The sequence below is a fragment of the Apodemus sylvaticus genome, chromosome 5 (assembly GCF_947179515.1).
Source record: "Apodemus sylvaticus chromosome 5, mApoSyl1.1, whole genome shotgun sequence".
NCBI classification, from domain to species: domain Eukaryota; kingdom Metazoa; phylum Chordata; class Mammalia; order Rodentia; family Muridae; genus Apodemus; species Apodemus sylvaticus.
The window spans coordinates 107,891,422-108,035,600 of NC_067476.1; the positions used below are offsets into that span (position 1 = coordinate 107,891,422).

Here is a 144,179-nt window from a genome sequence, read left to right on the forward strand (position 1 = left end):
ACACCCACCTCACCACAGTCCAGGACTGCCCCATAGCTGTCTCCAGGTCTACCCTGCTCAGTTTGGCAAAGAAAGTACTGATCTGTTGACCCCTCAACACCCTGCTGAGGAGGACAGGCACTTATAGCATACATGGTAGGACTCCAGGATTTTTTCCCCTTGCTTTGCCTAGAAGCACCCTAGTTTCACTACAATTATTCATATATACTTTCTTTCCAAACTTAACCTCAATTAATTATCATGTGCTAGTACACTTCTATTCCTATCAACAATCCAAATATATTTTTTATCTTCAATTCGATGCTCCTTTGTTTATGCTTAACCCTATCCCAGCAGCTCTTCTGACTTCCTGATTTCTTTATGAAGAAGCTATCTGTGAGGACATAGCTTGGGCTTTAGTTTTCCTATTTCTGTTTTTCTTGTCTTGGGACTGCCATCAGAGATTAGGAAATGCTTGCAGGCAGTGGGCCAGGCTGCAGAGCCCTGCATGTTGCATGCAGCCTGATGTCTGCTCTTACAGTCTCTCATTCGCCTTTCTTCCCCTTCCATATTGCATTGTTTGGAATTCTTAAAAATTCAAGTGCTTTTTTTTTTCTCCTCAAACTCTGTGACCCACTCTCCCTCACCGAAAGGAGCTGATAACTTTCTGTCGCTGTGTCCCTTATAAAGCTTGCTGGAAGGGGACATGAGAAAAGGGAATGTGTAGGATGTGGAAATGGGATTCTCCCCTGGGCTTGTGACATTGCTGAACAAGTATGTTCCATCCTATTTATGGTATAGCAAGCTTACCTATAAATGCCATTTTGACTCACTTAATGGCAAAAATGAGCTAAGTTCTGGCCTGGAAGCTTGGAAATGAGCATCCAAGAAATGATAGAGAGTCCCAAAGTGTCCCCATGTCTTTAGAAGAGGCAGTGATATACAAGGTTATATCTCCAAACACATTTCTTAAGCCCAACATATATTGGCAGACAAGCTTCATCAAAATTCCTCACTTTTCTGGAAAGAGATGATAAACTATTTACTCAAGTTACATTCTTGGATCCTCGGTGCAGTGACATTAAGTGACAATAAACACAGTGAGGCAGATCCCTCCCACTCTCTTCAGATTCCCCTCCTCCCGCTATCTTGTGATTGAAGATGCCACTCTGAACTGTCCAAGCACACTACATTCAGGCAAAGGGCCAACACCCCTCCCCCATTTCATACAAAGGCTGCATTTCCTCCATGGAAATGGTCACTCACATTCCTCACCCACAGGCAAGTGGGGTCCTCATCCCTCATCAAGAAAATTTCTCTCTGCAACAAGAGACCCTCACTGAAAACCACGACCAGTAAAATTGCAGAGTTATAGACCACAGAGCCAATGGCAATATCTACAAAACAACCCTCATACCTAAGGCTCAAGGAACAGCATGACGAAGCTTTAAAAGATTGTAAGAGCCAGAGGATCAGGGAGTTTGCTGTGAGATTGTGTCTTCTACTACTATCAGAAGCTGTGCCCATAAAGTCTCACCACTGTGACCACCTAAACATGAGCAGAAGGAGAATAGCAAATAGACATGCTGACGTGGACTGGAAGAAGAAAGACCACAAGGCCTCAGCCCAACACAAAGAACAACTGGTTATACAATACTAAATGGCCAGCCCTGAAAATACGTACAGGTAACACTATACAGATGGAATGGGCTATAGTTAGGAATCCATTTATGTATATACATGAAATAACAATTAGTGAAAAAAGAATTTTAGATTCCAGGCCAGCAAAAGGCCCTCATGCTGAAAATGTTGTTTAGTCTCCAAGCAAGGCATAAAGATGTGGCTAGAAGGGTATATGGGAAGATTTAGAGGGAAGAAAGGAACATGGGAGACACTGTAATGCTGTTATTATATTATAAACTCAAAAATAAAAGAAAATTATTTTACAAAATAATAATAAAATGATTCCAGAATCAAAGCAATCAGTTGGCACAGTAAACAACGTGGATTTCTTCCCCATCCATGACCCCTTCCCATCTCTTCCTGAGCACGAGCCTATGGTATCTCCTCTTTAAGTGACAGAAGAATCAATTCTTAGTAAGGAAATATCTCAGGGGTGCAGTGGGCACTGCTGGAAAAGTTAGAGTTTGATAGTTTGATATCTGGTCAGGTCAAGTAGTGCAATATTAAATCATCTGAGACAAGATACCAAGTAACATAAGGAAAGAAAGACTAATCCCCACCACTTAAAGGGAAAGAAGGAAGGAGGTGCAAGTGTTATTTCTCAGTATATTAATACCTCCAGAGCGTCGGACTGTTGTGCATGTATATAATTATAAATACATTTTCTTTAAAGCCAAGAATGTCCTCAGCAGGTCCATTTCACTGGAGTCCCAGAGAGTCATGGGAAGCAATTAATTTCAGTGCATTTGACTGCATTGTCTCTGTTGAAAGTATTTCTCCTTCTTGTAGCTGTCAACTTGTAAGTGACAACTGAACACAGGATGTAGATTGATTCAATATTACTTTTCCCATGATAAGTCAAAGAATCATCAAACTATGTGCCTGGAAAGCAAAGGCATATTAGGAATGCGAGCTCATGTTTCTTGGCTATTGAATAATAGTCCTGACACAAAAGCAGCAACCTTGCACCAGGAGTTTATTGGCGTATTTATTTTCAGATACTGGGCCAGCAAAAGACCCTCGTGCTCTCTTGGGTCAACTCCAGGCAAGGCATAAGGATGTGGTTCTTTTAGAGGCTATCAATTTTTCCATCAGAAAGCTATTTTAACTCATTATGGATGCTTTCTTAAAATGCCACTATCTGGTCAACACACTACTGATGACAAAGGACAAAAGAAGGTGTCTTGAGGAATTTAAGGCACGAATCCTTCCAATATGCGCATTGCTCCATCCTAATAGCAGTCATTAAATTATCTTCCTTCGAAAGTAAACGAAGCAACACTGGCAGAAATCCCCTGTAAATACTCCTACCCTTGTCCCCTAACAGCATTAGGTTTGGTGCAAGAGTGGCGCTTGTGGTTCAGGAATGATAGTTTTAATATTATACTGATAAAAGCTAACAACCTTGGCCAATTTCCTTACCTCTTCTAAGTTTCTATTTGGAAAATGCAAAATATCAAGTGTACTTCTTTCATGGGACACGCATATGGACAAACAGTAGGACATTAATCCTGGCAGCAGACAAGTGCTGTAGCATCCGCTGTTGAGTATATGGTATTGTAAAAGCCTGGCTGGTTGGCAGGCACCTGCTCTATTTAGCCCGGTTCTGCTGCTGAACCAAGCGTGTACAGTAAGCGCCTATGATTTCCATTGCCCTTCACACTGCATGGCCTATTCTGCCCTGTAGGCTAATATGAATCTATTCACTCTGTCTTAAAGAAAAATGAAGCTATCTGACACTGGGCAACTTTTAAGAACAAAAAAATTTACTCCTTATAGTTTGGAAGGGTAGAGAGGCCAAGACTAAATTGCTGGCAAATTCAGCCTCTGGTAGGACCCGCTCTCCACTTTGAAGATGGAGTACTGGGTGGAAGGGAAGAACACTGTCCTCGGGTTGCAGGAAATGGACGAGCAAAGCCCTTTTATGAGGCTACTAACCTGTTGGTGATGCCAATAGTAACTTAATGTCCTCAGTGAGGATTCCATCTCTAGAAGCCATCACTCGCAGCATCCAGGACCTTAAAGCAGACAACCTGGACTGTGACTCTGCCATGTGTTCCTTTCCCCCTGGCCTTGCTCTACTGCACAGGCAGACTAGGAGGGCCAGTGCTGTCTCAGGGGTGAGCTCACCCCTCATCTCTGGATGGACGGCGATGGAAGGCTCAGACCTATAACACTGCCTCAGTTACATCTTGCATTAAAGGGAACAAATAAAGAACGTAAATGAAACTAAATCTCTTTTTAAAAAAGAAATGACAAGATTTTACCTTGTCCATACTATCTTGAACTCAGGCTTTAAGTGTGCTGGAAAAATATCGTGGATCAGGTTGCATGAGATACCTTAATGAATCAAGTTAGCTGGCTTAGCTTCAAAACTAAGGAGTTGTGGCTTCCCCTCTTCTCTCAAACCCCACTCGTTGTAGATGATGCTATAAATATCCCATCCAAGAATGAACGCACATGATGAGGCCCTGTGCCTCTCATTATCCCAGCTTAATTCACACCTGCAGATGAGTTACTCTGGAAGTTTCGGACCATGCTCTAGCTTATCCAATATGAAGGCCCTGGTTTCATTTCTTATCCATGGTGTATAACCCATGTTCTTTTCGCATTGCATCATCCTTGTGACTCCAGCCAGTATTGATCACCCCATTTGCTATATGAGAAACAACTACTGAGAGAGACCCAGACCCATAGCGATTCATTCAAGATGACAATATATTAGCACAGCTTAGATGCCAGGGTGTCAACCAAGGAAACAGTTCATGCTGGAGCAGTTATGGTGACATGCACAGGATGGAGTTGTTTTTAATATGTGATACAGGAAATCTCATGATGCCCCAAAATGGATTATCTATTCTTAGATCCAACCTGAAAGTGACTTTTCTCACACAAAAGAATTGCAGAGCTCGTCAATACCCACAATCCTTTACATTTTTTTTGCTTCTGGCTCCCAAATTACTAATCCTCACGGAGGGAATACAGCTGTCCAATCAATTCCTCTTTGGAGCCACAAAAGCCAGAAATCTATATGGCCATAGGCAGAGTGTTGGGGCAATATTGATGAGAAACAATGTCTAAAGAGTGTAGGTGAGGGACTCGGAGCTGTTGACACTGGAGCCACAAAGATCTTTTGTTTTCAGCAATTTAAATCAATTCAACACTAAGTCCTTTAGGAGTGGGCACATACGCCCTCTCAGTTTTATTCTACCAACCATCTCCTCCAGGAGTTAGGAGATTTTCAAAAAAAAAATCTTGATAGATTGATAGATAGATAGATAGATAGATAGATAGATAGATAATAGAGATAGAGATCTGACATATATATCTCTCTGGATACATTAGATAGATAGATAGATAGATAGATAGATAGATAGATAGATAGATAGAATCTCTGTCTCTCTCGTTTTCAGTTCTCTCTCTACCAACAAAACACTCAGCCCATCTTTACCAGCGTCCCAGCTGCCTTTTCCTCTGAAATACCCTCCCAGCACTGGGTCGCAGGGCTGTCTAAACTGCAAACTCCTCAAAAACTCCTTGGGATCTAGGATTTCGCCACTCTCTTCCAATATCTGTCTCCACTCAACACTGTCTTTGATCAGTTCATAACTCTCTAAAACTCCAGGGGACTTTGGCCTTTCTGCAACTTCTGTTTGCCTTGCAAAACTTTTCAGGAAAGTTTCTAAGACATACAAATAACCCATGAAATTGAGAGACAGGAGAAAAGTAAGGAAATGTGCATGTCAATTAATATCTCAATAGCTTATTCCAAAATGAAGATATAAATAGGATGTGAGTATCCAAGGTCAGTTGAGATCTTTTCAGATAAGACCAACCAGAGCCATGAAGAGAAGAAATCAATTTGGGCAAGAATTATCTAGCAAAAGATGATCTCTAAGTTGTTGTTTTTTTTCCTTCAGGATGATGGGATATGGAAAGACAGCAGAGGGCTGTCTGTATAGCATCTTGTAACCGCCAGCGGCTACATGTGAACCAGGTTACCTGTTGAAAGAATCTTGGGGAACAGGGACACAGACAAGGGATTTGAGTCAAGCCTAGGATTCTGGTCAAGACTGCTTTTAATAAATTGAAGACAGGTTTTATAGACATTTGGGGGATCGGCCAACCCCCCAGAAGTCGGTAGCTTCAAAGGCGGTGCTGTGAATTCTCTGGCTCCAAGTCTCAGCGGGTCGTCTGCCTACTGCCTGAGAGCTCAGGTGAACGCCGGCCTGGGGGCGGTGTCGATAGCCGAGGTGTGGAGTCCCTTTGTTTGTAGAACAAAGGCCGGAGGTAGCCATCGGAAGAGTTGGGTGCCCGCTAGCCAACTAGTTGCAGGGGGGGAAGGGTACAATTCCCCCTTAATTATTAAATTTAAAACCACTCAGTGGAAATGATTAAGTTCATCCAATGGATGACGGGCATTCATCAGTGAGTGAAAGCATTGGCCACAGCCCCCTTAAGTGTTACCGACATCTTTTTTCAGGGGGGGGGCTAGACCGCCTTTTTCAGGACGGTCTTACGATGTCAAACCCCCATGCAGCTGGGCGTGCTTTTCAGGGAAACTCGGAGCCAGGAATTTTTTCCCTTTCCCTTGCAGTGCCTCGCCTCGCACCTCAACTGATGCCCATGTTTGTTGTGACAACAAACACGCATGATTCCGAGTATCAAGCAGCCTCATCTCCGAGGACTTCCACTGGCAGAGTAAATTCTCTGCGGCTAAGCGTTGGCTAGCTGAAAAGGCAACCCATCTTCCACCTAGGGCCATTGCTGAAGGAATTTCGTCTTCTGAGTGTTATCTGCTTCAAATATAAAAGGAGATTAAGAGAACCTGTCTGGTTAGTCTTGGGAGGTCAAACCGGTTTTTGGTTTAATTGAAATTCAGTGGCCTCAGGGAAGAGCCCTGGCCGGCAACTTAGTTTGCATGAACACAAAGGAACTATGCCTCCCCAAGCAACTGGGAGGTGGCTTGAAAAACAGCCTTTGAATTAATTATACTTACCTACAGTTTGGGGGTGGAATCCACTCAGGCAAAAGGCCTGGCTTGCAACTTAATTTGCAAGGAGACAAAGGAACTATATCTCCCCAAATGAGTGGGGCGGCTTGGAAAACAGCCTTCTGACCTAAATATACTTACCAACCGTTTTTGGGGTCGAATCCACTTGTCTTACCAATCTTTCTGGCAACCAACGCGCCTCGTCCTGTTCTTGTGAAAAAACGCATACCGCGCCTCTTCCCCATATCAAAACGGGGTCTGGGCCTTTCCAAGAATTATTTAAAGGATCCCGCCACTTAACCATGGCGTAGGAATTGGAAGTAGCCGGATGCCAATGCCTGTCAGCGGCAGACTGGCCTTCCGCATCCGTTTGGAGAAAATTTAAAACGAATAAAACAAAGGCAAGATGTGACTTTGGGGACCGAGGGGGATATAAATTTCCCTTCTTAGTTTTAATAAGCCAATTTTTAAGCGTGCGATGGGCGCGCTCCACTATTCCTTGCCCCATTGGATTATAAGGAATTCCAGTTTTAAGTTTTATATTAAATTCTTTACAAAATGAGATAAAGTTCTTACCAGTGTAGGCTGGTCCATTGTCTGTCTTAATGACCTTGGGTACTCCCATGGTATTAAAGGCTTGTAAACAATGATCAATTACATTTCTAGAGGCTTCTCCGGTATGCAGGGAAGCAAAAATAAGTCCTGAGCACGTATCAATGCAAACATGTATAAATTTTAATTTCCCAAACTCCGCATAGTGAGTTACATCCATTTGCCAAATTTGATTGGGCACCAGGCCACGTGGATTAACCCCTAAATGGGGCACTGGTGCTAAAGTGAGACAATTAGGGCATTGCTTTACGATCATTCTAGCTTGTTCTTTTGTGATCTTATGGCGGAGTCTCAACGTATGACTCGAAAGATGAAATTTATCATGATCACGTTTTGCCAATTCTATGGGTGTGAGTGCCAAGACTTGACCAATTAGTGCTTTGTCAATGCATTCATTGCCCTGAGCCAGAGGTCCAGGGAGACCCGAGTGAGATCTAATATGTCCTATATAAAAAGGATTTTTTCTAGCAAGAATGATACCTTGCAATTGTGAAAACAAGGATCCAGCTGGCGTATTAAAATTAAACATGCCACAGGTTTCTAGTTGCGGTATCGAAAATGCAACATAAGCACTGTCAGTAAAGAGATTAAACGTACTATTTACAGTTTGAAAAACACACAGCACTGCTGTAAGCTCTGATAACTGAGCAGATAACCCAGGCGTTTCTACGACCACCTGTTGATTGTTAACACGATATCCGGCTTTTCCTTTTGATGAACCATCTGTGAACACTAGGAGTGCATTCTGCAGCGGCTGTAGAGATGTCATTTTTGGAAATACGACCTCATGCATATTTAAAAACTTTATTAACTTGTCTTGAGGATAATGATTGTCTATACACCCTTTAAAACCAATCTGAGCCAGCAGCCAATCTGTGCTATGCTGTTTTAGCCATTCATCCTGATTTACACTGTAAGGTTGTATAATAAAGTCCGGTTCCTTACCGAAATAAGTCAATGCCTGCTTTCTACCAAGCATAATTACTTGGGCCACTGCTTCAAAATATGGCAAGATATTACGCCTAGAAGACACCCTCAAATGAATCCACATCAGAGGAGCCTTTTGCCATAATAATCCTGTAGGCGAATGAGTAGTATTAAAAATTAGCAGATGCAGAGGTAAGGAATAATCTATATAGGTAATAAATTGGTTCTCAATAGCCTTCTCCACTGTCTGTAAGGCAAAAAGTCCTTCTGAAGTTAATACCCTAGGGGATGTCGGATCGGCATTTCCTTTAAGAATATCAAATAAAGGTTGTAATTCCCCTGTGGTAAGTTTTAAATACGGCCGAAGCCAATTAATGTCACCCAATAATTTCTGAAAATCATTTAAAGTTTTCAAATTGTCCCTGCGGATAATTATCTTCTGGGAAAAAATTGACTGGTCCGTAAGTTTAAAACCTAGATAGTTATATGGCTCCTGAATCTGAATCTTCTCTGGAGCTATCTGCAGCCCTTTAGCGACCAGGGCTTGCTGCAAATCTCTAAAACATAAAAGCAAGGTCTGAGGATTTTTTCCTGCAATTAGAAAATCATCTGTGAAATGGATAAAGTAAATATCTGGCCATTTCTGTCTCACAGGTTGAATGGCCTGTGCTACGAATTTCTGGCACAAGGCGGGGCTGTTTGCCATGCCCTGGGGAAGCACGGTCCATTCAAACCTTTTCATAGGCTCTGCAAAGTTAATAGAAGGAACACTGAACGCAAACCTTTTGCAGTCTTCAGGGTGCAAAGGAATGGTAAAGAAACAATCTTTTAAATCTATGACTATTTTATGAAACCCTTTTGGAATAGCCACGGGAGATGGAAGACCTGTTTGTAAGGTTCCCATGGGCAACATTGTTTCATTTACCTTTCTTAAATCCTGTAACAATCTCCATTTGCCGGACTTCTTTTTAATTACGAATATCGGCGTGTTCCATGGAGATAATGACTCTATCAGATGTCCTGCCTCTAACTGTTCCTGCACCAAAAGCGAGGCAGCCTCCAATTTCTCTTTAGTTAAAGGCCACTGATCAACCCACACTGGAATGTCGCTAAGCCATTGAATTTTATCGGCGTGGGGTGCAGGAGAGATAGTGGCCATTACTGAAAATGCCCCAGACTTCTAGAGTTAGGGTTTGCCTGGGGGTTTTTAAACCTACTAGTGCCTTGTCCTTCATATCCAAGCCCCCGAGTAGGCTCGGATTCCTCCGACACTGTCTTTTGCTTAGAGGCAATTTCATTAGGATTACACAGAATTAAATTCATCTGAGATAACAGGTCTCTGCCCCAGAGCGTGGTAGGCAACTTCTGCATCACGAAAGGCCGAATTTGTCCTGAATTTCCATCTGCATCTTTCCAAGTTAGAAGTCTAGCGCTCTGTTTCGGATTATTTGCATAACCAATTCCTTGCAGATGCGTTAGGGTCTCTGTCAAAGGCCAATTAGACGGCCAGTCCTGTCCCTTAATAATTGTAACATCAGCTCCCGTATCTATTAATCCTTCAAAACTCTTTCCTTCAATAGTCAATTTAAGGTTAGGTCTTTTATTAGTAATAGACTGAACCCAGAACACTCCGGAGGAGCCAAAGCCCTCCTCCCCTCTCTTATCTTTAATGAATTTGGAAGGCAGTGCATGTAAGGGCACCAAGACTAACTGGGCAATTCTTTGATTAGCTGGAATACTTATGACACCACGAGAGGAAGCAGCCATAATTTTAATTTCTCCCTCATAATCACTGTCTATGACTCCTGGATAAATCTGTAGTCCCTTCACAGTAGAACTGCTTCGTCCTAACAACAATCCCCAAGTACCTTCAGGTAATGGCCCAAAAACTCCCGTGGGCAAAACCTGAACTCCCATCTCTGGAGTTAGTACGGCATTGCAGATGCAACAGAGGTCCAGCCCTGCACTTCCTGGTGTAGCTCTGGTGAGGTCAAGGATGGATTTCCTTGGCTCGGCAGTAGCTGTGCCCCACAGACAGTCTGATGCATCGGGGCCTGGGGCTGGCCCCTCCCCCCGTTTCCCGACACGGGTCTACCTTGGAAGTTATTTTTTGACTTGTCTCTCTTAACCCATTGATTTCCTTTTCTACACTTATGGCACGTTCCTGGTGGACCACCTGATTGCCCGTTTATACTGGGCTTATTATCAGGACAATCACTCTTAAAATGACCCAGACTACCACATTTAAAACATCTCCTATTTCCTCGTCTTTGTGACAGAATTCCTTGAATAGTTGTTCCCTGCAGCGCTGCAGCTATAGCTAAACCCTGATTATAGGAAGGACCGATCTCAGAACAAAGGCGAATGTAACCGGCTAGGTCTGTCTTTCCTCTCTGGGGTCTAATGGCCTCTCGGCAGGCCGCATTAGCATTCTCATAGGCTAGTTGCGTAACCAGCGGATTCTCTGCCTGAGAGTTTCCAAAAATTCTATTAGCCGTTTTCAGCAATCTGTCTACGAAATCCTGAAAGAGTTCGTCGGGAGCCTGTTTCACAGCTGTTAGATTTCCACTAATATCTCCCTTAGCTGGTAACAGAGTCCAAGCACGGCGGGCGGCCACCGCAATCTGCGCATACACTGCGATGGGAAACCCAATCTGGTTATTATTTCCTTCAAATAGGCCTTCCCCCAACAACATCTCCGCATTCCATTCTGGATGGCCTGCTTGAGTGTTAGTGGCAGCGGTTCTTTTGCAAGCCTCACGCCATTCAGAACTCCAGAGCAAGAAATCTCCCCCCGACAACGTAGCTTTACACAGCGTTTTCCAATCCTGTGGAGTTAGATTCGACTCAATCACAGTATCCAACAACGCCTGTGTAAAGGGAGCTGTCGGGCCGTACTGGGCTACGGCTAGCTTTAACTCTTTTATCACCTTAAATTCCAAGGTCTGATATTGTCTGACCACATTGTCCTGGTCTTCTATCTCAAGGACTGGAAAAGCTAAGATTTCTGACGTATCCTGCCCCTCTCCGCGGGCCTGGTTTATAACTCTTTCTAATGGCGACTGGCGGGTCTCCGAGTTATTGTTCTCTCTAGTATTAGAGACCCTTTTTAGCTCCTGTAACTCATTAGTCAATTTCTGCAATTTAATTTCAAACTCTAACTTTTGTAATTGCATATCCTTCTGGATTTCGGCCTCTGCCATCAAGGTCACAGGCGGCGCGGATGGCGCTACAGAGGGCCAAGTTTCTCCATGAACTTCAATTGCTCCTTTCTCGGGATGAGCTATTTTTTTCCTAACCACAGACTCATCAGAACTGTCTCTTTGTTTACGAGACTCAGGTTGTGGAGAATTTTCTATAACAGGGATCCTCTCCACATGGCCTTTTACTTGAAAATCCTCACTTTCATGAATAACACCTAATTCTTCCAAACTCCCTTCATCTATGATGTCCTTAATCAGAGTCCAAAGGCAGAGGGTGATATTGTCTGCCTTGGCTGCCTTTAGCGAATTACCAATTCTCAGCCAAGTTCTCTCATTTAACGTTCGTTTTTCTCGGAACCAAGGACAACAGGAATATATCTGGTCCAAGAAATCTTCTAATCTTTCCTCTTCAAACCCAATCCCTTTTGCCTGAAGCAACTCTTGAATGTTGCGTGCGCAGATCTCGCGCGAACTTTCCTGTCCCATTTTTTCCTATCCTTTTAACCCAAGCAACTCCTGTGTCGGGTGCACACAATATGCTTGAAAAACTGTATCTCTTCCTTGCACTCACAACGATAGACACGAATTCACTAGCGCTAGTTTTAACTTCTATGTTGCTTACCGTGCAGATACCATTAATTTTCACCTTTTTTCTGCGAAGCTTCGCTGGATAGGGCCACCTCAGGAATTCTCTCGTGCCAGGTGCCCCACGTTGGGCGCCAGTATGTAACCGCCAGCGGCTACATGTGAACCAGGTTACCTGTTGAAAGAATCTTGGGGAACAGGGACACAGACAAGGGATTTGAGTCAAGCCTAGGATTCTGGTCAAGACTGCTTTTAATAAATTGAAGACAGGTTTTATAGACATTTGGGGGATCGGCCAACCCCCCAGAAGTCGGTAGCTTCAAAGGCGGTGCTGTGAATTCTCTGGCTCCAAGTCTCAGCGGGTCGTCTGCCTACTGCCTGAGAGCTCAGGTGAACGCCGGCCTGGGGGCGGTGTCGATAGCCGAGGTGTGGAGTCCCTTTGTTTGTAGAACAAAGGCCGGAGGTAGCCATCGGAAGAGTTGGGTGCCCGCTAGCCAACTAGTTGCAGGGGGGGAAGGGTACAGCATCTCTTCTCAGTCTGAGGTCTGGACACAAGAACAGGGAATGATGAGCAGACACCCTCCCCACAGCCCACTTAGCACCATCCTGAAAGTCAACCTGACTATCTGCTAGACAAGACACTGAGTCTGTGTGATGTCCACTTTATCATAAAGTCATATAGGAGGCAAGGCAGACACACTGCTCCCCTGAGAGGACTGCTTCACCTGAGACTATCGCTATCTCCAGGAACAAAATGCAAACGCCACCTCATTTTCAAAGGACATCCAGATGTTAGGTACAACTTCTACATGGCATGGATGGTTTGAAAAGTAACCCTCCCTTTGTCTGGCTTATTACAGTGCTCAGTTACTGGAGAGATGAGAATTTTGGAAATCAGTCATCTATGTGTAATGTAAAGATTAGCACTTGCCAGAAGGGAGCGGAGATAACCTGGTTTGTGTGCCCATCACATACCCAGCCAGCACGAGGCACAAATCCTCTAACCATCATATATAGTCTCAAGACTTTACTATTTTCTCCATTTTATTGTTTGTGAAATAGTTCTGCATGGAGCAACAGAAGCATCTTAAGTGGGTCTGGTGACCAGGCAACCAGTCAGACTCTAGCCATGTGCAGTGGAGCTCCCCATAGCAAAGGTAATCCATTATGCATGTTTATTGTTAAGCAAGAAATCCTAGAAATTATGTAAATTAGCTAATAGTAGAAGTGAAGGATTGCCTATTATCCTATCGCCTGGTAACAACCCTGATTAATAGCATGGCATATATTTTTACATAGAACACATTTCTAATTTTTACAGGAACACTACCATTGTGTATATTTTTTTAGCTTACTTTTAAATGTAGAAACATATTTTCATATAAACAAACTCGTGTCTTATCACTTTCCTATCTACAGGGCACCAGATTGTACCATAATTTTAAAAAACACAGATTCTCTCTAGTTTCTGACATTGTTAGCAACACAACAATGAAAGAATGAATGAATACGCCATAAATTTATTTATGGTCACTCTTTTGAAATAAATTATTTCAAAAGCAAGTTATGGTGAGAGCTATTCAGAGATCAAATGCTGTTTTGATCCAAGCTGCAAAACTACCCTTCAGAAGAGTCATTCCAAGTCACACTCCCATTTATCATGTCTGGGTGAGGGTCCAAAACATAAATTTCAATAGTGGCCAACTTGCTGACCGACCGAACTTCTTATGATTTAGGGATCTCAAGTCCTTGTAGCACACTGTTCATGGTGCACATGAACTGGCCCATGAATAAAATGACTACATTAATGAACCATACACATATCTCTGCATACATGTATCACCTGAAAAAAAATACTTACCAAAGAATTTGGCATTAACTCCAAAATTATAGACTGCGCTTTCTAAAATTTTGTTTAAGTCACCATGTAAGTCTCAAATTCTTTATCAACTGGAGCTGCTCCGACACCCCTCTGTCACAAGATCTATGGATCTATCCTCCAAGGGGAGGCAAGAAGCCCAGCCCTCCTTCTGGCCCAGCTCCTTCTTTAGCTGCACCCTCCACTTCTCTTCAGGAAATCTTAAAGCAACTGTGTTGCTTCCTGAGTGAACTTGGTCAGTTTTGAATTCCGAGTCCTGGACATTTCCCTCTTTGTCTGAATGTCGTTGTCCTTGCTGGCTCTCACTGCTACCTCCCAGATGGTTCTACTGACTCATGAAAAGCCACTGTGGTGACATCCTGAAAGGCCACTTCATCGTGACATCACATCCATGAAGCTTTTGTTCATTCCTCAGATGTCACTCTGATTCTGCCCCACACACCCTCTGTTTATGCCTATTTTACAGCATTTCTCACACCGAAAAGAAAAATATTATTCATGCCTGTCTCTTCTACATTACAGTGAACTCACAATATTTTCTGGATTTAGAATTTTACTATGCCACAAGGGATGCTTAATATGTAGTTGATAAATATGCAACAAGCAATTTTCTGGCTTCATGTACAACACCTCTAGAAACCTCAGAGCCTTACTCAAAATCACTAGAAGTCCATCATTTGTTTTTCCATCTAAGGGTCAGAGTTGGGGCTGGAGAGATGGCTCAGCAGTTAAGAGCACTGACTGCTCTTCCAGAGGTCCTGAGTTCAAATACCAGCAACCACATGGTGGCTCACAACCATCTGTAACTGGATTTGATGCCCTCTTCTGGTGTGTCTGAAGAGAGAGATAGTGTACTTATAATAAATAAATAAATCTTTAAAAAAGGGGGGGGGTCAGAGTCTTTCCTTAAGTTCTCTAGTCACCCACATTCTCATCTTGGGAGCAAGTGCCTGCTGACAGTTCCAACAAGGGCACCAGTTGACAAAAGTCCATTCAAACAGCTGGTCCAGTGGAATCAGCCAGGCACTTACTACCCCCATCCTTGAAGGAGAGGTAAAAGAGTCACAGGAACCCTGGATGAATAAGGGTAGGCTGATAAATGGAAAGGGAACAGGGTCTTTGCATTCCCTCCCAGAAGTGACTACAGTATGGCAAGGGAAATAAGCAAGTATCCTGTAGAACTAAGAAATAACACCACAAAATATTTCCATGTGATGTGGGTGGGTTTCAGCTTCAGATCGAAGGTGCTTCAGATGTGTTGACACTGCATAACACTGTTTCCCAAGGCTACCTCTCCCACCGTTTTCACAGCAGAACATCTCCCCCGTTGCTTTTCAAACTGCTCAAATCATAGACACATGCACAGATTTTCCATGGAATCACAGCAGAACAGCCTGACAGCAGTCCTACCCCTGAACACCTGCAGGCAGCAAGGAGATGGAATTCTGGGATGGAGTTCTGCATTCGAAACTGCACTCTAGGCCAGTGGTAGAATTAGCCTGACTATGGAGGCAAGGATGATTCCAGGGCCGAACATCCACGAGCTGAAGTTTTCCACGAGCTCTGCCGTTTTCTATTGTTTAACCCCGGGGCAAGTTATTTATCTCTCTTACAAAATGCCAACTGCACAAATTTGTTCTTTCAATAAACAGCAAACGGTTTTCAAATGAGCATTAGTGATGCCCAGGTTTTCTTATCTGAAGAAAATACTTGCTATGTTTTTCTGTATATTGGTTAAAGCTTTATCCGGATCATGTCGTTGGCTCTAACGAAAAAAAAATAGTTCATTTAAAAGGTTCACAAAAGTTTATCAGCTTATAGGATGGAGAGAGCGCCTAGCAGTTGTATTTGTTGCTTTCCCAAAGGGCTTGGCAACTTCAGCTCCGAGGATCCAAACCTTCCTTCTGTCCCACGTTTCTGAAACCCAGATACATAATGTATGTACACACACACACACACACATACACACACACACACACACACACGAAGTAAACACATACATATATACATATATACATAATCTTTTGAAGGATGTATCAGCTATGTAAAAGCACAGTCTTCCTACCATCAGAATCCTAGAATAATATCTCACCCCCAACTGGGGAGCTCTTGACAGGTGATGGCTGCCAGGAGAAAGAGGGGCAGTTTTCTTTAGTGTTGTGGTCCCTTGTAGATGCTGTAGCAGATGACCACAACCAAACCCAGATCATAGGACTCAGCATATATTGCTTCTCGGCCTTTTGGCTAAGATCAAGTGTAGGACTCAGCATATACAAACAAACATAAAAAAAAAAAAGAACATTAAATTGGGAAGGAGAAATGACAGGGAATCTGGAAGGAGTTAGGAAGAATGGGACTGAAATGCACTGCTTGCATTATGAAACTCCCAAATTATACATATGTGTGTAAAATTCTAAAGTAATTATATTTTTCTAAAATATATAATATTTGCCTTAGAAAATGTTTGCCTTGCCCTGCAAATGAGTTTTCTGACAGTTTTGGGGAAAAAGATACATGAGTCTTCAGGGAGGTAGACTTTGTTGTCCGAGGACTTGTCTAGAAACCTTAGGTTTTACTCTGCTTTCCATTCCCCAATCAACAGTAGAAAGCCCCGCCCTCCTGGGAGGTCTTCTTGTGACCTCCCACCCTGGAAGAGGAGCTTGCTCAGATCACTGGCTATGCTAATGCTGGATGGGGGTGGGGCAGGTAAGCCACTCTCCTTCAATAGGAAATCCAAGTGGTGGAGGTAGCCACCTGTGCTGGGACCTGAGTGTGAGTCTGTCCAGGAAGGCTGGCGGCTGAACTCTAGCTCACGCTCATAGGCAAGTGCGGCAAGAGCTTAAGGAGAGGAACCTCTTGTTCCTTCTGCATCCCGCTGGACCATCTCCCCATCTCAGAATCAGAAGGATCTCCAGCAGGAGCCACAGAAACATTGAGTGAGTTGGGGGGAAGCTTCTAAACACTGAGAGAAAGGCTGAAAACAAGACTGGAGCGGTACCACAGCCGCCACCACGCCTGCTGATTCTTCCTGTCTGTGCATATCAGCCTCCCGTGATACCTAGGACAATACACACAAAGAAACACGGCCAGCTAGGAGCCTCAGGATGCAACCTTGGGATGCTCTTGGGATACAGCTCGCAATGGACTCCAACAATCAGAGCTGGCCTGGCCTGGTACCCAGGAGTTCCTAAGTTTATTTAATAGCGACACGTTGGGAACAATGTTTTTAAACACTTGCTGCCCTGGTCTTCATTTCCCTTTGCCCTATGGCTACCACCCATTGAATCCATGGCTTCTATGGCTTCTAAAAGTCACTGCTTGTGTGGCAGAAGAGAAGGCTGGTGTTCTGACCTCTACAGAACTCAGAAAGGCTAGTGTCCATCACTGAAGTGCCTCTTCAGATGTTGTCACTGAGGTATACTGGGAGATGGGGCATCTACTGGGATTTAGCACTTGTGAAATAAAGGGAAAATAGAGGAAGCCTCAGCCTCAGCCAAGCCAGCAGGGAGTTCTCATGCCTCAACCATAGGCATAGGGTTGTTTGTTTTATGCTGAAATGGCTAGACTTTATGTCCCCTCCCTGGCTACAGCTGCCTGTGCTGGCATGACCTCAGGCAGAGAAGCCTTCTGCAGCTGAGACCTTCCGTGCAGGGCTTGGGTGCTGGAGCCCATGTGTTACCTGTATGTCCAGCTTCTGGGACTGCATTCCTAAAGGAGTCAGGAAGACTCTAGTTTATGAATACACTCTTCAAAACCCTTCTAGTCTGAAGAAACAGGTAGATGAGAGAAGGGCGGGGGGAGGGAAGGCATGTGTGTCTTCACATTCTAAAAAAGGAATGTAGTTTGAGTCTGGATGGCCAGATGACATGCTAGCAGCATGGGATGCAAGGTCTTTTCTTACCTACTTCTTCAGACAATGGATTCAGGAGGTTCGGTGTTTGGGTTGTTTTGTTTGTTTGTTTGTTTGTTTGTTTATCTATAACTCCATTCTGAGAACAGTGCTGGCCCACAAGGCCTAGTACACTTGTCTCAGAGTTGCTGTCTCCAAACAATTCTCTTCTCTAATTCCAGACCTCCCACCCCAAAACCACAGACACAGAGCCCACCCACACCTGACTGTTAGGGAAGGCCTTCAGGACATAGAAGAACTTGCTGAGTCTGAGCCACACGGAGAGGAGGACAAAACCTGTCCTAGCTTATCTTTTCAGGACCAGAATCTCTTCTTTTCGGCAGGGATGAGCCCTCTGACTTTTGATTACCAAGCCTAGAAAAGAACTTCCAAGCATAGAAAATTCTGAAGAATCCCTACCAAACTTCTTCCTCCTGAGCACAAGAAGCATCAATCTCCCCTCCCCAGGTGGGGATGGCAGCCTTCACACGGGTGCTAGAGGAGAAATGAGTATGCTAGCTTAGACCCTGAGGGCGTTATTATGTTAAAGCAAAGAAAATAAATCTGCACACTCCAGCTTGCTCAACTCAGAGTCCTCGCCCGTCCTCTGGACTCACAGCCAAGTAGAGATGGAAGGGAAGGGATAAAGTCACACTAGAGACAGGCCTTTTTCTCCAGATCACTCAGTAAACCCCAAAATACTGAAGCCCTAGGAGGGCATTGCTGGATTCCTGAGAGCTGAGACTGCAAGATGAGCACAGAAGAACTGAGAGTAACAAGTATCAAAACATGTCAGATTTCACTCAATTTAAATACAGCTAACAAAAATCTGCTGATTTTCCCCTCACTGAAGTTTTCTGCCCAGCACATTTTGTTTCACTGAGAGCTAGGCTGCCAGCCAACTTCCAGTAATCACCTAGTGCAAAATGTACTGCCTCGAGCACTCCTTCAGAGAGGGTGTGAAAGGGTGCATTTAACTGGGTTCTGATAATTCTAGAATTATTTCAGCTCAAAAATGTTTTTTCTTTTTTTTTAATTTTTTAATTTTTTTATTCAATATATTCTTTATTTACATTTCAAGTGATTTTTTCTTTCCTGGCTCCCCCTCCCCAAAAGTCCCATAAGCCCTCTTCCCTCCCCCTGTTCCCCAATCCACCCCTTCCCACTTCCCTGTCCTGGTATTCCCCTACACTGCTGCACTGAGCCTTTCCAGGACCAGAGGCCACTCCTTCCTTCTTCTTGGGCATCATTTGATATGTGAATTGTGTCTTGGGTATTCCAAGCTTCTAGGCTAATATCTGCTCATCAGTGAGTGCATACCATGAGTGTTCTTTTGAGACTGGGTTACCTCACTTAGGATGATGTTCTCCAGTTCCATCCATTTGTCTAAGAATTTCATGAATTCATTGTTTCTAATGGCTGAATAGTACTCCATTGTGTATATATACCACATTTTCTGTATCCATTCTTCCGTGTGCCTGTGTTAAATCTGCACATATATCTGTGCACCATGGGTGTGCAGTGCTGACAGAGGCCAGAAGGGGGCATCAGAACCTCAGGAACTGGAGTTATAGATAGTGGTTAGCTACCAGCTGGGTACTGGGATTTGAACCCTGGTCCTCTGGAAGAACAGCCAGTGATCTTAACCACTGAGCCATCAACTCTCCAGTACATTGTTGTTTATTTTAAACAATACCTGAGATACAAAATTGGAATCATTCTCAGTATGTGGGGCATGTGCTCTACAGTGGAAGAGAAAGGAAATGGTATGACCTTTACAAAGGCCTGAAAACCTAAGAGTGCTTGCTTTGTTTTACTTGAAGGTTGTTGCTGTTGTTTGAACTTTTGTTGAGTGTTTGACAGTCTTACACATAGAGGCAGTGCACTCTGATTACTGTGCCTCCCACACCCTGGTCTCTCTCCTATCCCTATTAACAAGCCTTCCCTTCCATACAGTTACCTTTACTCTTCAGGATTCCTATGAACTTTTCAGAATTTTGTACAACCCATTTTGATCAAATTCATCCTCCTCACTCTGTCCTAACTCCTCCCAGATGTACCCTCCACTCTGTGCCCCATTTTTTGGTTCAGTCACCCAGTGAGTCCAATCTGTGCCGCCCAGTTACTCCTCAGTGTGTGTCCATCCACTGGAGTGTGATTGACCTTACTGGGGGCAGCACCCTTAAGGATAGCTCCCTCCCCCAGAAGCCATCAACCATCTACAACTCCTCAGAGGTGGAACCTCATGAACCTCTTCTGACTGCATGCTAGCATGTTGACCGATTTGATCGCGTGCAGGAGGCTGCAGTTGCTGTGAGTGAGCCTGTGCTGTGAGTGAGCCTGTGGGTGCCGCCAATGGTCCTGTCATGTCTGCTGTCAGCGTCCAAAAGACGCTGCTTTGTTTCAGTCCTCCCTGACCTCTAGCTCTTACTGTCCTTTCTGCTCCCTCCTGAGTGACAGTCCCTGAGCCTTGTGAGTGCTGCAGCTGTCTCCTTTATCACTGACACTTTAACCAGATGTGAGTCTCTGAGTTAACCACCACCCACAGCACAAAGACACAGCAATTAAACCCATATAAACGAAGTGGCAAACTGCAGCTCCTTACCCATGCCCAAGGTCAGGGTCCAGCCTTGTTTGATGCTCAGTGTCGGGTTTGAAGGCTAGCTCACTAAACGTGGGGTGAAGGTGACAGGGCTCATATGAATATATAAAATACTGAACAGAATGCTGCCTTACTTCCAGCTTTGCCTGTGGTTCAAGGTAGCAATAGCACAAAAAGCAAAGACCCTGCGAGGTCAGATCCCAAGCTCCTATCCATGCTGAAACTCAAGCTGCTTCCTAATGAAGAACATAAGAGAAAGGAGTTCGGGAGCACAGCTGTGGGGACAGTGAGACCCCAGGGAGCGATGCTCTTACACTCTGCTCACTCCACAGCCATCCTCTCGGGTGAGGCTGATAATCACGCAACACATTATATGCTGCGGAAGGACTTGACTCTGTGTTTAAACAGGAAATGACAATTTTATGCAGAGTGTAGGGACTGGCAATTATTTAGAACAAGACAGGGACCTTTGTCCATCCCCTGAAAACCTTTATAGGCAGGCCAGTGGCTAGCCAGAGGTTCGAGCTCTAAAGAATAGGGTGCCATTATCAGGTGGCCTACAAAGTGGGTTTTCTTGTATCTGGCATAGATCCCATCAATCTATAAGTGGAAGGAAGAGGATGAGAAGGCCAAGGCCAGCCTAGGCCACGTTAAAAAGAGAGAATGGAATAGAAGGATGTCCATCCCTAAAAGAAAGAAAGAAAGAAAGAAAGAAAGAAAGAAAGAAAGAAAGAAAGAAAGAAAGAAAGAAAGAAAGAAAGAAAGAAAGAAAGAAAGAAAGAAAGAAAGAAAGAAAGAAGGAAGGAAGGAAGGAAGGAAGGAAGGAAGGAAGGAAGGAAGGAAGGAAGGAAGAAAGAAAGAAAGAAAGAAAGAAAGAAAGAAAGAAAGAAAGAAAGAAAGAAAGAAAGAAAGAAAGAAAGAAAGAAAGAAAGAAAATAATACGTGCCCTTTTACACAAACACATTATCTATACTGACCAGGAATTAGGGGATTAAAAAGGAGCTGCTAACAAGCTGGGTGGAGCATAGGCAAGGCAGTAGCCACTCCCTTTGCCTTCCTCGGCCCTCATTGGCCCAGGGAAGCCCATGAAAACCTTCACTTCAGAGACTTCTGTGCAGGTAATAAAAGCAAGGTGACCAACATACTAACTTCCTTCCACAGGCGTCTGCTCTCCCTCTATAGCAAAGCCCAGAGCCTACTTAATGCATCAGCAGGTGGAGCTGAAGAGCTGTAGGAGCCACTGAGTTAGGGGCCAGCCCAGACAACCGTTTGGAGACTGGGTGGATGGCATTTTATATCAGAAAAATGACCGCGAAGACCTGATATGGTCCTACAGGTCCTGCGGGTGTTTTCAAGAGAAGTCAGTGAGAAAGGAATATGTCGTTCACTCCGTCTGTCCACTCACTTGCTCACACACAAGGGCCGGGCACCACGCTGAACACGGAAGAGCTGTAGGAATTCAAGCAGACAGAGCCCTGTCCTGATGAGTCTCATCCCTAAGGAGCTCAACACAGGGTTTGTTTATGTGAACAATGATGCACATTTGTTCATTCGTTCGTTTGTTTCCGTGCACTGTGGCATTAGCCAGGCCTTGCTTAAGGTACATTTTGACTGTCACATGGGAAGTATGTACCCTCAGATTTTAGGTAACTGGTCCCTCAGCGCCTATAAAGCACAGACTGGTGCATCCACCCCAGTAATTCATCTCCCCAATGTTACCTGAAGATTTTATTTCAATCATCATGCCTATGCCCCTTACCAAAGTCATGGGTACTTCTCCTGAGGCACCAGTGAGAACTCTCTTCTTCTTTAGAGCTGGGAGTTTAACAGGCAACCATTGGCTTTGACATTCAAGCACAAATAGTAGTTGTTTGCATCAATAAATGTGAGGTGCCCAGAACTGTTATCTGAAATTGATCAATGAAGAGAGAGCACTGAATTCTGATGGCTTTGTTTCTTACAAATGAAAAATGGCCTCCCCCCTTTACAACTTGATTAAAATGAAGTAACCTCCTGCATTATTCATTTCTGCTGTTGTGATAAAATACACTAGCAAAAGTGACCTTAAGAAAAAGGGGGTTCGCTTTAGATTACAGTTCCTGGGAAGGGTGGCAGAAACAGATGCCAGGGGTCACACTGCATGTACACACAGGAAGGCTGGTGGATCACACAGCATGCATGCACAGGAAGGTTGGTAGATCACACTGCATGCACAGGAAGGCTGGTGGATCACACTGCATGTATGCACAGGAAGGCTGGTGGATCACACAGAGTGCATGCACAGGAAGGTTGGTAGATCACACTGCATGCATGCACAGGAAGGCTGCTGGATCACACTGCATGCACAGGAAGGCTGGTGGATCACACTGCATGCATTCACAGGAAGGCTGGTGGATCACACTGCATGCATTCACAGGAAGGCCGGTGGGTCACACTGCATGCACAGGAAGGCTGGTGGATCACACAGAGTGCATGCACAGGAATCCTGGTGGATCACACAGAGTGCATGCACAGGAAGGCTGACAGATCACACTGCATGCATGCACAGGAAGGCTGGTGAATCACACAGCATGCATGCACAGGAAGGCTGGTGGATCACACTGCATGCATGCACTGGAAGGCTGGCAGATCACACAGAGTGCATACACAGGAAGCAGAGAGGGAGAATGTCTATAAAAACTCAAAGCTCATCCCCAATGATGCACATTCTCCAGCAAGGCTCTGCCCTGCTTAGAGATTGCAGAAGCTTCCCAAACAGTGCCACCAGCTGGGGAAAGGGGGTCTGAGCACATGCCTCGCCTAATCTTAGCACTTGGGAGGTGGAAGCAGAAAGGGCCCAAGTCCAAAGTCATCCTCTGCTACAGCGTGGGCTCTGAGAGACTCAGTATCAAAACAAGATAAGCATGCCAAAAAACGATGGCTGAAGGAGCCCAACAATTATGCAATGCCAGGCTGAGCAAGGACATTCCGTTGTGAGCCCAGGAAAAGTTAATTCTCTCTTAGAATCAGAACAGGTGAAACCCCACAAAACATTATGAGAATAAGAACTAAGCAACAGTCCTCCAAGCAAGCTAGAGGCACTCCCTGGAACAGTCAAAGCTGTAGAGTCTGCACTCAAGGACACCAAGGAAATCGGAAAACATGAAGAACATAAACCAGAATGAAAAGGGGGGGATGACCCTCAGAAATTAGGTGTTACAAAAGGGGGGAACTTCAGAGACTCTTACAGCAGGGCGAACTAAACATACAACAGATGATATCGTAAGACATCTTAAGGAAAGTGGAGAGGAAAAGATTAAGTAAGAAAAATGAGTGGAGAGCTATGAGGCCGGGGAGACCGAGGCCGGAGGGGTGAGTGGATGAGGAAATGTATTTACGAAAGCCAAGGGAGCGGTGCAAGCCAGCGGCCCCTCTCCAGCAGCGCTGCCCCCGGGGCCCTTCGTCCTCCTGAACTGCCTTGTCCAGCATCAGTATGAGGGCTTTGCCTCGTCTTAGTGTGCCTTGCTTCATCCTCTCTCTTGGAGGCCTGCTTTTCTTCTGAAGAGGAAATGGGGGGGGGGTAGATCTTGGATAGAGGGGAGGTCAGGGAAGCTAGGAGTCATGGAGGGTGCGGGAAACCTGTATAGAAGAAGAATTTATTTTCAATTAAAAAAAAAGAATAAGGAATCTTTTTTTAAAAAAAAATTATCAGCATGGAAAACTCAAAGATTATCATTCCATATATCGTTCCAAGAAATCAGGGAAATAAATCTCTGGCACCAGATATTTAAAGGAACATTAGCTGAGCATCGAGCATGCACACTTGTGAGTCCAGGACCAATATGGGGCTGCTGGGAATGCCAGAGCTAATGCTGTTTCCTCGAGCTATGCAGGTAAGTGTGGGAGGGGGAGCTCAAACAGAACAGAGGGAAACTGGAGGGCACGAGCGGAATGCCGGACTCCCTCAGCAGCGCCACTGATGTCGCTTCTGGCCATATTATTATGTTGAGGCTCTCTCGTGGTAGCGTGAGACCATTCTAACTCCATTATTCTCTGGGTTCGTAAGAATGAGCTCCTGGGCGTGACAGGAGGAGGTGCAGCTAAGAGCAGGAAATGCTCAATTTATAGTCTTAGTTTTGAACGGAAGAGGGGTCTCGTGTTACTTTATTAGGAAGCAAAGTTGTCAGAACTGTATCTGTGAAGCCAGATAAGGAAGGAGGGTCATGGATGCCAAGCCTGGGCTACATGACCAGTGACAAGCCAGCCTGGGCTACATGACCAGTGACAAGCCAGCCTGGGCTACATGACCAGTGACAAGCCAGCCTGGGCTACATAGTGAGGCCTGTGTCCCAAAGACCATGAATGTGTGTGTGTATGTGTGTGTGTGTGTGTGTGTGTATGTATACTCTCAAGTGCATGAGATAGAGACAGAGCACAAGAGAGAGGGGGACATACAGACAAAGAGAGAAAGAAGAGAAAATAGCAATTGATTAGCAATTAATTGTCTCTACCAACATTCATGCTTAGACCGCAGTCTTGTGATGCTTCTTGAATTGCTTTACTAGCATTTATTTATGTGTGCATGCCTGTAACATAATGCACATGTGACAGTCAGCAGACAACATATGGGAGTGAATCCTCTTCTTCCACCACATAGCTCCCAGAGATCAAACTCAGGTGACCATAGTTGGTGACATCTGGCATCTCACTAGCCTGTGGCCTTGAAATGCTTTGGGTTTTTTGTTTGTTTGTTTGTTTGTTTGTTTGTTTGTTTGTTAAGTAGAGAAGCATGCTGAAGGAAAGGGCTAATCTCTCAGGCAAGCCTGGAGCATGTTTCTACCAGTTGATAAGGAAGCTATCAAATAGTCAAGACTGTGTCAGGACTCTCACAAGGCTTGGTGCAGAGGTTGCCCCTAGCTGAGACAACTTGGCCTTCAATAGGAGCAACCAGTGCAGTTGAGTGGATATTAATTAGCTAATTCAAATCGCGCTTAATCTAATTGGCTATTTTGGAGGAAGATCACTCCCTTGGGAACTAGCGGCTGATGGGAAAGAATCATCTATGCTTCATCATGAACTGCTCACCTTTGGGAGCAGACAGTAGGTGCTAGAAACCGTCTCTGTCATGCAAGTGCCGTACCACTCCAGGCTGCAGACTCTAAAGAATCCTGATCGTGAGCTGACTGCTCCCGTCGCAGAGAGACAAGCAGCAGGCCCGGGGTGTTTGCGGAGAACATCCCACCTCCAATCTGCCCGGACAATGGGCCTGAGTGTGACGAGGCCTCAGCACACTCATATGTGCAACAATACGAAAAACATGGGGACAAGCTGAAGGGTGCCACAAGGATGTGGAATTGGGACAGTGGGGGACTGATCAGTTAGCTGTAAGAAAGAGGGAAGGCAAGGCCAGCAGTCCAAACAGCACAGAGAGAGCATCGATGGAGACAAGACTATAGCTTCCTCAAGATATGAGAGGCATTATACTGCTGACCAGATGTCACTCAGGTAACCAGTGCCCAGGTCAGGAGGGTGGTTTACCTTAGCAAAACACAAAAGGAGCACATAAAGGGGCACCCAGGTGGCTGTAAAATTCTATTTCTTAACCCTGGGTATTTACACGGATTTTGTCATAATAACAAAAGCTGTACACCTACCTTGTGTGGCTTTATCTGTGGTTTGTTTCACAGATTTTAAGACTGATCCAAATGGAACAATAAATCTTAAAGCAAATCTAGCTATGTATGTATTTTTTTTTTCTTGGTAGATTCATGTTTAATAGGCTACTTTAATTAGACTGGGCAGTCTCACGTTTCTGGGACTGTTTCTAAGAGTCATTCCTCTTTAATCAACCAACTAGTGTTCCCTGTGGGCCTACTATGCGCTGCAGATTTCTGCTCTGTGTCAGACATGAGCTTGTACCTTTTGGTACTTGCTTCCTTTTTTAGCTTGTTTGACCTTATGTTGAAAATTCTGTGCTTGCTTCTGCTGTTGTGATCGATGCTTTTGTTGTGTAAACTGGCTTGTGTGTTGGGTTTTGATGGGGAGATCACAAAGCAGTCAGCACCCAATGGCCCATTTCCCTGGCGCTGCTCCTCAGAGTCCAAGGGGAGCTCTGCTGCACTTGCTGAGAACAGACTCTTCTAGTTTATATTCAGATGACTCAGTGTCCCAGCCTCAGCACCACAGCGTGCATCGGGAGAGCTGAGTATCAGAAAGGTTTACACCAGGAAGGCAACTAGCAAAGCCTCCGTGGGCTGGGGTGATTTTTAAAGGGCACAAGTTCATGAGCAGCGGATGCATCTCACTCTTTTACACCAGATGTACAAGGTTCTACATCAAAGGCTTGGCATCTTAATTTTTAAAAGTTTATCAGTTAATTTATTATTTGATTATTGCACACTTGCATATAATTCATTCCCATCACAACAATTTTATGTACAAAGCAAAGGACCCATAACAGTTGCAAAGTTATGCAAACAGAATTTCTCCATGGCAGTTTTTAATCTCAATCCAAGAAATAAATAATGATAGACATATGACAGAGTAACAGAACAATGGCCCCATGGAAGAGACTGTTCTCAAAAGGTTACATTTGTCTCGTAGTACACACCAAACCAAAATAGAGGTGTTCCCTGCCTTATAAATAGTGGAAGGGAGGAACAGAGAAGTTAAGTACTTTGCCTAAGGTCACACAGCTAATGAACATTGCTAGAACTCAACCCCGTGGTCTCCCCAGACCCTGTGCCATCTGCCACAGGTTGCTCCACTGCTTCAGGTTTTCGGGATCTTGGCAAGCTACAATGTATCCGAATGCTGTCTGCCTTGTCCAATTAGCATTTTATACAGCTCCTTCTGGCAAAAAGCACAGCTGATCTATGATCAAACAGCATCCATTCTGTCTCCTTAATAGTTCATGGCGCTGTGGGCGGCTCTCAATCCCCATAGCTGCCGCCTTCATTCATGCAGCCCTCGGTTCCCCGTTCAACTGTTAGAGTCACCACCTAATTGACCTTTCTGTCTCCAGCTCTAACTGTAGATGAGCGATCCAAATAAACTACCACCAGTGCCGTGGGAGGCAGAGAGTACATACACACCTGCCCAAGTAATTCCTGGGAACAAGGGTTGTTGGGAAGGGGACGGGCGGGCGGGATGGGGAGGAAGTATGGGGGGAGGGGAGGCAGCATCAAGCAAACCCAGGTCCTCACAAATCTAGAGGCAGTCAAAGGCAGTGTCAGTGTAACAATATTAAAGAGATCTGGCATGAGCACAGTTGCAGGCTACCTGGGCCTGCCCTCAGAATCCGGCATAGAAACAGCTATAGTCCAGGTTTATCTGTGCCCCTCCCTAACTCCTCCAACCTCCCTCGGACTTGGATCTCCTGATCAGAGAAGCTAGGCTGTCTCCCTTGTTGGCCTCCTAAGCTGTGAAACCCCTCCCCCCGCAGGCACTGGGAAGGAAGGAGACTCCTCACATGATTCAGCATAAGTCTCCCTTGCTCCCTTCCTGAACCACACACTGCAAAGAGCACGCTGGAAATGCGGACAAAATGGGGCCCAACTTGGACAAGGAGGGTCCTGCTGCTGGGGATCGTCTGGGTGTCTGCTTACCTGCCTGCCCGTGGTGTTTCCCTGCCCCCGCGCCTCCCAAGGGACACAGGTAGGTGGCAGTGGGCCCACAGGTCCCCGCATCTAGATGGAGAGGTTGTCCGTGCCCCTCCCCATCCCGGACTCTGGCTGTGTCTGCTCTGCTTCGAAGCCAGTGCAGTTCTCAAGGATGTTCTGAAGTAGTTCAGAGACCAAGAGGTGGACAGGGCTGCACCTCTTATTGTTGGAGAAATTATCAGAGGCTTCTTCCCATTTAGAAGCAGACACATAGAGGCGCTGTAATAATTCCTCCCTCCAATTCTCTTCTATTGGCTTATTTCATGGAATAACCTCGTTCAAAGACCATCTAAGGTTTTGTATCATATTTCCACCAACGTCTCCATATTCGTCCTAAATACCCCAGAGTTTTGGCTTTGTGGCCTTGAGATGTGTAACTCCAACATCTTGTGATCTGTTCCTTTTCCTCGGCAGGAAACAGCACGCAATGTGCTGTCTCTCCAGAGTCGGAGTTTCCCGAAGGGTTCTTCACTAAGCAGGAAAGCACAGATGGAGGCATCGTAATCTACTTCCTCATTATCCTCTACATGTTCATGGCAGTCTCCATCGTCTGTGACAAGTACTTCTTGCCCTCCCTGGAAATCATCAGTGACTGTAAGTTACTGGGAAGGCCTTCTGTGACCTTGCAGAAGAGCTGTCACACAGATCTGTCCATCTCAGCTAGTGGCAGAGCACCCGTGTCTGTGCTGGGGTCCTGTGGGGTTCGTCCTGGGAATCCAGGCAGAGGTATGTCTTCTGGTTATTATTATACACTGCTTGCGTCCAGAAGCTTCCTTTTGTTCGGTCGCCTCAGTGGCTGTGAGGGAACAGCCCTGAGATTTTGCACCAGTGTTCGTGATGTGCCCCTGACACACTGGATGCCTGGTCCTCACTGTTTTCTATCTCAAACCCTTTCCACTTGGGCTCTGAAAGCAGGTGATAAGCAGATGTGGCCAACCACCTCCTTTCTCTCTGCTCCTTGACTGGCATCCTGCAGTTAAGAGAACTGAAATTCATGAACCAATAAATAAATAACTAAATTCTAAACTCCATGTAAAGGGACCTCAGCTATCAGATAATAATAACCTTAGGTGCTAAGTGCTAGTAGTTTCTGAAAATAAGCTCAGATACTCAAAGGCTGATGCACTGTAGATTTCACTGTAGGCCTTTATGGATGCACTGGTTCCTAACAAGGAAAAATGGTAGCTCTCCGTCTACACAGAGCTGCCAAAGTCTGCAGCCTCTCTCAAAGCCGATTAAACTGCTGAGTATCTTCATTTCACAGCAAAATCAAAGGTAAGGGCTGTGTCCTGCGAGACTACAGAGAACAGAACAGCAGCACACTTAATTCCATCCCCCCCACACACATGCACACATATGTACACATAAACACACACACATTCACACACATGCCCCCCCATGCATGCACACACAAACATGCACACACATGCACACATGCACACATACACACAGACATGTATTGAGTGTAAACTCTTTTTTCCCATCCTCCTACCCTCCGCCCTTGCCGGAATGCGGGCAGGCTATCTCCCTCCTTTCATGTCTGGCCACGGCACGCTTATGAACTACAGCACCTGGAACAGCAGAGGAATAAGACGACTATGTGCTCAATAATGTTTATCATAATTATAATACTTAAATAGAAGCAAATGTACTTTATTCCACTATTATATATTATGCTGATAATATATTGCTATTCCAGTGTTAGCTGATGTTGGTACATTATTTTTGCTTAATGAAATGCAATAACAAAAGTAAACCCACCTAAGTTTACATGTCTTGGGGATCCCCAAAGACCCCTAGACATACTGCTTTGCCAGAGTCTTTACTGTCAGCCTTTCGAGTAGTACCATCATCTACCCGCCCATTCAGCCACTCACCTAAGGGTCTTTAATTTTCCCATATTAAAAACGCCTCTTAAAAAACCATGATTTCTAATCATAACATAGGAGCTCATGATTCTATGAGTAATTTGAGAACCTAATACTGGACTTATTATAGTGTCCAATAAAAATTATCATTTTAAGCTATTAATCTCACAGAACTGCTGTAAATAGTATTGTGTCCATACAATATAAATTCTCTGCACACTTCTCTGATTACTTTTTGACTAAAGGACAGGGATATGCACATGTAAGACTTACGATAGATACCATCAGATATTCTACCAAGGGTATGTGAATACACCTTGGCATTGGCAGTGTCCATTCCTGGAAATAAATATCACCTTTAATATCTTTGTTATGTTCAACTAAAACCTCATGCTATAAAATTCCTATTCCTCCCATGTGTAAAGTGGCTATTCTATGCATTTACTGAAAATCATAACCTTACTTATTTACTTTTGTGATTCTTGCCTGCATTTGGTTGAGGGGGTGGTAAATTGACTCATTTTTCTTACTAACTTTCTCAAGACTTTAAAAGTATGTACAGGCCAGATGATGGTGGCACACGCCTGTAATCCCAGCACTTGGGAGGCAGAGGCAGGTGGATTTCTGAGTTTGAGGCCAGCCTGGTCTACAGAGTGAGTTCCAGGACAGCCAGGGCTATACAGAGAAACCCTGTCTCGAAAAAACCAAATCTATAAATAAATAAATAAATAAATAAAAGTATGTACAGATATTACCATTGATAGAAGTTTCCATGGTTTGTCATCTCCGTTTATATTGAGACCATTCACAGTGTTGCAGGTGAAAGTCTGCTTCAGCTTTCCATCCCTGACCTTCTGTCTAGAAAGATCTCAGTAGCGCCCCCAAAAGCTGCTCTTCCTTCTCACCAGCTTTGCTTCTATGCTTATCCCCAAACTCATATTCATAGAATATATCATTTTTCAAACTTGATCAGTCCTCAAATCATAAGTATATATGTGTGTGTGTGTGTATGTGTGTGTATGTGTGTGTTTCCATAATCCCAAGTTTAATAATCTTTTCATTCTCATGTCAGGACTGCATTTACTTAGAACGTGAAAAACTGAAAATGTAAAATATTACTCATACCTCACTAAAAACTGTAAGCTTCAGTGACTCAGCTGAGCTGGTAGAATAAACCCAGCAAGAGTTCTGTTTACAGAGGTTGCCTGTAAGAAGTAAAAGATTAAAAACAAAATAAACTTCCATCCTGCAGAAGATATGACTCACTGCATTGGACATTAGGGCATGGCCTCCGTATATTCTCATTAAGAGGTTTCCTCCTTCTGTCATGACTTCTGCTATACCACTTGTAAAATTTCTTTGAAGCATCATCAACAAAACATGCATTTCTCAAGAAAATCCCTGTTGTCAACCTTACAGGGTAGCTATTAGGACTGTGGCGGATGGATGCCCACGTGATGCCAGTCCTCCTCCGCTGTAAGATCTGACTCAGCTCTCTGAGTATCAAGATGACAGTCAACAACATGAGCTAGAGATAACCCACATGTCAAACTCTCATCGTCCCTCTTTCAAGGTCTGCCATATGCATACCCAAACCACAGCACCAGCAAAGACTCAATCAGCACAGCTTGTCTCCATCCTTGGGCTCTGACTTCTGGAGTCTCCATGCCTTTCCTCCATGCTCCTTGATAAACAGAGTTGATTAGTTCCACCATTTCATCAGCTGTAATAATAGAGTCCATAGGACATCCCCCGAATGTTCTGCATCCTACTAGGGTGGTCCCTTACTCACAGATACCCATCATGATGCAATCTTGGAAACCCAAGCACATCATACACGTGTGTGTGTGTGTGTGTGTGTGTGTGTGTGTGTGTGTGTGTGTGTGTTCACCTACATAAAAACCTTACAAAACAGGGACTAATCCATTGGTTTTCCTTTGAGGAAAGTGAAGCTGAGAGCACAGTGCTGGTGCAAAGCAGACCCTCACTCTCTCTGGCATCCCACAGTCCAAGCTGTGTACTCTAATTTTACACATCCACTTTAGAGATTATTTACCATCATATGGTTGTTTCAGAAGTCCAGTTCTATTTGAACAATTTTGTGAGCAATTTTCCACCCAAGGGCACTGAAAATTTTGATAAAAACATGTCTGAGACATTCACTGTAACCATGAAGTATATTAGAAAACCAAGAGTTGTTTACTGAAATAGGTTTCAACTCTTAGAAACCCACCAAGGGTTATAAATTAATTTTGTAAACATTTTCCGAGATGCCTAGCCTCTTGGCCTAGCATTTTGCCTAACATGCACTTGGAGTTACTGTACAGTACTATGGAATTCAATGATCACGTATAATTCCAGTTGGCATATATGTTCTAGCTCTAAGATGGTGATGGAAGAACTATCCCAGGATAGCCCCATCACCATAGCGCTTTCTCCTCCACTCAACAGCAACCTATGGGGTTAGCAGCAGTCTTCAGCAAGGTGAAAAGGGTAGGGGCCCCGAGACTAGTTTCCATGCAAGGTAGAGTCAGAAGCAGCAGAAAGGAGAACCCCTTACTGATAACATGGCAGGACCCCCAGCTAGGTCAGCAAGTGTTCTTGCTCATTCTAACTATGGTGTACTGGCAAGTTCTCCTATAGCTGTAGCCACCAGAGGCTTCCAGCAAGGATTCCCACTTCTTCTCTGCTCTACTTAGGGTCCTAGAAGCCACACAGCCTCCCTGTGTCCTTCAATCCTGAAAAATCATGCATTTATCTCCCCTGGACAGCTAGAGACAGTCTGCCAGTATTTGAGCTGTGTGAAATCATGACAGGAAAGCAACCTCTCTGATCTGTCAGTCCCACCCTCCTTCTCATTCTGACTCAGATTCCAATCCCATTTGTTCTCCATTAAGGTTAGGGTACAAGAGGAGTTATAGGAGATTCCCTAAAGACAAAGGTCTAAAGTGATATTAATTCATATTATGCAGGGAGAATAGTTGTCCACACCATTGTAACTGGAGAACAGTCCTGGTTTCTGTGGCAAGAAGTAGAACGTGGACTCTGGAAAGGGAGGGGAAAGGTCAGTCACCTGAGAGCCAAGGGAACTGAAGGATGTGACTCTCCTCATCCCTGCCAGTTGCCCTCATCAGATCCTGCCTAGGAGGATGCTGAAGAGGAGGTGTGGGTGCAGGAGGCAGAGAAGAGGTAAAGGGCCAAGAAGAATGGTGCCTGTGTATCTGATCACTTCAGTAAGACCAGCTAAAGGAAGCTATGCCAACGACTATCGTGTTTGATTATGCAGCTAGTTTTATTCCCGTTGCTACGTCTTACTTGCTTGGGGCTTTTCCTTCTTACGTGTTTTCCTCCTGTATGTTTACGTGCTCAATGAAAGGCCTATGACATATGGGAAGGCTGGAGGGGGTGGGGAACCCAATGACCACAAGCTGTGGTGACACAATTGCTAGAATGGTTGCAAGTGTTCAGCTTAAAGACAGACACATCTAGGTCCAACTCCCAATGCGGCCAGCTGGTAGCTCTTGGGCAAGTGCTTGACATCTAAATGCCTCAGGTATGTTAGCTGTGAAAAAGATACTTACAGTTTAGTTAAAGAACTCTGTCCTATGTACACCAGAAATTGTGTGTGTACATAGAAATTGTGAGAAAAATACCAGTAAATTGCACACGGGGAGCAGCCACTGAAAATTCATTATGACAGAATATACTGAGAAGGCTACTAAGACTTCTTTACCGAGGAAAAATCAAAGTCCAGAAGGGAAATAAGTCAATAAAAAATGTGCTTGGAGCAAATACCAAATCTATGGTGCATTATGACAGCTTGAATAGGTAAAACCAAATCAGACAGTCTCATAAGGCAAGATGTAAAACCTTTACTTAATAACCTATGGGGCAACTTTACACTATTTTTTAGAGTTCCTTTGGGTTCTTTCTTGCATCAACATCCCTATTGTACTACTACAATTTAGTAATCTTTGTTCAAAAAGTGATCTCTTAATATAAATGTACGTTTATAGTACACACATGAACACACACCCCAAGTAAGATTCACTCTCCTGTCCACAGAGATGAAATGCACATCTCTGTAGAAACAGAAGACAGTACAAAAGCAGTATCCTCTTACTATGTCACAGGTATTTCAGCTATTTCTAAAATAGCGACATAGAAAGTACAGAGACACTCTTTAAGAATAGTCATTTGCACTGTTAATCGCAGCACTCTGGGAGGCAGGAGGAGGCAGATCTCTGAGTTCGAAGCCAGCCTGGTCTACAGAGTGAGTTTCAGGACATCCAGAGCTACACAGAGAAACCCTGTCTCAATAACACAGCCACTTGCCTAAGTCAAACAACAGCAACAACAACAACAATACATAGTCACTTGCTTCAGCCAAATTCCAGTAAGCTAACTTACTGAAGCCTTCATTTAAATGCTAACCCAATAAGCCATTCAATTCCAATATCTAATCTCTCCATCATGTTAAGATATTTGAGCTATAACACACTTTAAGTGAATTTTTTCATGTTTTAGAAAAGTATCTTAAATATTTACTTTTTTTTCTTTTAAAAATGACTTTCACAACCTCTGCCCTGGACTAATGTTTGCCTATGTTCTACACTGTGTTTCAGTGACAGACGATTGAAAAAAAAACGTAAGTTTTAATTCCAGGTAGAGCTGACTCTAACTTGTGAAGTTAGGAGCCTTAGTGATTCTGAGTCTGACATTTGGATAGCTTACAGTTTGAAGGGATTATCTGAACCCTTAAGCCTCATGAAATTTACAGAGGCAAAAGCATTCTCAAAGAACAAAGACACAGAGTAGTGCCTCTTCTCTGCTGGGCGAGCAGAGCCTCCTGAAAGCCTGACAGAAGCCCCCACTAGTGCTCTTTTCTCTGGCCTGAAGTATAATCCCTTGGAGAGCATCTGCATCGATAGTAGGAGCTAAGCACTCTAGGTACTATCGAGATGTAGGTGCAGGGACAGAGAGTGACAGGAAAATCATCGCCCTGTGAACTGATCCCTTCTCTGTGAGTGGCAGAAAGCATCACTTCTTTGGCATCAGAACGATATCCTACCTCCGCCCTCGGGCAACAGGTCAGAAGCCTGGGGTTCAGAGGACACGTGAATCCACTGTAGTGGCACACCTAGTGGGTTGGGGGAGATCCTTTTTCAGCAGGATCAGGCCTCTGAAAGCATTATAGAGATGTCTCAGAGTTCGTCCAGTTTACGATCTGAGGTGGCTTTTCTAAGCATCCTCTTTAAAGTCTCACATTATTTGCCAGTGACAGGATTTGGGTCTCTGTTTCAGCTTAGTTCTACTACTTGGTATAGAGGTATTTCCAAAAAGCCACTAACTTTCTGATGGGAGATTACAGAAAAGAACACATTTAGGAGAAAGTCTGGTGAATTTTAAATCATCTCATGGCCACAATGCTGTATGTTATATAAACACTATGTTGGCACCTGAACCTATGAAGAGATCACACCTTGGACGTCTCTCCTGTATCTTGAAGTGAATGTGGTTGTTCTTTCAGATTAATAGGGGGAAAAAAGGAGTAATTGCAATAATGGAAAAACAGAACAATTTATCTTTAATAATAAACTACAGCACAGGAAAATGTTACCCAAAGGTCAAGAAAGACAAGGCCAATCTACTGTAAAGTTCAGAGATGTAAACCATTTTACGAAATATTCTTACAGCCATACAAAAGAACTTGAAAAAAAAATACCCTTGAAGTTTTATTCAGCCATCTAACAGAATCTTTCCTTTCAAAACTAAAATTAAAGCCCAGGGAACAGCACGAATGCCTCCTGAGACCAAAAGAATTCCAAAGGGCCACTGCTTTCCCCACCTTAAACCAGCACAATCCACCATCTTTTCTCTCTGGAAACAATTTGTCCAACGAAGCAGTCTTCAGGCCGCACTTCAGTCGGTTTACCGGTCAGTCTCAGGGCACGCTGAGTGTGCACCATCACTGTCAGAAAGGAAAGATGACTGCTTTCCGTTGTCTTTCCACACTGGCTTAGGAAGGCGCAGCCTAAGAATTTCTAACACTAACTTTTAAGTTCCTGGAAATGTATTAGAAAAGGTCAAAGATTCTTGTCTCCCCGTAAGTAATTTTCTCCTACTTAAAAACGCAGGAAGGGGCCCAGGATCTGACTGGGTGAGTAGGGTGCTTGCCTCGGCAAGCTCAGAACCCTGGGTTCAAACCCCAGCACTGCACCATCCACTATTGCCCTCAAGGTCTGCCTAATCCCTCCATTTACAGTCTTTACAACCCAGGAGTCTCCACTTTGTTTCTTTCCTCCCAGGTCCTGATTAGTCTGCCTGGGCTTGCCAAGTATTAAAAGCCACTGCCTCATATGTAGTAGCAAAACTAATTCTTTGTAAAATGTAAATTCTAAAACATCTTTAAAAAAAAGGAGTTAACATTAGAAATATGAAAGTAAGCTGAATGAATGCTGTCACAGTCTACACTCTGCCATGGGAGATAACCAGGATTCTTTGGTCCAAGAAGGCTCAGGTCCGGCTGAGATGACAGAAAAAAACCACACACACACACACAGAGGAGGTTTGAATCTGAATGTATTTAGCTCTAAAGCAAGGATTTTTATACAGGAAGAGTTGGTATTACCATTTCAAAAGATGTAGCCAGTGAGGCAGGCACAATTTGGTACAAGGAAATGCAAAATCAACCAGGTACAATGTTTCTCATGTAACAGATACAGAGGATCAATTTACAGATGTCATCAAACTTCCTAATTAGAATACAGTCACTATTAGTTTACAGTAAACCTTCAAAGAGTTTGAAGTTTCTTATACACCCTGGGTCTTAACAAGTTCTTGTGAGAAATCCTTATCTAACATTTAGCCTTCTACCTTGTAAAGAAAAACTTCCTGACTTAATGCTTTCAGTACCAGAGTGCCAGAGCCATCCTGATTCACTTACGCATAGCCTTATAAATCTGCGTGTGGTTGGAAGGTTGTAATTATGTAAATGACTATGAGGCACAGCATTGCAATTCTTAAAAGGGAGTTTGGTGATCAGTGAGTCAACTTCAAAGGCCAGGCTGTAGGAATCCCCATGAAGAGAGAAAGGGAGGAAGTCCAGGGCAAACTGCTACCTGAGAACTAGGGCCCATCTTAAGTAGCTTGGTTAATCTTGGTCCCCGCTGCTAGGAAGTTGGAGAGTTTCTGAAGTACAGTAAATTGCCAAGTGAGATTGTCTGCTACTGTACAGGGTGTTCCACGAATTCCCAGGAGACATTTCTCGCCTCAGTCTGTAAAATTTTGTTTCACAGACTTCACTGGGGCCACCATGTCAGAATGCCACAGTGTAAGATAATGCCTTTGTTCCTAAAATGAAGTTAAATTAGACAGCAGTCCTCTTTGCCTTTTTTTTTCCAATTTTAAAATCCATGGCAAGTTAGTAATATATGTACATATGTGTGTATGCATCCATCTATGTACATATTGGCTACAGTCTATACATTAAGCCAAATACGCATTGCTCGGTCCTCCTGAGGTACTGAGAATGCCAAAATCAGAGGACACTCGGGTCAGGCACATAAAATCATCTATTGTGTGTGCAGTGTTCACCACTCTACTGGGTAGTTCAAACCATTTCGGAGTGATCTAGAATACAGTGCCCACCGTGCACGAATAGCTTACACTGTATTAACTGCTCAAGGAAAAAGAAGAGTCTAGTCATATTCAGAATGAAGGTAATTTCTCTTTGAATATTTTGATGTGCAGGTGGTTGATTCTGAAGCAATGGAACCTGTGGGGACAGGGATGAGTATGCATGATTTATGTATGTTCTAAAAGCAACACCATTAAACTAAAGCCCACAAGCCATTATGTTGTTCTCCCTTCACTGATTTCTGAAGTCAAATATTTAAGTGATACAGTCAAGGCATGCAGGAATAGATGAGAGCCTGGGTTGAACCTCTCACTCCCACTCTTCTGAGCCCTGTTCACAATTATCATCACGTGGCAGATGACCTCATAGTAGAGCTGCCTTACACGAAAATGGCCCCCAAAGCATAGAGAGAGTAGCTGGGCCTTTCCACCAACTGAAAAGGTGCGTCAGAAGAATACTCCCTAGTCTTTAGGGTCCACAAGGCCATACATGATGTACCTCGGTCTTGCCAACTCTTGTTCTCTCTTGGGGCTCTTCATTGTCTGTAGCCACTTAACCCGCCTACTATACTCTTAACTACATAGTAGCACCCTGATTTTGAAGCCTCCCCTCCAGTTATTTCTTATCCTATGACATTTCAGATCTTCTCTACTTTCACTTCCTGCTGCTTCTAAAACCCCCATATTTTGTATGTCCATCCACTACACTGTAAGGTGAGAGACGCAGCTTTTGTCTTTTACTGCCATATCCTGACACAGAAGCATTTGGCATTGTGTTGGTATTCAGTAGTGAAAATCAGATTACAGCCATTTAACAAATTCCTCCAAAACTCGTAGCTTGCAATAAAGCAGCATTGTTTTTACTGTCCCTCAGTCCGGGGGCTTCACAGAGCACAGGTAGCTGATTAGGGTCCCACTGCAGTTATAGTGAAGGGATGGATCCGGAATCATTTACGGCCTGCTCTCCCCCATGCTGGGAACCTAAGCTTGGAAGACTCAAGAGGATGCGAAAGGATGGATGCTGGAGGTATGTCTTTCAAAGGGGCTCATGAAGTCTGTCCCAGATGGAGGTTTAAGATAGCAGGACATGTGTGGTGTCTAGGGCACTAAAGCAAATATCCCAGGAGGGGGAGACATTTGCTTTAATGTCCTGACCTGGGAAATATTACCACACTGTCATGGACCTCAATTTGTCAAAGCAGTCAGTCACAAAGGCTCATCTGTGTTCACGCATGCTAGCCAGGTGCTCTACCTAGAGCCATATGCTCAGTCCCCTTTTAAAGAGAGACAGAAGCGTTATTGGGAAGGATGTGGAATACAAATATTGTAGTAAGTTTTGTAAAATTCAATCTGCTACACCCCCAACAAGGAATTTATAAGGGCAAAAGTCAAAGTTTCAGCAGAGAAGAAACGTGTACTTCAGAGTAAGCAAGACTAGTCAGGTGCTGGAGAGATGGCTGCTGCTAAAAGCACTGGCTGCTCTTCCAGAGGACCTGGGTTCAATTCCTAGTGCCCACATGGCAGCTCACAGGGGATCTGGCACCCTCACACCAATGCACACTAAAAGAAAAAACAGCCAGTCTGTACAAGCAAACCCCAGTAAACACTTCCAACCATGACAGACAAAATCAAACACACCAGTTTGAGGACCAAAAACCTTAGTACAGTAAAAGCAGTTAGCATTTAAAAAAAAAAAAAGACTTCCATCAAATCTTAGAAACCTGAATTCTAGTGGCCGGGGTGATGGTATGCTGGGGCCCAAGCTTTAGGATGAATTCCAATCCCCAGACCAGATGAAACACCAGTACACTGATGCATGACTGTAATCCCAACCCTGCAGAGGTGGTGCAGGAGGATCCCAAGGAACCTCAGTTAACTGCCAACTGAGCAGACAGCTGACACTGACACTGGCCTCCATGTGTACATATATAAGCACGTACACACACACACACACCTCTTTACTGGCACACTTGGAAATCTCTGAAAAGACTGAGTTGACTCCTCAACGTGGCTTTCTCTTTTCCTTCTTGTAGTACAGCTCTCCACTCTAACCCTGAGGAACCACATAAGACTCTCCCTAATGTCATTTAAGGGAAAGGACTTGTATGAGCTAAGTCTGGATGATACCCACAAGCTCAAATAACAGAACAGGACTTACTTTTTTGTGTATAATGCTAGCTTTACTGGGCTTTTTGTTTACTGGTTTCCTCTTCTTTTCCATTAGATAATGTTGGTGTTGTAAATCTGTAAAAGAACGCAACCCAGCTTCATTGTAGATCTTAAGTACCACTAAACCCTTTCTTCTTCAGAGTCGGGTTAGGAATCCTGAATTACTATAATTTGTCAAAGTTGTTTCTGCAGCTCATGTACAGCTGGAAGCTACTTCTCTGAACGGGTCGGCAGCCCCAACTTGGTCTCCTCTCCTTTGTATTGTATATTTATCTACTTCTTTGGGAGTTGAGGCATGACACAATGCATGTGTTGAGATTGAAGGGTTGTTATCTCCTGCTACGTGGGCTCTGGGAACAGAACTCAAGCCATCAGCCTTAGTAGCAAGTTCCCTTACCCACTGACCCATCTCAGTGGCCTTTAAATGTTGACTATCGAAGTCTGGGGGGCGGGGGGGGGTCTAAAAATAAAAAAAAAAAATGTTGACTATCTTGTGTACTAGCTGGTTTTATGCCAACAAGTCACAAGCAATCGTCATCAAAGCAAAAGGAGCCTGTTGAGGAAGCACCTCGGTGAGGACCAGCTGCGAGGCATTCTCAATTAGTGATCAATGAGGGAAGGCTGAAGTAATGGTGGGCGGTGCCATCCTTGGGCTGGCAGGCCTGGGTTCTAGAAGAAAGCAGCCGATCAGCAGCAGCGCCCTCCATGGCCTCTGCCTCAGTTCCGGCCTCCAGCTTCCATTCCTGTCCTGACTTCCTTCAATGATGGACAGCAATGTGGAAGTGAAAGCTAAATAAGCCCTTTTCTCCCCATTAGTCATGGTGTTTCGTTGCAGCTATAGAAACCCTAACTATGACATGTGTGTACGTGTGTACAGTAGCATACTCATGTCATGGTGTGCCTGCGGGAGCCAAATGACAAGTCTGTGGAGTCAGGTATCTCTTTCCATGTCTTTTTATGGGTTCTGGGAATTGAACTCATGTTGCCTGTTGTACATTAAGTATTCACCAGCTGAGCCACCTCACCAGCCCTCCTTTCTGTAGAAATGTTAAGTAATACATTCATAGGAAATCAAGATGCATACAGGACTCCTGTTTCTAACCCAAATGTTTAATTCGAAGCTTCAGTCAGTATGGGTGTAATGCAGTGTAATTGTTGAGTCTTTTACATAGCTCTACTGTATACCCCTTGCCACTGCCAGCTGTAGTGATCACTTCCTTTATCTTTAGCCCTTGGACTGTCACAGGATGTCGCAGGTGCAACTTTCATGGCAGCAGGTAGCTCCGCCCCTGAACTAGTTACCGCCTTCTTGGGTAAATATTGTTCCTTTGACTTGCTGCTTATTTGGTGTGGGTTTTAGTTTCAAGTCAGCTTTAACTTAGCTACTACTATCTTGCTCCCAGGTGTATTTATCACAAAGGGAGATATAGGCATCAGCACCATACTAGGATCTGCAATTTATAATCTCCTTGGCATCTGTGCTGCCTGTGGACTCCTATCCAACATGGTAAGAAAACTATTCAATAAGATGTATTTTCTTGACAAATTCTAAACCTGCCAGGGATGAACAATATGACACTGGAAATGCATTCAGTCAAATTTAATAACCACTAGAAAAACATTTACTCAATTGACTTAATCTACAAGTATCTCTTAATCAAATTTATAAAAGTCAGTACAGGTTTATAAACAATTTTTCTTTAAATTGTTTTTCTCTACATAATATGTAAACTTAACATTTTACCACAAATATATGTAATTTCAGTATTATAGTATACACTGTTCTTGAATGACTTACACTGTAATGCATGCAGTAAATCAAACCACCATTTTACAGGTTTCAACACTCTCCTGCTGGCCCCTGTTCCGAGATTGCACTGTGTATGCAGTTAGTGTAGGAGCAGTTTTTGGCATAATATTTGACAACCGAATTTACTGGTAAGCTTTAACTGTCACTCTTACATAAAACATAATTACTGAGGTTTTGAAGTCCGATAGCTGAGTAGTTTCTCAGAACCTTCCCTTCCTTCAGCAGCTTCCTTCACAATGGCTGCTGGCTGCTTTTCTCTACAGTCCCTTTGCTTCTTAGCATCTCTCCTAGTCACTTGGGACAGCCACTCTTCCTTTTCCAAGGTCTCCATGTTCACAATTTTCCCAGCTGCTGTTGCCACTTAAAGCTGCAACTGTGGTCACTCTTCTATTAGGCTGTTGCCTACCTGGTCTTGGTTAGAAAGGGTCACAGTAATAAAAGCTTGGAGAACAGCAGAAGCCCCTGCACTCCTGCAGTTTCTCCCATCCTCCCAGAACAGAAGGAACTGCAGCCTTCTTTAACAACCCAGAATGATTATGTGTCACCATCAAAAAAGCTTGCTGCTTTTCCCTAATCTCTGTCCGTAACAGGCCCAAGGGGGATGGAGGGGAAGACAGCTAATTTGGTGGAAAGACAAACTTGCCAAACAGGCACATGCGGTGGTTCTGCCAGTGCTTCTCAACCATCCTCCTGCTGCGACCCCTTAACACAGTTATTATTATAAATGATAAATTATTTTTGTTGCTACTTCATAACTGTCTCTTTGCTGCTGTTATGATCACTGTGTAAATATCTGATATGCAGATGGTCTTAGGCAACCCCTGTCATAGGGCCACTCAAGCCCCAAAGGGTTGTGAGAACAATTGTCCTAGGTGTCCTATGCTGGATACCATAAAATAAATAAGAAACATGGCCACCACATGTGGATGTATCCACAGAACCCAAACAGGAAGAAAACACGATAAAAGTCAGGTTGCTAGTATGACAAAAACCCTGAAATTCAACTGTAACTTGTAAGTGAAAGGAACCAAGGAAATCAGGAACTATCTTTTTCTTTCTCTCTCTCTTTTTTTTTTTAAGTTGCAGCAGAGAAGTGATTCTCTGCTATGAAATAAAATAACATTAATGTGATAAAAATTAGCTAATATACAGTAAACTGGGAAACAAAAGCATAAACAATTCTTGGTGCTATATGCCAAAATTCCATTTTTGAGACTATTTTTTTCTTATGAATATAAACCAAATTAAACTACAAACAAACCATCAAAAAGGGGCCAAGCATAGTAGGACATATCTAAAACCCCCAAAACTCAAGTAGAAGAGGTGGGAGGATTCTGAATGAGCGCTTGAGGCCAATGAAGGGTGCAGTATTCAAGGCCAATCTGGGCTTTACAATGAGACTCAAATGCCAACAATAGCGCCACTACCACCTCCAACTTTCTTCTAATCTCTGTAGGGCAAACTGCAAAATCCCAGTCAAGATCTAACGTAGTCGAAGTATTTCACACAAAGTTTCTGGACCAGAAAAATCTAAATGACAGTATATTATTTTCTAATTAATGTACTATGTTAAATAAATGAATTCAAAAATATCCACTAATTATTTTAAACTCTCCAACTACTTTCAAGGCATTTTTGTGCCTATTACTTGAAAGGAATCTATAAAGTCAGACAATGAATTTTATATAACTTTTTAAAGAGGCAAGTTTTTATCAATGAGTTTGGAACAATACTATAACCAAAACTGGGTGAACAAAAGTATTTAGGAATGGTTCTGTGAATTCTACTGTTACTTTTGTTAGAAAAATAATGTTTAGAAATTACTCTAGATAACGACATGCCAATTTCTTCCATGTCTAGGTATGAAGGAACAGCGCTGCTGCTGATATATGGGCTATATGTTCTGCTGCTGTGTTTTGATACTACGATCAGCCAATATGTCATGAAAACATGCAGTCCCTGTTGTCCCTGCCTTGCCAAAGCTATGGAGGAGAGAAATGAACAACAGACACTGCTGGGATGGGAAGATGAGAGCCAGCTCTTCATTCGTCGCCAATCTAGGGCAGACAGTGGAATATTTCAGGAAGATTCTGGTTACTCCCAACTTTCTCTAAGTTTACATGGCCTTAGTCAGGTTTCTGAAGGTAACAACTACACCTTGTCCACTCTTGCAACTAACACTGAAAAAACCGGAGTTCTTATTTCGAGTTAGTAATTAGTACATGGTTACACAATACACTGTGGAGTCAGAGATAATGAACTGCAAGTAAGTCCTAGCCTACTTTAAGGAGCTCCCAATAAATATTTTTTTTTTTTTTTTGTAAATCAGCTAAAAAGTGTAGGGGAAGGGTTGTACACATAGACATGGAGGCCAGAAGTCAGTCCTGAATGCTATTCCTCAATTCTTTGAGACTTCACATCATTTTTTGAGACTAGAATCATTCAGTGAACGCTCACTGATTAGGCTAGCTGGTCAGTGGGCTCTAGGGATCTGTCTGTCTCTGCCTTCCAGAGCACTGGGATTATACACATGGGCTGCCATGCTTTTTTATATGGGTGTTGGGGATCTGATCTCAGACTCCCGTGCCTATGCACAAAGCACTTTACCCACTGAGCCATTTCCCAGACCCAGACTGAAAGTAGATACAATTTCAAAGTGTAAATACCATAAACAAAGTGCTAATACCATGGTTCATACAGCAGGCAGACTGAATACACTTTGATGGCGCTCAGATGGGAGATGCACATGGAGAAAGGACATCAGAATTGGGCCCCGTGGGGTAGGAAAGACTCAATTGTCTGATAGTGTAGTCAGGAAGCAACAACTGACACTTTTATTGTATATATGATGCAGAGGTATAAGCGTACTCTGGACTGAGGCCTGGGAACACTAGCAAAGGCCTGCTTGCATGTTTGCAGACCCAACAACTCGAGTAAAGCAGCAGAGGAGCAGGCTGACAGAAGAAAGTGCAGAGAGCTAAGGAGCAGGCAGCACTGGAGAGAAGTCAGAGCTGCACTCTAGGTTCTTTACTCTCACCCAATGTTCACAGAAGACATAACTAAGATGACGCACGACATGAACAAACCAGAAAAGGCAGTGGGGATGAATTATGAGACACAGTAGAAGAAGCATCAAACTATGGTGGCAGCAGGACCATGCCAAGCCAGAGAGGGAGCAGAGACAAAGTCAGAGCTTGGATGTTCACTAAGAAAACAAAAACTCCAAAGAACTAGTCAAAATGTTCATGTTAAAAATCTGTCTAAATTAATGGTGCATTGTCTGAGTCTTGGTAAGCTTTTATGAGTTATAATATTTGTGATTTGATCCAACCTTCACATACTTAACATATTCATCAGTGTACAGCCTAGTCAGATTTTTATCCATTCTCCTCCCCATACTAGAGCACACGCCCTGGGGCCACCCGAAGGATGCTAGGCCTGACCGTCTCTAGAAGCCTTCTAGCAACTGTGAAGCCTGAATTTAGTAACGATTAGGCACAGTGAGAATTAGATGGAACATTCGCTAAGCACACATCAGTATACAACAAAGCACCAGCATCATCAACTTTGGGAAAGGGACAGGGAGTGAAATAGCTGGGGAGAGAGCAAGCTAATCCCAAAAGCTTTGAGTCCCTAAGATCCCACAGTGCAGTGAAGCCAGCAAGTCCTACTTCCTACTCTGTGAACTGTCACCAGCATAGTCAGCATATTTGATGGGATGTTGAGTATCACAGCTTAGACTGTCTGCCTAGTTTTAGTTATTCTGACCAGCAGTTATAGTAATGAACATTCAAATCTTCTAGGAAGAGAGAGTGCTTCTCTCTTCCTAACACTGAAACCGTTTGATATATTTCCTCAGATTGTGGTAACTTCTAACGATAAAATTATTTTCATTGACACTTCATATAACTGTAATTTTGCTATTATAAACTGTAATGTAAGTATCTGTGATTTCTCATGGGCCTTAGGTCACATTTGCAAAATGGTTGTTCCACACCAAAGCGGTCGAGACCCACAGGTCTCCACAGGTGGAGACTACTGTTCTAGACAGTCTTTAAAAAATGCATACAGTCTCTGGGCAGTGGTGGTGCACGCCTGTAATCCCAGCACCTGGGAGGCAGAGGCAGGGATTTCTGAGTTCGAGGCCAGCCTGGTCTACAGAGTGAGTTCCAGGACAGCCAGGGCTACACAGAGAAACCCTGTCTCAAAAAGAAAAAGAAAAAAAAAATGCATACAGTAACTTATTTCAAAACAGCCTTCTAAATGGGCCTTTCTAATATAACTGTACATTTCACAAAACTCAAACTGTTCAATTTCCCCCCACAGATCCACCTAGCGTTTTCAGCATGCCAGAAGCAGATCTAAGGAGGATTTTCTGGGTTCTTGCACTTCCTATTATTACATTACTTGCTCTGACAACACCAGACTGCAGGAGAAAATTTTGGAAAAATTACTTTGTGATAACCTTTTTCATGTCTGCACTATGGATATCTGCATTCACATACATTCTAGTCTGGATGGTCACAGTAACAGGTATGGAATTTAAGTATAATAGCACAAGAAAATTATTTCATGTAAGAACAAATTGGAAATATTCATTTAAAGTAGTCTTGGGAACATACATTTTTTCCAGCAAGACTAAAAACTATTTACAAAATATGAAAACTTTAATATCACAACCAACAAGCTCATTTGTGTTTCTGTGAGTTACATGTCAAAAGCGTTTTCTATGTATGCTTTGACACAGCCTGGGGTCTAATTCGTAGGATATGTTTATAATTACAGAGGGTTCATGAGACGTCTTCATAAAAGTGAACTCTAATCTACAGCAGAAAGTAGAGGAAGAACCCCTGACTGGGGCTTGGGGTATGCAGTAGGGACTTTCTGTTCAACTAGATGGTGTTTTCTTTTGCTTTAAATATGTAACACACATACAATGCAGATGACTAAATGAGAATCAAAGTTTTGTTTCTAGGTTTCTAGCATCTTCCAGAGTACCTTTTACCACTTAGTCGTAATATGCCCATTAGAAATAAATAATCTTTCCTCCATGCCTAAATTATATCAAACCTGATTGCATCGGGGAAGCTTCACTGACCACAGCTGGGCCCAGACATCTACTAACATGTATACACTGCTGTCTTTACACTGCTGGGACTAAAGAATTACAACAGAAATTCAAACACCATAAAGTTGAAATAATTACTATCTGGCACTTTTTCCAAACTGGCTGGCCTGACTTCTTCCAGATAACTAACTTTATTGTAACAAACAAACATGTTTGTTACCTTTTTCATGAAGAAGGTAAAAATGTGCACATAGCTTGCATATTTGCCGCATCCAATTTTTCCCAATCAGAACATATTTGACATTAGGCAAACTGGAAGCGAAGGACAATTACAAGATGTCAGATGGGTCCCTATGATGACAAACAGCTCTGACCTCACTCTGAACTATGGTTTTCAGTACAACAGTAAGAAAGCAGATTCATGTCCCCACCACCCTTTTTAAGGCCTTCTGGTTTTATTCCTCAGAATGAACCCATTTCTGCAATTAATTTGACACAAATATTAAGAAATAAATGCCATATATCAGACTCAGGCAGGAAAGATAAGGTCCTGTCTACCTCAGATATCTATGTACTTCCCTTAAAAACAAACAAACAAAAAAAAAACAGGAAAAAAAAGTAAACCAAGTAGAATTTCACAATTCAACATATTATTCAATAGCTGTAAGGTGCTTAATTCTTAATTACTCTAAGTAACTTCTAGAAAAGAGAAAATTCAACAGCCCAAAAGTGGCAACAGTGACACCCACAGCTTCCTCTGGATGCCAAATACGAGAGGCTTCTCCTGCTAGAACTTTGGCTGCTCGATATCTTCAGATATCTGACATTTAAGAAGATGTGCTAACCTGGTTACCCCAACTATCAACCTGTTTCAAATACTTTGTCATCTAAAAACCACATAAGCATACATTGGCTCAAATACCTAAACATACCTGATTTATTTTTCCTGACTAGAGAAGTATTCAAGCTGCCTTCAGAAAATGGTTCATCCAAGATTTGAGGTCTGTAACCTGTAGTCTCTGCTTGTTACAGGGGAAACGCTAGGAATCCCAGACACAGTGATGGGCCTTACTTTGTTGGCAGCAGGGACAAGCATACCAGATACAGTCGCAAGTGTGTTAGTTGCAAGAAAAGGTAAGAGTGGAGGTCTTTTACCATAAAGCAAGTCAAGGTGAATGAAGTAATACTTCCTCGGCAACATACTTTAAAGAAAAAAGAAGTGACTCAAGGGAAAGCATTTAGTTTTTAATAGCAGGTTAATTCCACCAACCTAATCCCCCCAGACCATTTACCTGAAATGTGCATTAGATGGTAATCACTGTCAAATGAGAATAAAAAGCAACAAGTAAGCTGCATACCTTATTAAAAATGGTTTAATAAATAAAAACAATTATTAAATAAATGTTAAGACTTTAAAATACTAACCCAAGGAAATACAAATTCAGTAGGACTCTTGCTCTAACAATAACAGTTTTCTAAAACTAAACAACAAAAAGTATCCAGTGTTTTTCTTATGAAGATTATTAATAAAATATAGTCTTGATGTGCACATTTTAACAACATGCTATTCTTCTGCAGGTAAAGGAGACATGGCTATATCTAACATCGTGGGATCCAATGTGTTTGATATGCTATGCCTAGGTCTTCCCTGGTTTATTAAGACTGCATTTACAAATGCATCTGCTCCTATAGAAGTAAATAGCAAGGGACTCACATATATAACAATCTCTCTCAACATTTCAATTTTTTTTCTGTTCTTCGCAGTTCATTTTAATGGCTGGAAACTAGACCGAAAGTTGGGGGTGGTCTGCCTAGTGTTATACTTAGGACTTGCAACTTTATCAGTTCTATATGAACTTGGAATTATTGGAAATAACAGAATAAGGGGTTGTGGAGTTTGATATTTTTAATAGTGTTATGTGGAAAAGATGGAATGGTAGAGGGGCAAAAAGAAGAAAAATTCATGTCTTCATTTAGGTCAAATAAAAAAACATCTTCAACTTTAGAGTGTAACACTTAATTACTATTCTTTATAAGCAGAGAAAAGTAATTTAAACCAAACCAAAATCACATCCTAATTTGTCTGAGCCCTTTCTTTCCTTTAACAATTACATACAAAGCAGAGATTTTAAAAGAAAAAAAAAAGTATCTGTTAACTTACAGTAAGGTTGGGGAAACTAGAACAGACAAACTCTACTACTGAAGATAAGAAAATGGCGTATTTCATTAAAAATGGTATGTCCATCCACTGAAACTGAATGACCAGATGTGCTGTCTTTAGAAACTCAAACTTGAGAGAACGAAAATCACAGTATATTTTTCAACATTATACTGTTAAAAGCTGGTGGGAGTTTTAAAAGTTCATTTTTACAGCATCTGTAAGCATACAACATTACTAAAAAATGACTTGTACTAGGAGAGTCAACAAACAGATGAGGGAGTGTCCAACCATGCTTGAGATTACGCATTCCGGTCCAAGCGCACGTCGATTTCCCTGCCGCTGATCTTGATGCCGTTCATGATTCTGCAGGCCTTTTCAGCTGACTCTGCGGATTCAAACCTGACTGTCCCACAGCCTTTTGATTTGCCATTCTCCATCTTTATTTCTGCAAACATTACATGACCTGGGAAAGGAGAGTTACATAATTACGAGTCCATTTAAATGGACTCCATTTCACTAGACAAGTTTTGTGAACTCTTCACAGCAATGGAGAGAGAGATCACAGGTAATTTGGTTAAACATATACAATTCCTAAATAATGACTACGTATACATACGTATTAGCTTACATAAAACTAGAACTGGACATTGAGTTTGGTTTTAAACCTCCAATTTTTGAAGCAGATGTTACAGCAAAAAGGCTAGCCGGCAAAAATGCCAACAACTCACCATGACCCCTGACAAGATTACACCTTTAATCAAAATTATACAGTAGCTCATTGTCTAATCTCCTGAGTCTTTCTTCTCCCTTCTCTTTTTATCGTCACTTCCCTTTGCACCTCACGAGAGCAACTATCCATAAATATAGTTTCTATCAGTTCATAAAAGGGTCCCACCAAATGACTTTAGAAATACTGTGACAATAAACACTGCTGTTAAAAGGAGGTCTCACAGCATCAGTTAAACAAGAGCACTGCTGAGAGTAAACAGGAGGAAGTAGTAATCCCATGTTAATGAGTAGGACAGACTAGAAGACTCTGGCGCAGGCCAACCGAGACACACCCAGTCCAGAGCCATCACCTGGGTTCAACCACTTACAGATGCTCTGCTGTTTGATGTATGCTAGACGTTGAATACTACAGACGCTAGATTACTGTGCCAACTTGAGTTTGTCAACCAAACCAGACAGTCACATTTAGTTTTACAAAGGAACAAAAAGGGAAGAAAAAAGTAAAAGGTAAGGGTCTGTCAAGAAGTGAAGCCCTTTCCAGATGAAGGAAATTAATATTAATCTTAATGAATAAACAAGGATATTCCTTTTAAGAGCTTGAGCTGAATGACCTCTTATTTATAACACCCTATGCTACTTTTTAAATCTACTTTCTACTGCATTACTTCTCAAAGCCAACTGATAATCCTTCACCTTTTCAATGCATTAAACACTCAAAGATAATGTCATGCTGATTCAAAACCACAACTTGTAAAGTAAAATAGAAAATTGTTAAGTATGTCCCTAAGAGTTTTAAACCAGACTAATCCCAGAAGAAAATACAGAATGATTAAAATAGATTGAAATAATATTTACTCCACAACTAGTAACAGAAAAAAAAACACAGATTTTCTAAAAATCTGAAAAAATGTCTATTTTCTAGTGGGGGGAGATCACAGAATGGTATTGAGACATATACGCTAAAAGAAACATCAACAGCTGTCTCGGTCAGGGTCACTATTGCTGATGAAACGCATGACAAAAAGCAAGCTGGAAAGAGAAAGGGGTTTTAGTTTACTTTCCAAATCACAGTTCATCATCAATGACAGTGGGCAGGACTCCTGTGGAGCAGGGCCTAGAGGCCATGGAGGAGAGCAGCTTACTCCTTCTTCATGGTTTGCCCAACTCGCTTTCTTATAGAACCAGGACCACCAGCTCAGGAATGGCATCACCCACAATGGACACATCAATCATTAATTAAGAAAATTCCCAAGAGGACTGCCTAGTGCCAGATCTTAAGGAGGAATTTTTCAACTGAGGCTCCCTCTTCTCAAGGTGACTCTAACTTGCCAAGTTGACATAAAATGAACCAGCAGAGTGGCAGACAGTACCATATCCAAACTCCATGTGCATCGTAAGGAACTGGTACTCAGAAAGGAGGACCTCCATTAAGGCAGCACTTACAGAGATTTCAAGGACTGTGGAGAATTGAACAAGCGTTGGAGCTGGAGGTTCTTCTCTTATTCATTACCCAACAATTTAGGTTTTTCTAGATTTCACAGCATAGGGTTCTAAGCAACAACGGGGTTTCAAGCAAGTATCTTGAAAACACTTAACCTTCTCTTGGATAAGCTATCTTTTAACCTTTCAGACAATATTGCTTTCCATTTTCCAACTAACTTGCCCCTTTCGGTTAAGGGAATGATCACCCAGGTACGCAGACTCCTATCCGCACTAGTATCTCATGGTCTACTTGATAAGACCTCTTGGCTAAGACTCAAGAGACTTCTCAATCTGGATAGAGTCACGGTAGAGACCAGCCTACAAACAGCCTTTCATGGTTAGACCCTAAGATACCAAGTAAAGCAGACACTCCAAGAATCCTAAGTCGCAGGCTGGCCTGGGTCTCTCCCAGACTTGGGGGCGGAGCCCAGGCCTTCACATACCAGGCAAGGGCATTAATGCTGAGCCACATCACATCCTCAACTTTTGGTTTATTTATTTTTTTTTAATCTTTTTTTAAGGCAGAGTGTCACTAATCTGCCCAGGGTGACCTGTAATTTACTGTATAACCCTAACAGTCCTCCCACCTCAGCTAGTCAGAGCACTCAGAATACAGTCACTAACCACTACACTAAGGTAAACTCTACATTTCCCAACCATTTGAGAATGAAATAAATGTATTTTCTTTCTAAAATAAATAATTTACAAGGGAAAGTGTCAAATAATTAAAATCAATCTGCCTAACTTTTTACATGCTGAGGGTGACTTCAGATGGCCTACTGTCCTGCAGGATTACAAAGAAATGAAAGCAAGGCTGATATTTCAGTGACTATTAAGCTCTGCCATAAGCAGGAGGACCACAAATCAGACACACTGCTGTCACGCAGAGCAAGTGTGGCAGCTACTACTAAACACACAATAAAAGAGCCCTTTCCAATTTATCAAGTCCAGGTTATTACTTTTGGAAATGGTATATACTTGAAGATATATTAGCACTGACCACAACTAAAAATAAGCTAAACTAATATATTTGTAAAGAAATAATAAAATTTCCTGCCTGAATAAAGGTATAAAATTACTACCCAGAGTTCAATGTTGTCTTCTGGAGGCTTATGAACATCTAAAACTTGGAAACAGAAATTTACTTGATTTTTCTTCATCTTTAAAGAGGATTCATATATAATGTGATATGGCAGGAAAGAGCTGGCTCATTTCAAACATGTGAGATAATGCTCAGGAAATAATAAAGATTTAATTTTGTATTATTATAACTTTCTTTGCCATCAACGGTAATTCATGGTTTTAAAAAAAAAAGGGATGATATGAAGTTATAGAAATACAGTACTAAATATAAAATTGAATAGCAGCTTTATAACAGATTTGAAAGTAAAAAAAGAAAAGTCCAAATTCATTCCCCTTTTAACAATCAGTGTATTGGCTGGTTTTGTATGTCAATTTGACCCAAGTTAAGAGTCACCAGAGAGGCCGGGCGGTGGTGGCGCACACTTGTAATCCCAGCTCTCTGGGAGGCAGAGGCAGGTGGATTTCTGAGTTTGAGGCCAGCCTGGTCTACAGAGTAAGCTCCAGGACAGCCAGGGCTACACAGAGAAACCCTGTCTCGAAAAAAAAAACAAAAAAACAAAAACAAAAAAATCCAAAAAACAAAATCAAACAAACAAACAAAAAAGATTCATCAGAGAGGAAGTATCTCCATGAGAAGCAGCTATAAGACTTTTTCTCAATTAGTGATCAATGGGGAAAGGCCCAGCCATGGTAGTCCTGAGTTCTATAAGAAAGCAGACTGAGCAAGGAAAGGGAAAACACCAGAAAGCAGCACCCCGCCATGACTTCTACATCAGTTCCTGTCTCCAGAACCCTGCCCATTTGAGTTCCTTTCCTGACTTCTTCCAATAATAAACAGCAATACGGAACTGTAAGCCACATAAGCCTTTCTCTTTCCTACTTGCTCTTTGGTCATCTCACTGCAGCAATAGAAACCTAACTAAGACAGCTAATTCTAAGGGGAAAGACTTTTAAATATAGACTTGGATACCTTCTCTCCTCACAAATGCCTTCCCATCACTCCCATCTGTCATGTCAGTGCTACCTCAGGCCTAGCTTTGACTGTTACACGTGTCGTTCCTACTGACCTCAGAAGAGCATTGCCTAAAGGATGTATGCACCCACACTCCACAAGCTCCCAACATCTTTCCAAACAACTGCCAATTCGTCTGATTTTGACAGGGTCTTTATCAGAACTGTGTCTTCCTAAAATTTTAAATTAATGTAAAATAAAAGTACCATCAACATAACATCCAGATTCATAGAGTAGCTTCTTTGAAAACTTCAGAATTTGATTTTGTTCACCTCCAAAATCTAGCAGACTGCCAAAAATGCAATGATCATAGACTTTGAGAAAAATAACAGAATGAAGATTTAACAGGGTATCTGTGAACATATTATAACTCTTTTATATATACAGGTAATAAAAGGTACTAGCTTTAAAAGATAAGAATTGCCCTAAAGAGTCTCAATCTGGGGTGAAAGAAAATTAGTCAATTATTTTAATAATAAAAGCTAAAATAAATGCAAGTATAAAAACTAACCCTGTAGATATTATTCCTGAGAGCAACCCATAAAGGCCTTTTATTTCCTTCATTTTTTTTCCCGTAAGTACTTGGAACTGACCCTACCACTGAGCAGCTCTTGCAGTTTTGCTATTTATGTTTTTTTTTTTTTAAAGTTATTCTACATAACTGCTTTGGTTTGATTTTTATTTTATTTTATTTTATTTTTTGATTTTTTCAAGACAGGGTTTCTCTGTGTAGCCCTGGCTGTACTGGAACTCACTCTGTAGACCAGGCTGGCCTCGAACTCAGAAATCTACCTGCCTCTGCCTCCCAAGTGTGGGATTAAAGGCGTGCACCACCACTGCCTGGCTTGATTTTTTTTATTTTTATTAAAAACAAACTCTTCTCTAATCCAATACACCCTAACTACAGTTTTCCCTCTCCAACTCTCCCCACATCCCTGCTCCTACACATCTATTCCCCCTCCATTTCCTCATCAGAAAGAGCAGTCTCCTGAGAGATGACAACCAAAAGGGACAAAACAAGATACAGAAAGTAAGCCGGGCGGTGGTGGCACAAGCCTGTAATCCCAGCACTTGAGAGGCAGAGGCAGGCGGATTTCTGCATTCGAGGCCAGCCTGGTCTACAGAGTGAGTTCCAGGACAGCCAGATCTATACAGAGAAACCCTGTGTGGAAAAAAACAAAAACAAAACAACAACAACAAAAAGATACAGTAAGTAAGGCAAGGCAACTCAAAAGGAGGAAGATTCCCAAAAGCAGGCAAAAGAGCCAGGGATACAAATGCTCCCACTGTTAGGAGTCCCACAAACCAGCAAACTAACAGCCATAACCTGGTGCAGAGCATATACAGACCCCAGGACTGCTGTTCCACTTCTGCAGCCCATGTGATATTGCTAGTAGACTCAGTGGGCCATGGTTTCCCAGTGTCCTCCATCCTCTCTTGACTTTTATTTTTATGGTGAGACAGTCTTCACTAAATTGTCCAAGCTGGTTTTGAATTCACTCTGTGGCCCAGGCAGGCCTTGAACTTGGGGTATCCTGCCTCAGTCTCCCAAACAGCTAGAATTACAGGCTGGACCACCAGCCTCAGCTAGGAAACTTATTATTGTAGAAGAACACTAAATTACCTATTATTTTATGCCTTTAAAAATATTGACGATGGTGGGGATGGTGGGGCACAACTGTAATCTCAGCACTATGAAGGGAGGCAGGCAGTTCTTCACTCTGTGAACTGTAAGAGGCTGAGTGCACTACTCTCAGCATACTGAGCTGTATGTGCACCTTCCTAGTGGGGTCTCAGGCTGGGAGTCTATGTAACAGAAGGGAAACTGCGGCTCTGTGCTAACTACACAATTCCCCTATTCTCATTCTCATTCATATATTCTCTCTCTCTTTCTCTTTCTCTTTCTCTCTCTCTCTCTCTCTCTCTCTCTCTCTCTCTCTCTCTCTCTCTCTCTCTCTCTTCCCCTCCTTCCCTCCCTCAAACATACATACACAGAGGGGGAGGAGCTTTACCAATTAAGATACTTAAAAGATGAGTATACTACAGAAAAAGCTTTATTTGAAATTAATAAACCAGCCAATATACAAACCTAAGGAAACATTAAGGTCTATAGCTAGTCTCATGATAGTGAAAAAGAGTTTCCAAAGTACTAGAAAAGCCACCAAAATGTACCTGTGTCTATCAGAGTCCTTCCTCTGCTACAGGATTGAGGTTTCTATGGTGTGCAAGCAATATAGTACACAGAAGGTTTCTCCCATCAACTCTATCTGCATCAGCAAGGAAGTAAACATGCCATTTATTTACTTTTGTTTCTCTTGAGGAAAAAAAAAGCCTCTAATGCAAAACCATCAACTTCTTTAAAATCTGGTAATAAACAAGATTGTTTTATAAAAGGTGAAGACAGGCTTCCCTGTTGAATGAGTTTGTACTTAGTAAGCCCTGTTGTCTGTTCTAATCTACCAGACAGCAAAACCATTACTCATCTGAGGTTGAATCAGACAAGACCATGACTGAAATAAAGATCTAAACATGGTATTTCAAAGTCCAAAAATCAAAATTTCCCACAAGAAATATCAGCATACACAGCACTTGGGAGACAGAAGCAGGCGGATTTCTGAGTTCGAAGCCAGCCTGGTCTACAGGGTGAGTTCCAGGACAGCAAGGGCTACACAGCGAAACCCTGCCTTGAAAAACCAAAAGAAAAACAAACAAACAAACAAACAAAAAATGAAATATCAGCAGTAATCTGCAGCTACTAGTATACTTACCACATTGGCTAAATTTCTCTTTTAATTTCTGCCAAGTCAAGTCAAAAGGAAGCTAAAATGAAAAAAAAAATTAGTAACACATGTTATTATATTTATTTTCATATACATAAAAATTATAAATTAATATTTTATATAGACAGACAAAGATATAAATAGAATTTTAACTTTGCAATACATTTATTTGCTTACATTTCTAACAAATATCTGGTTGCCTTTGGAGCCTAATCTGTCTCTCATTCCGCTTCCCATGGGACCCGATAAAAACCCTCGGTCTACATCAATGCTCCTTTCCAGGATGGCTCCAATGCCCGGCCCCATCCTGTCGAAGCTGGAGCTCATGCGGTCCAGTCCCATGCCCATGCCTCCCGTCACGGTACTCATGCCGCTCATGCTGCCGCCTGCAGTGCCAACACGGGCAGGAGGAGTCGGAGGTTCAGGTTTTAAAAACAAAGCAGAAATAGCAAAAGGAAGACAAGAGAGGAAGGAGTAAAGAATAATCAGTTTTAAAAGTGGAGAGAAAAATTCATTTCTATAACAAAATTATTTTCATACAGAAAATAAAGCAAGTAATAGATTTTGGTATACATTTGGTTACTTGAGAAAACTTAATTTTAGTCATTATATAATTACATGTACCTCTATAAAATAATATTCTAATAAGAAACATCACATATTTAAGCCTTCCAATCACATTATAAACCATTCCACTTTCACATGATAACAAATTTTAACCCTTACATTTTGCAATAGCAAATACAGTGAGTGTGACAACTGAAGCACAGAGCTGAACCCCCCATGCCTCCCCCTGCACCCCCCTAGCTTTACCCTTGCTCACCTTTTACCTCAGTATGTGGAGCTCTGTTTCCCACAACTTCAATTTTGATATCAAATTTAACTTTCAGTAATCACAGACAATTAACTGCCCTCATCTCATTCTCCTCCCTAATATTCCTACATGAATATGGAAAGACCCAAGACTTGCCAGCTGGCTCTCTGTTACTGACAGTGACTGGGGAAACAGAGAGGTAACACTGAGATAAAAGGGAAGGTGAGGATGATCTTGAGGAAGATGAACACTGCAGGATGGCGGGCAGAGCAGGAAACAAAAAGAGAAGCACATGGAAGGCAAATGTATCCAGTGGACAGGATTTCACAATTCACACTTAGTAAGTTCACTTCCTGTTTCCTAAAATTTTACCACCCAAAGGAAGCCAGTAAGATGTGGAGATTTCACAGGCACGGCCAAGTCAGCAGTGCCCATCATAAACTCAGCCTGGCAAGTGTGCAGGACTCCCACGTGGGTATGGGAGCATTCTTTAGAGCTGCAATACACACATGTTTTTGAAGGGTCTAAGAAGAGAGAACAATCATCTCTTCATTCTTATTCCTCAACTTCAGGAAGTCCCTAAAATTTGGTGTTTTGTCACCATCTGCCAGAAGGCATAAGGTATACAGATGAAACAAAATAGCAGCTACTGGGCAAAAGAAAGCAGAATTGATCTGGTGTTCAAGGAATAGCAACTCATGACATGGTGTGGAAAGACAGTTCATGGACTGGCTACTGAATACGCATTCTGGTGTTAGTTGAGAAATATCAAAATAAATAAATAAAATAAGTAAATAGTTGATTCAAACATCAATCAAGCTATGAACAATTAAAGTTTCTCAAAATATGGTAAGACACATTAACACATAAAAGCAAACCATTATTGTACTACAATAACTACTCTTGCAAATTCCTTGCAAGCACTCAACTACTACTCAGTAAATTCTATTAAAATTTCAACCTACTTATTCCAGTTCCTACTGGACCCATGTTAGAAGCTCCTATTCTTCCTGCAAACCCTCCAATCATTGCACTGCCTAAACAAGGATGAAAAGATAATATACTAATTAATTTAAATAATGACACTTCAAAATGCCCAAGGTACTATACTCACAAATAACTAAACATAAAATTTTCTGGAAACAGACTTAAATATTCAAGATACTGTAAAAAAGAACCATGAAATTAAAATCCCTAAAGTGTTTTCTTCTAGTAAAGAATTATGTAATTTTAACTTTTTAAAGTTTTTTTTTTTTTAAACACCAAAAAGAACAGTTAGGACTATGACCTGCAAAAGGAAAAAAAGTATACAACCAACCCTACCAAGTCTACCAAAGGAATCGCCAAAGCCTCGACTTAATCCAATATCACCACGTCCGAAATCTCGCTCCATGCTACTAGTCATTGCACCGCGGTATAGCTCTGAAAAGACGTACAACAAATTAACCCTTCTTCAAGTAGCAATGCATGGAAAACCCACCGAGGAATGTGTCTAAGCTAAACTGAGGAGAAAAAAGTCACAAGTTACCAATTCAAAATAGTGTGTGGCATACAAACTTACATCATATTCACTACACAACCCACTACCCAACCCCTTCCTGGCATGTTTACAAGAGTCTTCTAGTGCCCATGTTCCTTCTGAAGACTTCTATAGCATCTATACGTGTGTGTGTGTGTGTGTTTGTGTGTGTGTGTGTGCGTGAGAGAGAGAGAGAGAGAGAGAGAGAGAGAGAGAGAGAGAGAGAGAGAGATATCTCAGTACTAGGGAAAGCAAAGACAATACACCCCCTGAGTACATTCACCTACCTCCCATCCGGCCAACTCCACCAAAGCCTGCCATGCTATTCATTGCTTCCAGACCACCAAACCCAACTCCTATGAAACAGAGAATAGTTGTGAGACTTGACTGTAGCTCTGTAGATTAGCACTACATTCTGAAAATGTTAAGTCACCAGTAAGCGCTTCTTCCATTTCATGTTGAGCAGGTAGTTAACACAGCACCTTCCTTTAAGGGTATATTAGGCTCAATGTTTGCCAACAGCCTTTAGAACACGAGCCAACAATAAACTGTGACTTTTCTACAGTTCTCAACAGTTTCTAGTTTCTTTAAAATGGCGATGAGTACATGCAGAAACAAATACTTATACATACCTCCTCCAATTCTATTCACTCCTCCAAAACCCGGACCATCCATTCCCATACCTCAAATAAAATACATAGTATGGACTTTCAGTAAATCTTATTTTGTGACTAACGAATGACATTATAGCAAAGTAAATACCATTGGTTTAGTCACAACGGAACACTAGAGAAGCAGGTACAGGGTATATAGAGAAGGATGGTTTACAGAGCTATGTCATAGTGGCTAACCAGTCACCAATCTTCAAAACAGGCCTCTGAGCATCAGACAAGAAAAAAAGTTTACTGTTCACGTACAGCATCCATACAGAGAGTAACTAGAACAAGTGTGCACTCTTTCAGACAGTGACATTACCATAGATAGAAGAGTTAGAAATTAAGACTACAAAGCAAAGATGCCTCTAAACACAGCAGCTAACAGGCTGGTCAAATCGATAACAAATAATTTGTGTTTAGACAGGAAGGGTATTATATCCTAAAACAAATAAGAAAAAGGGTTTTGCCTGAGAATGAGGCAAATTCTCCATCACTCCTTTATCGATTATAAAGTTTGTGTCATCTCAACAAAAAGACTATGACATGTTTATCAACCTATAAACTGAAACGCAATTCTCAAAGGACAGTCTGGTAATCTTTGAAGGGTCAAGAGGTCAAAGTAATTTCCATAATTCAATACTTCTGAATCACATGACTGCTTCCCCTCATGCTCTCATGACAACAATGTGCATCTTTCCATAACTACCCCATGCATGCTATCACAGCAAACCCAAATGCAGACACAGCAGTACATCTATTTACATTAACCCAAACATGTGAGATGCCAAAAACAGAATCACTCTTCTCACTCTTATTAAAAATACTTTATTTTCTTAAAAATAATACTTATGTTAATTACATGTTTCATATTTTATACATTGAATATAATTTTTAGGGTTAAGATTGGCATCAGAGTTAATCAAGACTTTTAAATAAATACTTTTTACAATTTTAAGTTTTTTATAATACAGTAGACACTGGGAAACAATCACATAAGTAAAATCATGTTAGTGTTTTCAACAAACTTAAATCTTTCAAGTTTGTTGAAATTAAAAAGTTGGAAAGCCAATCTCTAAAGACAATTAAGAGTCCAACTAGCAGGCAAGTAGCGACTTCAAAGCTACCTACCAAATATAATACATTTAAATTGCCTATGGCATGTTGCCACCCACTCCACAAAGCCTATACTCCACGCTTAAGAGGGCATCATGTGGAGACTCCACTACTTAAGCTACATCAGGATGCACACACTGAAGCGCTACCTTTCACAGGCCTGGCCCGAGGCCATCCCAACCTACATCTGCCCTCTTTTCATGTCAGCTACTCTCACAAGGTTTCTTTTCTTTTTCAGGTAGAACTGACATCCTAAACATTTCTAAAACAGAGTTCTCTAAGCACTAAGACTAATAAAGATAAGCTTTATTAAATAGCAAAATAGATCACTTACAAAGGTTTTAAGAAAAACTTACCACTTGGACCCAAATTTCCCATTACACCAGTTATGTTCAGCTGGCTGGCACTAATAGGCTGTCCACCTGGACCAAGTCCCATTCCAATGCCTCCAAGACCACCTAAATCATAAAGAACAACATCACCAAGACTCACATAAAACTAACTGACACTAACCTTTAAAACTAGCTGTATACTTGCAATAGTATCCTAAAAGGTTGGAGATAGCAGGGGTTCTTGTTTTCATTGAGAAAGTATCACACATAAGGACTATAATAGCATTTATGAGTGAAAAAACATTTATGAAGTAGGTTCAGCTTGCATTCCACTTGAAGGTACTGAGAGAGGCGTAACAAACTGCCTGACAAGAGGGGGTCTGAGGAAATGGCTCCATGAGTAAAGGGCTTCTTCCACTGCAAACATGAAAACCTGCCTTCAATTCCTGGAATGCACTACTTTTTTTAAAACCAGAATTGTGTTGGAGTGGCAATCTTAGATCTGGTGTGGTAGCAGATACCTAGGGCTCAATGGCTAGCCAGGCTAGCTTACTCAGCAAGTACCAGGCAGTGAGAAACTCAGTCTAAAAACCTAAAAAGTAGACACTGCCTAAAGAAAAACACCCAAGGCTCTCTTCTATTCTCACTTCCCACACCTACACACTCCCAACCTCACACACACACAACAAACGCATTACAAGAAAGCATGAAACATGTCACATATTGTGGAACTCTCTTCTCCAGGAACAATATGATATTGCCATCCTCTGATCAGAGCAGTTCTGATCACCCACGGAAGACACTCCCAAGACTGGGTCAACTAATGTTCCTTTGTGTAATGAAGAGAGCTCACAAACATGTTATGCCCCAGAGGAATTGGCTGTTGGTTTGGGAATTGAGGGAGGGATGGCGCAGATGCCTATTTCTTGGTGGTATTGCTCCTTTACGTTGCCCATGATCCTGTAAATTACCAATTCTCCAAATAAGACTTGGGTGAATCATTTCACCTAAAGAAATGCATGGCTGGAACCCTCTCAGACATCCTCATGTAGTCACAGTACATGAAAAACTGAAAGTGAGCATCTTGCTCAGTTTGCTGAACAACTGAAATACTAGTACTACATTCAAAATGGTCCAAATAAAACTGATCAGTCAACAATCATTAAAGACGTAACACTGAGCTTATTCAGTAGACACAGTACTATGAGTGCAGAGCCAGCTAGAGCTACAGAACAAGACCAAACAATCATTTTTAAAATTCGTTATAAGGGTCTGGAGAGATGGCTCACTGATTAAGAACACTTTTAAAGAGGACCTGAGTTCAGTTCTCCGAGCCCAAATGGCAAATCTCAAGCATGCATAATTCAGGTATGTGGATCCAACGCCGTCTTCTGGCCCCTAGACACTGCACACACCTAATATAGGCAAACAACCACACACATAAAATAACACTTAAAAACCCACAACATTGAAAAATCTACTTGCCTGGCTTTATCGTGACATTTATTTACATTTACAAAATAAATGTTCTAGTATCAGGCAAATATGAGGAAAATTTTGAGACCTTACATTATCTGAACACCACCATTTACCCATGTGATTAAATTTAGATCTCATCTCATCTTTAAATTCAAGTTTTTGTTCTTTGTCCTGCTTTTAAATATTCTGATGCTCCTTAAATAAGCAAATAAGTAAATAAATAACTGAAGTTATAACCTCTCCTAGGCATATATCTAGAGAACTTCAAATCCTTACACATCTATCTATATATCTACGTCAATACTGTTCTATTCACCATGGAAAAAATAATTATAAAAAAAGGAATCAGACTATCTATCAAGAGAAGGAGAGATAATAAAAACATGCTAATGTATACAATGAAGATTTATTCAGCTGCAAAGAAAAATGTTATTTGGAGAAAAAAAAAACTGTTGAACCTAGACAGTATAATATTAAATGTGGTGAGCCAACTCAAAAAATGTAGCAATTAAGGCTTGAGCCAAAGTAAGAATTATATTCTGTAAGTTGTTTTTAAAACAGTATATATACATGGTAATTTGAAACTGCACAGATTAATATCAAAGTAAAAATGTTTTCCTAGGCCTAACTGTGACCCAGACCTGATCATCGCCCATGCTCATAAGTACAATCACCATCCTGTCAATTCTGATTTCACAGTAATTATAATCTCAAAAAACCATAAAGAAAAAATAAAAATCAATATGAGAAGCAGGGGAAATGAGAACTTTCCCACTTGCCAAGTTATAGTAAAATTTGAGTGAATCAGATGAAAGAAGTAAAAAATTTGATTCTATGGTAGCTCGTGACTTTATTATATCTCAAGACAAAAGAAAATATGAAACTACAAATCATTTTAAAAACTGTAAAGAACACCTAACAGGACATGCGTTTTAACTGACTGAGAACTCCCATGTGTCCAGATGAGCACTGACTGAATCACTGCCTGCTCCTTCCCCAAGCCCAAGCCCAAGCCCAAGCCCAGCCCTCCACATCTCCACCTCCCAACCTCACACAGCTTTGTTGCTTTACCTACTAAGTCCACTTAGTATTGATTTGCATGGGTGCAGGGTCATCAACTGGAACACAGGAATTCTCTCAGGGGCTGTTTCCTGAAGAAAACAGTCACTCTTCCCCAGCAACCATTAGTTCCCCAGCTAAGGCTGGGACTGCATTGTGCCCCTTCACCAATCTCACCCAGCTGAGATTACAGCTGCTTTAACTGGACAGGACTTGAGCACTAAAATTTATTGTTAATAGAGGCAAATACAGTTAGGAGCTTCAACAGGGTGAGCCTGGCCAGGTTAACTTGGAAGGGAGGAAGCTGCCTTACAAAGGGAGAAAAGGCAGTATTTAAATAAGCAAGGTTGATAATTTTCCACTGCAAAAGTTCAATAAGTAGTTATCTACACTCATACTGCAGCAAAATTGTCAACCAGGGGCCAAAACTTTAAAATTGGCTCCATGAATAATAAACTAGCAAAAAAGGGGAGAATTCAACAAAAAGCTTATCTGAATTATGAATTAGCAAGAACAGAAACCAAAAGACTAAACTATTTTCAAAGTTCTAAGATAAAGTAACTTAATCTTAAATTCCCTATTAAATCAAACTATCTTAGAAGACATTACAGAGAAGCCAAAATTAAAAGAATTTACTAACAATGAATCCTTGCTGAAAAAAAAAAAAAAAGCTTAACAAATAGATGCTGCAAAAGACAATGACTAGTAGCAGGTTAACAGAGAAACATAATGTCTATTTGTGACAAGTGACAGAACTCCCAGAGGGTGACTCCCTGGTATGCAGTTACCAGGAAAGGGTTAGAGTCAAGGAAGAGGATACAAAAATGAACTTCAAGCTTTATTCATACATAATATCCAGGGTTACCACTAAAAATACACAGACAAAGTATTTACGAAGTACGAAAGCTGAAACTCAAAGAAAATGAAAATCCATCCAAATGAACCAATAAATGTGAAGAAATTTATTTCCTCTCACATAAGATTGTCAAGCCAATTTTAAAAGATATAATTGCAGCTATAACATTTACACACAGATCAAAAATGGTAATATAAAATAGTATAAAGAAACGACACAAAATTATTATACTTAGTATTATATAAGAACGTAACATAATTACAAAACCACCTTGTAATAAATTACTTGATTCACCAGGAAATCATCAATTTAATCTTGGGTGTACTTGATAACTTAAAATATTTTCAAAATATTTAAATTTTTAAAATGTTTCAAAATATTTTCAACAAGAAAAAAGTGACTAAATCTATCCATATACTGAAAAAATTTACCATTAAACACTTTTCAGTAATTGATAACCCAAATAGATAAAGTTATATAAAAATACAAAAAGGATACAATACAATTTAAATGATTAATAACAAACTTAGCTTAGTAAACATAGAAGACTTATAAAAATAGACCTATGGGTAGGCCACCCACAATGAAATTCTCAGAATTTCACACCATGAATCACAATCATATAAACTGTGTTGTATAGTTCACCACATTAAACCTAAGTTAAAAACCAGGATGGAGTAAAGAACTCATAAATTTGGAAATTCAAAACTTGTATTTTCAAATATACAAGACTCAAGAATAATGGTAGTAGTTGGTAATTTATAAACACAGAACTATACTAAGAAAGTGCATAGAAGAACCTATGTACAGTAGCTAAATTTACAACCCTAATTGCTTATATTAGAAAGGAGAGGGTGACAACCAGTAGAATACATATCCAACTCACAGGGGAAAAAAAAATGAGACTAAACCTAAAGAAAGAGGAAAGAAAGAAATGATAAAATATACTGATAACAAAAACCATTCTTCAAAAACATTTACAAACTGACAAGTTTAAATGAGCCACTAAATGAAGACACTGTTGGGCTGGAGAGACAGGTCAGCTCTTAAGAATATGCACTGCTTTTGCACTGACCCAAGTCTGGTTCCCAGCACCCACACTATAACAGCTCACAACCACCTGCAACTCCAGCACCAGGTGATCCAACATCCTCTTCTGCTCTCTGTAAGGACTAAATTCACATGTACCAACCTACATACACAACACACATACATGTAATTAAAATCTTCATGAAGAGGAAACAGAACTATGAATATGAATATAGTAAATATTTAAGTCAATGCTATGCTAATTAAAGAAAGTTCAACACTGAGCCATGTCGGGGTAGAGGGGAGGTGTACCCACAACCAACCTGTGGATGGAGCTTGGGGACTCTAAATGAAGAACAGGAGGAAGGATTTCAGGCCCTGAAGGGGATAGGAACTCCACAGGAAGACCAACAGTTAACTAACCTGGACCCTTGGGGTTCTTAGAGTATGAACCATCAACCAAAGAACATTCACAGGCAGGACCTAGACCACCCTACACATATGTAACAGATGTGCAGCTTGGTATTCATGTGGGTCTAAACAACTGGAACAGGGGCTAGCCTAAAAGCTATTGCCTGTACCTGGGATATGTTCTACCAGCTGGGCTGCCTTGTCTGGTCTCGGTGGGAGAGGAAGAGTCTAGCTTCGCAGAGACTTGGAAGTGCAGGGGGATACCCAGAGGGGCCCCTACCCACTCAGAGAAGGGGAGGGAGGATGGGGGAAGATCTGTGGGAGGGGGGTCACGAGTAGGGGCGCAGTGAGCATGTGATGTGAATGTGAATGTGATGTGAATAAGCAAAAATTAAATAAAATTAAAAACAAAACGAAACATGTTTGCTGCTAACCCAACAAACTAAATTCAATCTCTGGAACCCACATAATAAGGGAGACTTGGTCAGAGTCGTCTCTGATCTCCCCACAGAGCAAGCACACCCACGTCCCCCCCACACACAAAATAAATGAATGTTTAAAAAAAAGTTAATGTTCAAGATAGACAAAAATCGAGAAAATCCTTAAATAAAAAAGTTACCAAAACTAACTCAAGCAGCAATAGAAAATATGACGACTAAATAAGTCTTTTCCAAAATATATGGTAGGGCCAGTTTTACAGAAATACTAGGAAAAAACAAACAAACAAACATACAAAAAAAGTGACAAAAACCAGGCAATTCTTAAAGAATATTCCAATCCAGTATTATTTCTAATAATTTAAAATGCAAATTAATCTAAAGAACAAAATATGGATGAAGTATCATCAATTAAAATGAAGCTACCAGCTTTACCAATAAAAAAGAATCAGCAACAGTGAACTATGAGGAACACTACTATCAGGAACAGTTCACACAGTGAGCTATGAAATAACATATGGTATCATACTGAATTTTAATTCAGTAAAGCTATTTTTATGGATATATAATTACTAAAATCTGCATAACAAACATATTCATCCTTTATCCCTCTAGGTGAGGAATATTCTGAGAGGTAAATATGGAGGTGGGCATCTCAGGTCTACCTGTAAAATTGTATTTAATTTTTTAAAAAAATCTAATAAATATCTAGCATATGAAAACTATAAGATATTTTTACTTTTGTATGCATCTTTAAAATATTTCATTAAAAAAATTAATAACAAAAGAATATAAAGACAAATGACAATGTACAGTAATGTTCCAAGAGCAACAGTAAACACAAAGTGCTTATACAGCTGTTTTGTAATGTAAGTTATCCACTCTGCCTTGGAACTCACTCCACAGTGAGCAGGCCTTGGACATGACCTTCAGAGTCTCCTGCCCTAAACGGGCAGTGGTGGCGCCCGCCTGTAATCCCAGCACTCTGGGAGGCAGAGGCAGGCGGATTTCTGAGTTTGAGGCCAGCATGGTCTACAGAGTGAGTTACAGGATAGCCAGGGCTATACAGAGAAACCCTGTCTCAAAAAAAACCAAATCCAAAAACAAACAAACAAAAACAGTCTCCTGCCCTAGTCTTTTAAGTATCACAGGCCTGTGCCACCAAGCTTGGCAGAAGACATCTTAAGAAAATAATATTTTTCTATGAAAAGTATAATTTACTCTGCTGTACTGGATAACACATTTAAGATAATATCAGACACCAAAATATATCACTTTCACATTAAGGAATAAAAACAGCCCTCCTCCTGGGTTAATTTAACCAAGACTGAACTCGAATTTTCCACTTTTGTCTTTTTATCTTCCATCTGCCTGTAATTTGCGGTTACTCAACTATCTACAGTCTGCCTGACTACTGTTCAGATGTCTGACTGTCCCTATGGCTGCCTCTCTCTATCATAGAGCTTTGCCCTGTATTTATGGCATGGGAAGGGATAAAAAATTCTTCAGAAATCTGTAACAGAACTTTTACCCACAATAGTAAGCAATGCTACAAATAGACACTACCAAGCTATAGCCTATGTTGCTTCCAACACTTATGAAGGATATTTAAGGTTCCTTTCAACCCGTTGGCTGTTTTCAACAAATAGTTACCACAATATACACACATACATCATTCTGGATCAGGGGTATGGTAGATAACTTAAGATTAATGGTAGGTTATGTTGGGCTGGAGAGATGGCTCAGTGGGTTAAGAGCACTGACAGCTCTTCCAAAGGTCCCGAGTTCAATTCCCAGCAACCATGTGGTAGCTCACAACCATTTGTAATGGGATCCGATGCCCTCTTCTGGTGTGTCTGAAGACAGCTACAGTTTATTCATATAGATTAAATAAATAAATCTTTAAAAAACAAACCAAAGGGAGATTATGTTGTAAAGGCTGACTGCATGGAGCGCCAACACACAGAGGTTGTTGTATTACTCTCTTAAAGACAGGTTAAACTTAGGCTGAGTGCACAGTAAGATAGCAGGTTAAGTGGTCTGAAATGTTCGAGAGATATTATTTTGGGGGGGGAGGGGGGAGGTTTCCAGACAGGGTTTCTCTGTGTAGCCCTGGCTGTCCTGGAACTCACTCTGTAGACCAGGCTGGCCTCAAACTCAGAAATCCGCCTGCTTCTGCCTCCCAAGTGCTGGGATTAAAGGCGTGCACCACCACCACCCTGATCGAGAGACATTATTAACTTGGCTGTGAAGTACAATAAAAGTCTCTATGAATATAAGAAATATTTTCATGAAATTGCATCACACTGGTTATTAAAGAAATAAAGATTAAAACATGTAAAACATGTAAAATTAAAATGATTATAGAATATCAATAAAAATATCTGGAAAAAAATTTCAACATGGAAAAAATGATTGTAATTTAATGTTAAAGCTCAACCTCTAAATAATTTATATTGCAGTCTGACACTAGTTAAATGCACATACATACATAAGTATATGTACAGGGGAAAAAAGAATATACATAAAAATGTTTTAAAAAAAGGTGGTATCTATGGTATTTATATCTATGGTAAATGTATATATGGTATTTATAAATTTATAAATCTATATATAGTATTTATATCTATAGTAAAATTATAGGGATTTCCCCCCTTCTTGTATATGAAATCATCAAATATATTTGAACTTATAACTAGTAAGCCAAAAACTAAATTAATTTAAAAGTCCCATATTTCTTTCCAGTCTTTACATAATCAAAAGCAGCATACTGTTCAAAATCCCAAACTAATCTCAGAGAGTGAGCAACTTCAATGTAAGCATAAAAACAGACTTCTGCTTTATACATAATGAAGAAAAAAAAGCTGTTTTCTAACAAGAGCTTTTACTTACGTGGTAACTGTGATGTCTTACTATCGTGCGAACGGTAGTCTTCATGAGGGACAGATTTGTCATCCTAATTGCAAAAAGAGAAAAAAAAGTTTATTATACATATAGTTAAAAAGCAGCTAACAAGAGCTCGGAAGAGATCTGAAGCGATCAGTAGCTAAGATTGAAATGAGAAGCGGGAACTCACCATTTTCACATGCATAGGTCTATCAAACAAAAACTGCCCATTGAACATGGCTGGTGACTCAGTCAAGGAAAGCCAGCTAAGACGACTGTAAAATTGTACAGACAAATGATAATATTTAAAGAGTCTGAAACTTTTTCTACTATCTAAACATCATTAGACTTTATTTATACTAACTAGTCTCTCACTTTGATTTATAACTTCATTAGCCAAAATTAACCAGGTTTTACCAACAGCAACTGCACTAATGTACAACCTAAGTGTTAAAGTACACACACACACACACACACACACACACACACACACACACACACACTGTCCAACAAGAGGAAGAAGCATCAGCAGAAACCAAGTTCCTATCAGCCCTGAATACTGTGGCCAATTTCAGTGTGAGTGAGTGATTCTAGTCCTCAAGGAACAACAAGGTTTCCTGCTGTAGACAAAAGCCTACATTTCTAAATGAGGTGACATTATGCAACATGAACAACAACTGTGCAAAGATATCAAGCCTCGTCAACGTCATTTAAAGCTAAATACAATCAGGATACAAATTGCTTGGACTGCTTCTATTGCCTGCTCAAAAGTGACAGTGCCCATGCCTCGGCTCTTGCCGTCCTTGTCTTCTTTAATATCAGCCCGCTTCACAGTTCCAGCGATGCTGAACACTTCCTTTAGTTTCTTCCAACCAACTTTGAAGTCAAGCTTGACACAGAATGCATAAAGTTAAACTCCTAACAAATGGCCCTCCCTCATTGTAAAAACAAAATAATCTTTTTTAACCTCATAAATCTATAAACTGTAATTCTTACTCAACAGTATATCAACAGTGTTGAAATAAAAAAGTTCTTGTTTAAAATCAGTTCAGCTATATCTATCTGGTTTCTTATCTTCATTTAAACTCCTCAAATCATCTTCCAATTCCTCAATCCTGTTCTGTACGTGGGAAACTTAGGTATCTATTATGACTAAGGAAAAATTAGGTTTTGGAAAACATTGTCCATTTCACAAGACTTTCAAGAGCACAAAACAAATGGCAAACCAACCACAACAGGCATTTACAAACAGGACAAGAATGAAATTCAATTACCGAAATAAAGAATACACATAACTGACTTAAGACAAACTGTTCAATGTCTATGATTTCCACAGTTGTGTTAAAAATGCTACTTGTATTTAAAGTCTAACTTCAAATTACATATATAAAGTAGGCTTGATTTTAACATAATTATGACTTTTATTAAGTTAAAAATAAACAATGATCTACTAACCTATCAGCACCTATCTAACAAAAGAATCTCATGACAAGAGTTAAGTATCAGAGCAACAAAAGCTTAAACTTACATTAGCAACAAAAATTGTGGAACCAAGTCTACCAGCCTGCAAATTGCTGATAACCTCTGGAGGAATGTTTGGATTATTGAGAATGGAAGGTGGTAAATTCACCAACCCAGATCCCACATCGGAGGCATGTGATCCTTGAAATGATGTTCCTGTTCGCTGCAGTGCCCGGCGAGCATTTTCTCCATCGGGATCCTATAACATGTAGTGAATATTAACAAATACATCAGTGAATATATACAATTCAAGTGGCTTAAAGCTGGACAGCAGCTAACCCATCTGGACCAAACTACTAACATCTGTGAGGACTAACGTTTTTTTTGTTATGTTTATCCAGAAAGAGAGTCCCATAAAAACCTGTAGATTGACCTCTCACTACAAGAACACACTGCTATAACCCATGTAGGCTGAAATAGAGGAAAGTTCATTATCACTGGCTAATGCCACTCCTGAATAAAATACAAGAATCCAGCTCTTAGCTTGCTGAACAATAAAATGGACTTGAGATGGGAAAAGGGGATAACAGAAGACCAAGTGTCCAAGTAAAGAATTATAGCAAATATATTTAGGTTCGTTAACTTTTAAAAGAAATGTCCTTTATTAAAACAAATCAAAGGCAAGTAAGTAGAAGATAACAACAAAGCACAAATAAAATTACATTAAGAGGATCATCATGTGTATGCAAATGATCATGTCAAAAATTCTATTTTCTCATTCATGAACTCACAGCATTTATGCTTGCCTATACAACATCAGACTAGCCAACATTCTAACACGGAGCAAAAAGGGACTCAGAGTTCCTACTCATGAGGCATCTATTGGCAGTTGATGGTTTCTGGGGAAGAAAGAGCCAGTTTTCTTTAAAGGTGTGGTCCCTGGCAGATCAACCACATAACAGCAGATGATGCTACCCCGCCCCTCAGAGAGAGAGAGAGAGAGAGAGAGAGAGAGAGAGAGAGAGAGAGAGAGAGAGAATGTGTGGACTCAGGTTTTAAAAGATAAGTTGGGAGGGTGAGGAAGTAGGAGTGGATCTGGGAGGAGCTGGGGAAGAAAAGGAATAAAATGATCAAAATACACTGTATGAAATTCTCATAGAAAATATTCATCAAAACCTTCTCTGCTATCTCAGTCTGTAAATATTGATTTAAAAAAGCAAATAAGGAAAGATAACTAATAAGTTCTCCAACATAGCAAGAATGACAAAAAGGAAAAAAGTGAATGGACGCTGGACTCCAGAATGTTTCTTCACGATAAGAGGTGAATTTCACAGAGGTAAATTCTGTGAGACTTTATTAGGATGCCCAGTGCTCATTCTGTTTGTTACTCGAGACTCAGAATCATGGGGGCAGGGGGATGACTTCTGGGCATGCTTGTAGGGAATAACTTTGATTGCATTAATTCTAACTACTTTGTATTGTGAGCAGAACCATGTCCTGTACTAGATCCTGCAGTGTATAAATGGATCTAAAGGGAGAAAGGGAGTGGGGCATGCATTCATATCTCTGCTTTCAGCTGTTTTCCTGCTGCCTTAAATTCCCCATAATGATGGATCACCCTTCAAACTGTGAGCTAAAATAAACTCTCCCATAAGTTGATTTTATTTTATTATTTTATCACAGCATCAAGAAAAAAAGTAAGACAGTAAACAGTCATAAATGTTTCAGGTTTGAGAACTGAAAACGTTGTACAAGCACAAAATTGAAAAAGTGGTTACCTACATAGGAGGATTAAAGAGAAGTCCTTCAACTATTAAAACACACAGGTTGTTTGTATTTAATAGTTAATAGTAGTATATTTGTTTTGTTACATGTAAACACAATATATATAAAACACGGGTGCGCAAACCCACACACAAAATCACATATAATCTTAGTTTTTATTCCTGTTTCCCTGTGCTATCCAGCCTGCCAATCACTAACTGCTAGTGCTATTAGTGGGCTTATTAATACATGTATGGTTCCTACTGATTGTCGTATAACTGGATAGAATACTAAAAAGCTGCTAGGAAAGACTGTGCAAATACATCTTCATTAGATAACTATGCAAGATATCCTCAGAAGTTTTGCCAGCCACTGCTTTGTAAATCACACTCCCAGGAAAAAGACTGCCTTTGTTAAACATTAACTGAGGAGTTAAATAAATCATTCATTATTTAGTAAAACTAAATTTGATCCCATTTTCCCTTCTCAAATAGTTAAAAGTAGACGCATTCTAAAGCTTTATTCTGGGGTCTCAACAACAGATCTGAGCCCTTCAATATGATGCAACTCACAGAACACAATCACACGGCCTATGTCTCTAACAGCCAGTCAATGTTGTCAATTAAAAGCAGAAAGATACTATAAACATAGTATGCTTAAGTGTCTATAGCATCTCTATGGAGCTTTTATTATATACTTGTTTCCTTTGAACAGAGACAAGATCATAAAATAGCAAATTATGATCAGGAAATTATTAGAGGATTATAAATTGGAACAAATTATTTAGAACACTGCACATTTCTCTCAAGTTAAGTCCTGGCATATGCATAAATGCACCAAATAAATGACTAGGCAAACCATAAAATATAAACATTCCCACCAAATCTCTTCCAAATTTTTTAACTTGAAGTTAATTCCAGTAAAGAATGTAGGATACACGTTATTTCTGGTACTATGGCACTGAAGTTTATCATCACACAAAAGAACAAGATACCAACAATCAGAAACAAGAATAGATTTTACAGCTCACGTTTATGATAGAGTCGAACTATTTTAAGCACTATGCTAACAGCCTTCCATAATATCACAAGTATAGTAACTAGTAACACTTGGAGATTTTACAACACAAACTGAGATTTCTAGTACTTCTCCTAGCTTAGTGACAAGGAAACTTGGCAAAGGTTATGTGATTTGCTCTTTATGGGTCATTTAGCTTTTCTAGTGACAGAGAGTGAACTATACCTTATTTATCACACTTGATCTTCATAAAAGTCACATTAGGTATCAGTGACATTATAATAAATTAACTAAAGTCTAGAAAAATGAAGTATTGTCACATGTCCAGAAAAGAATAAGCTAGAACTCAAAAATCACTGTTCTCTTGCTGAATGCCAGCCAATGAATAGCATCAGTATTAGCTCAACATTTCAGACTCAAAATAACAGTGCCTATTTCTTTCAATACAGGTTTAGCAAGGATATATGTACAAGTAGGCCTATGGTCAAACTAATATGGTAAAACAACATAAAACAAAAGAGCCCACTAAACTGAATGTTACTCAAGCTAATTATTACCAAGATCAACCACTCCTGTAAGTGCTATTATGTAAAGTACCTTTTGATTATTTGTCAATATACTACAATCCCTACTGTAGATTATTCTAAGTTCTAGTTACACATTTCAGTAAGCTATAATGCTTCTTAAATTCTAATCTTACAGAATCTAAATTTTATTAAACATGAATACCAATCTTATTCAAATCTACAAGCTATGTATATTTTTAAGCAACCTATAATCAACTACAATACCTATTGAATTTTCAATTAAGTAGTCTAAAAACTGAAAAGGTTTATAACAAAGTCTGTACCTTAAGCTCGTCATCTTTTTATTTTAAATTGAGGTCTTCTATCTATCTGTAACTAGAAGCTAAATAAATATAAAGAATAACTTAAGGATTAATAGCAAATCATCTCTTAAGTAAAATAATCATAAGCTAAAATTTTTAATAAGCATCTATCCTTAAAAAAATAGTTATATAACTACATGAGAAAAAAATGAAAAAAAAAAATCAAAGGATGTTCATATAATTAAATACTTAAAATTGCAAATACAAAAAACTTACCTCTTTAATATTCAGAGGCCTTCCACTAAGGTCATATTTGTTCATAGTTTCTAATGCTTTCTTTACAAATTCTTCATCTTTGAATTCAACCACGCTTAATAGGGGAAAATATATAAGAAATGCTTATGTACAAAGATTTCTTATTCGCAATCACAAGATTAATTTAACATAAGATACTTTTAAAAAATTCTTACCCACAACCCTGTATCCGGCAGATTGTCAATATATGCAAAAGAAAAAAAAACATTTTAGGTCAGTAGATGAATTTAATGGAAAATTCTAATGTTTAAATTATTAAAAAGTAATCAAGAACACAGTTTCTTTTTCTTTTACACCTCCAGAATGTAACAGGCAAGTGACCATGCATTTTCAACAATTTTTTAAATCCATCTAACATGTTACAAGCTTGGAATACATTCTTACTTTAAGGTGACTTTTCTTAAAATTGAAACTAGTACCACTGTATGAATTCAGTCAACAGTAAGTGAAGGAAGAAACTGAAGGCTCCAATATCATGCTCTTACACAGTAATAAATTTTCAAGATATATTGTGTACAACATTCTTTTTTAAATCTAATAAAGAGAAAATAAATATGAATTTTCAAAGTTCTTATGTATATTATTTGCCTGTATGTATGGCCACACGCAAGGTGTGAGTCTGGTGTCCACAGAGGCCAGAAGAGGGTGTTAGATCTCTTGGAACTTGAGTTCCAGATGGTTGTGAGCTGCCAAGTGGTGCTAGTATTGAGCCCAAGTCCTCTGTAAGAGCAGCCAGTGCTCTTAACCGATGAGCCAACTCTCCAGCCCCCATGAATTTTACTTTTAATAAAGTTATTTATTAGATTAAAACTGGCTGCACACAATTTAGAAGCATCTAGCTGGAAGCATATAAAACAAATCAAACCATGTTAAAGAAACTTACAGAATCATTTTTTAAAAATAATTCCTGTGATTATTGTTCAAGGTACCACTTGAATGTGATGACAAAATTTGTATTTCTTATGTACCCAACCATTTTGTGAATATGATGAGACGCTGTTAAAGAGCTTTCCATTATATTCTTCAGTATACTCAAGCTGCTAAATCAAAATCTATCATCAGCCTTCCAGGTCAACTTAGTCATAGACATCATTCATACCAATTGGTCGGAGCACTGCCTCTTACATGGTCCTGCAGGCTAACAAATTAAGCTTTTCAATAAAAATTTCAAAATTATATTCTAAATTAACACCTTTAAGCCACAGGCCTCTAACTCTTAGGGAATATTATCAATTCAGTGACTTTTAAAATATCCCTGAAGTCATCAAAATACAACAAATAGCAATATTAAAATGTTATTAGCTGGGAAAAAGCATACCTTAAAGCATTAGAAAAATGAATGCCCTTTATGAACATTTACAAAACCCATCACTTTCAGGTAGCTAGTCTGGTTGGCATATGTCAGACTTGCTAGGATAAAACCTCAAATCTTAAAGTAAAACAAAATGAAACTTAAGTTTCCAAAAGTCTGGTAGAGTATTATACGAAAGTAAACTGCTGAGGAACTTTTACACCTCGAGCAGATTATGGCCCACAGCACTTACCCTTGATTTTCCTTCCGCATCCTTAAAGAGCTCCACGTATGTAACCTCACCAACTACATAAGACATACAAAAGGAAGATACCAAGAAACAATACATTTAAACACCAGTATCTTGCTTTACTGCACACCTGTGCACAACTCTACAGAAAAGCACCTATTATTCACCAGCACTCAGGACCAGATCAACATACCTCCTATCAATAGCTATAGAAATTTAACTAATTTTCAGAAATTACCTCATCCACATTCTCTAAAAAAGCTAACAACCATATTAACCCAGTTCATCCTGCAGATCGTATTTGGCCAGCATGGTATGGTTGGTGAACAAATGCACATATACATACACATGGTCCCTCAGCCTGTCATATTAACAACATTAGCACTTTTCAAATAACTTTGGTCAGCCTACACACAACAGCTGTTTTAAGGTGACTTCCTACCTGAATGTCTTCAATCATGTTTGCCATCAGTAAACTAAATTTACAAGTAATGCTTCACAGCAAGCCACACACTTCTAAATAGTCAGTGAATAAAACCAGTCAAATAGTTGTCACCTTACAACAGATACACCAATGCAATTAAAAAAAATTATTAGAAGATCACCCTCAAAGCCAAGTAGATAGTTTGCAGGACTGTTGAACCTCAATTTTTCAAGAACAGAACTAACTTTTACAAGATCAAGTATTGACATTATTTTCCCCCAAAACCAAGCATGTGTAGAAGATGACGTTTTCAGTTATTCTGAAAACAGAACTGCAGCAGCAGTGACACATTTATACAGAACTGCAAGGACAGCAGCATGGCAGTCGTGACAAGGCAAGCAAAATGAATTCCACAGCCAGATTCCAGACTCCACCAAAAACATCTTTGGGGGAAAAAAAAATCGACCTTATTATACATACATTAACAAGCTAAATGCATTGCTTAACTAATGCGATAGTCCTTTTAAAATCTATTTTAAAAAACTTCAACAAGACAAAGCAATCACTTTAACGAAATTCTTGGTGGCATGCAGATGCTGGCTTCACTATCCCACTAAAATGGCAAAAAGAAAAATACTTCATTTATCCATACTTCCTTGTAATGAAATTGCCAAGTGGAAGGAAAAAGAAAAGATTAATTCACATGTCAAGAAAGAAAAGTCTCTCTCTTTTTCTTTTTTTGAGTCTGTGTGGCTAAGAGGAATAAAAAGTCTGCTTATTTCCTCCCCTTCCTATACATAGAGTACACAAGTGAAGTCACTGAAGAAACTGTTACCTTTCTCTCTCATCAAATCTTTAATAGCCTGCCATTTCATGTCGTAGGGGATGTTGCTAATGAACACTCTGTTCCGATTTGGACCTTTCTTTTCTCCAGTGCCCGAATTCTTATCTTTTGAATAAGGATGAAACCGATTGGCCTTCTTATTTCCTGTAGACTTTTCTTTTAAATCAGATTTTTCTTCCTTCACTGATTCATCATTCTCCCTGTGAATTAGAAGACAAAGAAAAGCATCTTTAGTAGATCTTCTAAGACTAGAACTGTGTATCAACCGTTCACATCTATCACTTCACAAAATTCTCAATTAAGCTAGAACTCAGCAAAGAAGCAGGAAGTCAGCTCCATACTGTCCAAGCTTTTCAACTTCTCGGCTAACAGGTGGCATTTTTCTTCTATGTTAATACTTGTAGAGCTGGAGAAATGGCTCAGCGGTTAATAGCACTGGCTGCTCTTCCAGAGGTCCTGAGTTCAATTCCCAGCAACCACATGGTGGCTCACAACCATCTGTAATGGTATCTGATGCCCTCTTCTGGTGTGTCTGAAGACAGCGTCAGTATACTCATATGCATAAAATAAATAAATCTTTAAAAAGAAATTTTTTTTCTTTTAAGACAGGGTTTCTCTGTGTAGCCCTGGCTGTTCTGGAACTCACTCTGTAGACCAGGCTGGCCTTGAACTTAGAAATCCGCCTGCCTCTGCCTCCCAAGTGCTGGGATTAAAGGTGTGCACCACCACTGCCTGGACTAAAAAAAAATTATTGAAAAAAGACTACTTGTAAACATCCCCAACCCAATTTTTCCCATGATACTAGTTAATAAATATTAATAGACCCTATGGAGTGAGCATGTGAGTTATCTCAGTATCTCATTCAGGGAAGAATTAACTTTCTGAGCTTTATTCAACTCTAAAGCCCAATTTGGGCCACCAAGAGGGCACTTGCTACCGGAGCCTAATAGCCTGAGCTCAAAACCAGAACCCCTGTTAAAGATGGAAAGAGAGAATTGACTATACAAATTGTTCTCTGATATCATTATAAACATCATGCTCACATATACATCAAACTCACAAACACACAAATGTGCATATATACGAAAAATTCTTAAGACTGTTTTAACTAAATTTTAAAAGCTAGCTCATATTACAAAAATGGTGGTACATACTTATAATTCTAACATTCAGGAGACAGATGCAAGATTATCACAAGTTTCAAGACAGTCTTTCAAGGTCCATATATTTAAAGGCAGCTAGCCAAGCCAGAGCTATAGTCATTACACTGTCCCCGCCACACACATACACACATACTAGATGCAAAAAAAGTAAATAGATGAATGTTTATCTGAAAAACTTTTATCTATAGATTAACAAATTCTCCCTAGAATTTTCTCCTTCCCTTAAAATCAGAATCAAAATATACAGTCACATCTATCTGCCTATTAACACTGTATGTTAAATCTTATCTATTTCCTACTTAGATAAACACAGAAAAATTTAAAAGACATCCTTATATATGTTGAACAAAGGATAGGACACAGCATAGAATTGTGTCTGTTTTATTAGTAATACTACCTATAATGAAAGGCTAGAGTTGAGGAGAAAGGAAATAATTAAATACATCATGACCCAGAATCTAGCAGTCTTTTTTAATGAACCTAATTGGAAAAATTAATTCATAAGACTTCAATCAAAATGCAACTATTATGATGCCATATACCAATATAAGAATAAGATATATATTATAAGGTATATATATTATATTATAAGGTATATTATTACACATATATATATATATATATATATATATATATATATATATATATATATATATATATATACACACACATACATACACACACACACACCTAAAGTAATCCTTACAGATAAAAATCTGGATTTATATTTAAAGCTACAATTTAATTTTTTAAGCAATATGCAGGCGCGCGCGCGCGCGCGCGCGCGCGCGCGCGTGTGTGTGTGTGTGTGTGTGTGTGTGTGTGTGTGTGTGTGTGTGTGTACAGGCATGTCTGTGAGCATATGTATGGTGAGCAGGGACAGCCTCAGGAATGTCATCCCTGACCTTTGACATAGTGTCTGTCTGCAAACTGAAGCTCACCAAATTGGTAAGACCAGGAATCCTGTCTCCTTCTCCCCAGAGCTAAAATTACAAGGACACACATGCCCAATATTTTCATGTGGTTCTAGAGAGCAAACTCAGGTCCTTGTAAGGAAAGTACTTTTCAACTTGCTATCTTCCTAGGACTCAAAAGCAATCTTATTACAGAAACAACAGTAGATTTAACTCATGGATTGCTTTAGTCAACCTAAAGTAGTTTCATTACAAATTAATTTAAAAGCATTTTTTTATAAACTTTAATGAGTCAAAATCTCTAAGAATAAGTAAGAAAACAGATTTCTTGAAAACTTCATGAATTATTCTAACAACAAACCAAATTTCATAATCCAGGCTATAAATTCTAAGGTGAGCAATTTTGGAAGTCTATAAACAAACTTCTTACTACATTAGTATGAAATGTCACTGTTCAGATAGCACACTCCTGACCAGGAGACAACACTGCCTTAAAGAAAGCACATAAGGTCTCTAAGAATAAAACCTGTCCTCTGTGCTATCTACCTACACTGTATCTAGAATGGCAACTAACTATACCATATGCTGGATAAGTTGTAATTTTTCCATTCAGTTAAGGCCCCACACTCTGGAGGTTGGGAGGATAGCTCAGTTGGTAGAGTGCTTGCTTTACAAAGCTGAGTACCAACCAAGGTTAGGCTCTCCAGCATCCACACTAAGAGCTGAGCATGGAAATACACACCTGTAACTCATGCAGGATTGGGGGTTGAGGAACAATGGTGAATTCCTAAACTTTCCTGGTCAGCCAAGCTAGCCTAATCAGTGAGATTTTGGTTCAATGAGAAACCTCTCAGAAAGCATATGTGTGATGCACACAGAAACATATACAGACACAAACTCACTGAAAATGGTGATACATGCCTGTAATACTAACAGTCAAAGAGATGGAAGCAAAAGAGCTGAAAGCCAGTCTGAACTACACAGCACCAAGTTAGGGTTTAGATCAAACCCTGTCTTAAAAACAAACAGAATCCATACTCTGAACAGACAGTGGCACCATCTTTGAGAAATGCACCTATAATCTAGAAAGAAACATTAGTCCAAACTTGCTTCAACAGCTATTCAAATTTTGACAAGGACATCTTCTCTATCAACCTTATTCTTTTATAAATAATGACATGATCTGAAAGGGGTCTTCTCAACTGTTCCAGAACGTGCCTGCCTCCGTGTGAATAAAGTGGCATTTCTGAGACTAAAATCAGGCAGCCAAAATATAGGCCTCTTCTCTGGTTCCTAGCTACAGCATATATAACAAACCTTTCTTTTTCATTCCTCTGAAGAACCATCTGCATAATAATGTACTTCCACTGAATTCACTGAAAGTCTCCAGTCTGAAGTCAGGTAAGAAGATATCTGGTCTTTGATAAGAATCTCTCCTGTCTACTCTCGCCCTGAATGAATTCACTGTGAAAACACACAGAATTCTCAGGTCCTCACTAAATTCCTCTATTCTTCACCAGGCTGAATGAAGGTTACATAACTATAATAAACATTTGCTTGCAATACTCTTGACAATTTATTACAGAATACATTATTAGGATATTTTCTTTATGTTTAAAGGCTGACCAGAGAAAAACTAAAGATTTAAAAAAAAAAAAAAAACCTATAAAATGACCTAGCAATTCCATTTTTTTGTATTTAATGAAAGAAATAAAATGATTTCGATATCTGAACCCCTAGTCACTACATTTTTCACAATAAATAAGATAAGGAACTAAAATTCTGCTTACTGATCAAAGACTTGGTTAAAGAAAAGGTGGGAATGGGCATGTATATATTCCAGATGTATACATATACACACGCTAGAGAGACAGACAGAGAGATCCAGCATTTAGAAGGAAATCTGCCATCTGCAGCAACCTGAAGGACAGTGTGCTAAGTGAAATAAGCCAGACACAGAAAACCAAATACTGCAAGACATCAAAAACAAAACTCAAAGCATCGGGTACAGTGATCATTACCACAAGTCTAATGAGATGTCTGCCTAAGCATATAAACTTCTATTAACCAAATTCTGGAGACAATGTGTAGTACAATATTTGGAACAATTATAAAAGATGCTAGCTACATGAGCTCACAGATATATTAGTTAGTTCAATTACAATAATCATTTATAATAGCAAATCAAAACATCTGAGGAGCAAACATTACGGTTGTTACCTTCACTCATGATAAAACCGATGCTTTATTAGTAATCACTTCACCCTACCCTAGTGTTGACTATTTTATAAATAGCACAATATAAATACATCTGTAATCACACAAGACTAATGAACAGTCAGAAGATAGTTACAGCTTTCCTTCTGATTTACTTGAGTGTAGACAAAGAAAATAGGATCTTTAATTCGGTGTAAATAAGCAAGCCAACTAAATCTTTCCCATGAGCTTCCCTTCCTGCATTTCTTCAATGGATACTCACTGAACCTTTAAAATGTAAGCTTCAAAGATGCAAAGGACAGCCATCCCTGTCTGCTGTGACTGTGAGTTAACTTAGTCTAAGCCGCCTCAATCCCAACAGCAGCACATGGCTCACTTCGACGCAGTGGGTGCTGTAAAGCAATGTCTGGCTATCAAAATTCTTTTAATGACTTATCATTAAAAGCATGGTGATGAGCCCAAAGTTTAGGGTTGTCAACCAACCTACAAGTTCACTGTAGACTCACGTAAGACTTAAGGCCTAAGTATTCATTGTGACTACTTCAGGCTGGCCCACCAAACGTGTAAAACATTCCTTAAGAGTACACTGGTCTCCTCAATACTGAGAAAATACAGAAAGAATGAACTGGAATAAGGAAATAATCTGGATTTACTGTTAACACCTGCCCTATATTTTCTCTCCTTAAATTAGAAAATGGCTCTTTCTCACTTCTTTCCCATCCTGCAGTGCAACTGTAGACATGGTATTTTTGGGTCTAATAGAGGGTTAGAATCCAGCTTCACAAGTACCAACATTATAGGATTCAACGATTATTTTCTTCAGGAAAAAAACGGTGGCACACCCGTGCTTAGATACAAACTAATAATGCATATCTGCCAACCTTCAGCCTCAGTCCAGCCCACAGATGAGAAGAGTCCACAGATGCTCTAGTCCTTTTCCCAGAATGCATAGTGTTTGCATGTGATGTAAGCACAATCCTGCACATACTTTACTCTCTTCTTACTTATAATCCCTAAAACAATGCATATTTTATGTATGCTTACTTTCCATATAGATACAATATGGGTATTTCCAATTCACCATTAAGTCCATGGAGACAGAATCCAAAGACATGCAGGCTGACTGTATTGTTACAGTCACTCCACTTTTTTTTTCCTATTTTTAATAGCAAATCTCTCAAAAAGCCCACGATTTGGCAGGCCTAAGAGACAGGTTTTCCCTGCTTTCTGACTTCTCCATGGTGGGTACATGCACTCGCCATCTGTACTGACCTTCACTCCCTATAAACCTGATAGCTGCAAAATTCTGTTCTGCTCACAAGATGCTGTTCAAAAGTCACCAGGTGGAAGGAAAAACTAGCGTCCATATTTAAGGTATTTCTAGTCAATTCAAAGGTAACACAATAGACTCTGTCTAATGGGACATTCTTAAGGTACCTCTCCACATATTTCATTTCAAAAATGAATATAGGCATCAGAAAACAGCAAACACTGAACTTCTAAAGCTCAGGATAGGTTCCAGGGAACTGGGGGTAATTCCTCTTAAATACATTGTCAGTGGGTAAGAGAAAAATATCCAATGATGTCATCCCAAGAGCAAAACTGTCATCACTAAGCTGTGGAGAGCTACCCCATCTAATTTGCAACCAATCCAATTCAGTCGGTTCCAACAGACTGGTCCAAATCACTACACCTCAAGTATTTCGACACAAAAAGCCAGAAAGACCTTGTACCTTTCCTGACTTAATATGAACATGTGTTCACTGCTTTCTACTGAGGTAGAATTGAGAGATGAAGGGTGTTTCAACAAATTACTGACATATTTTCAATTTCAGTTTTACAGACTAAGACATAGGAAAATAATTGTTTGCCTTCACATCATCCCACGTGACAAGGACAGCCGAGCACAATCTGCCCCTATCCTACTGCCTTATAACCTAAGATCTTATGGATTAACGTCGACTGAATTCTCTACAGACACTGATGACAGATCCAAACTTCAACCCTTGGGTTTTCTTCTTTAAAAAGACAACAACAAAAACAAAAATCGCTGTATTTTATGGGTTGGGGGTGTCATTTTTTGGCCCAGCGCCTGCCTAGAGAATGCACGAGGCCCTGGGTTGCGTTCCCAGCTTTGCCAAATGCAGATTTATATTTTAGTGATTTAATTATATCATACGTGAATTAGAGTAAAATGAAGGCCACCACACACTGAGTTTGTGTTTAAAAAAAAAAAAAAAACCAGCCTGCACGGCCGAGAACCATCACGGGTGGGTGGAGGAGACCAAGTCCTCCTTTTTCGAAAGCCAATCAAGAGGAACACAATGGGTTCGGTCAGCCCTAACACTTTGGAAACCACTACCGCACACGCGGCCCACACCGGGGCTCGGAACCGGGCCGGGAAGGGAAAGGACCGATGATGTCATCCCTAGGTCCTCCCCGGGGATGAGGCTAGCCTCCGGCCTTTTAAAGGGGACCGTTTTCCGCGCGCCCGAGGCCCCGGCCGCCTGCGCCGCACCTGCTCCCGCACCGGGGCCGCCCGCGCCTCCCGCCCTGCCCGCCCGGGGGAGACAATACATTTTAACGCCGTTGGCGCTGCTGCGCGGCGGTTTCTCGGGTTCGCCGGGGTGCGTGTCCCGCCGCGGCTCAGGCGGCTGCTGCTGCGGGCCGTCGTCACCCGCGGCCGCCTCAGGCTTGTCGGCGTCGGCCATCCCGCCGCGGGCTCCGCCTCAGCCGCGCAGAGGGCTCCGAGCGCTACAATGGCGGCGGCCGGCGGAGCGGTAACGGATCGCGATTTGAAAAGGCCCCGAGCGCTCGGCGGCCCGGATCTCGCGAGAGCGGATGAGGCCCCGCGACTTGGGGAATGAGTGGGGGCGGGGCTCCGGCGCGGCCACCTGCGGAGGGAGCGCGGGGATGGGGGTCCTCCGGGGGCGGGGCGTTTGGATCTGACAACAGTGGCAGTTCGGTCTCCGGAGGAGGGTGCTCTGCGAACCCGCCAGCGAGCACCCAGCGAGCACCCAGCGAGCTCCCAGGGCTGAGGACAAGGCGCCAAGTTGACTCTCTTTGAGGGCTGAAGATTTCTGTAGACCTTAGCAGTCAGCTAAGAGGTTTGGACAGTCCTTGATTTTCTTAAGAAAGCCTGTGCAAGGAGGAGCTCAGCAGTTAAGATACCATGTTGCTCTTGCCCAGGCCCCAGGTTCGGTTCCCAGCACCCACATAAAGGAGCTCCAACACCCTCTTCTGACTCCACAGGCACTGGCATGTATGTGGTGCACATATATGCATGCAAGCAAACCACACGCACACATGGAAAGAAATATAATTGTTTTAAAAGAAGTCTTATACAAGACTAGCTACAAATGCATATTTTGGTTTTGGTTATAGATTTTCCTCCTAAATATTAAAAACTCATAACTTGAGTGTTATAATTACACTTTACACTAAAATGTCCTTTTTCAGTTGAGAAATGCAAAGGCTTCCTCAAATGTGTCCTTCTATTAAAAATAAAAAGGGGGAACAGCATCTGGCAGACACACTTTATTAGTGATGAGAGTGATCTACGAAATTCTGTGTTTGGTGCTGTAACCCATATAGTGTCCTAAGCACCACAAATACACTTGATTTGTGTTTGTGTACCATCACCCCTGGGGCCTAATATTTGCGGTTAGCAGGCAGGTACTGGAATCTGGCAGAGACAATCAGGCTTTCTCCTTGGCTGAGCCATTTCATTCTCCAGCTCTCTTCACAGTAAAGACAGCAGCTCCTTCCCTGCAGGGTAGAGATTTAAAGAAAACACTTCATCTAGACCAAGTGCTACAGTATCACAGTCTCTATCAAGGATCCAATGGGGTTTCAGACAAGGAGAAACTAGATTATTCCCCACCCCACCCCCATGTAGTAAATTGCAATAACTTTCAAAGTATTCATTATTCCATGTATTCTTTTGCTATCATTGAATTTCACCAAGAAGCTCAAGCTGACAGTCCCTGAACTAGGAGATTCCTACAAAACCCTTTTTCACATTTCAACACTTTTCAAAAGACTTCATCGTGATCAAACCATAACAGAAGGTTCGGAAGGAACACTAGAGCCCTGCTGGAGAAGGACTTTGGGAAAGAGCACTAGGAGAACTGTGATCGAGCTAACAGCACAATTTAATTAAACACACTGGACTGGCTGGTTTTGTGTGTCAACTTGACACAGGCTGGAGTTATCACAGAGAAATGAGCTTCAGTTGGGGAATTGCTTCCATGAGATCCAGCTGTAAAACATTTTCTCAATTAGTGATCAAGGAGGGGAGGGCCCCTTGTGGGTGGTACCATCCCTGGGCTGGTAGCCTTGGATTCTATAAGAAAGCAAGCTGAGCAAGCCAGGGGAAGCAAGCCAGTAAGAAACATCCCTCCATGGTCTCTGCATCAGCTCCTGCTTCCTGAACTGCTTGAGTTCCAGTCCTGACTTCCTTTGGTGTTGAACTGCAATGTGGAAGTGTAAGCTGAATAAACCCTTTCCTCCCCAACTTGCTTCTTGATTGTGATGTTTTATGCAGGAATAGAAACCCTCTCTCTCTCTCTCTCTCTCTCTCTCTCTCTCTACTTACTCATACTCCAAAGTATGCCAATTTAAATATCCCATTAAAAGATCTATTCTTAATAACTTAGCTTTGGAGGGCAGTACTTTGGAATTTCCAACCCTAATAAGCCTATATAAACCACCATGCAATCCAGTTATTATAATTATAAGATATAAGCCTAGTTGGACAGATCTAACACTATGCTGACTTATTCCCCAGCTATGAGACCCCTTGCTACCTGCAGTTTCTCCTGGCCACAAGGCTCTGCTCCATCACGGCCAAGTCCTTGTCTTCTGTCTTCTCTACTCTCATCCTCTCTCTTCCCTACTTGCCCCCACTCTCAAAGACCTCCTGTCCCACCTTTCCCCTCCACTGCCCAAATACAGGCTCTAGCCTCTATTGACCAGTTACAATGGGGAGAAGGTTCATAGGAGATCACCTGAGTACTTGATCAGACTGCTCTTGGGGGCAGCCCCTCTTGAAGCAGAAATGACATCAGAATACAAACATCATCAGGACAACCCGCAACCAAGCAGGATTGAAATTGTGTGCCTACGATAACTCTCCGCCTACACTTTAGCCCTGATCTTGTGAGTCCTGAAAGGCTGAGGCTGGTGGAGCAGCTTCCATGCAGATTAGAAGTTACCCTGCACCTTTCCTACTCCACGCTGTTGACAGCATCCTTAAGGATCCAGAAATCAATCCACAAAGTACTCCACAGAGTACAATTTAATCCCCTCGCTGGGATCTTTTTTTTTTTTTTTTTTTGGTTTTGGTTTTGGTTTTGGTTTTGGTTTTGGTTTTTAGAGACAGGGTTTCTCTGTATAGCCCTGGCTGTCCTGAAACTTATTCTGAAGACCAGGCTGACCTTGAACTCAGAAATCTGCCCGCCTCTGTCCTGGGATTAAAGGCGTGTGCCACTACTACCCAACAGGGGATTTTTTTTTCCAGTGTTATGTGTGCACATTGAAAAATTCTTAGGTAACACATGCTGATTTTTTCCCCTAGTTCCTACTGCAAAATTGTTATCCTCCGCAATTACACAAAATATATTTTAGTGCTTTGAATAAGAATGAGCCCCTCTCGCCTATATGTTTGAACACTTGGACTCGTCTTAGACCCTACCTGGCAGTGCTGCCTTGGGGACTTAGGAGATGTCACCTTGTTGGAAGAATTATGCCACCAGCGGTGGGCTTTGAGGGTTTAAAGACGCATACCATTCCCAGTTCACTGTGTGTGAACTTTAAGATACACACTCTCAGCTTGCTGTTCCAAATGCCACTTGCCCGCTGCCATGCGTCCCCAGCATGATGACTCCTGTACTGGCTGGTTTTGTGTGTCAACTTGACACAGGTTGGAGTTATCACAGAGAAAGGAGTTTCAGTTGGGGAAGTGCCTCCATGAGATCCAGCTGTGGGGCATTTTCTCAATTAGTGATCAAGGAGGGAGGGTTCCTTGGGGGTAGTACCATCCCTCTGCTGGTATTCTTGGGTTCTATAAGAGAGCAGGCTGAGCAAGCCAGGGGAAGCAAGCCAGTAAGGAACATCTCTCCATGGCTTCTGCATCAGCTCCTGCTTCCTAACCTACTTGAGTTCCAGTCCTGACTTCCTTTAGTGATGAACTGCAACATGGAAGTATAAGCTCAATAAACCCTTTCCTCTCCAACTTGCTTCTTGGTCATGATGTTTGTGCAGGAATAGAAACCCTGACTAAGACAACTCCCTATCCCTCTGCACCTGTAAAACCAAAGAAACTCTTCTGTTCGTTGCCTTGGTCATGGTGATTTATCATGGCAATAGAAAATAAACTAATATAATATTGCTGGAAGAAAGTCAAAGGACCACTTAGTTTTCTTTTTAAATATTAGAATGTATATTTGCATATATGTGTGAGAGAGGGAAGGAAGCCTTCTTACATATTAGAAATGTAACTCCAAAATCCAGTCTTTTCTGTTAATAGCTTAACATCACCTTATTATAGCATAACATTACCTTAACATACCTTATCATTTGTTATCACCGGCTAGGAACAGTAACAAGATGGGCCTTCTTAATCTCTGTAAGAAAATGAAATATGAAGGGTACATCCTAGAGACAGTACACTAGCCTTATAGTCATAAGCCCAGACTCTGCTTCCCTAATTTGTAACCATCCTAGTGTGAGGCTCTGGTCCTGAAGGAGGCTTCATGACCCTTCAAGACTAGCAATTTGGACATCTTGTCTGTGCTGTGGGTCAGAAGTCACCCACAACAGAAGGAAGCATCCCTTTGAGTGGTCTCATACTCTTCCAATGGTGTGCCAAAACTTTGTCCAGCACACGCAGCGCTGTGGAGGGGATGGAAAATAGGTAAGTAGACCATTGCCAAGGGGATTCTGTTACCAAAGGAAGGAAAAAACTAAAACAAAGTAGCAGGTAAGATACTATCATCCTTTATCTTTGTAAGAATTAATATGCAAAGGCCAAGCCAGGCATAGCAGCACACACCAGTAAGCCCAGCACTCAAGAGGTAGAGATATGAGGACCTGGGATTCTGAGCCATTCTCAGATATATAATAAGTTCTAGGCTAGCCTAGGATATTTGAGTGTGCCAGTATGTTTTTGTCAACCTGACATAAGTTAGAGTCACCTGGGTAGAGGAAACCCCAGTTGAGGCACAGCCTCCATCAGCCTAGCTTTTAGGCCTGTCTGTGTCATTATGCCATTAATGATTGGTTTGAGGGGGCCAGAGTAGCGTGAGTGGCCAACCCTGGACAGGTGGTACTGTCTAACACAGTTTATTCCATAGTACCGTACTCTGTTCTGTTTGCAGTTCCTTCTATGATGGAAATATAGGTGTTTATTACTGGGTAATAGAAACAAACATTTCAACCACTTTCTACTTCATTTGCTTAAGTCACCCTGCCTGAACCTCAGTGACACTCAATAACTCGTGCCAAGCCAGATTAGAACAAGTTGCTGGAAGGCCTGCCCTCTTTCCTTTGTACAGAAAGAGACACTCCCTCTCCTTAGGACAAGGAAGAATTCAGCTTCCTCCATGCAAAGCCTTGGAGATTTATCTGTCCTCAGCTAGGCCACCAAACTCTAAAGAGTACCAGGGTAATTACCTTGTATTAGATGTTGTCTTTAACTGAAATATTGATATTTTTGCAGCATTGTTCTCAAGTTTCAATTACCATTTTTGGAATAGAAAGTAGAGTTTTTAGAGTGACAAGTTGCCAGGCCCAATCCCTGTGCTGCTCTGAGCATTTGAAGATAATCTTTAAAAGCTGATAGAGAAGATAACAAAGCCAACCATCTTCATCTTATTTGCTGATAGGAAATATATTGAAATGATAATTACTTGTGATGGTTTGTATATGCTTGGCCTAAAGAGTGGCACTATTAGGAAGTGTGGCCTTGTTGGAGTAGGTGTGTTATTGTAGGTGTGGGCTTAAGACCCTCATCCTAGCTGCCTGGAAGTCAGTATTCCACTAGCAGCCTTTAGATGAAGATGTAGAACCCTCAGCTCCTTCTGCACCATGCCTGCCTAGATGCTGCCCTGCTCCCACCTTGATGATAACAGACTAAACCTCTGAACCAGTAAGCCAGCCCCAATTAAATGTTGTCCTTTATAAGACTTGTCTTGATCATGGTGTCTGTTCATAGCAGTAAAACTCTGTGATAGGCCTGACCACGCTTTTTATTTTGTATTTTTTTATTTTTATTTTTTGGAGAAATGTAGATTTGGAGGACTTTGGAAAGCAGTGGAATGCTTTAAGTTGGGCTTAATGGGCTATCTTAGTAGGAATAGGGAAGATTTTTGTGGCTGAGTATGATTTGAACTGTACAGACCTGGTTTCAGTGGAAAAGAATTTCAGAATATGGCCTAGAGACTGTTTTTGTGGTATTTTGTTGAAGAATGTGGCTGCTTTTTGCCCTTTTCTGAAGAGTCTGCCTGAGTCTAAGGTAAAGAGATTTATATTAATTGCATTGACAAAGGAAATCTTAAGGAAGCTCAACAGAGACTTTGTTCTCTGGTTAAATCTCATGGAGAGTAAACAAGTATAGCAAGTTTAGAAAGGAAAAATATAAAATATTATGGTTCAGGTATTAAAGGGGCACCAGGAAGTGAAATGGAACTGAATCCTGTATTCTAGGAGAGAACAGATTAAGAGATTTTTAGGGCAAGATCCTACCCAGCTAAATTTAGATCTAGGCATGGTGGTACACATCTTTAATCCCAGGAGACAAAGCCAAACAGATCTCTAAATTCAAGGCCAGCCAGGGACAAAGCAGGTTCTAGGTGAAGAAAAGCTTAAATCCAGGCATGACGGTATACGACTTTAATCCCAGGATTACAGGAGACAGAGCCTGGTAGATCTCTGAGTTCAAGGTCAATCTATAGGGCAAGTTCCAGGAAAGCCAAGCTTAGGCAGAGAGTTGGAAAACAGAAAGCTCACAATAGAGTAAGCAGGGCCATGTTCCAAGTTCAGAAAGCAGCAGACCTTGGCAGCTTCAGCCATGTGGCTCTGGCTTTAGAATGAAAAATAGAAGGGACTACTGAGATAATTGATGCTGGTTAGCTGGAGCTAAGAAATTAGTGGTGATTAAGAAGAGACCAGTATCACTGAGGTGTAATCTTCTGGAAAGTGTTTTTCTGAGAGCACAAAGAAGCTGTGTTCCAAAGATAGCCAAGGTTGTACCTCATGCTGCAGCTAGACTTGGTAATGTGTAAGAGCCACCCAGGTGATACTTGTTTTGAAGACATGAAGGAGTGATGAAAAACAACTGAGGCTTGGTACTGTAAGAGGCCACAGAAGGTCATTGGTGAAGGTGCAGCCTCAGTTGTATGTAGTTGACAGCCCAGGACTGAAGGGGTCATGCAAAGGACTTGAGGCTTGGTACCATGAAGAGAGCCTATGAGAAGCTATTGGTGAAGCCTAGTTGCAGCAGAAGACCCCAGCATATTGGAGATGCTAGTACTATGGGGTGATCATCAAGAACAGCAGCAGCATTGTAGCAGATCAACCTGAGCTTAGAGTGCTACAGAGGACAGAGCTGGACAAGTGACACTAGCTGGAGGAGCCCAGAAGATCCTGTGTGGATCCCAGACATTGAAACAAGAAGTTATAACATTGAAGCTGCCTTGGAGACCCCAAGATGTTCTAGATGCCAGAGCTGTAGAATATCTCCTGAGGAATGCTAACAGGGAGTGGAAACCAGCCCAGGTGAAGTAGTCTGTTCCAGTCAACAAAGATGAAAAAGGAGTTGGAGATCTGAAAACTGCTTTGACATCAGACATGGAGATGCAGAGTTTAAAGTTTGCCCAGGTGGTTCCTGCCTTGCTTTGGAGATTACAGTTAAGTGATTGGATAAATCTCAGAAGAAACCTTAAACTTTGGACTTTTAATACTGTTGAGACTACTATACACTTTGAAGTTGGGCTAAATGTATTTTGCATTCTATGTTTAGGTATGGCCCCATAGACTCATGACTCAGCACATTTAAGGCAGATGTATATGTGACCAATCCGTGGGGAGGCAGATAGAGACTTGAAGCTCCTGATATCAGAACCACTATACAAGCCTTCGACTATCCATAGCCAAACATCAGGGTTTGGGAGCAAAATAGCTTCTCCCTCAGTACTCCAATTGGAATTCTGTTGAAGTTTATTTAGCTCCTTCACAGCCCTTTCAACAGAAGCCATTTATTATTGATAGGTACTTATCAATATAGTTTATTAAAAGCAATGGTCTTACAGTTGTTTATAAATGTGATTCATCTTCTTATAATACATTACAGAAGAGCAGACTGAATCTATTTCACATCAATGGATTTTGTTCACGATTTAAATATGTTAAGATATATGAATCTGTTATTGTGAATAAAAATAAACTTGATAGCATGTATTTCCATTGTTTTCATTTTTGTTTCGGGTGTCAGAGAGAGAAAAAAAGAGCAAAGTTTCTGATTCATCCTTTAGATATTTCATAGGAGGAAGGGCATCATGCAGAGACCTTTATGCTTTCATAACAACTGCTTGGGCTGGAAGAAAAGAAGTTGAGGAGTTATTGCTAGAGTCAAAAAATTAGGAAGGGCAGAAATCAGGAGGAACCACCAGTATTAGTCTCTGTGAGCTGTGATGGTCTGAAGACACCTAGGGTGCTGGTACAACACCCTGTCTGCCCTTATTCAGACCCACTGTCTTAGGGTTTCTATTGCTGTGAAGAGATACCATGACCCTGGCAACTCTTATAAAGGGAAGCATTTCACTGGGGATGCTTACAGTTCAGAGATTCAGTCCATTATCTTCATGGTGAGAAGCATGACAGTGTGAAGGCAGACCTGGTGCTGGAGAGGGAGCTGAGAGTTCTACGGTTCAGCAAGCAGCCGAAACTGACTGAGGACACTTCCTCCAACAATGCTACATCTCCTAACAGTGCCACTTCCTATGGGCAAAGCATTCATACACACACCGAAGTTTATGGGGCCATTCCTATTTAAACCACCACACCCAGCAAATTACCTGCAGCAGCTGCTGAGACAAATACTTTCTTCCTGGAAATCTTGTGACACTGTCCTTCATTGGCAGAATTTAGGTTGGAATACAGCTGGAAAGGGATTTTGAAGAAGACGAAGTTAGAGGGATGAGGACGATGTTGACTAGTCAAAGATCACAGTACAATTTCCAAGCCACTTTGTCAAAACCATTACAAAGGCACTAAAAGCCTAAGGCAAATGATAGTGTAATTGAAGCAGGGGAAGTCAAATATACTTTATGATATATTTAGACTTCGCATATTTGACTGAGAACAAGAATAATGGGGAAAATACAAGGGAAGATTGAGTTATGAAAAAATGATAGGGGGGAGGGGGTGTACAGAGCCATATTGGGGCAGTCGTGCACATGGTCAGAGTTTGACTTTGGTCAAGGTTAACTTCTCCCAGATAGCCAGGATCCTGTTCCACCTAGGGCCGAGTGCTCGAAGTAAAGGTTAAGTTCATTGTTCCTCCAGGTCTAGGAATTCCTGAATTAAGCAGGTGACCCACCCAGCTGCAGGAGCAGTCAAGACGAGGACCTCCAAGAGAAGCTAGACAACTTCCACCAGAACTCAGCCTGGAGTCTGGGGGGAAGGGTTTGCCCAAACTGTTAAAAGGTCTGGCGCCATTAAAGTTTCTGGCTTTGATCAGTGACTATTGTCTTAGCCATACTTCTTTTTGCCCCTCTTCCCTATTTATTCCTCAGCTTCTGTTCCAGAAACCCACTTCGTAATAGCTGCAGGCAGCTATGGAACCCTACAAGGGGGGAATCACTAAATAGGAATTTTCAAGATAGCCCAGGCAATCCAGATGAGCCAAAGGGAAAGGGGCTCAGGAATGTGCCCTGGGCATCTGACCTCTATCTCTGCTTTTGCCCAGTCCAGCTGTGGAAGTGAACTTAGAGTTCAGCTATTTGGTTTTTACTCGATATTCAAAACATACAGAGAAAACCAATATAAGACAATGATTTTCCTCAATCTGTTGACACCCCCATTTGTCAGTTATGTATTAGTGGACTGATATTACAGAACCATAAACTGTAATGGGGTGGGGAAAGACTTATTTTGAAATAATTTAAATCAGTTCCTATATATTATACTGTTCACGGCTCAAAGATTGCGGAGACTGGGCTGAAAGTAACATTCTATTTAGCAGCTTGAGTTAGGGTTCAAATGAAACCAAAGAAGCATGTGGACAGTAAAATTAAAACCAATTAAATGAAACTTCATGTTAATAATCCCTTGGAGCTGAAACATCGGGTGCATCTTTCTTTGTAAAACTTTTTTCTAGCAAAATGTTATGTTGCCAACGAAACTCATCAAACAGGCCAGTGTTAGATTGTTATTCACACTGGGTCATCATTAGCTGAGTCACCTCTCAGTCCACTCATCCTTTCCTCACTGTTGACAAAGCCCAACACAGTCATTTCCTAATCCAACCCAATCATCCCATCACCAAACTCTCCCATCCCAGCACATTCAGCACCAGCTTGTCCTGATCCAAGATGGTAAAATGACCCCGTGGGGGTGGGGAAAGAACGGAGGCAAATGGTATTAATTTAAAAAACTAAACAAAGGAAAAGAAGACAAAGAAAAAAGAAAGAACGTTACAGCTCTCTTTACAAAACTGCAGTACTAGGGACAAGCTCCTGCTCCAGTTAATTATCATGGAGGCTTTTTCACTGGGCTCCTGGGACGACCCTGGGACAGCAGGGATGAATCTCCAGGGAGTACAGGACGTGGCTGCAATGGAAGCAGAAAATCTGCAGTTGTGTCTCTTTTGGAGAAGTAACATATTTCTTACTAAAATTTCAAAAGCATCCTTAACCCTCCCTCCAAAAAGGTTAAAATAACTTGTGGGGTGCAAAGGCAAAAAATGACATTCAGGAGTGATAGGGGAATGCATTTAAAAGCAATCAACTTCAAGATACAGATAATTGCCTAAATATATTCTGAAATCACTAGGTTCAAATTTTAAATGAAAAACTAAATTACTCTAATAAAGTAATTATACAAAAATTAGTCTACACTTTTCTTCCACATATTAATAGTGTTACTAATGTTTGAGTCTGTTGTACTGTTTATTAAGAGGCCCAGTCACATTAGATGCTTCTACTTCAGTCAACCACCAACCAGACAAGATGCAGATTCCCCAGAAAAGAAAGCAGCACCATTTTGGCTTTATTGTGACTTCAGGAAATTATCCTAACATAAAAGACTTGAGAGCAAAAATCTCCAGTGAAGGATCTCCAGGCAAGAAAAACATCCTCCGGAAATGATCCTAGGCTGATTTAGTGAAGTCTGGCTTTGCATTTCATTGTAACACGATCTTTCTATACATTCCTGAGTGAGGCAGGCTGCTGTGCTTTCTAAGGTCCCATAATTCCCATATATTTCTACAAGGTTGGCAGAAATGAACACCTCCAGGATGTTCATGGGGAGATGACTCAGTTGCAAGGTCCTGCTATGCCAACATGAAGGCCTGAGTTCGAGTCCTCAGTAAACATGTCAAAGCAGAATGTGATGCTCATGTCTATAGCCCCAGTCCTGAGGAGTGGAGGCAGGAGGATCCCTGAAACACACTGACCAGGCAGTCTAGCTGAATCTGAACTCCAGGCTCAACAGGAGACTCTGTTCATAATAATAATAATAATAGTAATAGTAAAAATATAGTAATATTGATAGTAGAAAGTAATGAAGATACCAGTGGTAAACGCACACACACACATACACACACCACACATATACAACACCACACACATACACACATATACACACACAAGAAATTAATGCTTCTGATATCTAACTTAATTAAAAGACCTTGTAATAAAAAAACAATACTGGGATTTAAAAAAAGAAACAGAATATAATGTTCTTAGAGGTTAAGCACTTTATATATTATGTACATTGAAACTCTCTTCTGCCAGCTTACCATTTTAGTGTTTAGTTATTATAATTTAGATTTTATTTCCATAATAATTAGGTTACATGGTTTCCTATCTTTCAATAGTCCGTTAAAATAAACATAAAAAGATACATAAAGCTGTCATATACATTCACCTGGCAGTCATCCTTTGGCTGTAGTGAATGACATTCATCTATTTATTCCATTTCTGATTTTACAAGATTATTCTTACAAGTGACCATAATCTAATTTTTTAAAAAATTAATTAAAAAATTTGAAAAAGCCAAATAACCAAATAGAGAAAAGAAACAAATTAAAAAGAACCTATGACCTAAATTTAATTATTAATTTGACTCTGGTGTTGCTGAGAAGTTAAAAAAAAAAAAGCAATAAATGTAGCCAGTCACACAGAGGAGAAAAGTTCCATTGCAAACAATACTTCTTAGGAAATGTCCAAGGTTTCTAAAGGGCTCAGCCTCTTAAAGAAAAAGTAGTAGGTGACATGTTGACTAGCTGCTAATTAGGTAGGTAGGTAGGTAGGTAGATAGCTAGATCATTAATATAATAATATTTAATAGCAATTCTATAAAGAAATCAAGCAGTTTGTGTAACTCAGGAGTCCTTCCAATAGGATATTTGTAGATAGAGTCAACATAGTACCAAGACATGTTTTTTTTTTTAATATTTATTTATTGTTATATGTAAGTACACTATAGCTGTCTTCAAACACTCAGAACAGGGCATCAGATCTCATTACGGATGGTTGTGAGCCACCATGTGGTTGCTGGGATTTGAACTCAGGACCTTTGGAAGAGCAGTCAGTGCTCTTAACCACTGAGCCATCTCTCCAGCCCCGTACCAAGACATGTTAAAGACAATTTTATCTGGGGTTGTACAAACAATGTCAGTCACATACATGGTTCTTAATTCTGAAAGTAGATCATAGGCTTTGAAAGCATAGGTAAACCTCATCACTTTAGAAGGCCATTGTGAGTCTCATTTCTTTCAGTAGTTTCTATGGAAGTTGTGCAAGAATTTGAAGAACATGTGTTCATTGCAATGTGCATTTCTTCAATGATCCTTTTGCAATGGAAAATAAAATGTAAGTAGTATGTTAATTTCTGTAGCTGTATAACTTTGTAGAAGTTTCTACACTGCTTTACAATGACAAATCTCCCCAAGGACAGATAACACATCTAATTTATCTTTGGATCCCAGCACCTAGCAAAAGAAGTGAAACATAATGGATTTTTAATCCATCACACGCTTCTGGATGGTCGACCTTACAGACTTTTGAGAGCATCACCACCTTCCATAAAGCTTGAAAGGGTCAAGGTCATGTGCAGACTAACAGCAAACCTAATTTACAGTTAAAGCTTTCCTTTGGCATCAATTCAAAAGCACTAGCTGGAAGCACTATATTAAATGATGTATGGATTTTTAAAAATAGAAAACCAGGGGGGTGGAGAGACAGCTCAACAGTCACCAGCATGTGTTTCCCTCACAAAGGCCTGGGCTTGATTCTCAGCACCCAAGTAGTGGTTTACAACCATTTACATTTCCAGCTCCAGGGGATCCCATGCTCTCATTCAACCTCTGTGGGCCACAGACATGCATATTCATACATGTCAAAACACATACACATAAGTTAAATCTTAAAAAAAAAAACACCCAAAGAAGCCTTCAGTATCTACATATGGACTTGTGACAGCAATAGTCAAACAATAACACTGTCCTATTTTTCTAGAGCGGGTAGAAATTAGATGTGTAACATCCAGGTATTTTTAAAGATTTATGTGTGCCTGTGTGTGTGTGTGTGTGTGTGTATGTGTGCCACTTGTATATGGGTTTTCACAGACACAAGAATAAGGAAACAGATGCCCTGGAGTTGCACGGGCTTATTGCGGTTGGAGATTTACTATAACAGTTGTTAGTTGCAGCACACACTTTAACTGCTGAACCGTCATCTCCTTAACCCTAGCACCCAGCTGATTAAGATTAGAATTAAAATTAAGAGCATTTACCATGGAACCGTATTGAAAGTTGTAAGATGACAATTAAATTTCTCTAGCCATGATAATGATTTCTGAAGTGAGGCTTGTGTCCATAGCAGACTCATGTCACTTGGTTCTGACCCCTTCAGTGAGGCCTGGAAAAAAATGATTGCAGGGAACAATGAGGAAATACAGAACAGACTGGCAGGATGGTGCAGCACTTATAGCTAAGCCAATCTCCAGGACTCACAGGAGACAAAAAGAGAACTGACTCCTGCAAGTTGTGTGCTGGCCTCTAAACATGTACCATGGGTCATTTGCTCCCAATACACACTCACACACACACTCACACACACACTCACACACACACTCACACACACACTCACACACACACTCACACACACACTCACACACACACTCACACACACACTCACACACACACTCAGGAGAGAGAGGGGGGAAAGGAAGATATATATATATATATATATATATATATATATATATATATATATATAGAGAGAGAGAGAGAGAGAGAGAGAGAGAGAGGAGAGGAGTCAAACATAGGCTGAGTCCATATACCACCAAAATTAGAAAGAAATTATTCAGATTCACAATTAGTTTATTAACGGTGTGCAAACAAATTGTTTAGTTGAGTAATTTCTGAGCTTATTTAGATAGATTCGTTTTTTTCAACAGCCTCCTCTTTAATATTTTTTTATTTGTGTCCCATGTGTCTACATTCATGCATGCCATGTATGTACTGATGTCCTAAGAGGCAGAAAGGGGATTCTGATCCCCTAAAACTGGAGTTACAATGGGCTGTGGGTTTCATCAGGTGTTTGGGAACCAAACTGGAGTGCTCTGGAAGATTCGTTTCTTAGTCACGTTTCTATTGCTGTGATAAGAGCCAGGCATGCTCTTAGGCGACTTAGGCAAAAGAAAGTACTTAATTCAGTACTTACAGTTTCAAACAGAGTCCATAACCATCAAGGCAGGGAACATGACGACAGCTGGCAGGAGTGCTGGAGCAGCAGCTGTGAGCTCACATCCTAATCCACAAGTATGAGGCAGAGAGACAGAGACCTAGGGAATGGAAAGAGCCTTGCAGTCTCGAAGCAAACCCCCAGTAACGTATCTATTCCAACCAGACCTCCTCATCATCCTTACCAAACCAGTTACTGCAACAGGGGACCATGTAGTCAAATATATGAACCTGTGGAGAACATTCATATTTAAACCAGCACAGGCACCAAGAGCTCTTAATCACTGAGTCATCTCTCCAGCCAATATGACAATCTTAAAATGTAGATGGGAGAAAATTACCTCAGTTTTTTGGTTTGTTTTTGTTTTGTTTTTGTTTTTGTTTTTGTAATCTACAAGGAACTGCATTGCTAGAATGCAGTACTTTTGGTGCCTTGCTAGTTGGAGTGTTGTAGCAAGAGAATGAATAATCTGAGACATAACCTCACACCTACTGAATTAGCATCTGCTGATTCTCACCAATGTGAAAGTCATAATGACATTAAAATTCAAGCAACTGTTTTAGTCCATAGTATTAAGAAAGGACACAGCCCTTAACACACTTGAAAATGTCAGTAAAGCTCTGAGCATGCCATTGGAGGAAGAGACATCTTCCACTCCTTCAGAGCAGGCTGTTTAGGCCAGCTACTCCTTAAGATGTTTTCATAGTCCTAAATGTAAAGAGGAACAACTTTTCAAAAGATTGTCTCATATGAACCCCAAGTATACTTGTGTAACTTCTAAAATATATATTTGTAGTATATATTTGAGAAATTTATAGAATATACGATATTTGTCACCCATAATCAACTTACCTTCCCCCCCCCCAACTTCATGGCCTCCCTTTTAAAATAATTCACGGAGTTCAATTTGTGCTGACCATATACTTCTACCCCTAGGTATGAGGCTATCCGAGGAAATTTGATCAACCAACCGGGGGACACACCCTTTAAAATGTCTACTCCTCCCCTAGAAGTAGGTGGATGCTCATGACCCCCTGCCCATACCATGTTAGAACGCTGACTGGCTTGATCTCATGCAGGTCTTGTGCAGTGCTGTGAGCTCATGGTCAAAGCAGACTTCATGAGTGAAGTAGACTTGTTCAGAGAACACCGGTTCACTCTTGCCCACCCTCTGGTTCTTATCATCTTTCCTCTTCCCCTCGCTCAGTAGTCTCTGGGATTTGAAGGAAATGATGTAGATGTTCCCTCTGTGACTGCGCACTCCTCTGATGTTCTGTGCAACATCTCTGTAAAACTGTTTAATTTCCTAAGTGATAAACCCCTTGATGGTCATAAAATTGGTCAAATCTAGCCATGCCCATGTTCTCAGCTAAATAACAATCACAGCAATAATAATCTACAAATTCTGTATCTGCATTTCCTCAAATATTAACAATCGAGTAGTTCATAAGATGAGCAATTAAGTTCGTAGGGGATCTACAGGTGCTTCCAAGAATAGGTTCTGGGAATAGTGTTGAAACATGATCACAGTTAATAATGCTAAAGATGAGTGAGGAGGAACCTCTCGAGGAGAGGTGAGAGGGTCCGTGGCTGTGCTGCTTTGATGTGTTCTGTTTTGCTCCCAGTGCGGTCTGGAAGTGTGTATATTCAACCCATTTTAGAAAACCTGCATCGCATCTACCCAACGGTTTTGTCACCGGTAGTTAAGTACCTTCTGGGAGGAAAGAGGTCAGCTTCGGCGTTTCAGCACTGCGGACAGCTCCAGGACTTCTGCGGGAAGGGGTTGGGTGGAGTAAAGGGGCGTGGGCAGTGGAAAGGAACACCGAACGACTAAGTGACGCATCACTCTTCAGTTAAACCAGTACACTTTTCACACCGTTTTTCCTTTGTCTGATCAAAGGAAACAAAAATCTAGTACCTTCTAACAGCCCGAGACTGCTGTTTCCATTCACAGCGAAATGCCTTCGGCACAGCTGGGGATATAACAGAGGCAAGGATTTTCGCAATGAATTAATTAAATCTTCACTACCCTAGGAAGCACAAATAATGACGAACCCTGATTGGGATGCGATGTGAGTGAAAACGAGCCCGTGTCTCTGCTTCTTCTAAGGACCTGAAGAGCAGACCCTGTTGCTGCTGTTACTGTCCCTTCGCCATCTCACGTCCCACCTCTTTGCTTTCACATCTACATACTTGCAAATATTTACACATTGTCACATCGGAGAAAGGCACACATGCACACCCATTTTCCTGCAAACACTCGCGCACAGGTCCTCCCGCGGCTGCCCGCGTACTGTCTCTCACCCAGACACAGACATTATTTACACACGTAGGCCAGGAAAGCGCTACCCACGGTCCTGTGACTCCACGCAGATCCTCAGAACACGCCGCTTACACCGAACCGATCTGCGGGCACAGACAAACCTGCCAACAAGTCTACTGGCTGGAATTCATCTCCATGGCAACAAACATGGAAGGTGAGCCCATTCATTCCCGCTGCCTGCGAAGTAACTTTCTCCCCCTCCTCAGCATTCACCAACAGGGTTCCCTAGGAGAAGGTGTCCTTTTTCTCTTGGATTTTAGAAACAAGAGAGCCAAGTGGGGGGCAGGGAGAGCCTGTAGGTTTGGTGAGCTCGAGTTCTGAAAAGAAACGAATGCCTCTGCAGCTGCCGGTGCTGTCAAAAAAGAAAAAAGAAAGAAAATGTGTTGTGTGTATACAGATTTCTGATATTTCTCCCATAATGTCTTGTAGGAAGTTCCCACGCTTCCTGCAGCTTAATATGTAGAAGACAGCTGGCGACAACACAAGGTAGAATGCTAGCAATGGTCTAGGCTTCTGTAATGAGACATGTTGAGAATTTTCAGATGAAGCTTACCAGTGCTTTGGAAGGAATGGGTGTCTGAGGAGCCAGCCAGATCTTCTCTTAAGGAAAATCTCTCCAGGTTGACGTCTCCAGGGCTTTGGGGTAGATTCTTGAAGATCCGAGGTTTTGGAATTCTAGGAAACCAAAATGCATGTACTTCAGCATGATGAAGACATCTGGGTTTGTAATTTAAGGTTTTCTTTTGATTCCAACACATCCATTCCTAATTGACAGCTGTTTACAGATGTGGCCTCAGTAATGCTTTCTGCTGTTCCTTATTTAAATAGGATTTAACAGCCTTTATATTTGATGAAGAGTCTGTTGTTTATGTACAGAAGGGCTCATGATTTTTTAAGCTTGAGTTTGCATGTCTCATTTCATAAAATTACAAGTATCCTCTCATTAGAGTGCAATCATCTTGCACTCCAAGTGTAACTATTTCAGATTTAATGTTTGTGATGTTATTGCTAGATAAATAAACAAGGGGGAAAACCTGTTGATTAAAATAAAGACATGGGAGGTTCTTTCGTAATTTTTAGGAGATGCCTACACTTTACCATTAGCTTCTGCAGTTGCATGTTATTGTGTGGCAATTAAATAAGTGTTTTTGAAAAATGAATGTGATAGCTCCTAATCAGTAAATAATTCACAGAGAAAAAAGAAGTATCTACCATATTTACTCATGGACACGAAAGGCTACATAGCAGGTATAAAATACTCTTTTTGTTCGGTTACTGGCAATAATATGATGTAAACAACTGAGCACAGAGGACGTTGTTGTTGTTGTTGTTGTTGTTGTCAGTTATGTGTTGTTAACTACAAGGTGACTCCATGACATCAGGCCCTTTGATATCTACAGGTACTGCCACAGGCCACTGCTAGGACTCATCAGGACTTACAGAGCCCTGTATCTGACGTCTGCCATGAACGAAAAGAGACACATTGAATGTGCTTGCTCCCTACCAAAGTATCTAATCATTAATTCCAATGACCAATGTTTTATCAGTTGTAGAAGTCATATAACAATACACTTTAGTATTTCAATCATTACATACAGGGATGCTGATGGCTAACTGGAGCAGTGTTGATGATGTTAGCCATTTAAAGTAACCCAGGGTACGTCACACTTAAAGTAAATTTTACCTGGATTCGGCTTACAGTCAACCCCCCCTTTAAAAAAATTTGCTTATTCTTTTGACAACTGCTGTTTTTCATATGGGCTTTTGTAAAATAAAAAATCAACTCATAGTTTTGTTCCTTTGTAATCTATTTCTCTCATAATTCATTCATTTTTCTATGTCCTGGTGAATATGATATTAAAATATTAGTTTCTTTTGACATAAGCTTTACAATATCTGTTCTATGGAACCTAATGAGTCAGTGCTTTTCTATCTCTTCCAATTACTTAAATCATGTCTTTAATCCCAGGTGAAAAGTGGTTTTGAGACCTTATTCATCCCAAAGTAGTCAGTGTCATAACTGAAGACTTCCATTTGTTTATGCTATTGTTACTGGCAATATATTATATAATATTATACTCCATACTAATAGAAAGGGACAAAGCTCAGAAAACTTTAGTGATATGTTTTCAAAAACTTCAGACTTGGTGGCTATTGAAATGAGACACAGAATTCATTTTGTATGTGAAATAAAATATGAAAATTTGGGAAATTCTTTGAAAAAAGCTAGGCCTCAAACACCAGCATTTCAAATGCTTGATGCATGTCTTGAGGATGACGGTCAAAGGGCTTCCATGTTTGCTCTTATCTGCCTCCGTAGACAGAGCTGGCCTCCACAGGCATGCTTCTGGCCCTTTGCGCTTCTCCTTTTCAACCATTCTACTAGATCGACTCTTTCTTTTATTTTTTTTAAACACTTTTTATTTTATTTTATTTTATTTTATTTTATTTTTGGTGTTTTGGATTTGGTTTTCTCGAGACAGGGTTTCTCTATATAGCCCTGGCTGTCCTGGAACTCACTCTGTAGACCAGGCTAGCCTCTAACTCAGAAATCCTCCTGCCTCTGCCTCCCAGGTGCTGGGATTACAGATGTGTGCCACCACTGCCTGGCGACTCTTTCTTTTAAAGAACATTAAAGTCTAAGTTTTTCCAATATTAACTAAATCATCCTTTCTCAATTTTTGTTTGAAAGTGGAAGTTACAACAGGTCTTTAAACATTAGATGAATTGACTTAACTCTCCTTTGAAAAATAAAATATCTGGTTAAGTCCTTATTAAAAATGATTACATTTGAATGCATTATCCTTGTGTGCCTTTAACTTTAATGCAAATAAAACCCGTTTTGTCAAATTTCATTACTGTCCAATTCCATCTTCTCTTTAACCATTATACCATATTTTCTTCAATCTGTTAACACTCTATAAATTTCTATACTGGTGAAACAATTCTGACATCAGGCCTCATCTGTCAATGCTGTTTCCATTCTTGCTTCAGAATTAGAAAGTTTTCAGTGTTTCATCTAGAAACTGTGGCTTTCTTGGCTCTGTGTGAATTCTTACTGTGGATTTATTCATGATCCTCAGCACTTATGAGTCCACCAGGAGATGTAATTTTCCCTCTGCAAGGGGAACATGGATTATGGATTACTGGTAGTTTGTTTTTCCTACATCCTGTCCTACCCGATAATAGCAAAGCGCCATCTTCCTGGACTTGCAACAACCTTCTCCCGGATCTACCTTCAAGTCTATCCTTCAGATGTCTGATGTATCTACCGCCTTCTTCAATGCTGTCTTTCAATAATAACCTTCTCTTAAGCTTAAGGTTGCAAATACTTCTGAGTACTGGGATCTCTCTATCACGCCTTTATTCATCTCTACCAGTTTTATTCAATGATCATACTCAAAGTATTAACCCTACTAGGGATTTTATGTTGCACAAAATAATCTGAGTTGACTCCTTACCTGAGAACCACAAGTTGACAATGCCCAAATTTACATCTACATTGTAAATCTATGATGTTTCTTCTTTTCTTCACTCTGTTTGGTGAAAATGTTGTTTTCACATTTGTTCAAGCTTAATAGAGCAGAGCTGTCACTGAGAGGTTCCTTTTCACGGTCCCCTACCTTTCATCAAGGGCTAAATCCTATTTTGATGAATAGTTTTCAAATCACAGCCTCTTCCACATACTTTACTCATACAGTCCTTCATTGATAGCGCCTCACATGAAGCATTGTTTTTGATCCCTTCTAAATATATAAGATAAGAAGATTAATCAATATGATTGTTGAGATAAAATACGTGTAAGTCACAACTACATGAGAGAAATGCAATAGATGTTAAATGTAATTCGCTTTCCTCTTCATTACCCATATGAAGAAAAGACTGAATTGTTTTATTCTTTGTTGAACAAGGCTCCTCTCTCTTGTGAGCTGGAAGCTATTTGAGAGGAAAGGTGATATCTACTCCCATGTAACAACAGTGCAATAAATATTTTGAATACTGATTACCTATTAAATCATTTTTGTTTGACTGGGAATCATAATAACATTTCCATTCTGGATGCTTTGTTCTCATTCAAGTTAGGATTGTCTCTGCTTTTCAAGTGACCACTTTATATCTTCAACTTATGTAAATTTTTGATTAATTGCAATTTGAATATTTATTTCATGTGAATTATCAAGCAATATCTCCTCCACTTTCAGTTGACACATTTCAGACCTTTGTCTTTAAACATGAGAACTTTGTAAATATTTCTGCTAATCTAAGAATTAAAGTCATCAGAATTGTTTTGAATCTCAACTCGGGTAGCTTCATATGATTTCAGCCAAGTTTTACGTCAAAACTTGCAATCATCACTTCAATGTCTTCAACCTAGTCACTGTTCTGAGGCTTGTAAGCGTATGTAGCTAAGGCTAGACCTTTGTAATACTACACTGAAGACCTGTCTTCATTATCACAGAGCCCGGTATTTATTAGGATAGCCCAGTGAATGTAGATCTACATAAAACACTACAAACTAGACATATTTCATATCTTCCTTACAAAGACATTATAAAAAAAGGTCCATGAATTGTCAAAGTCACTAAAACATGCTGTCCTTTGTCCTCAGTTCATCATGCTAGCATCAAATTAACAAAGGGCTAATTTAGCTGTTGTTGTTTGAAGTTTTCCTCAAAGATCGATCCATCTGTTAAAGCCTGACCTCGACACAGGGTTATTGGGGGGAAAGTAAAGCCTTTAAGAGGAGATGGGCTTTGTCGAAAGAAGTTAGGTCACTGCAGAGATGACCTTGAAGTGGACAGAGAGACCCTGGCCCTTCCTTCCCTCCAGCTGCCAAGTGAACAGCCCTCCTGTGCCACACTCCAGAAACAAAAGCCGGGTCACATGACCATGGCTGAAACCTCCAAATCAGAGGGCCAAAATGAACTCTTTCTTTTTTAAGCCGATGGTTTGCCATTTGCCTGCAGTGGAAAGCTGAGGTGTACTGCATTGCCTCTCCCCCACGAGCTCCCCAGTGCCTGCCTAGCACTGGCAGGTGCCTAGTGAATGTCTATAGTCACACATTACCAATGTATAATTTCTATCATTTCTTCTTCCTCCTTTCAAAAAGCAAAACTTTTATCTTACTCGTAACTCTGGTCACATTTCCACACTCAGTCCGTTCTGAAAGCGTATCTCCAGGTTGCAAAGTCCTGAGCAGGTTAAGGAGTCAAGTCTTTGCCATTTATGACTGTTAAATAATTATGCCTGCCTCTTCCACAAAGGCATAATGTTCCATGTGGTTCATTGTTACCAAGTTCGCTAGTACCTTGCACCAAGAACGGTGACAAAACACTTCAGTCTCCATTTTTGTTTTGTTTTGTTTTGTTTTTCAATGAAAACGTTAAGAAAATACACTGTTACCTTAAACGCATTCAACCTTTAGACCCCCTGACCGCATCCTGAAAGATTTGGATCACTTTTCAGCATCTGTTCTGATATAGCACTACATTTCTTCTGTATTTGTTCCAGTAATAGAAAGATTGAGCGCTACAAATTAGGTTTGTTGTCATGGTTACCGTTTTCATTTACTGAGAAATTCTTTATCCACATACCTTTCGCATCCCCACACAGTTCAGAAAATCTGAAGTTTCTCACAATACCCTTCCTGCAAAGGGTAATAGCCAAGGCTTGAACAGCAAGAAAGGGGTAACTACACCAGAAATTATAAGCAAACTGAAAAAAAAAATCACAGAGGAAATATAAAATTGACATCTGTACTTTCTGGTACAGATTAATGTTAAAATAAAATAATAATGATACAGTTCCCTTAGAAAATAAAAGGAAATTCACAGAGTTGCTAGGAAAAATCCCCATTCTCCATGTCTGAACGTGAAGAATCGTGTCTTTTTAGAGTACCCCATTAATCAGTTTAATAGGAGAGAGGCGGAACAGTGATTGAGCTATTGAATTGTGGTGCTTATCTTCAAGGCCAGGCTTTGAAACCAAGTGGAAGTTCTCTTGGTTATGTCAACTACTGATAAATGAAACTTCAAGTTCTCTAGATAGTTCAGAATTAGATTGGAAAAAAAAAACAACTTTATTCTTCAAAGACTGTATCTATCAACATACTTAATTTATTCCAGTTCAAATACTGATTGAATAAAGATGATATGCAAATTTAGAAAGGGTTCTTTTCCATTAATTCATTAACTCACTTACTGTCTAAGAACCTAAGAACAAGGCATGATGTGGCATGTGTTAGATAAATTGCAGGGGGGTTGGGGGGTATGGGGGGTCAGGGAGTGAGGGTGAAGAGGTGGGGGGTGAGGGTGAAGGGGTGGGGGGTGAGGGTGAAGGGGTGGGGGGGTGAGGGTGAAGGGGTGGGGGGGGTGAGGGTGAAGGGGTGGGGGGCGAGGGTGAAGAGGTGGAGGGGTGAGGGTGAAGGGGTTGGGGGATGAGGGTGAAGGGGTAGGGGGTGAGGGTGAAGGGGTGGGGGGGTGAGGGTGAAGGGGTGGGGGGGGTGAGGGTGAAGGGGTGGGGGGCGAGGGTGAAGAGGTGGAGGGGTGAGGGTGAAGGGGTGGGGGGATGAGGGTGAAGGGGTGGGGGGATGAGGGTGAAGGGGTGGGGGGGTGAGGGTGAAGGGGTGGGGGGGGTGAGGGTGAAGGGGTGGGGGGGGTGAGGGTGAAGGGGTGGGGGGGTGAGGGTGAAGGGGTGGGGGGGGCGAGGGTGAAGGGGTAGAGGGGTGAGGGTGAAGGGGTGGGGGGATGAGGGTGAAGGGGTGGGGGGTGAGGGTGAAGGGGTGGGGGGGTGAGGTTGAAGGGGTGGGGGTGAGGGTGAAGAGGTGGAGGGGTGAGGGTGAAGGGGTGGGGGGATGAGGGTGAAGGGGTGGGGGGGTGAGGGTGAAGGGGTGGGGGGATGAGGGTGAAGGGGTGGGGGATGAGGGTGAAGGGGTGGGGGGATGAGGGTGAAGGGGTGGGGGGTGAGGGTGAAGGGGTGGGGGGTGAGGTTGAAGGGGTGGGGGGGGCGAGGGCGAAGGGGTAGAGGGGCGAGGGTGAAGGGGTGGGGGGATGAGGGTGAAGGGGTGAGGGGGTGAGGGTGAAGGGGTGGGGGGTGAGGGTGGGGGTGGCTTTTGTAACTAGCTAGGGAGGGATTCTGTAACTAGCTAGGGAGGGATTCTGTAACTAGCTAGGGAGGGATTTTGTTTTAGTGCAGTCAGACAAATGAGCTGAGTGGTTCATTGTTGCTTTTGGAAAACACATTTTTTTGTTGTTGTTGGTTTGCCATTTTAGTTGTTTGGCAGGTTTTACTAAGAATAACAGAGTCGGGGCTGGAGAGATGACTCAGCAGTTAAGAGCACTGACTGCTCTTCCAGAGGTCCTGAGTTCAATTCCCAGCAACCACGTGGAGGCTCATGACCATCTATATTGGTATCTGCTGCCCTCTTCTGGTGTGTCTGAGGACAGCTACAGTGTAGTTACATACATAAAATGAATGAATAAATCTTTAAAAATAAATAAATAACAGAGTCTATAGGTTAATTACTAATCCAAGGCCAACTAGATTGCTTCTCCAGTGACCAGCTATGACCCCCATGCACATGTCTCCTCTATAATGTCTTTAAAATACCTCACTGCATTCTGTGTAGGCCTTTTCTATGCAATGGCAAGACGAACAAAGCATTGAAATTGCTCAGATGTTCTAGGTTCTGTGATGTTAATTGTTCCAGTAATCAGACTCTGAGGCAGAGTTTGGTGGCCCAAATGTTTATTTTTTGCTTTGTTTTGTTTTGTTTTTGTTTTTTCAAGACAGGGTTTCTCTGTATAGCCCTGGCTGTCCTGGAACTCACTGGGTAGACCAGGCTGGCTTCCAACTCAGAAATCTGCCTGCCTCTGCTTCCCAACTGCTAGGATTAAAGGTGTGCACCACCACCACTGCCCAGCCCAAATGTTTATTAAGAAGTGCTTTGGGGCTCCAAACTGGAAAAGAATGGAGAATGAAGCAGATGTGGACAGAAGTTGAGTTGTGATATGTACCCAAAATGTGCTCAACTGAAACCATGTGGAACTCTAGAGCTGGAGGCTACTGAACAGCATCCTTCCTAGGAGGCACACACCCTTGGTAGGGCAGTTCTCTGCAGCTGAGGCAACTCTTGAAGGAAGGAAGATAGCCAGTGCTGGGGATGCTGGCAGCTGCTGGCAGAAAGTTCCACACTACAGGCACACTGTAGTATCCACCACCAAACCAAGGCTACCAGCCCCTCTGCTTTTAGAGGTTTATTTTTATTATCTTAAATTATGTGTGAGTGAATAGGTGCACACACATGGGCTCTGCTTCCCTCAGAGACAAGGCACTGGGTGTCCTGGAGCTATAACTACCCATGTATGAGTTGCTGCCTGACAAGGAAGCCAGAAACCGATCTTCGATATTCTGCAAGAGTGGCACCCCTTCCTAACCATATTATTGGCTTCTCTCACCTACACACTCCCAAAAAAATGTTAAATGTAGCTTACAAAGACCATTAATTTGACAATTTTTTTTAAAAAAAAAATCAGAAGCAGAAAATATTGCTTAATATTGTTTCCCATGCTTCTTACAAGATAAATAACAAAAGAACTCAGCCTTTGGCAAGATCACTCTGAATTACTTAAGTAAGGCTTAAAAAATAATTTTTTAAAGACAAAGCACACTTTTATTTGCTAGGGCATTAAGACAAGTTGGTGGAAAGATGTTCTACAAAGGGATTTTAAAATGTTTTACCCTTTTGTTGACCAAAAAGCCAGCCAATCAACACAGCAGAAGTAGGGGGTATTTCTTCCCTTGGTAGTTGGAAGATAGAGCTCTTCTCCAATATAATCCTTTCTAAAATACAGTGTTTATCTCTGCTTTTTTAGGTTGAGAGCTCCAAGCCTTCATATTACTCTCTCCATTCATTCTTACACATTTCTTGTTCTATCTTAGTCTTTTTTTTTAAGTTTATCTTATTTTATGCATAGAGATGGTTCCTACATCTGTGTCGCAATATCGTGCATGCCTGGTGCCCTTGGAGGCCAGAAGAGAGAATCAGTTCCCCTGGAACCAGGGTTGTAGACATTTGTGAGCTGTCATGCGTGTGTGCTGGGAATCAAACCCCATCCTCTGCAAGAACAAATACTCTTAACCACTGAGCCATCTCTCCAGCTCCTTCAGTTGTTTTTCTGAAAATGGGCAAGGAGCTTCATTTTATTTAAAGTCAACTTTGTTAAAAATTTAGTTGCAGCTTTAGAATATCAGTCATTGACAAGGGGGATGGGGATGAGAATCGTTTAGAAGGAGGACTAACCAGCTGTCTTAAAGTTAGCTCAATTACAAATGACACACAACTTAAACTTGGATTATTTAGGGCAGTAGTTCTCAACCTTCTTAGTGCTATAACCCTTTAATACAGGTCTTCATGTTGTGGTGAGCCACAACCATAAAGTTATTTTTGTTACTACTTCATAACTGTAATTTTGCTACTGTTAGGAATCATTTTGTAAATGTCTTATATTTCCAATGGTCTTAGGGTACCTCTAAGAAAGAAAGAGTCCTTCAACCCCTAGAGGAGTCATGAACCTCAGGTTGAGAACCATTGACTTAGAGTTTCTGAAAATGAATGTAGATGTTGGGAGGTGGTTAATGCCCGCAGATATTGTGCTTATCTCTTTGCAGTTATGATGCTGGATATTGTCTATGTTCATGTAATTTTAAAAATATCTTATCTTTGAAAATGTGATATTTAAGCCAGGTGTGGTGGCTCTTGCCTGTAATCCCAGCATTCGGGTGAGCTGAGACAGAGAGATTGCCGTGATTTCTGGGACAACCTGAACCATAGAAACTATAGAGTGAGAAATTTTCTCTTCACACACACACACACACACACACACACACACACACACACAGGGGTAGCACTCATCATAGAGAAGAAACTAAGTATGAAACTATGCAAACCAGAGTTGAAACAAAAGAAATATATTGCAGCCTCTTAAAGAATCAGATTTTATTTCAGACAAAATGGGAGAGGTCTGGATAGATGATGACTTAGTAGTTAAGGACACTGACTGTTGTTCCAGATGGACCAGGGTTCAAATCCCAGCACCTACATGATGGCAGCTCACAACTGTCTGTAACTCCAAGATCTGACACTCTCACATAGATATACATGAAGGCAAAACACCAATACACATAAAATAGAAGTAAATAAGTTTTTAAAGGTAGTCCTGGAGAGAGACCTTGAAGCTAGGACTTTAAACAGTGGGAACAGTTTATACTCATTTTATTTGTGCTATTACCTCCACGTGCAAGCATGAAGGGAAAACGAGATGAAAATTCAGATCAAAAGAGCAGTAGCAACTGCCTACCATTGAATCAAAGGCTTCTGTACTAATGGGATGACGGTGATGACCACGCTTGCCTTTCTGTTTATCTAAGTATGCAGGCGTGCATCTCTGTGTCCATAAACAATTCTGCATTTACTGCTATGAAGTACACATTTCCAGTGCCAATTTCATCCTGATGTGTATCTGATACCTTCAAAGGTTGTTGACGAATAAAGAGGGCTTGAAAATAACTGCTTTTATAACTTCTTGTCCAGTTACCACACATTGGATGAGACTAAACTGGGTCCACTCTGTACCTAGGTGGAGAACTGATTCCTGCAGCAACTCTGAAGAGCCACCACGATGCAGCCGTGAATGATGAGTAGCACCTACTGTGGCAATTCTTCAGCAAAGATGAGTGTCCACGAAGTCTCTGAATCCTCCCTGTCTCTGGAGCAGAAGACCGGCTTTGCCTTTGTGGGCATCTTGTGCATTTTCTTGGGACTTCTCATTATCAGATGCTTCAAGATTCTCTTAGACCCCTATAGTAGCATGCCCTCTTCTACATGGGAAGATGAAGTTGAAGAGTTTGATAAGGGGACCTTTGAGTATGCACTTGCCTGATGGTGGTTCCGATTCATGGTATTCCCAGTTCCACTGAGACATGTGATAGACACATTTGTAATTAGTTTGCCTGTGCTGCTGGAGAGAGGGTCATTCCATTCATGACATTCAATAAACATCTGTGATTGATTTATCCACCATGCTGTGTATAATCTCGTGTTTTCCCTGATCTTTCTCCTCAGTGGAGGTTTCTAGTCGTAGCGTGGAAACCGGACCTCTTCCACCATATTCCCTCCTCTGATATCTGCCCATGCTAATGAGCTACCTGAGGAATTTTGCAAAGCAAACCCATTTACCCTCTCCACACTCCAGGCTGGAGTCACAGCATAGCTTTAGTGACCCTTGTGTTGTATGACACTATGTCTTGGAGAGACATGAACACAGTTCTTCTACTCAGCCCAGTGACAGACAGGGCTCACTTCTAGGAGTATGGGTGAAGGTTTATTTACAGGAGCAGAGATGACACAACAATAGTGTGTGACCAATATCCCACGCCAGTGTGAGTGTGAATGAGTGCCAGGTCACATAGGCTGGGAACCTGGAGCTCAGGGCACAGCATGCAGTCAGCTCCCTGGAATAGAAAGCACGTCCAGAAATAAAGGTCTCTTTAAAGCAGCTCATGTGATCTGAACCTCTTCTGGGCATCTCAGCTTGTCTGAGAGCACCTCTCAGCAGTTCTTACTGCTTCTGTACATTTGTGGAAGGAACGAATTAGGGTATCTAGTCAATTTCAGAAATTTTCTGAAGCCTTTGGGTTCCTTAAAGGAATGTTTTACCTCTCCTTAGAGCATTCTGTGACTTGAGGAGCTTCTTTCTAAGATGGGATCTTGTCTCAGAGGAAATTGCTGCACAACACTTGGGCTCAAAGGCCTTTCAGCCCCAAAAAAGAAAGAATTTTATTCTTGAACAGGGATCATAGGCTAAAAAGTTCACAGTGGGACAAACTCAGAAAACTAACAGGCAAACTTTGCAAGCTTGCAGAGATGTGAAGGTTCTCAGAACCCCATTCTTTTCTGCCTTGAAGAACCTCCTATGATGAAATCTTGTGGTGCATGCAGAGCCCCTGCCAGTCCTGCCTCACATGGACACTGGCTGCACGACCCTCCTTCACGGCTAGCACTAAACAAAAAGCTCCACAGCACCCTGTAGGAGGGACAATTGTACTGAGGCAAGGTGTCCGGCCTGCCAGCACTGGAGACATGACACCAGGAGCCAGTTGTTTAATCTCAGTGGACTTCAGAGGAGAGATGGCCATAGGGTGTGAAACTATTCTTGGGGAGGCATGAACACATGTCTACTCGCTGCCAGTGATAGACTTGTAAACCCCAACAGCCTAAACATGCAACAAGTATATCTATCTGCAAAGTCAGAGAGATAAGGGGAAGCTTGAACTTATCATGCACATTCTCCAGGTTAGGGGTCAGGATTCCAAGGTTGGCTCACCCCAGCACCTAGCTTCATAACCTAGAAAGGGACTGGAGAGCAGACAGTTTCCACATCCGTGAAACAAGGGTGAGAAGCCTGGCCTGTGTCTCTCAGGAATGCTGGTGAGAGTTTGGAAATGTAAAGAATGGAAAAGCACTCTGAAAACTATAGATCAGTAAATCAATCATCCTCACCCTGTCTCCATACTGCTCCCCACCCAGCACGGAGGTCACACATGCTTCTCCCACTGAGTTTGGCATGATGGGGATCTGAACTCAGGTCTCTGCTCGCACAGCAGGCACTTTTCCCATTGAGCCAGCTCCTTGGCCTCTCCAACTTTTTGTCAAGACTCCTAATCATGTCTGTGGCATTCTAAAATAGCAGGCCCAGAAAGATGCCTGACGGGCCTTTTGTTTGTTTGCTTGCTTTCTCCTAGTAGATTTATAAAATATCTATGTTGGCTACGGTTCTCCTGTTCCAAGTCTTGATATCAAAGATGCTCTGGGTGTCCCAGGTGGTACAGAGAACCTCACATCCACTTGGTAATCTGGCCCAAGAATAACTTGGTAAGTTGAGCTCAGCTGACCTTGCTGGAAGGTATCTGTGCTCAAACACAGGGCATCATCTCTGTAATATATGGGTTTCTGCAGTGATCCCCTAAGAGTTATGTCCAAATCACAGAGATTCCATTTGCCCCAAGGACAACATTCACTAAGACGTTCCATTTCACAAGATCAGATTTTTATTTCAAAAAGAAGAAAAGAAAGAGAGACGAAAGAGAGAGGAGAGAGAAAAGGGAGAGAGGAGGAGAGAGGAGAGGAGAGAGTGAGAGAAGCAGAGAGGGGGAAGGAGAGGGATAGGGAGAGAGGGAGGGAGGAGGAGAGATACGATCCTAAGGAATGTACCATTTCAGGTGATCAACTCCCAACACACTGCCTCATCCAGCATCACGCTGACAGGAAGTACTTGATCCATGGCTTTTATTTTTCATTTGTGCATCTTACTCTTGGGGGCTGGGGTGGGGGTAGAAGAACGGTCATCATCTGTGTTTGCAGAGTGAGAAGTGATAACTATAAAAAGTTGGTCATACGTGAGATATAATATGGAAACTTAAAGAAATGTTAATGCCTCTACAAATAGATGGCCAGTATCATACCCAGATCAGCCCCTATTGCCGCACACAAGAGCCCGTTAGGGAAAACAGGAAGAAAGATGGTGTCTGTACCTCCAGTTTCCTTACCCACCTGCCTCAAAGGCTTGACTTAAGCTCACCATGCAAGGTTGACTTCATGAATGATGTCATCTCATCCATAACCCCTAACTATCTCCCAGACACTCTAGAAGGTCTGAACCCCCTTAATGAAGAACAGAAGCTATCATTTCTCCGTTAGCGATAAGAGCCTCAAATGAAAATGTCTGCTTGATGGAAGACGGAGACTGAAACTAATTCATACACACTGAGGTCAGAGAGGCATGCAGCAAGAAGAAGAGACTGACTCCAGAGGTGCTCCCAGCTTCTGGGGGTAGGAAAGAGGCTGAAGAATGAATAAGGCACTCCTGAAGGCAGGTGAGGGCTGGGTGGTGCCAATCATCCTGGTACAGGGAACAGAACTTGTTTTGGGTCTCAGCCTCATCTCAGCAGTTTATTGATCTATTAAGTATCCCAACACCCCCTACCTGCATCTGACACCTGACCCCCTATACTGAATGCCCTTCCTCTGAGTGAGAGTTGCAAGCCCCTTATTGAAAAAATACATTTCTTCTATTAAAATGGTCTTCATGAGAAGATCAGGGATGACGAGTTTGCTCAGCGGGTAAACGCACTTGCTGCAAGGCCTGACACTTGAATTTAAGCCCTGGGACAGACATAACTGAAGAACAGACTCCCCCGAGGGTGTCCTTTGATCTCTATATACACCATATGGTGTGTACACTCATACCCCAACACACAAATAGATAATTGTAAAACCAGAAAAAGAGAGAGATCAAGTTACAGCTGTCTCTTTATACTTCTACTTCTGACAGAACCTTATAGTGTTAGCTCCGTTTGGTACCAAGGCACTCAGCTGGCTAAGAGCAGCAGCTGGACCTTCCTTCGGCATCTGCATGTCCCTTTTACAATCTTGTGTTTCCTCATTAATTTACCATTCCCTTCAGTTTAATAGGCATGATTTCTATCCCTGTCTTTAATGGTTGGTCTCAGAACCATGAGTGTGAGTAAAAAAAAAAAAAGTTACAAATAAATAATAAATATTACTAAAATATTGCACTGCATTCAAACCCCTCCTATTTAGAGACAGACATTAATTAGCTCATGTAAGCTTCACACTAACTCAGCGAGTCACATGCTGTTAGTGTCTGCATCCTCGTTTGCATGTGAGGACATTAAAGCACACACGGCGACTTATTCTCCTGAGTTGCCTCAGACAGGAAGTAGCAGGGCCAGAATTGAAGTCGAGGATTCTTCACTCACAGCTCACACTTAATCTCTACGTCACACCACAGCAGAGCCACCCGAGCAACTGGAAATCACTTGGATAGCTTCTTATTAGACCCAAAGAGGACTCATTCAGTCATCCTGATTGAAAACCAATGACAGAGCCTGCACAGAGGAATTGCATGTGCCGTCTTAATCACCAGCTCACAGGTTGGAGTCGAAACGTCTTCTGAGCAAAACTCAGAAACTAGATGTGATAAAAATGCTTCCTCCACAAGGAGGCTGAAAAGCCAGCTAGTAGTGCCCCTGGGAAGTGGGCCTGGCTTGACTCAGGCAGCCTAAAGTGGTTTACATTCTCGGCAGAGATCGTTTTAATACTTCACCAATTCTACCCTCAGTCTGCTCGCTTCCTATGCAGAGAGGCGGTGCAGTAAGGTCAAATAATTTCAGGTGACATTTCCTAGCCACAAAATATTGAGGCTGTCTCTTGGTATTTTGGTTCCTATGCTGAGCAATATGAGGTCACTAGGTCTCATCAAAAATAAGATGATGAGCTAGGCCTCGTGGCAGAGGTTGCTTTCAGCTACTTGGGAGACTGAGGTGAGGAGGATGGTGAGGCTGTCTGCAGGAGAGTGAGCTCAGGCCAGCACAGGCAAAGAGACGGGGTGGGAGGACTCAGTGGTAGAGTAGTTCTTAGAATGTGTGAGGCCCTGTCTCAATTCCTATTGAGAGAGAGAGAGAGAGAGAGAGAGAGAGAGAGAGAGAGAGAGAGAGAAGAGACAGAAGAGACAGAGAGAAGAGTCAGAGACAGAGGCAGAGATAGAGACAGAGACAGAAAGGCAGACTGTGGAACTAAATTTATCTAGTCCCAAACAAGTGAAGCAATATTATTTGAAGGATTTGTTGTTGTGCAATCTGTGAATTAAAGAAACTTTATTTTGTTTACTGTCTAAAAGGATTAATGATTTACTACCAGTTACTAGTTGATGTGTCACTTACAGTTCCTGGGGGCTAATGACTGGCGGGGCTTCTCCCACAATCCCAGGCCAATGACTGAAAAGTCATCTCTTTCAAGAAAGTTTTTAACCAATGAGCAGAAGCCTAAGGTTGTGGGCTGAAAGCTAAGGCCCCATATATGCCCGCGCAATGCTAGTGTGGGTCACTCAGAAGAAGGCTGCTGGATGGGACGGGTAAGTGTCTGGGCTGGGCAGAAGCCACACTTCATATCCTGTGGAAACAGAGTCTGAGGATGGGACAGAAGGCGTCAGGGTCTGTGAGAAATTAAATGTTCTAAAAAGCTAAGAGATGTGGGCTGCACTGAAAATTTCACCAGGAAAGATTATTTAAGACTTTACATTATGTGTATTTGTTTGTTTGTTTTATCCAAAGAAATGCCTTAATTTACTATGCAAGAACCAAGCTTTTGTTAATACTGCTCTCATTTTCTAGTTTTCTTTGGAAAAAATCTAATTTTAAGGTATTTACAAAGAAATATTACTCCAAAGACAGTATTTAAGGTTGGCATATACTGCAGAATTGTGAAAATTAGCGGGTGGTTTATTGAACTCCTCAAACATTGCATTAAAAGGGACCACCAGTAGAGCATACGTCTTTACTGAGAGGGCTGTGACTTATTTTTGTAGCCCAAACACTCAGTTTTTAAGGTTTCCATAACAGCATTTACAAAAATCACAAACGTGTGAGCAAATGAACTGTTTCAGAGCTACTGAAAAAAAATCTTAAAATTCACAGAACATCATTTTAAGACTTATTTTTTGCTTTTTTGGTTTTTGTTTGGTTGTTTGTTTTAATTTCATATTCTAAAATATAACTTTTTATGTGTTAAACAGGCAAAAGTTTTTCTGGGTCAAATTTGTCATTGATGATGTGCGGATTTTTTTTTTTATAACTAGCAAAATACACTTTTTAAAGTTTTTGTATATCAGATGAGGGACAATGCCATCAATGTAAAATGCTTTGCAGTTCTAGCACTTAGACTCTCTGCAAACTCTCTTACTGTCCTCGATTACTAACATGCTTTCTAAATGTCCCAGTGACTTCCAAGCAAACATGACCAACAATCACATGCTAGTGACTTCAGTAGAATTTCTGTTGGTGGAACCCAGTCCCTTCCTATTTGTTAGCGTTTCCTCGCTCAGGTAGCAAGGGTTCCAGGATGAAAAACTTTTAGTGTAACAAACTTAAAATTATACATCATATGAAGGAAAACTATACCTCAAGCCATAACCCTTCTTAAACATGTTTGCATTGCCTGGAACAAATATACATTTCTCTCTTTAATAGTGGCTTTGAGGATCATTCTGAAGATTACATGGGAGACCACACATCAATAATACATCAGGAATCTAGCTATTGGGTCGTCTAAAACCAAAGCCAAGTACTCCATATTATAGCCATACTAGTGTCTATTTTGAAGCAGAAATACATAGATTAAAACAACCACCACTAAAAAATAGGTAGTTCCAAAGCAGATTTTGGAAGATGTCGGTCAACATCCCTTCTAACCCAGTGCCCAGTAGCGCCAGTCGTTTTCAGGTCCATGTCATAAACGAGGGCCACGGCAATGATGCAGCCGTGAGTGACAGCGCAGACCCCCCACATTATGAAGAGACCTCTTTTGGGGACGAAGCCCAAAACAGACTGCGAATCAGCTTTAGGCCTGGGAATCAGGAGTGCTATGACAATTTTCTCCAAACTGGAGAGACTGCTAAAACAGACACCACGTATCACGCCTACGACTCTCACACAAACACATACTACCTGCAAACCTTTGGCCACAACACCATGGACGCCGTCCCCAAGATTGAGTACTATCGCAACACAGGCAGCGTGAGCGGGCCCAAGGTCAACCGGCCCAGCCTGCTGGAGATCCACGAACAGCTAGCTAAGGTAAGCATCCTTCCATGCCATTCCCTCGGGGGTAAAAACTGCACTTCGGTGGTCAAAGGAAGAGGGCTGGTCCATGCCATCTATCCTCCTTATGCCGCTGTCTCTGGTTCCCAAGAAACAGAAACTGTACAAAATGTACTTTGTAAATGTTTACTAACTTGGGAAAGAAGTGCAGACTGAACTTAGGAAGTTGGGCAATGTATCCTATGGTGTTTGCAGTAAAGGATACTCAAGTCCCACTGGGCTGACTGCCACACATATTTCATATTGTGGGGGCCAGCCTGTGGTCCAGCCTTGGTTGGTCTTAAGACACAGCTACTCTGGAAGCTGAGGCAGAATTATGACTAGTTTTTCTATTTTTAAAAGGAAGATCAGAATTGCATAAGATTCAGCCCTTGGAAACTTGATACTTTTGCCTGAGGCTCCTGGCTCTTCAAAACTGAAGCCGAGAAGCACAGAAGTAGCCAAACTTCTTGCTTAAAGAATGCAAAAGAGTTCCAAAGTCTGTGAGAGACTAATCTATACATCATTATTTAAAGCTTAGATTTCTTCTGTGACTTTCTCAGAGATATGTTAACAGATCCTGCCTTTCTGACAGCGTGTAAAGAACAACATTTTTTGGTATGTCTCTGTGTGTGGTGTTGTGCATGTGTATCTATTCGCATGTGCCTGCATGTGTGTTTGCAGGTGTGTGGCGGTTGATGTGGGGCAGCTTCCCCAGTTTCTTCACCTTATGCATTGAGGCAGGCTTTCTCACTTGAACCCCAAGCTTGCCGATTCAGTCAGTGTAGCTAGCCAGCTCCCTCTGGAGACCTCCTGTCTCCATTTCCTCAGTACTGAAAACACAGATGGGACACCACATCAGTCTCTATGTGAGAGCAGGAGATGCCAACTCTGTCCCTCACACCTACCAGCAAATGCTTTACCTGCTGAACCATCTCCCCAACCCTGAATATCACTTTGTGGGCCATGGCTGCTCTCTGGGAAGATAAGGGAATATTAGTTTCGAATGCTTATTTACTGACAGCCAAGCTTTCAGGAGAATGAAGGATGCAAAATTTATTTCATGATCTCTCATTTATTCATTTATCCATTCTAGTTCTTAAAAGTTAAAAAAAAAAAAAAAAGCAGGCTGTTTAAAGTTTAAAAAAAAAAAAAAAAAGGCTGCTCAGATCTTTAATCCCAGCACCCAGGAGGTAGAGGCTGAGGGACCTCAGAGTTTGAGGTAAGCCGGGTCTACAGAGTGTGTTCCTGGAAAGGCAGGGGCTACACAGAGAAACTTGGTCTTAGAGAGAATTGGGGGGGAGGGTTGACAGAACAAAGTTAGTCTCCTATTGCCCCCAGTGCGACTCAGGAGGGGTTCTCTCAGGAATGATTCTGGTAAAGGCACTGGTTCTTCCTTGAGTTTTTTTCTCACCTTTTCAGAGGAAAAACATCTCCAAAATCTATTCTCTGAGCTACAGGGAGCACAGCTCTCTACTAAGACTTCCAGGGGAAGAGTGGGTGCTCTCAGTCCGCTCTCATACACTCACCCCACAAACCTTCCTCATTTACACCCTCACCCCACGAACTTAGGTACTAACCTTAGGGTTTGTCTGAGATATCTGGTGCTTTAATCAAAAGAAAAAGATAGCATCTTAGTTATTCAATATCAGCTTCCATGAAGGGTTTTTTTTTGGGGGGAGCGTAATTTGAAACTTCAGACAAACTGCTTGTCAGTTTCTCTAAATGAAGAGAAGGAAAGAAGACTGGAAGGGACAGGCAGAGGGGACAGGAAAGAAGCGGTGGACGGAGCGGGGACGTGACATGACGACTCTAAGTTCTGGAAGGGGCAAAAGGAAAAGGTAAGCATTCCCAAGGAGCTTCCAATTGTCTGAAGAAGTAAAAAGAACCAAAAATGTCCAGAAAAAGTTGTGAAACTCTGTACACTACTCTTAACTTGTAAAACTGTCCCCTTCACTAAAAGTAATAACAAATTTAAATACTCGTTCATCCATTCCCACAATTTACAACAAAGAAAAATAATACTTAGCCGGGCGGTGGTGGTGGTGCACGCCTGTAATCCCAGAACTCTGGGAGGCAGAGGCAGGCAGATTTCTGAGTTCGAGGCCAGCCTGGTCTATAGAGTGAGTTCCAGGACAGCCAGGGGTATACAGAGAAACCCTGTCTCAAAAAACCAAAAAAAACCAAAAAAAACCAAAACCAAAAACAAAAACAAAAACAAAAAACCCCAAAAACTTTAGCCTTTATTAAGAAGAAACTGGAAGCAGGGCCCGGCTGTTCAGGTCAGGATTTCCAAGTCAGAAAATTATGACTAGGGTTCTCCAAATGGGTAAAACGTGGGTACAGAAGGAAAAGTTCAGGACCCGCCTGGGTTACAGACAGATTAGGATCAGCTAGAGCTACTGGGTAAGACCTTGTCTCAGAACTAAAGCTCAGATTTAGAACAAAATAAAGCAAACAATCAAAAAGGCTTAGTGATAGTGTGCTTGCCCAGAATATATAATACTATAGGTTCAGTGCCCAGCACCATTAAGGAAAAGGGTTGGAGTTTAGTGGAAGGCATGTTCTTAGGACCAACATTCTAGAGGGAAACACAGCTTATTTGTAAGTTTTAAACCCCTGGTTTATGGAGATCTTTACACTGGGGGAGTCATCTCAGAAGCAAGAGTTTTCTTCCAGTGTGCCTGCCGATCGGAGCTGCCTTTGACACGGCACACTGGGCTGTTTGAGATGCCTTAACACCTTTGGAAAGGACAGCCTAAGACTAAGGCATTGGCCTTGTTTTATGCTGTGCTCTTTTCGCCATAGGCTAGACTGTGACGATCTCCCCACATCAAAAATGCACAATGATTACCCGGCATCTGATTAAGGATTAATCTTGCAGTTTTACTTCATAAAAAGAACTCTGCTTTCAGTTCCCTTTAGGTTTTTATTTATTTTTAGTTAGATTTAGATTGCATGTGATTGAAGCTGCTTTACTTTTTTTTATTGGTGAGAAAATCTTGTATAACTAGTCTTTCTCTTTAAATACGCTTCATTTTCTCTTCTCTGAATCTGTAATACACAAATAGAAATCTTGGTGACTGGGTGACCGTTCCATAGATTTAAAAATGCATCTATGAGGGACTAAGGATAACTAAGGGTCACCATTTATGGAGGGCAAAGAAACAAACTAATTCAAATTGTAAAGAAAGAAAAAAACATGAAGGATGCAATCCCAGAACTTTCTACCCGTGAGACATTAACAACATCCAGATGTCTGTGAACCTCTAGGCAGAACTTAGCAACCTTTAGGTCCCCACAAATCTCGACTCAAGTCGCATTCAATATTTGGGTGAAACATTGAATTTACTATTGTTCTGCTACACAAAGGAAACGCTTATCAAAAAGTAAAACAAAGATTTGCTTTACCACATAAAAGGCGATTCTGCCTTAAACTACTTCCAGGTAATATTAAAAAAATCTTGGATGTGTTCTCATTCATCTTTTCTAAGAAAGCAAACATAGATTGCTGTTGGACAAGCCCTGGACTAACTTCATGTAAAATTAGATTCCATGTGTAGTTTCTAAGGTGCAGAACCCTTCTGCTCCTGTGTATCACAGTCAGCCAAGAAAATTGCATCGGCTCCTGTAAATCTACTATTAAACATTAGTCACAAAAGGAAATATAGTCATAAAAATTCAAGGTCACTGGCCTTGACATAAATATACTTAAGACTTCAAAACACTAGCAAGTTTCATATATCTATGAAAAGAGTTGTCGGTCCTACATTGACCCTGCTTTTGAATAATTTAGAAACTCACTGCTGTACTGACTTCCACGTGTGGTGACTTCTCTGTCCTGCACTCAGATAATGTTCTCTAAGCTTTCTAAAGTCCAAGTGATGGGCTAAAGAACCATAAAACTGTGATCAGAAATGACGGCCATCAAGAAAAAAATTTCTTCATCTAATGGAGAAGTTTAAATATGCAATTTATTCTTTAAAGACTTTATAGGTTGTTGTGGGTTTTTTTCCCATTATTAATGCTCTCATTCTCCAAATCTAAGGGTCAGAGTTGCCACTGGGGTTCATCAGAGAGCACAGCAATTTCCCAGACCAAACACAGGGATTACCAGAAAGTATAGGTTTCATTCCCAAAACCATGTCTAAAAGGGCAAGTGACTACGGCTTTCCCATGCAGCCCCAGCCATAGGAATAGTGGTAATCTAGAATATCGGTCATCATAAAGGTAGTCTCTTCAACTAAGTAGAAGAAATGAGGTCTCCAGGCAGACAATCCCTTCACTCATATTAGCACAGCTGTCATTTTCATGCTTTTGAAGACTGTAAATTTTAGTCATGGGAAGTAAAAACTGTCACTGGGACATGACTCCAGGCAGAAAGCACTTGGAGCATTACCTGGAATGGTTGTGCAGGGCTGAGTCCAACTGGTAAGAGAGAGAGAGAGGTCGGAACAGGAGACTGCCTCTTCAAGTGCTCTGAGGCCAGTCAGCCTGACATACCCACAGGACAACAAAGAAACCCTGTTTCAATCAAGAGAGAAGGCAAAGGGGATGGAGAGATGGCTCAGCGGTTAGGAGCACTGACTACTCTTCTGAAGGTACTGAGTTCAAATCCCAGCAATCATATGGTGGCTCACAACCATCTGACAACAAGATCTGACTTCCTCTTCTGGAGTGTCTGAAGATAGCTACAGTATACTTAGATATAATAAATAAACAAATCTTAAAAAAAAAAGAGAATCATGATTTAAAAAAAAAAGAGAGAGAGAAGGCAAGGGCCATCACCCAAGGTTGTCCTTTGACCTTGACACACATGCCTCGACAAGTTCTTGTCTGCATCCTACACACAGACACATGCACATACACACATATATCATATCCAACACAAACTCATGCATCATACATAGTCATACACCTGCACTCAGACATACAAACACACATACATGCAGACATCATATTCACACAACACAAATGCATATATTATACATACTCACACACCTGCATTCATACACACAAACACATACACGTATGTACACACAAAGGCAAGCGTATAACTCATTCATAAATACAGACACATACACAACACTCACAACTGAAAGTAAAATTTGCACATGATTGCTAGCTGCTTTATGTTTCTAGAATTTATTAAAAGAAAAACACTTTTTTTTTTTTGACTTTTTGTTTTTTTCGAGACAGGGTTTCTCTGTGTAGCCCTGGCTGTCCTGGAACTGACTTTGTAGACCAGGCTGGCCTCGAACTCAGAAATCCGCCTGCCTCTACCTCCCAAGTGCTGGGATTAAAGGCGTGCACCACCACCACCTGGCAGAAAAAAACTTTTTACTTGATGTGTGAAAAGTACCTAATGCTTTCACCAGAAACTGACTGAACTGTGTAAGCTCTGTTGAGGTAACCCACGCATGACCTCTAGCAACTGACCACTGGAAATGAGGCTAGTCTAAGCCAAGATGTGCTGTCAATAGAAAATGCACACTGACTTTTAAATATTTAGAATAAAAATACTTCTATGAAACCTTCCTGGTACTTTATACTGACTAATAGCTTGAATGGTAATATTTTGTATTTCAGCTGAGTGAAGTATAATCTAAAACCCCTTCCGATTCCAGCCCCTACTACAAAGTGAGGGACCATGACTGCTAACACACCTTTACATTTCAAATATCAGTAATACAATTTCCCATAAGAATTTCGCAATCTTACAATCTCTATCTAAACTAACCTATTTCGCCTGAAGATTTTTCTCTTTCATCTTAGCTTTTCTCCCTTGGCCCCATTGTCTTGTTTATCTTTTTGCATTTTGAATTCATTGAAATATGACCACTTTTGTGTTGTTAGTGGTTGGCTGGCCCCCTTTCTGTCTGCCATTCTTCAGCCTTGGCCATGGCTGGAAATAACTCACAAGGGGAAGCCATTAACTCCCAGGGTAAGGTACAATAACAAAATTATTTGCTGAGGTTACTGAAATGCTTTTTTCCCCCAGAGTTTTATGGCTATTGTTTTGATTTGGCTTTGAAAGATTTAAGAAATAGTTTGTTGATCCATTGCTATGTTTTGTTTTGTTTTGCTTTCTGTAAAAATGCAGAATGTGACTGTGGCCCCTGGTTCAGCTGACAGGGTTGCTAATGGAGAAGGAATGCCTGGAGAAGAGCAAGCAGAAGCCAAGGAAGAAGACATGGCTGGTGTTGTGAAGTTTGGATGGGTGAAAGGTGTGCTGGTGAGCAAAGTCCTGTGCTTACACTGAGAACCGTGTCCTAGGATTCTGTTCACACTGAGAGCCATGTCCTAGGATCCTGTTCACACTGAGATCCATCCCCTAGGATCCTGTTCACACTGAGAGCCATGTCCTAGGATCCTGTTCACACTGAGAGCCATGTCCTAGGATCCTGTTCACACTGAGATCCATCCCCTAGGATCCTGTTCACACTGAGAACCATGTCCTAGCATCCTGTTCATACTGAGAGACATGTCCTAGGATCCTGTTCACACTGAGATCCATCTCCTAGGATCCTGTTCACACTGAGAGCCATGTCTTAGGATCCTGTTCACAGTAAGAGCCATCCCTAGGATCCTGTTCACACTGAGATCCATCCCCTAGGATCCTGTTCACACTGAGAGCCATCCCCTAGGTGATCCCATAGGGTTCACCAGCCATCCTGGGACACCAGAGTTACTATGAAGGGTTGTTGGGCTTGGTCCTGGATTTCTTTCAATGCTCACTTTCATCCTCAGGTGCGATGCATGCTGAACATCTGGGGAGTCATGCTCTTTATCCGTCTCTCCTGGATTGTAGGAGAAGCGGGAATTGGTGAGCAATTTTCCCTCCTAAATAATTTTATGTAAATTGCAAGCTTAATAACCAACTTGGTTTGCCTTCAATGCTGCAGAAGATGAAGGTCACAGAAGTCATTTACAGTTGAGCACTTTTATTTCTTTCTTTCTTTCTTTATTTTTTTGCCTCTGACAATGTCAGGGAGGAGAGATGGGGCACTAACTCCCATGAGACTGGAATTTTCCAGTTTTCCCAGTGAGTGAATAGTCAGATGAATAGTTCTAGCCTTCTATAGAGTTTCAAGCATGTGAGTGGATAAAACATGTTCATTTCAAGTAACTATGGTCACACGATGGGATATATTGATATTTGCATTTTATTTACCTCGGACTATCTCACTCATAAAGACTGGCAAAACTTCACCAAGCAGAAAGGACTGGTGATAAACTGGTAAAAATGTATATACAAATACATATGTGCCCTGATTAATAAAGTGTTGCATTATAGAACATCTTTCAAAGGAAATAACTGTGCTACTGACACATACAAGCAGTAAAAAGCAAATTCTCAAAATATTCCCAACTATAAGCTTAAAATAATAGTTGAAATGGCTTCAGTCATTGTAAATGATAACTTACAATGTAGGTAACCAATTTTTTTTTCTGAATAGAAAAAAAAGTGATATTATTCCAGGAGTGATGACGTAATGCTTTTCAATTACATTCCAATGAAAATGTTCAGTTGTATAGATTGTTTATTTATTAAAAATATAAGATTTATTTAGAAAAGTTACTTGAGTTTTACCAAATTTCCTAATTTACTGTGATAATCAACAGTGTTATTTTCTATATAAGTGTGAAAACATTTGGATTGAGTTTTGAGGAAAGACGCAAAGGGAATATTGATATGGAGAACCTAGAAGCTCAGCTGTGTCTTCGTACACTGCTCAGGAAGATATCTCAGTTCGTGTATGAAAAGTGCCTGGTGTTACCCACCTCCTTCCCATGCCCTTTGAACCATCAGCTGACAACTGGGGCAGGAAGGCACCGCTCTAACAGGGAGCACTGAACCAGCCCCGTCGGCTTTTTTTCCATGTTTCTTGTTCAGCAGCTGCTATGTTCCTGACAAAAAGGCTGCTTGCTGGTTTGATGATGCGTAGCAAATGAATGCCTACAGCCGCGGGGTCCAAAATAAGTATATGCCATTCCATGGAAAAGCTGCAGCTTAATATTGCCAAGGCTTTGCTCCAGGGCTTCATGCAAAATTAGGTTTTTAAGGGCAGTTTAGTAACTTATTGAGATCATCAAGACGCAGTTCTTTGTGTGGAGGTGTGAGCCCAGACAGCCAACGGCAAGAGTAGTGCTTTCTAATGTATGTATTTAACACCCATATGTTTGGGCAACAATCTGAACTTTAATCAGATCTTACTCTGCTCTTCACAGCCAATCTAGTTTTACATTTATTACAAAGGCATAAAGGATCCTCTCTTTGCTAAGCAATTTGCCTCAGTTTTAGACATTGGTGTATCTAAACAAAATTGTTTCATTTGTGTAGTTGAATCATGCAAGAAGTCAGTAGAGTTCACTCTAACCTAACGGTGTGCATTAGGTTTTCCATTGGTTGGAATTATTGGTATTGTTCTTTCTCATGCTCCTGTAAGTCTCAGAACAGAATTTAGTGAGTAGCTGAAATGTCTCATCAACTTACATAGTTATAAACCTAAAACTAACTGGGTTAAGCCAACATTTGGTCCCATTTGGGTTTGTGTGGTGCTGGTTTTTCTCATGAAGTTTGCAGACTTCCCCGCTCAGTGTCGCAGACATTCCTTTCTAGAGTTTGGACTGAATTTATATCCTCCTTCAGGTCCTGGATCATTTTTGCCAAAACTTTCCAAATCTCCCTCTGGCACTTTCCCAGTGTCAGCATCTTTGCGTTCAAGACTGTTGTTTTCGATATCTCTTCTTAGGAGGGAGTCTTCTTATTGTGCTTCCTGCACTTTAAGGCTCAGTCTCTGGCACCATTTCATGAGGCAGCTTCTGTCATACACAAAGACACACAGACAAACAGACACACACACAGATAGACATACACACACAGACACAAAGACACATACAAACACGGACAAACACGCATACTTTGCCAGAGAAATGTCCAGCTGACCCTGTGTTTGGCTTACTTCTCTTTATGTTGGAGAAGAAAAGACACATACAAGTATTTCCTTCTTGCTTTAGGACTAGTTGAGGGGGAGGAAAAACAATATATTTTCAAGCCTGGACTCAGGAGATACACCAGGTGGAATCTGGTGGCAGTAGTTACAGCCCACGGGCAGCCATTGTGGGAATCTGTGATAGCCTGAGCTGCTGATGCTGTCCGGTTGTGCCTCTCTGCTGGATGGATACCTTGCTGGGCCAGTATCCTCTCCAGTTAACTCAACCATTATGCAGGGAAGCTGGGTGTGAACCGTGTATGTGACCCAGAGCAAGTCACACACACTCTTTTAAGTTTTACTTTGCAGCTAAAACATAGAAAATGAGTTAATTCTCCCTCAATTAAGTATTTGAAGATACAGCAAAAAAATCTTGCTGAATGGGCAGATTCAAGTTGAGATGGGCTAATGCTAAACTGTTCATCTTACTGGATGAGCAAAAGTTATCTAAGAGAGTGGAAGACTGCAGAAGTCTGGGATTCACTTCCAGAACTCTGAACCTAGCATATGTGGGCATTTTAAAAGGGCATCTCCAGCACTTTCTGCAGTAGGTCACGCAAGGATCACGTTTTTGAGGAACTAACACACTGAAAGCTCTCTCAGCTACCTTTCACCCAGGGACTTTGTTTTGTTTGTTTAATTGTGTGAGAGAAGCAAGCTTCTCACTGTTTTCAGATAGAAAGTGGTGGTCAAACCATCTACAGACTTGTATGTGGCACGGCAGAGCATGTGTGCAGCACGGTAGGGTGAGGCAGGGATCGCCCAGGAGACAAAGATGGAAAACTAATGGAGTTAGCCTGGGAGTAACATCATGCGATGCAAGCTTGTGGGCCCGTACAGTGTCTAGAGTGTGCCAAATATCCAGTCTCCAGCATCTGAAAAGCAAAATAATGTAGAGTGTCTGGGAATAAGTTATATTTCATGGCACCAGCACCTGAGGCCACACGGGAGAAGAGAAGGGATGCTCCTCCCGGTGTCGCTAGAACACAAAACACTTAGTGTGACTGTTTCTTACAACCCTTTCTAAGGAACTATGGCAGGGGTGTGGTGAAGTAGGAAGGCCTGCGATATGTGTATGAGAAAGAGGCACAGAGCAAAACCCTCTGGGCAGAGCTCTGAACTCCCACAGTCTTCTCACTGGAATCTGCCTGAGCTTCTTTGGAAGTTGATAATGGGGGGAGGGGATAAGTTTCCTTCTGTCCATCTTGGGTGCATTGTCTGTGACCTCGTGCATTAGACGGCCAGACTGTCAGGTTAACAAGAAAACGTGTTTATTCATGGATTGTGCACACACACGAGAGGACTCCATGGCGAGTGGTGATTCAAAGGAGTGGTTTGAACACTTGAAGAGAAGGGAATTTGAGTTTCCAGGGTGGACGAGTGTGGGTAGGAAAATAAGCAGAGAAATTTGCTAGAAGAAAAGGTTTGCTGGATTGCTGTGAAACCTTCTGTGGGCTGACAAGGGCTTGCACTTGTCCCTGACATTGATGTCAGATAATGGAAGCAGGAACTCATTCACACACGCGCGTGCCCACCTGCACACATAGGAAAGCTGAGAGATTTTCTTGTGCCTGCTCTGCTTGAGTTCACTGTCTAGCTTAAAAAACAAATCCTTATACCATGGTGATATAGTCTACCATGCTACATGTCTGCTTAAAGATACACACACGCACACACACACACACACACACACACACACATGCTGTTTATTTCTTGAAACTAAAAATTTTAGACGTTATCAGGTTCTCCTCATAATCGCTGCCCTTCTGAACCGCAGTCCTCCAGGGTGGCCTTGACATCCCACTGTATGTGTGTCCTGCATCTCTCACACTACCAACCTCAGCCAAGCGTGCAGGAGGCTCTTCATAAACACTAGCATTTATGAGTGCGGTGCGTACGCTGACAGAGTAATCTCTGTGGGTATTGCCCTTCATGCACCACAACAGGGACTTCATATAGCCTCTCTGTAATTTAACTACCATTTGGATGTCAGAAAATAAGTAAATTCTGACATCACACAGCAAATAAGTGAATGTAGCTAAATTTGGTTGTCTGACTTACCCAGATATCTAATGAACAGTTTGCTAATGAACAAAGACATTTCCTGGGAAAATTGGTATAACCTTCATTTACACTAACAGCTGGAGGCTGTGTAGAACGTCACCAAAGACCAGGTTCATCCTACATTTTGCCTGAACGAAATTGTTCACTTGGGGGCCACAGAGCTCTGCGCAGTCCAAATCTTGAATCTCTTAGTACCTGAATGGCGGTCCATGGCCAGCTTGTTAAATTCAAACTCGGTTCTTCTGGTGGCCACATAGGCTTGTTTTTTTTATGTAAATGACCCAGTGAGCCACCCCACCATTTAATCGCACTTATTTTTCCTCTCTCAACTGAGGTCTCGGTGTGATTATCATCGGCTTAGCTGTGACAGTGACAGCTATCACAGGCTTGTCCACCTCTGCTATCGCCACAAACGGATATGTCAGAGGAGGTAATTAAAGTTGTAAGCCAGATCTTCATGTGCAAGGTAAAGGCAACTCAGGCTCCACTAGCTCACCACTGACCTTTCTGGGGTGTTCTCGAAGGTAATAATGCAAGTTGGTTCCTTTCCTCCCGCCAGGCAAAGGGGCGCAAGACAAATGAAGAAAGATTTAACCTTTGTCAATTCCCCAACTTTCTCAATCAGGTTCCTCTCAGGCAAGAGAAAAGGTCAGATGTCATGTTTCCTCTTTCCCAGCCAGGGTAGTTTCTCTCCCAGGACACCAACAAAAAGTCAGCTTCTCCTTTCCAGGGCTGCACTTTAGGTGGGGTTGACTCTCGGATGCTACCCTTCATCATAACGAGTACCTCTTGGACCTGATCTTCATGCCAGGCACAGCAACTTTACCTTTGTACAAAGAAACCCCACTGGGCGGAAAGCACCGAACCTGAAAAGTTAAATGGAAGACGGTCGAGCTTGCAGGAGTAGGGAGTCCAAGGAGGAAGCGTGAAATGTAACATCTTCTGTCTTTCATTGCTAACAGGTCTTGGAGTTCTTATCATTCTTCTTTCCACCATGGTAACCTCTATCACTGGGTTGTCAACTTCTGCAATAGCCACAAACGGGTTTGTTCGTGGAGGTAAAATCCTTAAGATATCTAATATCCGCGTCACGTGCTACGGGTAGGCACAAGTTTTCTATATACTTTCTTACTGATGGGCACAAGGAAGTGAGGAGGAGATGAGTTCGGAGAGCAGCACGGTGAGTGAAGTTCGAGTCCACCCAGGCCGCGGCTAGCAGGATCCTGGCACGTTCCAGACCCTGCTCCAGATGAGCGGAGACCTCGGGGATAGTTCTTTTTTTCCAGGTCAGTCTGGACACTTCTTGCGAGCATTTATCAGGAAATGACTCCTCCGCATGGCTGCAGTTTTAAAGTACAGTACATTTCAGGTGCCTCCCACACTGTCGTGGAATGGGACCCGTTAGAACATTTCAGGTTTCTGCAGGGACACTGATCTTCCGTGACCGCTGCTTCCTGAAGTAATGGCGATTTCTCTGCCTGCCGGAGCCAACCACCTTTGTTGGGGGTTTTGCAGGTCTGGGAGTCATCATCATTGGCCTGAGCGTAGTGGTGACAACACTCACAGGTATTTCTATGTCTGCTATTTGCACAAACGGAGTGGTGAGAGGAGGTAAGCCGATTGACTTACTTATCATTATAAGCTGTGCTTGCATATCCTGTCTAGAGGTGTTTAATAACTAAACGGGAAGATTTTATGTTGCTAACTGGCCCCCAGGGCTTGAAACAATACAAAATAAAGCAACATTTAAATAATGGGGTAAAATTCTTCTCAATTAAAAATGAAGAGACCAGGAGAAAGGGCCCCTTTGATCCATTCCTTGTGAGGGATCCCAATGAGTTCTAAGTACCTAGGTGAGCTACACTGCTTCCCTCCTGGGCCCCCTCTACCTGGGTGCTCCCCAATATCCCATCTCATGGTGGCGATTCCCATACAGCTCTTGCACCCAGCCTTTTGGTTCTCCCTAAACACTCTGCTGCTGTTGAGAACCATCAACAAAAGGGAATTAAAAAAATAAATAAGTAAAACAAAGAGTTACTATCAAGTTCCCAGGAGCAGGCAGGCCTGTGTAGAAAACAAAATAGGTGAAATCTGTCCCTGTTCTAGTTGCCCTTGCCACGCTCATGGGGACACCACTGGGTTTTGCCTTTCTGTTTCACCCAGGTTCCCCTTGCTTAGGGTTTGATGGTAGTGGTGGATGTGTCTGGGTTTTATGATTTATTTTTGTCTTTAATAGTGTGTGTGTGGTATATATGTGGTGTATGTGTGGTGTATATGGTGTGTTTATGTATCTGTGTGTGGTGTGTATGTCTATGTCTGTGTCTGTGGTGTGTGTGGTGTGTATATGTGGTGTATGTCCGTGTATGTATGTGGTGTGTGTGTGTCTGTGTATGGTGTTTATGTCTGTGTCTGTGGTGTGTATATGTGGCTGTGTGTGTGTGTGTGTGTGTGGTGTGTGTTTGTGTGTATGTGTGGTGTGTCTGTGTAGGGTGTGTATGTCTGTGTGATATGTGTGAGTGGGGAGCAAGGCATTTTCAAATCAGTATAGGAGCTAGAAGAGGCCTGAAGATAGACTAAAGTTACAGATGGTTGTGAGTTACTTAACCTGGTGCTAGGACCTTGAGTCCTCTATAAAAACATTATACACCCTCAGCCACTGAGCCATCTCTTTTGAATGGTTTTGGTGTAGTGAGAGAATGTCTTACTCTGACCTTTAATCCATGACAATCTGCTTGCCTTAGCCTTCCAAGCTCCTTGATTACAGGAATGAGTGCCACCCCTGCCCCTCCCCCCACCCCACTCCACCACTTCAGGGCCTCCCAAACATCACGCTACCTACAAGACACCTTTTCTCTCAACTTATATTTTATTAATTGATTTTTAAAAGATGTATCTTATTTTATGTGGATGAGTATAATGCCTGAACCCAAGCGTGTGCACCATGTGTATTCCTGGTGCCCGAGGTGGTCAGAAGAGAGCGTCAGATGCACCGGAACTGGCATAGCATACAGCTGTGAGCCATCACGTGGGTGCTGAGAATTGAACCTGGGTCCTCTGCAAGAGCAGCAAGTGCTCCTAACCATTAAGCCCATTCTTCAGCCCCTGTTTGGCTCTTGTAACTGTCCAGCCAGTTTGCTGAGCAAAGTTAACTTTTAAAGACTCATGGAGATTTGCTCTATCAGATACTATGTTCCATCCTGAGAACTGATATCCACGGTGACCACTGGTCCTTCTCTGTAAAAGGTGGTTTTGTTCCTAGTTTGCTTCTCACATGTTGACTCTGCAGACCCCATGACTAGCTCCACCTAAGAAGTCACTGTGGTGTTTATAGTCTTCATCTGACTTGTTTGCCAGTTACTGGCTCTACCTATGAGGTGCTCCTGTTCAGTTTTCATGTCACAGGAGTGGGTGGCCATAGACAAAGCTATTCTTTAATGTTCAAGGAAGAACACTGATTCCGGGCCCTGCTCCCCAGGGTTTCCCTTCCGTTTCTCATTATTATTATGAGAATTCAAGCTGCATTAGGCTAAAACCAGAAAACAAGAGTGGGAACACACCCCTCCCACCCAAGACTGATGCTCACTTTACTCACTAGCTATCAGCAAAGTTCATGCAATAGAATGGGAATTAGAAGAGAAAAAGATCAACCACTTTGTTCTTATGGTTCAGGGTTTTATGTAACCCAGCCCAACCTCAAATTTACTATAGCTGAGGATAATCTTGCCTACCTAATTCCCCTACCCATCACCTCCCAAGAGCTGGGATAACGGGCTTGTGCCACAACACCAGTATAAGGCAAGTTCTGCCATTTTGTTTTCTACCCAGGTCTGTCAGTTTCTGAAAACTTTAATTCTAAAATTTTATTACTAATTTGGATACTGTAATGATTTAAAGGAAAAAAAGACAGCACATTTGGGTAAAGCTTACTGTTATTATTTATAAAATTAAATTAGGATTCTACTGGTAAATTTTGATAGATTGAAACTGTATTGTCACATAGTTTGCAGACTATGTACAGAGTACAAGGCAGAGATAGCCACAAATACACATGATGACATGGGACTTCCAAAATTATTAGGACTCCCTAACATTCTTCTTGGAATTATGACACTTGGACTTTAGAGACTGGAGACCTCTGTGTCCTGCTCCAGCTGACACACGCTGCTCTCTCGTCACAGGCGGAGCCTACTACCTGATTTCCCGGAGCTTAGGGCCTGAGTTCGGTGGGTCAATTGGCTTGATCTTTGCTTTTGCCAACGCAGTGGCTGTCGCCATGTATGTGGTAGGGTTCGCGGAGACTGTGGTGGACCTTCTTAAGGTAATTAAAACTTTTCTTTGTAGCCACAAACCAAACAATTTGGCTTAACTTTCTCTTACAGGGCCCTAGGGGATGGTTTTATGTCAAGATAAGAGGAGGAAAGTTCAGTATTAAGGCAGGCGCCCCAGGCATGACCTCAGCTGATCTGGCTTTGAGTTCAGCTCTCACCCTACCATCTGGGAGACTTTAAACCAGTTTCCTATCATCTGAAGCTTATTTCTAAAGCTGAAAGAGGAGCTGATGTTACTGCTTTGTGCATTTCACAAGAGCTCAGTACCAATCAGATAAAAAGGGTGTTTATGGAGAATGTGTAAAATACGAAGCTTCAGGTAGAAGGCGGGCATTTTTTCCTGCAGCCACACCGCTGTTACATACAAGGTTCCAAAGGTGAAGAAAGTTGGAACATGAGAACAACTCACTGTACAAAGAGGCCTTTCCTCGCTAGGCATCCCACCCGCCCTCTTGCTCTGGGAAGAAGCTCTGTGAGCCCATGTGGTGTGGCAATGCCTCACGTTCCTCTCATGCTGATAAAAGGTCTGGTTGAGTTCTGATGGTAAAAAGTACCTCTGTGGGGAAAATTACATGAATAAATGAGCACATTTTGTATTTCTTAAGGTATGCTCTCTTCAAGAGATGCATTACTGAGGCTGTGTTCTTTGTTCTTGAGTTGAACAACACTTACTTTTCGATAATCATATTATAAGCCACCCATTTTTATTCTTCTAAAATTCCCCTTGGCACATAAAAGTAATTAGTCCTTTTGCTAAAACACAACACAAAAGGTGTGGACATACATACATTTATTTAGTGCTGCAACAGCTCCCAAAACTGTGACTAGAAGGAATTTCTAACATCTCTAGCCCCTAGCCTTGCCTATCAAAGGCCTACATCACAGATAAAATTAGAATTCTTTTGACTTCTGGAACTTAGGAATATTTTATTTTCTTATTATCCTATGTAGTCTCAGGTTTTTGTGTACAATATCTCTTCTTGTTGAATGTTATAAGAAAGACTGAGTACAAAGAGCTATCTCTAATCATTTGAGTGATTCCCTCCTCCCAGGAGAGTGATTCAATGATGGTGGATCCAACCAATGACATCCGCATAATCGGTTCCATCACCGTGGTGATTCTTCTAGGAATCTCAGTAGCTGGGATGGAGTGGGAAGCTAAGGTAAGAATCTCAAAAGAACACTGTGAACGCTAAATAACAAGTGCTGGCCAGACCCTGAGTTAATCACAAGAACAGCTCCTTACCACAAGTTCACGCTAGGCAGGCATCATAACACTAAGCACCAAGTCTGGTCAAGACTGCCTTGTTTCACCTTGCGTGCTGCCATTGTGGTGACACAGCCAGCAAGACTGATGCAACTTCATGTGCAACCGTTGTTCAGTAACAGCAGCACTGCACACTGGAGACCCAGGTCTCATCCTCACTCGCTGAGCAGAGAGGAGGGCAATATACTAAGCTTCATCTGTGCAGTGAGAATGTCCAGATCCAAATAGTCTGTATCATTGCTGCTTCTAAGTTGACTCCTTCCCTGTGGTGTCACAGGCTCAAGTGATTCTCCTGGTCATTCTTCTCATTGCCATTGCAAACTTCTTCATTGGAACTGTCATCCCGTCCAACAATGAGAAGAAATCCAGAGGCTTCTTCAACTACCAAGGTAAGTGTGACCAGTCAGTCACCACTCAGTAAATGTGTCTATACTATTATTACCTGTCTCACCCCATCCCCAGCCACCAGAATTCCAGTGTGATCCAGGAAAGGACCTAGAACTGGATTCAGGAGGCCTCATTGAGTTAGGTCTTGACTCTCGATCATCAGCTGAACAGGTTATATATAACCTGTTCGATTCTTAGATTTCCCCCACTAAATGAATAATGACAACACCCTGAGGAAAGTTTAAAGTAAATATGCAAAGTATTTAACATTCAAAAGTAATTTTGAAAAGTCAATCTTTTTCAATGGAAGATGTGAAAGTCTCTTGTAAATCCTTGAATATTGGGTGGTCACTAGACGATTAAACAGTAAGAATAGAAGCTACATGTAGGGAAAGAAAACCTGGAGCTGGAGAAAATGATCAACCATTGCAGAACACGAACGTTAAATCAAGTCCTCTTGTCTTCCTGGGAGAGTCTGTAATGTCCAACCTTGCTGGACATAACCTGCTGAGACTAACTATCAAGCTTCCAAGCGTTATGGCTTAGCGGACTGGTGAGATTGCTTAGCCTTTCACAGCAGCTCATAACCTCTGTAACTCCAGCTCGAGGGGAATCTAGCACCCTCTTCTGGCCTCTGGAGGCACCAGGCAGTCACACAGCGTGTGCAGACATGCATACAAGGAAAAACACATACATTAAAAAAAAAAAGGTTATGGGTGAATTACTCGTGTATCTCCTTGTGATTCCCCCACAGCATGCACACTTGACATTTTCCTCTCCTGTTCTTCTTCTCCTACTTCCTTATTTTCTACCCTTGCTTACTCAAGTATACATGTACATGTGCATATATGTCACATACATGAATCATCATCTACATATTCATATCTTCACTATGCATTCAGTTGCCATTTCATATTCATGTCTTCGTTATATATTCAGTTGATAGTACCTGTGATGCACCCTCACCATTTTTAAAGCCATGTGGCTCTTTGATTTGCTTTTCTCTGCAGTGGTTATTTTATTTCTTTGGGCTTTAGTGTCCTTTCTTTTCTACCTATCCCCCACGTTGCATCTTCTGATGTTTTCAACTTTCTTTCCTCCATTTCTCACCCCACATTCCTTTGTCCAGTTTCTTTCTCTTCTTTCTGCTTTTTCTCAAGATTACTTCCTTTTCATCTAAGCAATTTGGTGACAGCCTCCAGCATTGTTAGTGTCTCGCCACGGTCTTATGCTTTGAGAATTTGGTAGAAAGACCCAAGGTCTGAACTCTTGAAGGAAGAGCTGAGACAGTAGAAGACTAGGAGCCACTCTGCTGTCCAGCCTCCCTCCCACTGCTCCCTACAGTTCCCAGAAGGTCTAGAAAGCCAGATTGTTTAAAGATACATTGACTTGAGGATGTGGCTATGAGAGGGGAGGTAAGTATATTTGTGAGGGAGCTAACATGCTCCTGTAAAAATTATGGTTGGGGGTGGTATTTATTTTTATGTATTTTAATGTAAACTGTTTTTCATACAGTGTACTCTGATTATGGTTTTTCCTCCTACAACTAACTCCTCCCTAATCCTCTCAATCTCCGCATAGACAGAACTCCTCTTTTTAGAAAACAGGAACAGAATAAAAAAAAAAAACTAAAAACAAAGAAAACTGTCTAGAAACACACACATTTACACACACACAAAAAATCCAGCAGGGCAGTGGTGACACTGACCTTCAATCCCAGCCCTCAGGAGACAGAGACAGGCAGATCTCTGAGTTTGAGGCCAGCCTGGTCTACAGAGTTCCAAGACAGCCAAGGCTTCACATTGGAACTCTGATTCAAATCCAACCAAACAAAAAACATTAAAACACAAAACTGAAAACCCATAATATTCAAGTAAAAGAAAGCAAGACTAAAAAAAAAAAAGTCCTAACAAAGCAATATAAGACAAAGTCTTAGCCAGGCAGTGGTGGCACACGCCTTTAATCCCAGCACTTGGGAGGCAGAGGGAGGTGGATTTCTGAGGCCAACCAGGTCTACCGAGTTCCAGGACAGCCAGGGTTATATAGAGAAACCCTGTCTCAAAAAAACAAAAAACAAAAACAAAAACAAAACCCAAGACAAAGTCTTTAAAAAATAGTGTTGTGTTTCCTTTGTGTTGGTCAACCACTGCTCCGCATGGGGCCTAGCCTGATGTGGTTCGTATGCTCAGTGAGACTCTTTTGGAAGAGACAATTTTTTCCTTCTGCAAGAATTTCTTATCCTTTTTCCATTTTTTTTGTACTCAAGAAGACAAACAAGGGTGGTTTCTAATGACATTTTCAAAACTGTCTAGATGTCTAAGACTTAAAAAGTGCACCTACAATGATAGACACCTCAGTACTCAGAAAAGAATGAGCAACAGTTTCAAGTTGACTCTGCTGCAATTCTAAGGATCTGTTTCCACTTAGAAATAAAGATGTCAAGAGTATAAGCTTCTACAGTGTGGAAAACCCAACACAGTGACGCTCCCCTCACTTCTATTTCAGCATCTATATTTGCGGAAAACTTTGGGCCAAGCTTCACAAAGGGTGAAGGCTTCTTCTCGGTCTTTGCCATCTTTTTCCCCGCTGCTACTGGGATTCTTGCTGGTGCCAACATCTCTGGAGACCTGGAGGTATGTAGTTTCCTCTGCTTTGCAGCTCTGATGGTGGAGCATGAGAAGCTGTATAACTAAATATGATTTACAACATGACAAGTCCCAGAGACTCAAGAATGAAGGTTTCTACACTATTTCCTGGTTATTTACAAGACCTTTCTCACTCTCGCTCCTTTCATTCTATATACGTCCTTCTAACAATAGAGTGCAATTCTATGTTCGGTGGCACCCACAAACAGTACATTCACAGTAGGTCATTTTCCAATCAAACAAACAGAGTTCAGTGAGTTACTATGAGAATCATACCTTTCCCTCTATAATGGATAAGAATGCAAGACATTTGGAGAAAAACAAAACAAGCAACAACCAGCCACATGAACACTTAGACCTCAGCTCACAGCATTCTCTACTAAGTGCTACGGGGATTGCTGTATCAGCTACAATTGTGATTTTCATATTTTATAGAGGATCACTTATTAGCTACAGCCAAAACAAAATCAGACTTTTTGTTTCTTGCTCATATATGTTGGAGATCATAGGCCATCCAAAAAAACTTAGAAAATCCACTTCAAAGGGCATCGCAGGGACTTAGAGAACCATCCTGTGTCACCTCTACCTTGAGGTTTATCCCCATCTTCAAGGTCCTAGATGATTAACCACTTCCTCATTCACACTCTACCTCATAAGCAGGGCACTGGGGTCATAAAGGACAGCTTCCATGAATCACTTCTGCTGATATCCCTTTGGTCTGGAGTTTGACTATGTCTTTACCTAGCTTCAAAGGATTCTACGAAACACATTCTGAAAAAGAGCTACTCTGTACCCCAATAAAGTCTGAGGGGTTCCAATATTACAAGGAGAAGGCTTAGGAGACAATAAGAGTTTCTTTTGAAATAAAGGATACTGGCTTTACCTCATACACACAGAAAAGAAGACACAAATCTTAACTCAACATACTTATAAGAAATTTCAGGAGATGAGTATTTGCAAGAGTCATCAGGTGATATGTATTAAATGAAAAACATGCATGGGCCAATCAGTGGGGTTGTAAAACAAAGATACCAAACAAAGAGCTGTTCGTTTGGTCAGGATTGGTTTCTTCAAAGTGGAACTTGAGCGGAAAGGCTAGAAGTTGACTGCTAGGGAAGAACAAGGCAGTCCTGGGCCAAAGAAGCAAGCAGAGTCCAGTGTGAGAAACCTGGGGACAGCAGGGAGTCTCTTGCTTGACACTTAAAGAAAACCTGAGGAGGCCGGAGAGCCTCATAAGCTTCCCTCTCGGGGAGCTGCGGGGAGATGCTCTCTGTGGAGTCAACTCGGTGGAAGCAGGGGGACTTTGCCTTTGGGTTGATGCATTGTATATCTTCCAATGGCATGGTCTTAGTAGATGCTGGCCGAGTGAGTGAGTTAGGCATTTGCATTTGTTATACTAGTGACCCACCGTCGTGGTAAATTCTTGAGCTTAGAGTCGATGGCAGAAGGAAGGTTATGCCAAAAGTTCAAAAGTCAAAACCTTGTTCAAAATGGCTCACCTCCTTCCTCACTTAATAACATTTAGTTCTGAACTCCTATTTTCTCTCTACCTAGGAAAGTTCACTGATATTAGCTTCCAGAAGCTACCGGCAGGCTTTTAAATTGGAAACTATTGTACTTTCTTTAGACTCCTTAAAAACAAGGTGCTTAGTCAATTCGTCTTACTTCATGCCTGAATTAAGGCCATTCAGGAGAGGGTCAGAAGCTTTGCTTTTGTTAGAGTTAGAAACAATGGAAAGTATGTCTTTTACTATAAGCCATTATAGGTTCTATTCCATTCTGTTCTTTTAACATGGGTTTCACCTTATTGGATTGATTTTATGACATAGTACATGAGGAAGGGATTTAGCAGATAAAGTTAAAACAGGTGGCTTCCACCCCCTATCCAGTTATGCTCAAATGAAGTTGCTTTCATCACCCAGATCCCATGAAACTTGTGTGGGGTGAGCATGTGCCTGCTTGTGTTTGTGTGTGTGTGTGTGTGTGTGTGTGTGTGTGTGTGTGTGTGTGTTTCAATATGGACACTTGGTTTTGTTTTGATATACTGGAATCTGGGGGTCACCAACCAGGCTAGATTGGCTGGCCACTGAGCTCCAGCCATCCACCTGCCTCACCTCCCCAGTGCTCAGATTGTCCGTGTGCCCAACACCTATTTGTTTCTTCTTTTAAACATGGATTTTAATAATTGAAGTCAGACCCTCACGCTTTTGCAACCAACACTTTCTGAGCCACCTCCAAGTTCCCAATACATTCCCAAACAATCAAATACAATGAAAACACCGTGCCAATTAGGAGATTAAGTAAGGTCCATCTCAGCCCCTTTGTCCTCTTCTCCTTTCTAGGAGCTGTTGTGCAGCACACGCCTGCTCGTTGGCACTGGAGACAATAGTATGGGGGAAGAGTCTAGATACAGATGTACCAGCAACACGCTTTATGCAGATGTTCCTAGAAGAAGTGGGGGGATGTGGATTGACAGCTTCGTAGAGCTCGTTACACCCACACAGGGCGGTTTTGCTTGGTTAGGTCATGATCTCCAGTGGTCAGGTTGCATCTGCATTCAGCAAGTATGAAGTTTTTGATTGACTTGATCATCATATTTAAGGTTTAAAAACCAATGCTCAAATTTCTTTTGCCTATATTGATTGCACCAGGAGACTACTGTCTGCTGGAATTGTACTTTTCTTTAGTTGGTATTTATTGACTTCTTTGAATGCCAGGTAACTGCCCTGTATAAGAAAATCATGCTTGAAAACATTTGGGGGTTTTTTGTTTGTTTGTTTTTGTTTTTTAGATTTATTTATTTATTATATGTGAGTACACTGTAGCTGTCTTCAGACACACCAGAAGAGGGCGTCAGATCTCATTACAGATGGTTGTGAGCCACCATGTGGTTGCTGGGATTTGTACTCAGGACCTTCAGAAGAGCAATCAATGCTCTTAACCACTGAGCCATCTCTCCAGCCCCGCTTGAAAACATTTGTGTAAAAACTGAATTAAACATAATTCGATATGCTGCTTGAAAGTTGGTTTGATATAATTTAGCAGTCCTTTTTCCAAATCATGTATAATGTGGTGAATTCAGTATCATGTGGGCTCAATTCAATGTATGTCCATACATTTATAAGCAAGAGTAAAGCTCACATGCTGGCATAGACTTGACCTTACCTTGTAAAATGAAGACTGCTGAGGAACTGGAGAATTTAGTAGATGATTCCTTTTGCTCAGCCAGAAAGGTTTTTCATTTGGTTGTGTTCTTTTTGATTGTTTCAATTAGAGACAAGCCTAAGCTCAATATAAAACACATTTATACCCAGATATTGTCAATATGCCTGATAGGTTTGTGTGTCTGATGCATCTACCCCTCCCCCCATTCACAAGGAAACAGAGATCTTTTGTACTTCTATAAATGCCCCTTCCGATGGGAGTTCAACGCTCTTTAGTTAAGCACTGAGTTTTTGTTTATTTGTTTTTGTTTTTTAGCATTTGGATTTGTTTATTAAAAATAGAATTACTTCTCTCCCTTTTTAAATTGAAAATAGATTTTTTTCATTTGATATATTTTGATTATAGTTTCTCCTCTGCCTGCTACTCCCAATTCCTCCCCACCTCCTCTACCATCCAGATCCATTCTCTTTCCATCTCTTTTTAGAAAACAACAGGCACTAAGGGATAATAATAAAATGAAATAAGATAAAACAAAACAAAACAAATATAGAATAACCAAACAAGAAAAGGAGTCAAAATAATCACCACACACACACACACACACACACAATGCATATAGACACAGAGATATACATATTCACAGACACAAGAATCCCATGAAAACCCAAAACTAGAAGCCAAGATATATCCATAAGGGACTTGTAAGACCAAAACAAACAAACAAACGAACGTAACGTCACAAGACAAAGAACCTCCAAGCCTTTGAGATGGTTTTGTGCTGGCCATCTACTGCTGTGCAGTGAGAGTGGTTTGTTTCCCCAGTGAGACTCCCTTGGAGAAAACTAATTTCCCATTTGCAAGTGGCTATCAACCAGAGATTACTTCCGGGTCAGGGATGGGGTCACGTGCCACTTCTCTTTTCAGCTCTAGGACCCCACAGACTGGTGCAAGCTCTGTGCGTTTGTAGGCAGCACCAGGTTTTATAGTCTATTGTTCGCTCATGACTCCTTAGGGGGCTGCGTATCAGCTGTTTACATCATTATTCACAACAGCAGCGAAATCACGCTTATGAAGTAACAATACATAATTTTATGGTTGGGGGTCACCACAACATGAAGAAGTGTTTTAAAGGGTCGCAGCATCTAGAAGGTTGAGAACCTGCTAGCCCTCTGATCATTATTAGGTCTATTCTCTCCTCTGAATATTTTTTCCACAGGATCCCCAGGATGCCATCCCCAGAGGGACCATGCTGGCCATCTTCATCACCACCGTTGCCTACATAGGAGTTGCTATTTGTGTAGGTAAGAGGAACATCTCTGACCTCAGAATTGCAAAGAGCCCGGTGGTTCTTTGTGTCTAATGGATTTCAATGGAACATAAGTAAGCAAAAAGGTGTTTTTTGTGTTTTGTTTTTTAATGCAGCAAATTCACTTCCTTTCTTGGTACTGAAGGGTTTGTATGGGGGGTGGGTGATACAATTGAAATGCAGGGCAGGAGTCTTCCTATCACTGCCTGCCTTGCCACCCTTGGTGACGGTAGTGCTGAGAAAGCTATCACTCCCAACACTCTGTTCTCTCGCCCAGTACGGTAAGTGAGAACCAGAGCAGAGCAAAGTAGGAAAAAGAAAAAAATCAAACAAAACCCAAACCCAAACATGGCAAAGGAAATCGTGAAAGATGGAGAATTCACAACAATATCGCCAACTTGGAAGTGTCATTGACACCAAATGCCAGGAAATCAGAGCAGCCCCAGCTGTTAGCAGTGTGGGAGCCAGCTCAGTGATTCTGGGCCAGCAGAGCATGCATATGTGCCTTTTCCCTCTGCTTACAAGGCAAGCTTTGTTTCCACCTGCTGCCTCAAGCCACGCCTCCTCTTAGGACATGCTGCCTTAAGCCACGCCTCCTCTTAGGACCTGCTGCCTCAAGCCACGCCTCCTCTTAGGACCTGCTGCCTCAAGCCACGCCTCCTCTTTGGACATGCTGTCTTAAGCCACTCCTCTTCTTAGGGCCACTGCAGGCTTACACCATAGTGGGAGGAAGGAATATATTTTCCAACAGGCAGAGAAGAAACCTTCTTCAGTGCATAGTGAGGATTGCAGGTCCAGGTTAGACAACCAGGGAAGCCTGGTGGCTATTTGACCAAAGAGTAAACTCCAGTAGTCCTCTGTTTAGTATAAGAAAAATTGGGAGAGTCTGTATGTCTTAAATTGGTTTCTGAAGGAAAAATGAAAACCAAAAAGCAAAAGGCTAAGACTGTTGCCTATCTTGATGCATCTTGTACAAGGAACCTGGTAAGGTGATTCACTGTCCTGTGGCGTTCCGGGCTGAGTTACACAGGAGGACATTTTCTCATTCAACGCCTTAGGACATCAACAACTAAAGAATAACACTGAAACCACCTGAATTTAAGTCTTCCAAACATGGTTTTAGGCGAGCATATGTGTGCTTAAGAAGTAGAAAAGTTGAGGGACTGAGTAGCTAGAGAGCTCATCTGAGAGGCTCTTTGAGTGTCAGGTGGCAATTTGTGTCTATACTTTGCCAGGCCATGAAGACCTGTCATAAAGAATCGTTAACAGTGGCTCATGGCCTGGTGTCTCAGGAGTTGGGACAGATCTGTTATGCAGGTCACAAAATGTGCTGTTCCAAAAGGACGGTTGGATGTAAAGTGACCAGTACAAAGAGGCAAAATCTAAGTGGATGATTTTTCTTAACAATCAGCAGTAAGTTCAGTGTACAGAGAGGCTGGTAGGTCACCTTTCAAGCCTGTGATAAAATGCTTTAGGAAAATCATGATTGACAAGAATATAGTTAATTCTCACCCCCCTGTAAAAAAAAAATTCCCTTTCTCTCTCTCCCCATATCTATCATCTATCTACTATCTATTTATCTGTGATAGATGTATGTTCACGTGTGTTTGTATGAATGTGCATTTGTGAGTGCAGATGCATGCATACCAGGAAGTGCATGAAGATCAAAGGATGTCTCAGGTAGATCCTTGCCTTCCCCTCAATCGAAACAGGGTTCCTTTGTTGCTGAGTGCTGTGCTCGCCAGTCTAGGTGACCCGCCGGCTTGCAGACAGTCACTTGCTCCCCTTCCCATCTCAGCACGGGAGCACTGTGACACCAGGCCTAGCTCTACACGGGCTCTAAGGGTTCAGATGAAGGTGTCCACGTATGTGCAGTGAGCACTTTACTGGCCGAGCCATGTCTCTAGCTCCTGCCCTAATGGAAAGGCTTATCTAGAGTTAGAACCAGTGACTTCTCACACCAGAAGCAAAAAGTATACACACCCTCAGACCAGTGAGACACCTTGGGAGCTGTCTGAAAGGTAGTAGTAATAAAAGACCACACTGGCTGAAGTGAAAAAGCAAAACGAACAGTTTTATTAGTTGACATTTGACTTACAAAGAATCTATCGTTTATAGTTTTTTTTAAACCCTTACATATA

General features: G+C 41.5%; 4 protein-coding genes across 9 annotated transcripts in view; 3 read left to right on the forward strand and 1 right to left on the reverse strand.

Annotated features, from left to right (window-relative positions):
- Positions 1-27,816: 27,816 nt before the first annotated feature.
- Slc24a5 (solute carrier family 24 member 5) lies at positions 27,817-48,586 on the forward strand. 3 transcript variants are annotated; one of them, XM_052183459.1, is made up of 9 exons: positions 27,817-27,987; positions 28,407-28,586; positions 40,897-40,980; positions 41,071-41,174; positions 41,505-41,605; positions 43,338-43,621; positions 45,804-46,010; positions 47,578-47,679; positions 48,124-48,586. In XM_052183459.1, exons 1-9 carry the CDS (start codon positions 27,867-27,869, stop codon positions 48,444-48,446), a joined length of 1,506 nt encoding a protein of 501 aa, XP_052039419.1. In that variant the 5' UTR covers positions 27,817-27,866; the 3' UTR covers positions 48,447-48,586. The 3 variants fall into 3 exon arrangements, with proteins under 3 accessions (XP_052039419.1, XP_052039421.1, XP_052039420.1); XM_052183461.1 differs by lacking the exon at positions 47,578-47,679; XM_052183460.1 differs by lacking the exon at positions 40,897-40,980.
- A 94-nt stretch (positions 48,587-48,680) lies between these two features.
- On the reverse strand, positions 48,681-83,708 carry Myef2 (myelin expression factor 2). Of its 4 annotated transcripts, XM_052183462.1 has the most exons (17): positions 83,450-83,708; positions 76,570-76,778; positions 75,314-75,366; positions 73,925-73,932; positions 73,731-73,824; positions 69,912-70,103; positions 69,119-69,272; positions 68,574-68,623; positions 68,390-68,453; positions 60,251-60,352; positions 58,758-58,808; positions 58,413-58,481; positions 57,930-58,028; positions 57,572-57,643; positions 55,970-56,178; positions 55,781-55,832; positions 48,681-49,169 (listed from the first exon to the last, which is right to left on the reverse strand). In XM_052183462.1, the coding sequence occupies exons 1-17, from the start codon at positions 83,581-83,583 to the stop codon at positions 49,006-49,008; spliced, it is 1,776 nt and encodes a 591-aa protein (XP_052039422.1). In that variant the 5' UTR covers positions 83,584-83,708; the 3' UTR covers positions 48,681-49,005. The 4 variants fall into 4 exon arrangements, with proteins under 4 accessions (XP_052039422.1, XP_052039423.1, XP_052039425.1 ...); XM_052183463.1 differs by lacking the exon at positions 58,758-58,808 and having other exon boundaries at positions 83,450-83,707; XM_052183465.1 differs by lacking the exon at positions 57,572-57,643 and having other exon boundaries at positions 83,450-83,707.
- Positions 83,709-110,856: 27,148 nt separating this feature from the next.
- Ctxn2 (cortexin 2) lies at positions 110,857-111,105 on the forward strand. Its single transcript, XM_052181474.1, has one exon. It carries the CDS (start codon positions 110,857-110,859, stop codon positions 111,103-111,105), a length of 249 nt encoding a protein of 82 aa, XP_052037434.1.
- A 6,364-nt stretch (positions 111,106-117,469) lies between these two features.
- Positions 117,470-144,179, forward strand: part of Slc12a1 (solute carrier family 12 member 1) — a 78,846-nt gene continuing 52,136 nt past the window's right edge. Inside the window, 9 exon segments of the mRNA XM_052183467.1 lie at positions 117,470-117,877; positions 123,984-124,115; positions 124,631-124,706; positions 129,903-129,998; positions 133,119-133,258; positions 134,321-134,431; positions 134,813-134,924; positions 137,428-137,555; positions 141,949-142,033. Of these exon segments, the coding sequence (XP_052039427.1) occupies positions 117,470-117,877; positions 123,984-124,115; positions 124,631-124,706; positions 129,903-129,998; positions 133,119-133,258; positions 134,321-134,431; positions 134,813-134,924; positions 137,428-137,555; positions 141,949-142,033 (1,288 nt within the window).

Excerpts from the sequence above, each read along its gene's own strand:
- Ctxn2 (XM_052181474.1), top strand. The coding sequence starts at position 110,857 with ATGATGAGTAGCACCTACTGTGGCAATTCTTCAGCAAAGATGAGTGTC.
- Slc24a5 (XM_052183459.1), top strand. The coding sequence starts at position 27,867 with ATGCGGACAAAATGGGGCCCAACTTGGACAAGGAGGGTCCTGCTGCTG. Across the intron at positions 28,587-40,896 it reads CCTGGAAATCATCAGTGACT|CCCTTGGACTGTCACAGGAT; the intron begins GTAAGTTACTGG and ends CTTTATCTTTAG. Across the intron at positions 43,622-45,803 it reads CCTTAGTCAGGTTTCTGAAG|ATCCACCTAGCGTTTTCAGC; the intron begins GTAACAACTACA and ends TTCCCCCCACAG.
- Myef2 (XM_052183462.1), bottom strand. The coding sequence starts at position 83,583 with ATGGCCGACGCCGACAAGCCTGAGGCGGCCGCGGGTGACGACGGCCCG. Across the intron at positions 75,367-76,569 it reads AGATTTGATGAGAGAGAAAG|TTGGTGAGGTTACATACGTG; the intron begins GTAACAGTTTCT and ends TGTCTTATGTAG. Across the intron at positions 58,029-58,412 it reads TGGAGTTGGCCGGATGGGAG|AGCTATACCGCGGTGCAATG; the intron begins GTAGGTGAATGT and ends ACGTCTTTTCAG.